Source organism: Artemia sp. Qi Xiang Cuo, chromosome 19, assembly GCF_049724085.1.
Source record: "Artemia sp. Qi Xiang Cuo chromosome 19, ASM4972408v1, whole genome shotgun sequence".
Taxonomy (NCBI): Eukaryota; Metazoa; Arthropoda; class Branchiopoda; order Anostraca; family Artemiidae; genus Artemia; species Artemia sp. Qi Xiang Cuo.
In genome coordinates this window covers 24,993,180-25,137,358 of record NC_142812.1, presented here as the reverse complement: position 1 = coordinate 25,137,358, position 144,179 = coordinate 24,993,180, and the positions used below count along the sequence as shown (strand labels likewise).

General features: G+C 36.1%; 2 protein-coding genes across 7 annotated transcripts in view; both read left to right on the top strand.

Moving 5' to 3' along the window:
* Positions 1–27,624: 27,624 nt before the first annotated feature.
* cbc (protein CLP1 homolog) lies at positions 27,625–86,580 on the top strand. Of its 3 annotated transcripts, none has more exons than XM_089104803.1 (10): positions 27,625–27,688; positions 43,412–43,521; positions 45,483–45,644; positions 52,722–52,941; positions 54,967–55,137; positions 63,766–63,956; positions 73,131–73,232; positions 77,412–77,532; positions 85,138–85,231; positions 86,416–86,580. In XM_089104803.1, the coding sequence occupies exons 2-10, from the start codon at positions 43,432–43,434 to the stop codon at positions 86,522–86,524; spliced, it is 1,260 nt and encodes a 419-aa protein (XP_088960929.1). In that variant the 5' UTR covers positions 27,625–27,688; positions 43,412–43,431; the 3' UTR covers positions 86,525–86,580. The 3 variants fall into 3 exon arrangements, with proteins under 3 accessions (XP_088960929.1, XP_088960930.1, XP_088960931.1); XM_089104804.1 differs by having other exon boundaries at positions 27,640–27,670; XM_089104805.1 differs by lacking the exon at positions 27,625–27,688 and adding an exon at positions 27,736–27,828.
* Positions 86,581–108,929: 22,349 nt separating this feature from the next.
* The window catches only part of LOC148940646 (uncharacterized), a 72,548-nt gene continuing 37,298 nt past the window's right edge, over positions 108,930–144,179 (top strand). The window contains exons 1-7 of one of the 4 annotated variants that reach the window (XM_089104834.1): positions 108,930–109,011; positions 114,739–114,793; positions 127,734–127,826; positions 133,632–133,763; positions 136,197–136,319; positions 140,560–140,694; positions 143,826–143,960. In XM_089104834.1, the coding sequence (XP_088960960.1) occupies positions 108,967–109,011; positions 114,739–114,793; positions 127,734–127,826; positions 133,632–133,763; positions 136,197–136,319; positions 140,560–140,694; positions 143,826–143,960 (718 nt within the window). In that variant the 5' untranslated portion in view covers positions 108,930–108,966. Of the gene's footprint in view, positions 109,012–114,738; positions 114,794–127,733; positions 127,827–133,631; positions 133,773–136,196; positions 136,320–140,559; positions 140,695–143,825; positions 143,961–144,179 lie in introns of all 4 variants that reach the window. The other 3 variants (XM_089104833.1, XM_089104835.1, XM_089104836.1) reach the window with 3 other exon arrangements.

The following is a 144,179-nucleotide window of genomic DNA, read 5'->3' as shown; positions in this document are numbered from 1 at the left end:
TAACGATGCTCCTTATTTCTAGTTGAAAATGCTTATTTTTTTAATTTAATTGGGAATGAAAAGTCAAAGTGCCAGAATGGTTGAAATCCACTAGCTTAGAATTGGGGTCTTAGTCCACCAGCCTGAATGGTTAAAATTCACTAGCTCAGAATTTGTGTCCAAGTCTACCAGCAAGAATGGTGAACATTCAATAGCTCAGACTTTGGGTCTTAGTCTACCAGCCTGAATGGTGAAAATCCTCGAGCTCCGAATGGTTGTCTTAGTCCACCAGCCAGAAGTGTTGAAATCAACTAGATCCGAATTGGGGTCTTAGTCCACCAGCCTGAATGGTTGAAATCCACTAGCTCCGAAGTGGGGTCCGAGTCCACCAGCCTGAATGGTGAAAATTCACTAGCTCAGAATTGGGGTCTTAGTCAACCAGCCAGAATGGTGGAAATCCACTAGCTCAGAAGTGGGGTCTCAGTCCACCAGCCTGAATGGTTGAAATTCACTAGCTCAGAATTGGGGTCTTAGTCAGTGTTCAGATTGGAGCGTTGGGGTCCGACTATCTGGGCTTTATTTGTCAAGGCCTGAATGCTAAGTGATGGACATGAGCTCGATTGGGACCCCATTGTGAAAATGGAAAGCAAAAAAAACAAAAATATATTGTTGGTATGTGTGTAGAGCATGGCATGGTTACCACTAGGGCAACAGTCTAACCGTTGACGGTTTTAGGTGTCCGTGAATAAGTTCTAAGGCGAGAGTGGAAATTGGGACAAATTTTTGGAGGTGCCCACCTCACCTGCCCAGAGTCTCAGGCAAATGACCCTAAATTTGAAAAAGTGGAAATTGGCTCAGATTTTCTAAACTGAGCTGAGACAATGAATAGATACTATTGGGAAAGTGATTGGAGACGCTGGGCATCCGTGAACAAGTGCTAAATTGAGAGAGGAATTTGGGACAATATTTGGGGGCACCCACCTGCCCAGAGTCTCCGGCAGGTGACCCGAAAATTTAAAAAACACACAGAGACGACAGACACAAAGAGACGAATCACACACAGAAACGACACATAGAGACGACACATGCACAGAGACGATAAACACACACAGAGTCAACACACACAGAGAGACGAAACACACACAGAAATGACAAACACACATAGAGACGACACACACATAGAGACAACACACACACACAGACAACATCCACATAGAGACGACACACACACACAGAGACGACACACTCGAAGTAACGACTAACACATAGAGACGACACACACACAGAGACGACAAACACACAGAGACGAAACACATAGAGAGACGACACACACAGAGACGACACACTCAAAGTGACGACTTACACATAGAGACGACAAACACACACAGAGACGACACACATAGAGAGATGACCCGCACACAGAGACGACAAACACACAGAGACAACACACACACAGATACGAAACACACAAAGAGACGACACACTCACAGATACTACACACACAAATACACTAGACACACACACAGACAAGACACACACATAAAGACAACACAGACATAGAGATGACAGACACACAGATACGAAACACCCACAGAGACGACAAATGCTCAGAGATGACACACACACACAGAGTCCACTCACACACAGAGAGGACAAACCCACAGAGACGACAGACACAAAGAGACGAATCACACATAGAGAGGACAAACACACAGAAACGACACATAGAGACGACACATGCACAGATACGATACACACACACACAGAGTCAACACACACAGAGAGACGAGACACACACACACACACGAGAAATGACAAACAGACATAGAGACGACACACACAAAGAGACGTCACACACACACAGATATGAAACATACATAGAGACGACACACACATAGAGACAACACACACACAGAGACAACATCCACACAGAGACGACACACACACAGAGACGACACACACAAAGATACGAATAACACATAGAGACGACACACACACAAAGAGACTACAAGCACACAGAAACGACACACACACACACACAGAGACGACAAACACATAGAGAGACGACACGCACACAGAGACGACAAACACACAGAGACAACACACACACAGATACGAAACACCCACAAAGACGACACATGCACAGAGACGACACACACACACAGAGTCCACTCACACACAGAGACGACAAACACACAGAGAGACGAATCACACACATAGAGACAACACAGACACAGAGATGACAGACACACAGATACGAAACATCCACAGAGACGACACATGCACATAGACGACACACACACAGAGTCCAATCGCACACAGAGAGGACAAACACACAGAGACGACAGACACAAAGATACTAATCACACACAGACAGTAAAAACACACATAAACGACAGATAGAGACGACACATTCACAGAGACGATACACACACACAGAGTCAACACACACACAGAGACGAGACACACACAAAGAAATGGCAAACACACATAGAGACGACACACACAAAGAGACGTCACACACACACACACAGATACGAAACACACATAGAGACAACACACACACAGAGACAACATCCACACACAGAGACAACATCCACACAGAGACAACACACACACACAGAGACGACACACACACAGTGACTACTAACACATAGAGACGACACACACACAGAGACTAAAAGCTCACAGAAACGACACACACACACACAGAGACGACACACACATAGAGACAAAACACACATAGAGACGACACACACAAAGAGACGACAACACATAGAGAGAAGACACGCACACAGAGACGACAAACACACAGAGACAACACACACACAGATACGAAACACCCACAGAGACGTCACATGCACAGAGACGACACACACATACACAGAGTCCACTCACACACAGAGAGGACAAACACACAGAGACGACAGACACAAAGCAACAAATCACACACAGAAAGGACAAACACACAGAAACGACACATAGAGACGACACATGCACAGAGACGATACACACACACAGAGCCAACACACACAGAGAGACGAGACATGGCGTATCTGATGAAATAATTTAGATACAGTAGTTTTTTTTAGTAAGGACACTCAAGACAACACACACACAGAGATAACACACAAACACACACAGATACGAAACACACACAGAGATGACACCCATACAGAGACGACACACACACAGAGACGACACACACACAGAGTTACACATAGAGACGACACACACACACACACACAAACACACACACACACACAGAGACGACAAACACACAGAGACGAGACACATAGAGAGACGACACACACACAAAGAGACGACACACACACAGAGACGGCATACTCAAAGTGACTACTTACACAAAGAGACGACACACACACACACACACACACACACACACACACACACACACACACACACACACAAACACACACAAACACACACACACACACACAAAAACAAACACACACACACACACACACACAGACAGAGCGAGAGAGAGAGAGAGAAGATACAAACAAAGAGAAGAGACACATCGATATACGACACACACACACACAGAGACAACAAACACACAGAGACAACACACACACACAAACAGACGACACACAAACACACACACACACACAGATACGAAACACACAAAGAGACGACACACGCACAGAGACGACACACACACTCAGAGCCAACTCACGCACAGAGAGGACAAACACACAGAGACGACAGACACAAAGAGACGACTCACACAGAGAGAGGACAAACACACAGAAACGACACACACAGAGAGACGACACACACATAGAGACAACACAGACACAGAGACGACAAACACACAGAGACGAAACACACACAGAGACGACACATACACAGAGGCGACACACACATAGAGACGACAAACATACAGAGAAGACACAAAACAGAGACGACACACACACATAGAGACGACACACACACACACAGACAACAAACACATAGACAACACACGCACAGTTACGACACACGCATTGAAATCCACTAGCTCAGAATTGGGGTCCCAGTCCACCAGCCTGAATGGTGGAAATTCACTAGCTCAGAATTGCGGTCTTAGTTCACCAGCCTGAATGGTGGAAATCCACTAGCTCAGTATTGGGGTCTTAGTCCACCAGCCTGAATGGTGGAAATCCACTAGCTCAGTATTGGGGTCTAAGTCCACCAGCCTGATTGGTGTAAATACACTAGCTCAGAATTGAGGTCTTAGCCACCAGCCTGAATGGTGGAAATTCACTAGCTCAGAATTGGGGTCTTAGTCCACCAGCCTGAAGCCAAAATGGGGTCCCAGTCCACCAGCCTGAATGGTGGAAATTCACTAGCTCAGAATTGTGGTCTTAGTCCACCAGCCTGAATGGTGGAAATCCACTAGCTCAGTATTGGGGTCTTAGTCCACCAGCCTGAATGGTGGAAATCCACTAGCTCAGTATTGGGGTCTCAGTCCACCAGCCTGAATGGTGGAAATCCACTAGCTCAGTATTGGGGTCTTAGTCCACCAGCCTGAATGGTGGAAACTCACTAGCTCAGAATTGGGGTCTTAGTCCACCAGCCTGAAGCCAAAAAGTTGGGTTGATCTAGGTTCACTTAGAGTGGCGCGCCCCTCTAAGTGAACCTAGATCAACCCAACTTTTTGGCTTCAGGCTGGTGGACTAAGACCCCAATTCTGAGCTAGTGAATTTCCACCATTCAGGCTGGTGGCTAAGACCTCAATTCTGAGCTAGTGAATTTCCACCATTCAGGCTGGGGGACTGAGACCCCAATACTGAGCTAGTGAATTTCCACCATTCAGGCTGGTGGACTGAGACCCCAATTCTGAGCTAGTGGATTTCAACCATTCAGGCTGCTAGACTAAGACCCCAATACTGAGCTAGTGGATTTCCACCATTCAGGCTGGTGGACTAAGACCCCAATTCTGAGCTAGTGAATTTCCACCATTCAGGCTGGTGGACTGGGACCCCATTTTGGCTTCAGGCTGGTGGACTAAGACCCCAATTCTGAGCTAGTGAATTTCCACCATTCAGGCTGGTGGCTAAGACCTCAATCTGAGCTAGTGAATTTCCACCATTCAGGCTGGTGGACTGAGACCCCAATACTGAGCTAGTGGATTTCCACCATTCAGGCTGGTGGACTAAGACCCCAATACTGAGCTAGTGGATTTCCACCATTCAGGCTGGTGGACTAAGACCCCAATTCTGAGCTAGTGAATTTCCACCATTCAGGCTGGTGGAATGGGACCTCAATTCTGAGCTAGTGAATTTCAATGCGTGTGTCGTAACTGTGCGTGTGTTGTCTCTGTGTGTGGTGTCTTTGTGTGTGTGTGTGTGTGTGTAGTCTCTGTTTGAGTGTTTCGTCTCTGTTTTTGTGTCTTCTCTGTATGTTTGTCGTCTCTATGTGTGTGTCGCCTCTGTGTATGTGTCGTCTCTGTGTGTGTTTCGTCTCTGTGTTTGTGTCGTCTCTGTGTGTGTGTTTTCTGTATGTGTATGTGTAGTCTATGTGTGTGTGTCTTTTCTGTTTGTTTGTCTTCTCTGTGTGTGAGTCGTCTCTTTGTGTCTGTCGTTTCTGTGTGTTTGTGATCTCTGTGCGTGAGTTGGCTCTGTGTGCGTGTGTCGTCTCTGTGCGTGTGTCGTCTCTTTGTGTGTTTTGTATCTGTGTGTGTGTGTGTCGTCTCTTTGTGTGTGTGCATTGTCTCTGTGTGTTTGTCGTCTCTCTGTGTGTGTGTGTCGTCTCTCTATATGTCTTTTCTCTGTGTGTTTGTCGTCTCTCTGTGTGTGTGTGTGTGTGTGTGTCGTCTCTTTGTGTAAGTTGTCACTTTTTGTATGTCGTCTCTGTGTGTGTGTCGTCTGTATGTGTGTGTCGTCTCTCTATGTGTCTCGTCTCTGTGTGTTTGTCGTCTCTCTCTGTGTGTGTGTGTGTGTCGTCTTTATGTGTAAGTCGTCACTCTGAGTATGTCGTCTCTGTGTGTGTGTCGTCTCTGTATGGGTGTCATCTCTGTGTGCGTGTGCGTTGTCTCTATGCATGTGTCGTCTCTATGTGTGTTTTGTATCTGTGTGTGTGTGTTCTCTCCGTGTGTGTGTTGTCTTGAGTGTCCTTACTAAAAAAAACTACTGTATTAAAAAAAAATTAAATTGATCATACGACCTAAATTATTTCATCAGATACGCCATGTCTCGTCTCTCTGTTTGTGTTGACTCTGTGTGTGTGTATCGTCTCTGTGCATGTGTCTTCTCTTTGTTTCGTTTCTGGGTGTGTGTCCTCTCTGTCTGTGAGTCGTCTCTTTGTGCATGTCATCTCTGTGTGTTCGTACTCTCTGTGTGTGTGTCGAATCTCTCTATGTGTGTCGTCTCTGTGAATGTTTAATATCTGTGGGTGTTTCATCTATGTGTATGTGTTGTCTCTGTGTGTGTGTCGTCTCTGTGTGCGTTTCGTCTCTCTATGTGTTGTCGTCGCTATGTGTGTGTCGTCTCTGTGTCTGTGTTGTCTCTATGTGTGTGTCGTCTGAGGGTGTGGGTGTGTTTAGTGTCTGTGTGAGTTTAGTATATGTGTGTGTGTCGTCTCTATGTGTAATTAGTCACTTTGAGTGTGTCGTCTCTGTTTGTGTGTGTGTTGTCTCTGTGTGGATTTTGTCTCTGTGTGTGGATGTTGTCTGTGTGTGTGTGTCGTCTCTATGTGTGTTTCGTATCTGTGTGTGTGACGTCTCTTTGTGTGTGTCGTCTCTATTTGTGTTTGTCATTTCTCTGTGTGTGTCTCGTCTCTCTGTGTGTGTTGACTCTGTGTGTGTGTATCGTCTCTGTGCATGTGTAGTCTCTATGTGTAGTTTCTGTTTTTTTGTCCTCTCTGTGTGTGATTCGTCTCTTTGTGTCTGTCGTCTCTGTGTGTTTGTACTATTTCTGTGTGAGTGGACTCTGTGTGTGTGTGTAGTCTCTGTGAATGTGTCGTCTCTGTGGATGTTTCGTATCTTCGTGTCTGTCATCTCTGTGTTTGTGTTGTCTCTATGTGTGTTTCGTCTCTGTGTGTGTGTCGTTTCTGTGTGTTTGTCCTCTCTGTGCGTGTGTCGTCTCTTTGTGTGTTTCGTATCTGTGTGTGTGTTGTCTCTGTGTGTTTGTCGTCTCTGTGTGCGTGTCGTCTCTCTATGTGTGTCGTCTCTGTATGTTTGTCGTCTCTGTGTTTTGTCGTCTCTGTGTGTGTGTCATCTCTATGTGTAAGTCGTCACTTTGAGTGTGTCGTCTCTGTGTGTGTGTCGTCTCTGTGTGTGTGTGTCGTACTGTGTGTGTGTGTCGTCTCTGTCTGGATGTTGTCTCTGTGTGTGTGGTGTCTTTATGTGTGTGTCGTCTCTGTGTGTGTTTCGAATCTGTGTGTGTGACGTCTCTTTGTGTGTGTCGTCTCTATGTGTGTTTTTCATTTCTGTGTGTGTGTCTCGTCTCTCTGTGTGTGTTGACTCTGTGTTTGTGTTTATCGTCACTGTGCACGTGTCGTCTCTCTGTGTCGTTTCTGTGTGTTTGTCCTCTCTGTGTGTGATTCGTCTCTCTTCGTGTTTGTCGTCTCTGTGTGTGAGTGGACTCTGTGTGTGTGTGTCGTCTCTGTGAATGTGTCGTCTTTGTGTATTTTTCTTCTCTGTGTGTGTGTAGTATGTGTGGGTGTGTCTTCTCTGTGTGCGTGTAGTCTCTCTATGTGTGTGTCTTATATGTGTGTGTGTGTGTGTTTCGTTTCTGTGTGCTTGTAGTCTCTTTGTGTGTGTCGTCTCTATGTGTTAGTCGTCACTTTGAGTGTTTCGTATCTGTGTGTGTGTCTTCTCTGTGTGGATGTTGTCTCTGTGTGTGTGTTGTCTCTATGTGTGTTTGTCGTCTCTATGTGTGTTTCGTATCTGTGTGTGTGTGACGTCTCTTTGTTTGTGTCGTCTCTATGTGTGTTTGTCATTTCTGTGTGTGTGTCTCGTCTCTCTGTGTGTGTTGACTCTGTGTGTGTGTATCGTCTCTGTGCATGTGTGATCTCTATGTGTCGTTTCTGTGTGTTTGTCCTCTCTGTGTGTGATTCGTCTCTCTGTGTCTGTCGTCTGTGTGTGTTTTTACTATCTGTGTGTGAGTGGACTCTGTGTGTGTGTGTGTGTGTCGTCTCTGTGCATCTGTCGTCTCTGTGGGTGTTTCGTATCTGTTTGTCTGTCATCTCTATGTCTGTGTTGTCTCTATGTGTGTGTCGTCTCTTTGTGTGTTTCGTATCTGTGTGTGTGTTGTCTTTGTGTGTTTGTCGTCTCTGTGTGCGTGTCGTCTCTCTGTGTGTGTCGTCTCTGTGTGTTTGTCGTCTCTGTGTGTGTCGTCACTTTGAGTATGTCGTATCTGTGTGTGTGTCGTCTCTCTATGTGTGTTGTCTCTGTGTGTTTGTCCTCTCTGTGTGCGTGTCGTCTCTATGTTTAAGTCGTTACTTTGAGTGTGTCGTCTGTGTGTGTGTGTGTCGTCTCTGTGTGGATGTTGTCTCTGTGTGTGTGTGTTGTCTCTATGTGCGTGTCGTCTCTTTGTGTGTTTGTCATTTATGTGTGTGTGTGTCGTCTCTCTGTGTGTGTTGACTCTGTGTGTGTGTATCGTCTCTGTGCATGTGTCGTCTCTAAGTGTCGTTTCTGTGTGTGATTCGTCTCTTTGTGTCTGTCGTCTCTGTGTGTTTTTTAAATTTTTGGGTCACCAGCCCGAGACTCTGGGTGGGTGGGCACCCCCAAATATTGTCCCAAATTCCTCTCTCAATTTAGCACTTGTTCACGGATGCCCAGCGTCTACAATCACTTTCCCAATAGTATCTATTCATTTTCTCAGCTCAGTTTAGAAAATCTGAGCCAATTTCCACTTTTTCAAATTTAGGGTCACTTGCCTGAGACTCTGGGCAGGTGAGGTGGGCACCTCCAAAAATTTGTCCCAACTTCCACTCTCGCCTTAGAACTTTTTCACGGACACCTAAAACCGTCAACGGTTAGACTGTTGCCCTAATGGTAACCATGCCTTGCTCTACACACATACCAACAATATATTTTTGTTTTTGCTTGCCACTTTCAAAATGTAGTCCAAAACTAGATTATCTCCGTTGCTTAGCATTCGGGCCTTGACAAATAAAGCCCAGAAATTCGGACTCCAACGCTCCAATCTGAACACAGGCTAAGATCCTACTTCGGAGCTAGTGACTTTCCACAATTCAGGCTGGTGAACTGAGGCCCCAATTGTGAGCTAGTGAATTTCCACCATTCAGGCTGGTGGACTAAGACCCCAATTCTGAGCTAGCGGATTTCCACCATTCAGGCTGGTGGAGTCGGACCCCAATTATGAGCTAGTGGATTTCAACCATTCAGGCTGATAGACTAAGACCCTAATTCTGAGCTAGTTGACTTCAACCATTCAGACTTGTGGACTGAGAACCTAATTATGAGATTGTTGTTTTCAACCATTCAGACTTGTTGGCTGAGACCCCAGTTCTGAGCAAGTGGATTTCAACCATTCAGACTGGTGGACTGAGACCCCAATTATGAGCTATTGGATTTCAACCATTCAGGCTGGTGGACTGTGGCCCCAATTCTGATCTAGTGGACTTCAACAATTCAGACTGGTGGACTGAGACCCCACTTCTAAGCTAGTGGATTTCAACCATTCTGGCTGGTGGACTGAGACCCCACTTCTGAGCTAGTGGATTTCAACCATTCTGGCACTTTGACTTTTCATTCCCAATTAAATTAAAAAAATAAGCATTTTCAACTAGAAATAAGGAGCATCGTTAAAAAACTAAGACGAATGGAAATTATCCCGTATATGAAGTTAGCTACCCCTACTAAATAACTTGTTCTTTATGTTAGACTTTGAATTTTCATTCAAAATTAAATTAAATAAAAAGCATTTTCAACTATAAATAAGGAGCATCGTTAAAAACTAAGACGAATGGAAATTATCCCGTATATGAAGTTAGCTATCCCCTCCAAAATATCTTGTTCTTTATGTTAGACTTTGACTCTTTATTCCCAATTAAATTAAAAAATAAGCATTTTCAACTAGAAATAAGGATTATCGTTAAAAAACTAAGACGAATTGAAATTCCCATTTATTTTCGATTCTGAGTATTTTTGGTTTTCCCTCCAAAATTGACCCCCCCCTCCCCTGCCCTCAGAAATGGAGGAACAAAGAGCCTCTGAGTCTTCCTCTTGAGGCAGATCCTATTTATTTTCGATTCTGAGTATTTTTGGTTTTCCCTCCAAAATTGACCTTCCCCCTCCCCTGCCCTCAGAAATGGGGGAACGAAGGGCCTCTGAGCCTTCCCCTTGAGGCAGATCCCATTTATTTTCGATTCTGAGCATTTTTGGTTTTCCCTCCAAAATTGACCTTCCCCCTCCCCTGCCCTCAGAAATGGGGGAAGGAGGGGCCTCTGAGCCTCGCCCTTGAGGCAGATCCCATTTATTTTTGATTCTGAGTATTTTTGGTTTTGCCTCCAAAATTGACCCCCCCCCTCCCCGGCCCTCAGAAATGGGGGAACGAAGGATCTCTGCGCCTTCCCCTGGAGGCAGATCCCATTCATTTTCGATTTGGAGTATTTTTGGTTTTCCCTCCAAAATTGACCTTCCCCCTCCCCTGCCCTCAGAACGTGGGGAAGGAGGGGCCTCTGAGCCTTCCCTTGAGGCAGATCCCATTTATTTTCGATTCTGAGTATTTTTGGTTTTCCCTCAAAAAATGACCCCCCTCCCCTGCCCTCAGAAATAGGGGAACGAGGGGAACGTTAAACTATTTTAAATTGACAACACTGTCCAAACATCACATGTGTATTATACAGTACACAATCACCCTATCTCCCCCAAAACACTTTTCAGCCATTTCTCGTTAAATTTTTTTATTTCTAAACTATTTTAAATTGACAACACTGTCCAAAACATCACTTGTGTATTATACAGTACACAATCACCCCATCTCCCCCAAAACACTTTTCAGCCATTTCTTGTGAAATTTTTTTATTTCAAGTCAATCCTTAATAGGATCAAATTCGCAAAACCTACACTCCAATTCGCAAATCTCATTACCCTCTTTTAACTATCAATCAAACAATTCTGATTGTAGTGTCCCGACCTACATTCTTATGAAATTCTTATCAACAAAAAAAAACCTGTACTGCTATCTTTTTTGCAATGTTTAGGAACAGGTGGGGAATCCCCGCTCGTAATTGCTAATCACCTTAACCCTTTTTCTCCATCGTCAAGTACATGCTCCAAAAATATTTTATTCAGATATTTCCTGTTAAAAAATTATCCTATCACTAATTACCCCTTTTTTCCAAATGTCAATCAAACGCCAAGGAACGTAATTTCCCTGAACACATCAAACTGTTTCCAAGGCAGATTATCTTTTTAGAATGTTCACGCGTAAGTGTAATGTCTCAGGCATGGGTTGTCAAATACCTTGCCAAATAACCGGTCTGGTAATCTGCCTTGGAAAGCTGCCAGGGAACGCAAAGAGAGCAAATTCAATATGTACTTACTACTATTGGATGCTTTCGGGGTAAAGGGCGTGAGAGGAGGGTGGGATCTAGTTATCCTCCGATCATTTTCGCCTTTAGAGGGGCTCAATAATTTTTTTTCTTAATCGAATGAGATTCTTTCAGAGCTTATACGACCACTCCTTCCATAAAAACTTAATGTATTAACGATGGACAACTTGCATACCTTAGAACCCTTGCCTCGAGGGCTGGGGGGGTGTAACATAGAACCATAGTTATTTATTGTTTGAACTATTTTGAACAAAATGCCTATCTCAAAATTTTGATCGGAAATATTTGGGGGAAAAAGGCGTTGGTGAAGGGGGTATTGTTGGCTGCCGTACAATCATTCTTAACTTTTAAAAAGGGAGCTAGAAGTTTTGGTTTTAAATCAAATGAGCCTTCTCAGAAATCTATACGACCATCCCTTCCATATAAACCTTTTGTTAACAATGGTCAGCTTGCATAACTTACGATCCTTGTTCTGGGGGCTGTGGGAGGTTTTGTCAACCTTGCAGGCAAAATTATTTAACCTTCGGGCTGTTTTGAACATGTTGGCTATCTGAAAATTTTGATCGGGTGCATTTGCAGAAGAGGAATTGGAGGGGGAGGGGGCTAGTTGCCCTCCGATCATTTTTAACTCTGAAGAAAGGGCTCAGAACCTCCGATTTTCATTTGGAAATCGATTAAAAATCCAAAATAGCTTCAATTTTTTTTTTCTTTACCTCAGAAGCTTATGTGACAGTTTAAGCAGACTTTAAGATTTATTTTTAAATCTTATTTTTATTTCATTTCATTTAAGTGTGTTTGTAGACTCTTTAACCTGGAGTAAAATTTCCGTATTTTGATCTTTGTCCGTATTTTTGATTACGTCGATATTTTCTATTTTGTCCGTAAATTTTGCCGCTTTTCTATTATCTGTTTCAAAATAGGTGTTGTTTTTAACGCATTTGTAATGTTGTTGTAGTGATTTACCCCCTATAGGCACATGTTTTGGGGCTGCAATATCCTTCGTATGTTTGCCCTTTCGTTTTACTCTTTTCTGTATATCGTTGTATTATAGTTAGATTTTACAGTATTAAATAAAGGAAATGAAATATCCCCCCCGGGGCATAGCTCACAACACTTGCCTCGGGCTTTGAGGGTTGTTTTTACTTCGGAGTTTTGTTATCTGATCTTTGAACTATTTTAAACAAAATAGCTATCTTGAAGTTATGATCAGATCTGTATTTGGAGAAAAATGGGCATTGGGGGGCTAGTTGTCCCCCGATCACTTTTGACTGTTAAAAACTGCATCAGAACTTCCGATTTCCAATCGAATGAGCCCCCTCCAAAGTTTAAGCGACAACCCTTTCCATATATAGTGCCTCTGGTAAATTTTTTTTAATAAAACATTGAGGCCTTATGGCCCTATACTATGTGTAACGATATAGCATTGCCTGACTTCGTGCTGATAAGCCCCGTTTTGGCCCAAATTTGGCTATTATGTTAGTAGAAAAGGGGGTACCAGTCGTGACATGACACCATACATGGGCATAGCCTCCGACGAGAACCACGTGGCTTATGGTTTTTGTCAGTGAGAATGAAAAAACAGGAATTTTCTCACTTAAAAAAACATGAATTTTCTCACTTTTATGGATGTTTTCCTGGATGGTTATGTGTGTTGGTCAATTTATTTGATGTTTTTCATGGATGTCAACAGCAATTTATGTCTGTTTTATGGTTTTTGTCAGTGAGAATGAAAAAACAGGAACTTTCTCACTTTGATGGATTATTGAGTCTAATGTAGAGCCGGGTCAATGACACTTCCTTCAAGATCTTGCTGTTGTTTTGATCATGTGTACGCAAAACCTAATGAAATTCTGGAAACAGTTAGATCCCGTGTTTCCTTCTCAGCCAATAAGCGAGTCGGATACATCCTCTTTCTCAGTCAATCAGAGAGCTGGTTACATATTAGCGGTGGAGGGAATATCAGGAAAGGGTTTTTTGCCAAAGTTTTATCAGTCTGTGAATAGAATTCCAAGGAGTGAGAAGAGGATAAGTTTGACATTACTCTTTTGGATTTATATTTGTGTAGATGGCCGTGAGTGAAATGTTTAAAGTATTAGAAGCTGAGAGTGGAGTGAACCGTGATCATACATGAGCACGAAGAACTGAGGTGGAAATCACCAAAGGATCTCGGCTTTCTCTGGAATGGGATGCAGTATATGAAAGATATGTGATATACCTGAGTAAATTTAAAATGGAGGATCAATTATGTTTTGCCGATAAAGTTGATACAGAACATGTGAATAGACTTCAATGTGTTTTAGGTGCATTCTTGAAACATATTGAAGACAATAAACAGTATCGCTAATTGTACATGCTCTGTATTATTGATGTTGTTGTAATTATTCAATAAAATTGTTTCAAAATCGAAAATGTTTTCTTTCTTTTCTGGTTAGGATAGGCTATGGGGGTAACGAATCAGGGTCAGTCTAGAGTCAGCAGTCGGAAAGAAAGGATTGAAAAATGAATAAATTTGAGAAAGAGAGAATTAGATCAAATCTAGTGTTTATGGAAAGACATTTGATTTTGGATGATGATTTTCTCGAGTTATCTCTTAAACGCAGGATATTCTCTTGTCAGGGAACACTTGACAATATAATGAGGAGTGATTCTCCCCCATTGGACTATTGTATGAAACTTTTAAAATGTGACTCAAGTGCTTATAGTCAATTTATTGATATATTAATTGGAACAAAGCAGAATCATATTGTGGATATACTTTTGAAAACATTGCCAATGGATTCAATGTACATGGCTCTTCCTTCGAAAGAGGTAACGTTACAGAGCTACTCCTCTCCCCCATTTCGCCTCATTGAATTTATGGAACGAGGATGATCTGACTCGTTTTAGCTGTGAATGAGTCAAGTGATATAGGAAACCAAAAATGTTCTATATATGTCCATGGTGCATGTGCACTCTTGGCAGTTGGACTCAGTGTGAGAATTGTACAATTATAGGTGACTATAGTGAAAAGTGTAAATTATTCAATCCCTGTAAATTCTATAGAGGCTATCCAGTACAAATTAAAGGATGTAATTTGAGTCTTGAGTAGGTGTGTGACTCTCGTCCTGGAGGGCACCTATGCTCCAATTGTCATTATGAAAAATGTGATCAGTGGAAGAATACTTACCCCGCTATGATTGTAAATAATCAATAACTAGATTTTAGTTTATTACTACGAGATTGGTATTTTACTGGCTTTAAATTATTCTGGGAACAGGACTTTTTTATAAGATTCAAATGTTGGGGTTACAGGACAATCTGGTTTCTACGTCATCGTTGTGATGACACTGCCTACTATGACTATAAACCAAGTGATTTTTATTTGGCAGTTACCGAATGTGATTCACCATTTGAAAACATTGTATGTGATATTGCTTCAAATAGACAGATTGAAACTCGTCTAACACAAAATATAGTAGTGCATGGAAGCCACAGCTTTTAGTCGTTAGATCCTGAACCCTCTTCCGATTTTGAATAATAGTTTTCCCACTGCTCTCAATATAGTTGTTGATGTGAGAAGTGTAGAATGTATAGGGTAGACCAAGAGGATAAAAAAATTCAATCGTCTTCATTGTTTGAAAGATGCACAGCCAATGACCCGTAGCGCGGTCGACGGACTGCTATTAACAATAATCAAGGTATTGTTGACACTTTGAATTTTTCCAAGAAAGTCCGAGGGCAGACAATAGGATTTGTACTGCGACATGTAGGGGTCCATATTAAATACATTGATTATTTGACTGGTGTTCATGGCGCCAAGTCTAGTAGAACACTGCCTTCGGGAGTGATTTCCCAATAGGTTTCATATTGATTTAGTGAGATTAGTGCAATACTCTCATCAATGGGTCGGCAAATGTACACTCTAAACGCACACTCCCCATACGTACTATACTCATATCCTGTGTACCAGACAAATCCAGTATAATGATACCATGTGTTTTAGCAAACATATCTTCGGTTATACCATTTTCAAATAGTTGAGAATCATGATCTAGGGTTGCATGGTCAACTCGTACAATGTTCTATAGGATCTATCAAAAGATAGATTGTAGAGTGGGATGCTGTTTACTTTGCACACAAGAGATGAAAGTCCAAACATCTCGAATTTATGTGGGCATTCAGTCCATGATCCTATTGCACTGGCGCTTTTTACAAATGCCAAAGCGAGTTTTGACGGAATTTCACCATTGATAAAGGATGAATCAGTGAAGGTGCGTGAGCCCATTGCAATATGACGTTGATTGGTGATTGTATGAGGAACAAGTAGTTTAATATTATTTCCATTGGCTCTCAGTTTTTCCACTGCCAAAGCAACAGAACTCATGACCTGTTGTTTGCGTACATGAAGTATTGCCCAGGTGAGGGAGAGACTTACATCAGGATTGAAAGGAAGTTCTTTTCTCAATATGAAATTGGAGGGTGCAAGCGTTAGTTTTATATCCACTTTAACATTGGGTGGCAGCCATTGGGGTATATGAAATATTTCATGATATATTTTTCTAACTAGATGTAATTCACTAGTTGTAGCATTTTTAAGTGCATCTGTACTATTAGTATTAGTAATATATTCATATCCATTGGAGGTGCCTCTTAACTCCTTGTATGACTTGGGTGTCATCAACATGAACTGCATATAGCTTGTATAATTTGAGAGATTGTTGCTTGTGCTCACCAGCGTGCCATTGAGGTACACAGTAATTTGAAGAAATAAATTGCGTAGTATGCAATTTTCATAGGATATTCCATCGGCCCGAATTGGCATTGTATTATCAGTTTTCCGGACTTTCATTTGCAAATCTATAAATGTTGAAGACGTGTCCATTAAGTAGTCTTCCTTGGAATAAATTTGAAAGTGGATATTATCGGAGAGGGGTTGTTGTGGATAAAATTGTTCATAGTATCCATGCTTGACACTCACATCAACATTTTCAGCATTGAATAGATTCAATGAGGCGGTGATTGAAGGTTGAGAATCCTTATGCGGTAGGTAGGACATTTTAGGAGAAGAAATGTAGTTTCGATCTAACAATTTTCTTCCTGGGGCTTCTTCTTCTGTTTACAGCACGTGTCGGCTTTTTCCTTCTTTTCTTTGACAAGAGGGATGATGTCTTTCGTTTCCGACCTGAGTGGAGACTGATGAGTGATACATTGTTTCTTGACCTTTTTAAGACTTTACCATTTTGTTTTAATCTCTCGCCAAGGGTTCGCGCACTGGACCTAAGATTTTCCGAAGCACTTTTTTTTTAAATCCTTGTCAGAGCCCCAATCGTATAGTGTAGAGGATGCAAAATCTGTCGCAACCGGTACAAGATATTTTCTAGCCAGAGGTAATGAAGAGCAAAACAGCTTAGCAAACCAACTGCCAAGACCGTAGCCAGACATTGACGAGCGACCTTTGTAATAGGCCATTCCATTGCCCTGTTGTCTTGGGCCAAGAGTATTAACATAGCAGCCAATATCAGGACAAGTGAATATCACTTTTTAATTAGATATCTTGTTTTTGAACGATGGTTCGAAAATGGCATGTAATCACAGCCAAACCTTTTGAAATTGCTATGGGATCGCCCAATTCAGTTCTTAGTGTTAACTGACAGAGTTCCAAATAGGAAGTGTTTACGGGAATATACTGGAGATGCTTTATATTGTAGTGGTGAATATGTTCTTGATTGGTTTTTCGTTCAAGAACTCGTAGGAGGGGAACATTTGAATTACCAACCCGAGATGTTTCCACAAATGAAGCATAGAGAAATATACAGGTGTCCTTGGAGAAGGCAGGCGGATAGTCAGCAAAAATGAAATTAGTGTTTCCGGCACTTTTACCGTTGAGTATATTGAGCTTAAAGCCAAGAACATCCTTTAGATTATCATTGAGAATAACCTATTCACTGGCAATAGGTTAACTAATGTAGATCTTACCCTCCTCCTTTGAATAGTTGAAATGAAAAGCTCCCTTTTTACGAGCGGAAATTCTTTTATTAATAGAACGACATAAATAGTTCATACCGAAGGTTTCCTCGTAGGGTAATTCAATGTATGGATAATCCATCAAATTGATTTGTTGAATTTGTTCTTGATCACCTGGTGGAGGCGGCCAATCATAGGGTCTAATTTTTATATCATATTTACGATCCTTTCTCAGGATGTCGTAGGTAGTTTTGAGAATACAGTCGACAAGAGCCACTTCATACTTTCTATTGTCGTCGAATTTGATGGTCGGGGAGAGTTTCGTCCAACAATCCCTTGATATATTCAAGTCATTGTAGAGAGGATCGGAAACATTGGACATGAAAGTCACATAGAAATCATTGGGTATTGTTAATATCTTCAACACTGACCCAAGAATCAAAATCTGAGTTGTATCCTAGCCAGCAAACAAGCAACTGTCTCTTGTCACTACGAGTACGACTCTTTAATATCTTTTGAATTTGATAAATTTCACAAGTGTTTCTAACTTTTTGAAGTTCATATTCATAAAAACCGCCCAGAATCTCATCATCTTTGGTGTCTCGCAGTCGATTAGTAGTTGGATCAGTGTCCAGGATTTTAGACACTTTAAAAAGTTCGGCGCTCCATAAATAATTCCCCTATTCAAAAATATTGGTGGTTCTATTAATTCGAACAGTATCACCAACATTGAATTTCTTCTTCACATTTTTTTTTCTTTTTCACCATTGGAGTATTGCTTTAGAAAACCATCAAATGTATTTTCATTGTAGTGAACATCCCGAGGGCTTGAGTTGGACAGAGATCAATGAGGTCGGTGGTTGTATATCTGCATGATTTTATCTAAATCATGAATAAAAGCCGGTTTATTTTTCAGGGTACAATATCTTGAAATTAATAGACGAATCGTTCTTATTAATCGTTCAGCCAATGCAGCCTTTATTGGACTGTGACTATGATAAAGTGTTGTATTATATTTCAAAAGAACCCTTTGCACATGGGGATTAACAAATTCACTGCAACGATCCGATTGAATTTTTCTATACGAATCCTGTTCTAGAATACTTTCAATGGCCCGAGCAACTTCATCACCTCTCTTTGATTGCAGTGGAATGGCATAGGCATAGCGACTAAAGACACTGATTGCCACCAGAATATATTTGTAGTTTGCATTGTGACGATGTTGAATTGCGTCTAAAATTAAAAGATCCGTTTGCATTATATGCAGAGGGAAAAAGGCTGTAGTTTGTCGATATTGTTGCCACGAAGTCTGTGATTCTGATGCAGTGTGTAACCTGTGTTCATTCTCTAGATACTCTTTTTCATTTTTCAATGTGGTGGTGCCGGAGACAGATTTAGAAAGCGTTTTTGGAGAAATTAAACTTCCCGCTTCATCAATATTTTCATAGACACCTTTCAGAACTTCATCCATTTTGAACGCAAGCATTTAGTGTAATGACAACCCCCCTTTTGCAAACTGGAGGGTGAAAAAATTCGTCTTCGCTTTTGACTAGCAGCCACAGGTGTTGTAAAATCAGTGGTGCTAGTATTTTCAAATATTGAATCTTCTTCTTCTTTTTTAAATGATGTTGGTGTTGGTTTTGTTGGAGGACTATATTCTCTTAGTTTCTGTACAATTTGCTTATTGCCAATAAGACTTTTGGGAAAGTTTGATACACTTAGAAAGGTGTATAGATTATTTTCAAAGGATAAAAGTCCTTTACGATTCGTCACCATATCACAAATTAAATCAACTAGATTATAACTTTTTCCCTGAATTATAATTTGTTTCTCTGCGCTATCGACTTGAACTCGATGTTTATCAGCAGTTTACAGCATGAGATAAGATAATACTCTTTTACTCTGTTCTCTATAGGTCACTGTAAATAGGTTTCCAATTTTCGAAACAATTGAATTCAATTCCATCAAAGGAGAAGTCCGTTGATTTAAATGCTGCTGAATCTTGAGATGTTACCAGTTTAGAGGGATCAGTGACGCTGGCGACGGTGGGTCTCTCACGATAAGGTTTATGTTTGTCCACACATCGCAATGCATTTTGAAGTAAAAGCAGTTTTTTGTCATCGGCAATATTCTTATCATTAATGAATTTGCTTAGATTGTCTTCAAAATGTTCGACGGGCGAGAGGACAAGTTCAAATGGTGTCAATTTATAGGGCTTAGCCATTCTCTCTCTAGAAAAAACTGTTTACAAGTCCTGCAATTATTGGCAGTAAAAGTGTGAAAATGCTACTGCCTACTTGAAGAAGACGTTTCCTTTTAAAAATTTTCCCCTTGTTTTTAAAAGCCAAGGCGCGTACAGTGGAACGATGTTGCGTTGTGTGTTGTCTAAAACCGTCTGGCAGTTGAACATTTCCCTCAGTTAAATTTAAACAAAGTTCAGATATTAGATTAAGGAAATCATTGTCAACACCATGTTTGAGTATGGCCTTCCTAAGCAAGGGTTTTGAAGTGCTTAAAACGGAAAATAAATGTCGTTGTTCATGTAGTTTCTTCAGTGTCATAATGGCAACTAATAGTCTTTTCTACTGTTCACCGGAAGATATATTGTAATTTCATTGTCGAAAATGTCGGTGACTACACGTAGATCCTCGGGCGTGCTCTGATTAAGATCCAGCAAAATGTAACCGTAGGGCTTGCTAGTCGCCTGAGTGTACGCTGACAATAGAAATTTTGGAGCGCCGGGATATATCTGTTTATTGAGAGTTATGAGCGAGCTAGAATCAGGAACAACTCGATAGATAATATAGATAGTGCAATTCAAAGCAAGGGTTCGCATACATTTGTTCTGATGAAACAGACTGTGTGGAACCAGAGTTATGGAAATCTGTTCATGATGGGAGCAAACAGTGAACAGTTGTAGTATTTCCGGTGAGAACTGTTCAATGGATTCAGCCAAATCATCAATAATCAGCCACGAGTTCGGTTCAATACTATTGAAAACATCAAATCCCCGTATGAATTGTACTGGTATGGTTGTGGCAATAGCTTTTATTTTATCGTAGGACTCCTGCCAAATACTAAAGCAATAGTAGATTTTTTTCGGCTTTTCCAAAAACATTTTATCGCAATTTTGAATTATTTTAGCTAAGAGTGTTGTTTTCACCGACATTGAGGGCCCACACAGAAACGATCTGAAGGGTGTTTTAAATTGATACATGCTGTTGACAACAGTCGGACTACAACTAACTGTAAATCATACGTGTCCAATGAATAAGTAGCAATAATTTTCCCATTGATCTATCTATTCAAGAACAACAACAAAAAACAATATTTCATGGCAGCATTTACTCGGCAATATGAAAACAAATATTTGTTCAACGTGAACTGCAATGATAAAAATAACACTTGTTCAACAAGAACACTTGACAAAATGTCATGGTCAACATGAAAACTCTATTTGTTCAACAGGAACTGCAATGATAACACTCTATGTACAATATAAACAATTTTGTCCATGAAGAGGAACACTTAATGTCTTTAAACACTTTCCTTTACAACATCAGCACTTATTGTCTTTAAACACTTTTAAGTACAAAAAACACTTTCCTGTGCAACAACAAAAACAGAAAACACTTGGAACATGAACTTGCACAGTTGAACATTATAGAGAATTTAAAGGTGGGATCCCCCCCAGGGTCACGGGGCCGAAGTCCGGCCGCTGGTGGGATCCCCACCCCCGGGAGCCGGCCGCAGGAAGGGCCCCCCACCACTCCCCCCACCCCCGAGAACCACGGTGGAAAAAAATGTACAATAGTTGTCCGGTCACTGCGGCTAAAGGTTAAGGTGGTTAGATTGGGGTTGAGTTAAGGTGAGGTTGGATTAGTTAATTTATGAACGGGTTGAGTGGTTAGTTGGTGCATTTCATTTATGAACGGGTTGGTGGTGGTGGTTAGTGGTTGGGTTAGTCAGGTTAGGTTAATTTATCCAGACCAAGTTGATTGCGATAGTCTATGCATTCAACTCGGTCTGAAATACGGTAGTGGCCATGACGCAGGACACTCACACCATTCTTGAGCACATAGACTTTGTCAGATATACACGACATTGCATTCTTTTCCACTCTCACAGTATAATTTCTATACTGTAGAGAGCGAATTGCAAGCACTTGTGCTCTCGGCACTAGGCTACTTTCTACACAGTCTCTGTACACACTCATGTTGAAATTGCTCATTACAAGATGTGTAGGCACCCCTTTACACGCCTTCTTTTCATCCCCACTATGAATTTTAACGCAATAAACTTTAGGGCCCGGGAACACCCCCCTGGATATCAAATCACTCCCCGTCTCTGATTTTAACATTAATAGTTGGTTGGGGGCTTGACGTTTCACCAACTCGGGGTAGAGTGATGGATTCCAGTTGGTGAAATCCATCCGCGAGCTGATGTGTTCCCCCTTTTCTAAATCACCCAATAAATCTTCGGTCCCATTTACCTTTGACAGCAGTGAATCTGTATCCCCATAGTAAACTTGAACCTCCCCCTCCCGTGGCCATGGCACCTTGCACAAATTGTAAAAAAACGACAACATGAGCTTTTTGGAAATTTCTAGTACTGAACTGCCGCCTGCTATATTCTTTTTCAGTACCATATTTCCCTTTCGCCTGTGTAGAAGAACCATGCCAGTCTCTATGCTCGAGAACGATGTAAAATTGGGGTCGGCAATAATTCGTGCACACTCTAGAGGGTCAGTCACGACGTCGCAACGAGATCTGTTACGTACGCTTTCACACATTTTGCCAAACGCTGAATTTAGGATGAGCTTGTACATTTCCTTCTCCACCTTTGAATTTTCCTTAGAGTATTTACCGACAATGGGATTAATAAACGTTTTCAAATAGGGTCGCTGATTGAACTGTAGGACCCTATGTATTTTGCTGATTTTGAAACCATTTCTCACCATCCAGTGCAAAAGCACATGGTGAACAACTATATTCTCCTTAGAGTCCAAATCAGCAATCAGTTTTTGTTTGGAGGGAGTCCAGTGCATCCCCATATCCTCAACCAATGATCGATTGTAGGGGCTCAGAGAGTCCCTGCTCACTGGTCGATTGATACAGGGAAAACCAAAATCTTTGACGGAGTCGTGAAGAACCAGCGGAGTGTGACCGTCAATTTCAAAGAACCATCCTTGTGGCCCATTGTCCTCGACGGTGGTAATGTCAGGGAACTCACAAGGATTCTCAAGCCATTGATAGTTCCCACACGGCAAAGAGTAGTGAGACATTGCCGAGGGGTACGACATTGTGTGTGTGTGTGTGTGTGTGTGTGTGTGTGTGTGTGTGTGTGTGTGTGTGTGTGTGTGTGTGTGTGTGTGTGTGTGTGTGTGTGTGTGTGTGTGTGTGTGTGTGTGTGTGTGTGTGTGTGTGTGTGTGTGTGTGTGTGTGTGTGTGTGTGTGTGTGTGTGTGTGTGTGTGTGTGTGTGTGTGTGTGTGTGTGTGTGTGTGTGTGTGTGTGTGTGTGTGTGTGTGTGTGTGTGTGTGTGTGTGTGTGTGTGTGTGTGTGTGTGTGTGTGTGTGTGTGTGTGTGTGTGTGTGTGTGTGTGTGTGTGTGTGTGTGTGTGTGTGTGTGTGTGTGTGTGTGTGTGTGTGTGTGTGTGTGTGTGTGTGTGTGTGTGTGTGTGTGTGTGTGTGTGTGTGTGTGTGTGTGTGTGTGTGTGTGTGTGTGTGTGTGTGTGTGTGTGTGTGTGTGTGTGTGTGTGTGTGTGTGTGTGTGTGTGTGTGTGTGTGTGTGTGTGTGTGTGTGTGTGTGTGTGTGTGTGTGTGTGTGTGTGTGTGTGTGTGTGTGTGTGTGTGTGTGTGTGTGTGTGTGTGTGTGTGTGTGTGTGTGTGTGTGTGTGTGTGTGTGTGTGTGTGTGTGTGTGTGTGTGTGTGTGTGTGTGTGTGTGTGTGTGTGTGTGTGTGTGTGTGTGTGTGTGTGTGTGTGTGTGTGTGTGTGTGTGTGTGTGTGTGTGTGTGTGTGTGTGTGTGTGTGTGTGTGTGTGTGTGTGTGTGTGTGTGTGTGTGTGTGTGTGTGTGTGTGTGTGTGTGTGTGTGTGTGTGTGTGTGTGTGTGTGTGTGTGTGTGTGTGTGTGTGTGTGTGTGTGTGTGTGTGTGTGTGTGTGTGTGTGTGTGTGTGTGTGTGTGTGTGTGTGTGTGTGTGTGTGTGTGTGTGTGTGTGTGTGTGTGTGTGTGTGTGTGTGTGTGTGTGTGTGTGTGTGTGTGTGTGTGTGTGTGTGTGTGTATGTGTTGTCTCTGTGTGCGTGTTGTCTCCGACCAATGAAAAATCTCAAAATTCCTCTGGTCGAAAATAAATAAATAAAGTTGAATAATTTCGAAGTTTGAAAAAAATAGTTTGTTTTTATGAAAAAAAAAATAAAGGTGAATAATTTCGAAGTTTAAAAAAAAATAGTTTGGTTTTATTAAAAAAAAAAGTTGAATAATTTCAAAGTTAAAGAAAAAATAGTTAGTTTTTATTAAAAAAAAATTGAATTAGAACCATCAGTCCTCATTATTATGAGTATCCAAAACTGGACTTAAGTTTCACATTTGAACCAGAGAATGGACCTAAGTTTAACATTTGAACGAGTGAATTGTATTTTCCATAATTTTATTACAGAAAACTGGAGTTTATTGTTTAAAACTCAAATTAGATCAGATTTTACAGTAATAGTCTAATTATCAATCCGAAACTGGACTTATGTTACACATTTGAACCAGAGAATTGTATTATCGATGATTTTCTTAAAGATAATAGAACTTGAAGTCAAAAACCCTTATTGACTCAGATTTTAAAGAAATTATTTATTTTTTCGATCCGTAAATGGACCTAAGTTTCACATTTGAACGAGAGAATTGTATTTTCCTTAATTTTCTTACAGGAAACTAGAATTTATGGTCAAAAACCCTTATTAGCTCGGATTCTACAGAAATAGTTTATTTTTCGATCCAAAAAGGGACTTAAGTTTCACATTTGAATTAGAGAATTGTATTTTTCCATAATTTTCTTACAAAACACTAGAGTTTACGGTCAAAAACCCTTATTAGCTCAGATTTTACAGAAATAGTTTATTTTTTCGATCCAAAAATGGACTTAAGTTTCAAATTTGAACCAGAGAATGGACCTAAGTTTCACATTTGAACGAGAGAATTGTATTTTCCATAATTTTCTTACAGGAAACTAGAGTTTATGGTCAAAAACCCTTATTAGCTCAGATTCTACAGAAATAGTTTATTTTTCGATCCAAAAAGGGACTTAAGTTTCACATTTGAACCAGAGAATTTTATTTTCCATAATTTTTTTACAAAAAACTAGAGTTTACGGTCAAAAACCCTTGTTAGCTCAGATTTTAAAGAAATAATTTATTTTTTCGATCCAAAAATGGATTGAAGTTTCACATTTGAACTAGAGAACTATATTTTGCATAATTTTCTTACACAAAAATAAAGTTTACGGTCAAAATCCCTTATTAGGTCAGATTTCAAAGAAATAATTTATTTTTTCGATCCAAAAATGGACTTAAGATTCACATTTGAATCAAAGAATCGTATTTTCCATAGTTTTCTTACAAAAAACTAGAGTTTACAGTCAAAAACCCTTATTAGCTCAGATTTTACAGAAATAGTTTAGGATTTTAAATGGATTTTAAAAAGGATCAAAAGGATTTTACAACTTTTCAAAGAATCAAGAAACAATTCAAATGTTTCAGAATCTATGCATTTGCAGTTTACATGTAACTAAAATCTTACAATATCAATTATTAAAACATATATTTTTTTAGCATCAAAAGGATTTTACACCATTTCACTGAATCAAGAAGCTATTCAAATATTTCAGAATCTATGCTTTTGCAGTATGTATGTAACAAAAATTTTCCATTATTAATTAATTCAGATTTTTTTAGCATCAAAAGGATTTTACAACATTTCACAGAATCATGAAACTATTCAAATGTTTCACAATCTATTCTTTTGCACTTTGCATGTAGCTAAAATCTTCCATTATCAATTATTACAGGCATTTTCTTAGCATCAAAAGGATTTTAGTACATTTAACAGACTAAAAAACATTCAAAAGTTTCAGAAATATGCTTTTGCAGTATGTATGTAACTAAAAGATATTTTTTTAGCATCAAAATTATTTTACAACATTTCACAGAATCAAAAAACTATTTAAATGTTTCAGAATCCATGCTTTTGCAGTTTGTATGTAACTAAAAATCATCCGTTATCAATTAACACAGGTATTTCTTAGCATTAAAAGGATTTTAAAACATTTCAAAAAATAAAAAAAATGATTCAAATGTTTCAGAATCCATGCTTTTGCGGTTTATAATTAACTAAAATCTTTCGTTATCAATTAATACGGGTATTTTTTAGCATCAAAATTTTATTAATTTAGTTCAAAAAAATATGTTCAAAAAAATTAATAAGTTCAAAAAAAGTTCAAAAAATTTAACTTAAAAAAAGTAAAAAAAATTAGGGGGAGGGGTATTAGAGGTTAGAGGAGGGGGCCCTTAGAGGTTGAGATCCTTGATGGTTAGGGCCTTTGCTGGTTGGGTACCTTGATGGTTCAAATCCATAGCCACCTCACTACTTGATTTCTGAGGATTTCTAAGAATTTTTTGGGATTTCTGTATTAATATTTCTTGGTGCTTATGACTTTTATAGTTTCAACTTTATGCTTACTCCAATGCTAAACAATATTTTATATGTCCCACACTCTTAATTTGGTACTTGTGGATTACACAGACCACTGCCAAGAAGTGAAGTTAAGTCAAGTCGCAAGGTCGCCTTGTCGCAGCTAACCGTTTCCACAGACTGGTACCCATGAGGTATTCTAATCATATTCTATTATTTATGTCACGTTGCGTGAGACTTACTATTCCCTCAGACTTACCTTAACTGGTATGCAGTTTTAACCCTTTACCACTTTTATTCAATCCAATTAAAAAATATTCTTATTATCCTTATCTATTTTTATCCGAATATTTATGTGCCTAGTCAAGTCCATTTATTGTTATGCGATACTGGGTGTACATCATAATTTGGGTCAATTGAGTCATTGGCACATTAAATACAGGTTTAAAATACATGTTTAAAAATCTAGCTCTGTATTTTAAATCATTATATGAATGGTATAAGGTGTTTGGTAGGTAGGCGTTGTTGTATCTGTCAGATGTCCCCGTCAAATGTACTCGTCAAATTTAACCTTCAAATCAGCACCCCCTTTCTACTCATACCATGACTTTAAAAAGCAAGCAATTCCAACAAGTTTGAACATGTAAAGATTCGAACTTAAGTTTTACCCAATGTTAATTAAAAAAACTTTTTCCACAAAATAAGTTTTTCAAATAAAAATAATGAACTCCATTAAACCAAAAATGAGCAAAAATAAAATCAAATAATCTACCAAGCGTGACACTACCACAAATCAGCACCGATAAATAAATGAAACCCAAATCAACAGAAATTACACTAAATAGCTGAGTCAAATTCAAAACGAGCAGAAATTAGCATGAGTAGGGCTCAAACCCCATATGCCTTCCCAAGGCCAGAACATAATTTGCACTTTACTGAAAAAATGTAAATGTTTTTACTTTTGTAACTTTAATAAATCAAATAATATTAACATTTTGATTACTAAATATCAGTATATGTATATTAAACTGACAATGCACATTCATTTGTGTTTTTTCAGTAAAGTGCAAATCATGGTCTGGCCATGGGAAGGCATATGGGGTTTGAGCCCTACTCGTGTTAATTTCTGCTCGTTTTCTGTTTGACTCTATTATTTATTGTATTTTCTGTACAGTTGCACGGTGGCCCAGTTAAACAGTGGTTCAGTTGCACGGGGTTTCAGTTGCACGGTGGTTCAGCTACACCGGGGTTGAGTTTCACGGGGGTTGACTTGCACGAGGGCTCAGTTAATTGGGGTTCAGTTGCACAGGGGTTCGGTCGCAAGGTGATTCAGTTGCACGCTCGTTCAGCTGCATGATGGTTCAGTTGCATGGTGGTTCAGACACATTGGTTTAGTCGCTTGGGGTTCAGTTACACGGTGGTTCAGTTGCAATGGAGCCATATTAAACCCAAGTGATACTTTTCGGTTTTGAAAGTTTTCCGTCCTGTTGGCAAAAAATATGAATCGAAGAAGCATGCTAATTTTTGTAAAATAGCATTGAAAGGTTTGCGAGGAAAAAGAAGTATATTTGTTGTTCTCAGTCTTACTGTTACTCAGATCTCTAATAAAAATTTGTTTAAAAGGCCTATTTATTTTTAAGCCTATGCTAATATGGAACAAATGAAGACCCAGGCTAGCCAAGCAACATGACCAATAACCAGAGTAAGAAACACCAAAAATGAGCAAGTTCAGATTTTTCTGTTCTAGTTACTAATGTTAGTCAACTTCCTAATAAATTAAATGAGTTGAATTCCATGGTTTATACTGAGAATTATCATATGGTCTTGTTGACTGAAGGTTGTCCCAAGTCCAGTACTAGCCTAATAGGGTAAAGGTACCAATGATTTGAAATTTTTTGTAAAAAACCACTTTTTCTACTTCAGAAGACTAAATTCCAAGACTTTTGGTTTGAAAAGGGTTTACATATGTAGGAAAAACATCTACAAATCTAACTGTTTGATTAGAAGTTTGAAGTTTTATCAGAAAAGGGTTAAAACTCCAATTTTCTTAAATTTTGGCATTTTTACCTACAAATTCAACAGAACAAAAAAGTTACCTGTATTTGATGTAAGTCAGAACCCAATTCAGCACATGTTGAAATAATAGGGAATTACTTGTGGACAGATCCTGGTGCAGACATGCCTATTCTTTTAACTTTATTTCTTTGTTTTTCTTCAGCCTTTTTTTTATGTGTAACTGTATACAACACTATTCAGATAGTGGAAGAAAAAAACTGAAAAATTGCCTCAAGTATAGAGATGAAATTGGATAATCATATGGAGTGTAATTGTGTGGCCTAGGTTTCTATAATATAATGTGTGATATAATAGTGTGATATAGGGTAAAGGTACCAATGATTTGACAGTTTATGTAAAAAAAAACACTTTTTCTACTCTAGAAGACTTAATTTAACAACTTTTGGTTTGAAAAGAATTTCAGTATGGAAAAAAAAATATCTACAAATCTAACTGTTTGATTAGAAGTTTGAAGTTTTATCAGAAATGGGTACAAAACTCCAATTTTCTTAAATTGGGGTGTTTTCACCTACAAATTTGACAGAACAAAAACATTACCTGTTTTTGATGCAAGTCAGAACCCAATTAAACATGTGTTGAAATACTTGGGATATACTTGTGGGTGCATCATGGTGGATTTGACATGCCTATTCTTTTTACTTTATTTCTTTGTTTCTCTTCAACTTTAATATATAAAATACTATTCAGATAGTAAAAGCAAAAAACTGAAAAAAATACCTCAAGTGTAGGGATGAAATTGTATAATCATATGGAGTGTGATCGTGTGACCTAGGTCTCTATAAAAAAAAAGTGAAATATAATAATGTAATATAGGTCCTTTTACAGCCATCTGGAATTAACCACTTTCTCTCAGCTTTGATGGTCCAGCAAAGATTTCTTTGTTGTTCACAGTTAAAGTCTTGTCAATATTTAGCCATTTCAAAGTTTTCCATTTCAAAGTTTAATCCATTTAAAAAATTTTAGTTTTGATTATCCTTTGTCTAGAAAGTCCAGAATTCTTGAAATATGCATATCCAACTTGATATTATTAGAAGTTTTTGACACCAAGGAGTTTAACATGTTTCATTAGAATTTTGGGTGGGATAGGAATTATGCACTAATTAGGGAGGGCTTCAGAGAGAATATTTTGTATTTTACAGCTTGGAATCTGTTTGAAAGAAAACATGTATATTATTTACTAAGAGATTGTGTTCTTCAAATTTATTCAGTGATAAATGATTAAGGGTGTTGTGATCAACCATGTCAAATGCTTAAAAATATGAACATAGCATTAGGCCAAACAGCAGTTCCTCAGATGATAGAAAAATCTAGCATCAAATCTGTAAAACTACAATTAACAAAAACAAGCTTTATTGATTTTTCATGTGAAATATTATTGCAAATAATAATCATCAAAATCTCTTGTTGTTGGGAAAGTACCCATAAATATGACAATTATGTTTTGTCAGAGGACTCTTGAGTTTTGACACCAATTGTTTCTCATCTGTTTTACATTTTCAAAGAAGATTTGACAGGGTACTTATATTTTGACAGGGCCTGTTACTGTCTGTCAAAAATTTCAACAAGGTCACTACAAGATATTCTCAATAGAAATGAATCTTATGATAGAAGCCAATATCTACATTTGAATTTTGCTGAAGGAACATTTTTAGTCAGTCTGGTAGGCCTACTCCACTGCATCAGACAAGAATTTTTGACACTTGGAACATATTTTGTCAATATAATATTAGCTGCCATTTTAACTTAATTTTATCAAGAAAAATATAATGTGGCTACATTTTAGAGAAGATCAGATGTATCTTGATGCATTGGTGCTAATCCTAACTTTTTTTTTGCCAAAAATAACTAAATAAAGACAGTTTGAACATTACATAGCTAAAAAATAGTTGGGAGCTCATTTTGTGTTGAAAACAGGAAACTGATTGAATTGAATATTCTTTTCTTATCTGGGTGTATAAAATATAGTGTCCACGTTTCACGTTGTCAAAATATAACAAAGGCTTCAACAGAGGGTGTTCCAAGTCATAAATAAGCAGAGTTATCCTGTTTCAGAGGAAAATTTCGACAGTTGTTTCAAAATTGCACTGTCAAATCACCACCCTTCCATAAAAATGGTATAAGCCCCTGTGGCATAACTTACAACCCTTACCCCCAGACTCTGGGGGACTCTGTCCACCCCAAAGGCCTTATTGTATGATCTTTCCACTGTTTTTGAACAAATGGCTATCTCAAAATATTTATCAAATGCATTTGTGGAAAATAAAATATAAGGGGGGAGGGTGGCTGCCCCAATCGCTTTGACTCTTAGAAGGGAACCAGAACATCTGATTTCCAATCGAATGAGCCCCCTTTGGAGTTTATAAAACCACCCTTTCCATAAAAACCAAATTTACCCTCAGTACATAACTTATAACCCTTATGCTGAGGGCTCTGGGGGGGGGGTGTCATTCTCAAAGACATTATTCAAAGACCTTTCAACTACTGCTGAACAAAATGGCTATCTCAAAATTTTGATTAGTTGTGTTTTGGGAATTCATGGGCAGTGGGGGGGGTGTTGCCCTCTAATCACTTTTGACTATTAAAAAAGCCCTTTCAATTTCCAATCAAATGAGCATTTTTTGAAGTTTCTATGACAACAAATGGCCATCTTAAAAATTTGTATCAGATGCTTTTTGTGAAAAAACAAGGTAAGAGGGGGGGCATCTGCCCTCCAATCACTTTCAATCTTAAAAGGGGTACTAGAACTTTCGGTTAGTAATCTTTGAGACCCTCCAAAGTTTATACAACCACTCTTTCTATAAAAAAAAACCTTATATGCCCCCAGGGTATAAATTACAACCCTTGTCCTGATTGCAGCAAGGGTGTTATCATCCTCAAAGACATAATCTCCAGACCTGTTAACTACGCTGAACAAAATGGGTATCTAAAAATTTGATTGGATGTGTTTGGGGAAATGGTGGGTGTCGGAGGGTTGTTAGTTGCCTTCCACTTACTTTTGACATTAAAAAGGGCACTAGCCCTTCCAATTTCCAATCAAATGAGCCCCTTTTGAGTTTCTATGACAACTTCTTCCATACAAAGTGCCCTGATCTAACCCCCTCCCCCCCCAAAAAAAAATAACAATAATACATTGTGTATTATTTACACAGTGTAACAAACAATGTCCACAATGTGGACTATTGGTTACAAAACGGCTATATCATAATTTCAATTTAATGCGTGTTGGGAAAAGAGTATGTCAGGAAGGGGGGGGCAGTTGCTCTCCATAATGCCTAATTCTTAAAAGGGAACTAGAACTATACATTTCCAATCAAATGAACCTCTTCTAAAGTTCAAACAACCACCCCTTTCATATATCCGGGGTGGCTGCCTCAATCACTTTGACTCTTGATAGGGAACTAAAACATCTGATTTCCAATCAAATGAGGCCCTCTGGAGTTTAAACAACAACCCTTTCTATAAAAACCTTATATGCCCTTGGGGTATAATTTACAACCCTCATGCTGAGGGCTCTGGGAGGGGGGTGTCATCCTCAAAGACATAATTTTCAGACCTCTTAACTATGCTGAACAAATTGGCTATCTCAAAATTTTTGATTTGTTGTGTTTTGGGAATTGATGGTCATGGGGAGAGGTCTTTTTGCCCTCCAATTACTTTTGACTATTAAAAAAGACACTTTCAATTTCCAATTGAATGAGCCTTTTTGAAGTTTCTACAACAACAAAAGGCCATCTAAAAAAATGTATCAGATGCTTTTTAGGAAAATATGAGGTGAGGGGGGGTATCTGACCTCCGATCACTTTGAATCTTAAAAAGGGTACTAGAACTTCTGATTACCAATCCAGTGAGACCCTCCGAAGTTTATACGACCACCCTTTCTATAAAAACCTTACATGCCCCCAGGGCATAACTTACACCCCTTGTCCCAAGAGTGATGGGTGTGTTGTAATCCTCAAAGACATAATCTCCAGACCTTTTAACTATGCTTAAGAAAATGGCTATTGTCAAAGTTTTGATTGGATGTGTTTGGGGAAATGGTGAGCTTGGGAGGGGTGTTAGTTGCACTCCAGTGACTTTTGACTATTAAAAAGGGCACTAGCCCTTTCAAATTCCAATCGACTCAACTGTTTTTGAAGTTTCTACAACTGCTTCCATACAAAAGTGCCCTGGTCTAAACCAAAATAAAAAAAGTAAAATAAAAATATTAATACATTGTGCATTATTTACACATGTCCATCCACAATGTCGACTATTGGTTATAAAATGGGTGTCTCACAATTTCAATTGAATGCGTTTTGGGAAAATAGTATGTCAGAGAGGGGGGGGGCTAGTTGCTCTCTATAATATTTAACTCTTAAAAGGAAACTAGCACTATACATTTTCAATCAAATGAGCCTCTTCTGAAGTTCAAACGAGCCTCATATGCCCCCAAGGCATAACTTACAACCCTTACCCCCGAAGTCTGGAGGACTTTGTGAACCCCAAAGGCCTTAGAATATGATATTTGGACTATTTTGAATAAATCGGTGTCTCAAATTTTCTATCAGATGCATTTGTGGAAAATACAATGTGGAGGGGGAAGTGTGGCTGCCCTCCAATCAATTTGACTCATAAAAAGGGTAATAGAACATCTCATTTCTAATCAAATGAGCCATTTCCAGAGTTTTTATAACCACCCTTTTCATAAGAGCCTTATATGCCCTTGGGGCATAACTCACAACTCTTGTGCTGAGGTTTGGGGGGGTTGTCATCCTCAAAGACATTGTTTCCAGACCTTTCTAACTACGCTGAAGAAAATGACTATCTAAAATTTTTGATTAGATGTGTTTTGGAAATTGATGGGCGTGGGGAGGGGGCTTATTGCCCCCAATCACTTTTGACTAATAAAAAGGGCACTAGCCCTTTCAATTTCTAATCAAATGAGCCTTTTTCGAAGTTTCTACACCAACAAATGACCATCTAAAAATTTCTATCAGATACATTTTCGGAAAGTACTTGGTGTGGGGGGGGGTATGATCACCCTTTCTATATAAGCCTTATTCCTAGGACATAACTTACAACCCTTGCCCTCAGGACTGTGGGGGGTTGTTATCCTCAAAGACATAATTTCTGGACCTTTTAATTAGTAACTGCATCTTTCCTTTCTAATAGAACGCAAATCGTTAAATACCTGAATGTATATTCTGTTCCCCTCCCAGTAGTTAATCCCTTAAAGTCAACGGTTTGAACTATTAATTTCCTTAAGTCATTCCTCTTCTTTCACCTGTCCAATCCCGCCTGAAATGTCTGTCACCACTGTGAAATTACTGAATGTTACCATCTCAAGCGACTTAAAAAGGGATTGGCATATTAATGATATTTTAAAACATGCAAAAACTGCTTTTTCCCTCCTTAAACTCCTTAAAAAATTTAAATGTCCTAAATCGTATTGTTTAGGATTTTCGTCTCAATTGTACGCCCAACCCTCAAGTACGCCTGTCCTGTTTGGCATCCTGGCATCTCTATTGAATTGTGGGACAGAATAGAGGCATTCCAAAAAAGGTCCCTAAGAATTATCTTTATTCAGGCTAAAGTGTCTTATATTTCCCTTCTTTGGAGAGCCAATCTAGTTACCCTTAAGGAAAGGAGAGCAAAAATTTCCTTCATAACCCTCAGACAACAGCCATTTTCCCTAGTCAATATTCATCCCTTCAACCCCACCTCCCGCAGTCTGCTTAAAAAAAAATCCCCCTCCTTGCCCCAATAAAAGTTTCCACAGAAAGATATAGGAAAACTGTCATCCCTTGCATAGTTGGCATATTCAATCAGTGAACTTTCTCATCCCCCTTTTTACATTATAATTTTAATGTTTCATTTTGCAAATTTCTAGCCAAGTGGGCAAAAAGTTCTAAAGCTGCCAGTAGCAGAATTCAAAAAGCTGCCGACACTTTGGTAGCACAACTTGTGTTTTGACAGCTATGCTCTGAGAAAAAAGCATTTTTATATGTAAAATTTGTAGAAAACTAACAAATGTAACTTAGTGTAGCTTGCAGTTAGAAATATCAATAGTTTTCTGAATCACAGTTAACACTGTAATTCAATGCAGTGGCAAACAATATACTAGTCATAAATATCATGCTCCATAATTTATATGTACCATTTTATCAAAAGTACTGTATCATATTTACTCTAATAATGCTAGTGGAGTATAATAATCAATGTCTGAAGCATACTGTATATAGCTTACTGCTGTTACTTTAATAGATGGAGCTGTACACTCCAATGCTATTGGCGTTATAAAAATAATGCATACCCAATTGCATGCTTGATACTCATTGATCATTATACTACAACTATAAAAAGCATCATTTGATTTTCTGGGAGAATAATATTGACTAGCAGCCTGGCAGCCACATGCATTATGAAGCTGTGATTAGTTTTGCCCTAATCTAATCTCCAAAATAAACAGAGAATTGCTGCTACATTGTAGTGTGGCTGTTTTAAGCTACTAATCTTCCACGTTCCAGCTTTCCCATTACCTGTTTTAACTGTATGTACACCTTGATAGCTACCAGCCCTTTTAAGGTTCTTTCAACTGACAAATAAACAGTTTTGAGAGAATTTGGCTCTTTGTGCGAGATCTGGACAAATATTCACTTTCAGTTGAAGAGAAGTGGAGAAGTAAAAACTTGTCCACAAGGACGAAGGATAACTACGATCTAAAAGTAGATTTCCATATAGAAACATTTAAACTCAAGGAGCTTTTAGTTTGAACAAGTTTTAAAAAGCAGCAGCATGAGAAGAGATACATCTATTCTTGCAGAAGAGAAGAGATACATATATTTCATGAGAAGAGATATTTCAGAAGAGATGCATCATCTGCCAAATAAAAGAATATCAAAAACAAAAACCGCTCTTTTTTTTGCTTTGTAGTGGCTCTTTTTTAGAGTTTTGGTCCCTTTTGGGTCGAGTTACTTACAGTTCATTCCCACGAACTGTTTGATCAATCTTCAAGCACAGATGTCAGGTAGCAGAGTAAGATATAAAGACCAACCGTTTACAAAAATAAAAAAAAGTCTGAAAAATAATAAAAAACTTTACAAGAAAAAAAATCAGGAAACAATAACCAAATTTTATTTTCAGCTATGATATACAATTTTTATGAATCATGTTTTGGGGTTGCTTTGAAGATAAAAGGTTATATGCAAAACAAAATTCTCAAGGAAAAAGGAAAGTATTTAATTTTTACATAACAAATTTTAAAATAATGAAAACTCCTGTCAAAAAGATCAGTTCCTTAATTCAGAAACGTATGTATTATACCGAAAATACTCAAGAAGTGAAGGTAGGTTAATCCTAATGAAAAATACCAAAACATGATGAAAATGTAATACTTTAAAAATGAATTTTGGCTATATATTTGCATGGGGGTTGGGGGGGGGGGGTTGAACTGATCTAAACTAACCTAACCCTCCTCCTCCCCTCCCCCTAATATGCAAATATATAGCCTAGTTTATATAATTCTAATGTAATATATCACCCGTCACTTGTTTTTTACTGAGCGTAAGCTAATTGTTTCTTAATACAGAAAGATAAAAACCGGTTCGTTCTCAAGTTTTACATAACATGAACTTGAGTGTTGGCGGTATGATACATTAGTACCCTTATATCTATCAAGCATTTAATTATTATTTATTTAAGATTAATGTATTATGCCCAAAACCTAGAGTAAAAGAAAATAAGACTCAAACTAAATTTCAAAAAATAAGAGAAAAATGTATCATCTTAAAGGGTTTATTTAATTTATGAGTAAAACAATGGTTATATTTTGAAAGAGCATGAAAAAAGGTCTTGAATGGTATGTTTATCTAGTTTATATTTCGATAATGAAAGTATCCCCAAATTTATCACGAAATTCCCTCCCCCTCTCTCTGCATAGGTACCATGCTTTCCCTTTTTTATCATTTTTTTTTATCTAACTTTCTTTTATTTTCAGACCTTTGAAAATTAAGCAGAATAACGAAAGAAAGTAGTGAAAAATTTATATCAAGTTAAGTGAAAGGGATTGTTACTAGGGCTGGATTGTCACTAGTGATAAATCACTAAGGATGTCAACCCTGAACGAAAGGGGATTTTTGGGGAACTGTTTTTTTTTTTCAGGAAGACATATTTTTGGGGAGATCCCTAAATATTTGGGGAAAGTGGAAGCACTGGTATATTCAGACAAAATCCGCCAACAAATTTTACTAGGCCATAAAAACTGCCAAGTTTTGCACCCTTTTGACAACCTGCATACAGAGGGCGCGTTCTGATTCAATTTATTTTACCCTCAAAACATATTTTTACCCTCAATATATTTTACCCTAAAAAAAAATCTTGAAAATTTCACTTTCATACCCCTAGGCATAGTTGTTCTGGGCGTGTTCTGATTCAATTTATTTTACCCTCAAAAATAATCTTGAAAATTTCACCTTCATACCCCTAGGCATAGTTGTAATAGAAATGACAGTAGAAGTATTGACATTACTAGTAAAAGTATTGAATAGTGGTAGTACTACTAGCAGCAGTAGTGTTAAATTATTGCCTTTTGGTTAGTAGAACATCCCTCTCATCAAGTCCTGGATGTTTCAAGTTACAACAATTAGCCATTGCAACGACATTGCTGATATGTCCTTTTCATAACCTGTATGTTCATATACTTGTTGAAATTTTCATCTCTATGCTCTTAGTCCTAAAAGTAGTTGCAATTGAAGTAGAGGTAGTTGTAAATGTAGCAGTAACAGTAGTATTAGCAGTAGTGTGTACATATTGCCTTTTGGTTAGACAATTTTTTTCTTTAAGCATTCTCAAACAGTTTCAATTGAATACTCACGTCGATATTTGGGGAATTCTTTTTTGACAGTGTGCATGCACATAGTATCTTTTGATTAAGTTCAAATTTCCCCTTAATACTATAAATGAAGTAGTGTGATAGCAGTAGTGGTGGCAGTTGTAATAGTATTGGTACCATGCAAATATTGCCTTTTGATCATCTCCCTTATCATTTCCCGAATTTTCCAAATTAACATGCTCAGTTATTCATGTGTTGCACCCTTTTGACAATCTGTATACATAAAACGTGTTTTGATTTAGTTCATTACTTCCCTCGACATTCTCTGAAAGGCTCACCTGAATACCCTTCATCTTCTTGGAAATTAAAGTTCAAACATGCATACCTTTCTCAATAACATATACTATGTGTTAATAATGAACGAATTGCCTAACTTAGGGAGGTTGACATCCCCATAGACGTAATTACTGGACCTTTCAACAATGCCGAACAAAATAGATTTCTTAAAATTTCGATCGGATATGTTTTGGGGAATAATTGGCTTGGGGGGGAGGGACTGATTACCTTATATTCACTTTTGACTCTTAAAAAGGACACTAAAGCTTCCGTATACCAATCAAACGAGATCCATCTGATCCAAAGTTTTTACGACTACCCTTTCCATAAAAACATTATATGCCCCGGGCATAACTTACAGCCCTTGCCCATGGGCTTTGGGGGATTGTGTCCACACTAAAGACATTGTTATGATTTTTGGACTGTTGGTAACAAAATGGGTGTCTGTCAATTTCAATTGAATGCCTTTTGGGAAAAAGGGATGTCAGGGAGAGGAGGGGGCTAGTTGCTGTCCATCATGTTTTACTCTTAAAAGGGAACTAAAACTATACATTTCTAATCAAATGAGCCTCCGTAAAAACCTTATATGCCCCTGGGGCAAAATTATAACCCTTACCCCCAGACTGGGGGATTCTGTCCACCCCAAAGGCCTTATTACATGATCTTTGGACTCTTTTTGAACAAATTGCTGTCTCAAAATTTTTATCGGATACATTTGTGGAAAATACGACGTAGGGGGGGGGGCAGCTGCCCTTGGTATCTTTGACTCTTGAAAAGGGAATTTGAACCTCTGATTTCCAGTCCAATGAGCCCCCTCCGGAGTTTATACGACCACTCTTTCCATAAAACCTTATATGCCCTCGGGGCATAACTTACAACTCTTACACTGAGGGTAGTGGGGGTTGTCGCCCTCAAAGACATAATTTCCAGACCTTTAAACTACGCTGAACAAAATGGCAATCTCAAAATTTTTATTGTATGTGCTTTGGGAATTGTTGGGCGTGGGTGGAGGGACTTGTTGCCTTCCAATCACTTTTAACTATTAAAAAAGGCTCTTTCGATTTCCAAGTGAATGAACCTTTTTGAAGTTTCTACATCAACAAATGGTCATCTCAAAATTTCTATCAGACGCATTTCGGGAAAATACGAGGTGTGGAGGGGGGGGGGGTATCTGCCCGCCGATCACTTCGAATCTTAAAAAACGAACTAGAACTTCTGATTATCAATCCAATAAGCCTCTCCTAAGTTTAGACGACCACCCTTTTTATAAAAACCTTGTATACCCCCAGGTTATAACTTACAATCCTTGCCCTGAGGGCTGGGGGGCGGGTTGTCATCTTCAAAAACATAATTTCCAGAACTTTCAACTATGCTGAACAAAATGGCTATCTGAAAATTTTTATTGAATGTGTTTGGGGAAATGGTGGGCACGGGAGGAGGGTTAGTTGTCCTCCAATTATTTTTGACTATTAAAAGGGACAATGGCCCCTTCAATTTCCAATCGAATAACCTTTTTTAAAGTTTCTATGACAACAAATGACCAGCTCAAAATTTCTATCAAATACATTTTGAGAAAATATGAGGTATGTGTGTGTGTGTGTGGAGGGGGGGGGGTTGCTATCCACCCGCTGATCACTGTGAACCTTATAAAGAGTACTAAAACTTCTCATTACCAATCTAATGAGCCCCTCCTGAAGTTTATATGACCACCCTTTCTATAAAAACCGTATATGCCCCCAGGGCATAACTTACAATCTCTAGCCCTGAGGGGTGGGGGGGGGTTGTCATCCTCAAAGAAATAATTTCTGGACCTTTTAACTACGGTGAACAAAATGGCCGTCTCAAAATGTTGATTGAATGTGTTTTGGGAATTGATGGGCGTGGGAGGGGGGGTAGTTGCCCTTTAATCATTTTCGACTATTAAAAGGGGCATTAGCTTCTTCAATTTCCAATCGAATGAGCCTTTTTCGAAGTTTCTACGAAAACAACTGGCCATCTCAAAATTTCTATCAGATGCATTTCGGAAAAGTACAAGGTGTGGTATCCGAGGGGGGGGGGTATCCACCCTTCGATCACTATGCCCCCAGGGTATAACTTACAGCCCTTGCCCTGGGGCCTTTGGGGTATGTGTCGTTCTTAAAGACATAATTTCTGGACCTTTCAACCACGTCGAACAAAATAGCTATCTCAAAATTTTGATTGGTTGTGTTTGGGGAATTTGTGGGCTTGGGAGGGGGGTTTGTTGCCCTTCAATCACTTTTAACTATTAAAAAGGGCACTAGCCTTTTCAATTTCCAATTAAATGAGCCCTTTTTGAAGTTTCTACGACAACTCCTTTGATACGAAGTGCCCTTGTATAAAACAAGCCAAAAAAAAAACCAAAAATATATAAAAAATAAATAATACATTGTGCCCACATCGTGCGCTACCTATGATTGGTCCAAACTGTCTCCTGAGAACAGTAGGAAGAAAATATAAATATAAGGTATGCTTGCTTGTGTATTTGACCCCCACCCCTTTTGAACTTTTTCTTTTAACATCCCCTTTGGATCATACCATATCTAAACATGGGTGCTGTGATTATTGAAATCTCGTGATATCGGGTAATGCTAGTGATACTCATAATGCTACATAATTTAACAAACCAGCAAATGGAACTAGAAGAAACCCAGGACATTGCAGATTAGACTAGCATTAGACTATAAAAATTTGTCAATATATTGCATATTTTCTTTTTATGCAGTTAAAAGAATCTAATTATAAGAAAACTCACTGCATACTATCAACAATTTACGGAATTCTTCAAGCGATCTTATGCCCCCTACTGCATTCAGCCTCGACCAATGACCTTGGTAAAGGTCTCACTCATAGATTCAAATAGTTTATAAATTACTAATATTGGAAACATATAATAAGCAGTCGAAGAGGGTCCAATTCTGATTCAAAAGACAACTGCAACAAATTATCAGTCGGGTATCAAAAGGTTGTATCTCCATAATTGTAAATTTTTAGAAGAGCAAGAAAAGCTTCACAGCTTTTTTTTATTTTCCCTTTGATAGCTATAAAACAAAAACGAATTGATATGTATTGATTTTACATCAATATATACCAATCGGAGGGAAAGTAAAAAAGTTATGAGTTTTTTTTGCTCTTCTGAATATTTTCAATTATGAAGATACTACCTTTTTTTTAACCAACTGACGAAATGCAGGTAAGAATAACATGTTTGATAACCAAAAAAAGCGACAACGTGGATTCTAGACTTTCTCTAGCTGCCCCTAATTGTGTTTAGTGTCCTCCATTGAAATTCATGCTATCAATATCTCTGATGACCTTAGAAGATGAGATTGTAACATGAATAAAAATGTTCACGTTTGAACAATAAGGCTAGGAGAGGGCAAGTTGGTTTCTTTCCACCCTTAAAGTTTTTTTTTCTTTCTAAAATTGGTCACCCCAAGTATCATGCCATTAAATAATGTACATTTTTCTATCAGACCATTATATCCTTACTAGCTAGAGGTAAGACAAGGTATTTATTAGAAAAATTTGCAATCACAAGCCCCGAGGTGTTGAACTCGAAGTGAATAAATAAAAACTTGACAAAAAAAATCACAGAAAAATAAAAAAAACTGACAAAGAAGGCCAAAATTAAAAATATAAGAATGAACAATCAATCTATAGTCAATAATTAAACTGAGAATTGTCATAAAAAGTAAAAACAAGATAAAGACTAGTGAAACTCAATAAAAAGACAAATAAATTTGTTTTAAAGGGACATAAAAAAAAGAAGGGGGGAAGAAATACGAAACACTTGGAATTTAGAAAGCACCACCACCAAAAAAAAAGAGGGAAACTAGCGAGATGTTTTGTTTATTTTTTCTATAATTTCTTAATTTATATTTCTCTATTTTTCTGTGATTTTCATTTCATTCACCTATTTATGTTGTTTTGACAATAACTAACCCCTTGCTAAGATTTACCTCCAGAAAATAAACTATTGCACATCACCTACCTCTGCTTGCCTATTTCAGAAAAAAAGGCTGGGGAGCCGCTATGGGTAAGCCAGTTGAACTACCCCACTCCCTTATTCTTTTCGAGGGTAAAACATATCATTTAAGTTAAACTGGCACTTTCACCTAAAAGTCCTCAAGTACCATACCCTAAGACTCAATAAAAAAAAGATTTAAAGGAGTATTAAAAAAATGGAGGGAAAACAAAACAAGTGACAAAATACAAAACTTGGCTGCACCCGCACCAAAAAATAGAAGAGGGAAACTAGCAGGGTTTTTTGTTTATTTTTTCTGTAATGAAGGGGACAAAGGTCTTTCATATCTAGAGGTAGAGCATAAAACAGGAAATAAGGAAAGATTATGCTGGAAAACGGCCCAAGAAAGGGGGAAAATGAATGGGAAGTGTTCTTCCAGAAAAATGTGTTCCCTACAAGGTTTTGCTGTTGTATTTTTAAAGAAACACAGACCCAACATACCTCTCCTGTACTCAAGCGTTTCTAATTACCTTTTTTTAGTAGGAGAGAATATGGGACTCCCTTCTTTGAAATATATTTGTAGATCTCTTTTCTGTATGTATTAAATTTTACCTGACTCTTCCCTGGAGATGCCAGGGTGCCAAACTGGACAAGAATATTCGACATGGGGGCGGACAAGGAAATATAAATGCTTAAAGAATGGACAGACTGATGCCAAGTTTATATAGAAGCTTAAAGAGGGGGGGGTATTGCATTGGCTTAATGAGTAATATTTTTAACATGGATACCCCACTTTAAATTAGGAGAAACTGTGATGTCAAGTAATTTGAAGGAGGACACGGAAATTTCAGCAGGGATAGGATTAAGAAAATGCGCATAATCATGAATTTAGAGGATTCGGTCTCAGGTTTAAAATCGAGACTTCTTGTGCAATGTCATTGAGGATGCTCATAGGGTCGTTCATTAAATTTCTATAGCAAGTTTCAGTGACGGTAAGGTCATCAAAAAATTTTCATATGCCAGGAAATTCCTTAGCCAAGCTGTAAATCATGACTGAAAAAGGGGGAGGGCCTTGGGCAGTACTTTGGGGTTGGGGTACAGCATTGTGGACAGGGAGAGGATTGGAATATGATCCATATATTTAGCTACTTGTAATCTATTTGGTAAGAAGGAGGGAACCAAATTAAATAGGGAAGCATTAATATTAAATTGAGTTACAACTTTTAAATTGAGTTACAATTAATATAATGTGATTAAGAAGTCCAAATGCTTTTTCAATATCAATGGAAATTGAGTTAAGCCAAGTACTGGGGTTGAGTGGGATTATGAAACCCTGCTTCCATATTTGTGGACTTTGCCAAGAGTTGCTAATCTCATTGACAACGACAGACAAGGGCGTTGAAAGGAAAACGCTAAAGGCACTAATAAGGGGTTAACGGGGTATCTAGAGGGGGGATACTTGTTTTTATTAGGCTTCCATTTCCTCTTAGATCTCCAAAAGAAAAACAAAGGGTAAAGAACGGGGTAGATCACTAGTTGGTAACTAAAGAATAATTCAACTAACTTCAGTCTTCAATGCATTGCACATACAATCATAAACAGAAATGGAGTTCGTGCTAAAAAAAAAAAGGCACACTTTCCAGTCTTCTTGACTAGGAACAAAAATATTTTGTGTTCTTTTCGTTGCCTCCTTCTCTCTGCTCAGGCCCATCCCTGACAAATGGTCTAGGCCTTTAGCCCCTGCAAAAATAGCTTGATGTCACCTTGCTTTCATTGATTCTTTGCTACAGTTGGCAGCTCGAGCCATCTGTCCTCGTATGTTTGTCATCATGATGTTAAAACTCCACTTCTTTGCTTTATTATTGTTATTGTATACATTTCCAATTCTTAAAAGGCTAATTTGCAATAGCTTTTTACCCTCTTTTACCTAAAATTTTAGCAGTAGTACAATAAAGCTAATGCAACCCAAAATATCTCTTGACTTAAGAAACTATCAGGATACAGCAAAGCCTTTGCAATATTGAATATGTAGGCTTTAGACTACATTTCTTATAATTTAATTTTTTTATTTCCTTGTAGCTTGTTAGGATAAATACAGAATGGCTGCTCCTGTTCAAGAATTTAAGTTAGAACCAGATAATGAGCTGCGTTTTGAGACTGAGCTGAAAGGGGATTCTGTTCGCCTTGAGGTACGTTTTATTTCTCTCTTGTATTTGCAAGGCTTTATTTTGGGAATGGTGTCATTTATTAAAAATCATTCTATTGTTGTTCACATATGTTTAGCAATAGTAGATGCAAGGCAATATCAAATTCTCTTTTGTATTTCGAGAAAAAAAATTTTTTGTCAAATTTAAGCGATTGCAGCAAAGGACAAAAAGTCACTTTAGCGGGCTATTTCCCATCCATTATTTTTTTCGTGCATCTATTTAATTGGGAGTCGTTTAATATATTACTTAATTTTGGGCTTTTAGTTTTAAAAAATAAAATAAAAAAAATCATAAGTAGAATTGAAATAATGTAGCCTAATTATAAAAAAAAGAAAATTGAGTGGTAAAACAAGGGAATGAAACTATATATAAAATTAAAGCGCATACAAAACATTGTATTTCATGATCTGGCACTATACAGCTTCTTTTTTTTCTTCTTTTTTCTGTTTTTGATAAAAACTAAAATAAAACCGTCAAAAAATAAAAAAAAATGAAAATCTCCAAATAAAATTTGTGTAGCCCCTATATACTACTTCAAATGAACAGAACAAAGAGAGATACAAAAGGTACTCTGAGATTCAAATAGAACAAATTTTGTACGTGCTTTTAACTTACCTTAAATCTTAGATCCGCCTGTGCCTACAGAGGCACCCAGTTAATAAAGAAGCAACCCCTAATCTTCCCGCAGTTTTGCTGCTGCCAGTATATCCACCCACTGAGGCTGGACTTGGGTACTGAGGTTTGGCAGATTTGTCTGGCGTGTTCGGCAATAGGGTATTTCTCAGTCTGCCTCTGCAGCATGCACCCAAGGGTTGCCAGTGGACTGCTGCATTTGGTAGTCAAGGATTGTTCATACGTTTTACGTGGCCAAGGTATTTCTATCGGTGAACAAGAGGCTGAACCGGCTTGTCACGGGTAGATTTGTTGGTTGTCTTCTGCTGCCAGTAGATTTTGAGAATCATTCTGAGGTATCTATTCTAGGAAGCAAGAATTCTCTTCTCATGTTCCTGGTTCAAGTGCTAGGTTTCGGCTGCGTTAAGCACAACTGGCATGACGTTGCCATTGAACAGTCGCAATTTCACCTGTAGAGGGAAGCTTTGGGACTGCCAAACTTTCGGCAGTCTATTGAAGACAACATTTGCCTGACCAATTCTTGTAAGCATTTTTTTTTGTGACAGATCCTATATTTTCAGTTATGCTTCCTAGGCGTTTGAATTTAAAGCCCCTCTCTCTCACTTGGTCTAGAAGTCCTTGAATTCGTTCCTCGCACGATTCTAGAATGAGTTGTGGTGACAAGATGTTGCCTTGTTTAAATGCTGACAGGATGCGGAAGAAACGGGTCTGGTCATCTGGCGTCTTTATACTGCACTCACTGTCTTCATAGAGAGCGATGACCAATAAAACTATCTTTTCGAGAATTATGTAGTGAAGTAGGATCTACCACAGACTCTGGTGGTCCACTGAGTCAAATGCCTTCTCAAAATCGAAGAATGTTATATATCTTTGTTTCGCCCCCTTTCTTGTGCATATAGGTACTTATAATCGTTTCACAGTATATTATATATTATCTTCAAAATATTTCAAAGCATTTATAATTGATGCATGCTTTGACCAAACAGTCAGTGCTAAAGAACTGTAAGTAAGGAGCGACTCGGCCCGATACTAACCGAAACTTACTCTTAACGCTAAAATTCAACCATTTGTCCCAACTCTTTAAGATCGATTCCTGAAAAACAGGGGCCATTTAAGTAGAACCAGAACCTTTTTTAAAAGTACTAAATAACCTTAGCATGAAGAAAGGGGTATCGAGAGGGGCAGACCCCCTCTCATATACAGAATAGTTTCTGTTCGTTTTAATTTTTAACGTTGCTCCTTACTTTCAATGGAAAAAACTTGTTTTTTTATTTAATAGTTTTAAGAATCCATTTCTTTTTTTCTTCTAGTTAAGGTCAGGAACTGCTGAGTTATTTGGTTGTGAACTAGTCAAAGGTCGAGAATATGTTTTTGAAAAAGGAGCAAAAGCTGCAGTTTTTACTTGGGATGGTGCCACTGTTGAACTGAAGGGGAAGCCTGAGGCTGCTTATATCGCAAAAGAAACACCAATGGTATTTGATGCTCTTTTTTATGGAACAGTAAAAAAAAGTTGATTACTAATTATTTTATCTCATTAATTAATGCTTCATCAATTTTTTTTTCATGCTGAAAGCGTATGAGAGTGGTAAGATTTAATGTATGGGCGGCAGTAGCGGATCCAGGGGGGGGGCAATCGCCCCACCCCCTTGCTTGGGCAAAAAGTTCTATCATTAGATTTTCTGTGACTTGATTGCGATATCAACGCTTGGATCAACGCATCTTTGAAAAGGATCGGACGGCACTTGGTCTGTCTGCCTTAAGTCTTTAGGGAATTGTCTAGAGTGTTTGATGTCACCCGAACTTACAAGGCATTTTGAAGCTTGTCATCTCGTAAATCGTTGAAGCTTCAAAAAGTGTGCGCGTCAAAGCCTGTTTTTTATTCAATAACTAAGCAAAAATCTTGAAATGACTCCGATAACACAAACGCCTTAGGGCTAGTCGCGATTCTAGAAGGGTTCGAAAAGTATAAAACTTTTAGATAATATTAACCAGTTATGAGGTCGAAGCGAAAGCAGCTAACTCTCGACAACTTTTTTGGTTCGGAAGCTAAAGATAGGCGAGTGGATGCTGTAACTGAAGATAGAAATAATGAGAGTTACAGTGTTAGTAGTGATTCCAGGGCTTTGACTAATAGTGAGATAGTGCATGATTCGTTAGCATCAATTGAAGAGTGTAGCCCCAAGCCTAACACAAACATCGAAAATATAAGCACTTTCTGCGAAAACGATATCGGAACCTATATCGATAGACTTGAAAAACTGGATGATCGTATGCGATATCAATTGCTTCAGAACTCGTGGATTTCGCAACCTAACTACTGCTTCGCCTATTCAGTTTACAAGAAGTAGGGCAGGGACGAAAAGAGATTTTTCAATCGTGCTCGCTTGGAAGAATTTCATTGGCTTGTACTTTCAAATAAGATGAGGAGCTTATTCTGTAAATATTGTGTTTTGTTTAACGTTCGAGGGGTTGGAGGCTCCACTCAATTGCAGAAGTTGGTAAAGAAGCCCCTCGTGACTTTTGCTAAGCTAACTGGAAAAGACGGTGACTTGGTTTCTCATGAAAATAATCAGTATCATCGCGATTCAGTTGACGCAGGCAAACATTTCCTTCTAAAATATGACAACCCTGAAACCAATATTTTAAGCCTTGTAAACAAACAATGTAGCCAACAAGTGCAAGAAAACGGAGCGAGATTGAGGTCAATTGTCGAATCAGTTATTTTTTGGGGGCAACAGAACATTGCTCTTCGTGGGCATAGAAATGATGAAGAATTATTGGCAGAAAAGGATTCATTGACAAACAAAGGGAACTTTCAAGAACTTTTAAGGCACCGTGTAAAAAGTGGCGATATCACTTTAAAACAACATTTGGAAAGCTCAGGTGCAAATGCTACTTATATAAGCAAAACTACACAGAATGAATTAATTGAATGTTGTGCCAAAGAGATTCTTAAAGAAATTCTTGCACGAGTTCATTCTGCCAAGTTCTACAGTATGGTTGTTGATGAAACAACGGATGTGTCACACAAGTCACAACTGAGTATTGCCCTTTGCTACAATTACAATTGCACAAGATGTGAGGATGTCGTTGGTTTTTTAGAACTACACAAAACATGTTACTCGGACTGCATAGGAAACTTCGAACCGATCATTAAAGGGGAAACGCTTGGAAATGTTGTGTTGGATTTTCTTCGATCTCTCGGGCAAGACTTGGAAAATTGTGTGGGCATAGGCACTGATGGATGTGCTGTGATGGTTTCAGAACATTGTGGAGCTGTAAAAGAAGTTGAAAAGGTAGCAAAGAATGCCCTACGTTGCCCATGTTTCAACCATGCTCTAAATCTTTCCATGTCAAAAACTTCTTCTATCCAGAGTGTTCGAAATTCCATCGGAGTAATAAAAGAAATAGTTGCTTTTTTTGGTGCTTCTGCAAAGCGCAATAATATTTTAACCAGAGTAATGAAAGCACAGCTAACTGGCATGTGTGAAGTAAAGCGTCGGGAGAGTGAAAGCGAGTTTAAAAACACATTTGACGAGGTAACTAAAGTGGCAACCAAGCTAGGTTTAGAAATAACAGTCCCAAGGGTAGCGAAAAAGCAAACGAATCGGATTAATGTACCATTCAGTTCACACGAGGAATATTATAGACGGCCAGTTTTTATTCCCCTGTTGGACACAATCATTTCGGACTTAGAAAGCCGTTTTTCCGTTGAAACGCTTGACACTTTTAAGCTCAGTATTTTCTTGCCAGTAAATTGTATGGAAACGAACAAACAACAATTTGCTAATACGATTCATGACTTGTCACAGCGATACTGGTCAGTAATGGGTTTCCCCTCCCAATTGGTTTGTGAATCTGCCCTCGCCGGAGTAGCGACAACATGAAAAACTCAGTGGCTTCGTCTTAGAGAAAGCAATACCGACACATGTAGAATACATGAAACACTAGGGGAACCCTTACAGAAACAGAACTGCGATGCTTATATTTTCCCGAATATTTCAGCGCTCTTGCAGATTCTCATGACCCTACCTGTCAGTGTTGCATCTGTTGAACGAAGTTTTTCTACCTCGAGAAGATTGAAAACGTGGCTAAGAACTAAAGTGACGGGGGAAAGACTCGTCGGGCTTGCCATTCTTCATGTTCACCGTGATATTGTCATAAGTATAGAAAGTGTTAGACTATTGATAGATTTGCTAATAGTTAAAATAGGAAGCAAGAACTTTGTTATATAATATTCATAGTGTTTCTATAAATGTAGTTTTGTGAATAGCTTTACACAACCGACAGCTAAATGACGAATAGAAGCAGAGGCATGCAACTTTCAACATCAGTAAGGTACGTTAGACTTAATTTCGAATAGAAATTTTTCGCCCCGCGTCGCCCCCCCCTTCCTAAAATCCTGGATCCGCTACTGATGGGCGGATAAATATGAAGTGTATTTTTAAATTGAATAATGCCCTTTTCCTTGAACTTGTAAATTTTGAATGGATCAAGTTTAGGCGCAGTGCCATCAATCATTCTGTTTTTGAAAAAGCAAGGGGAGAGGATTTTATCAAAATCGACTAGAGATTCTTGGTAATGTTGTTAGAATCTGAAATTGATAGTCTTGTAAATATTTAATCTGTACTACGAAACAAAAAAAAAGCTATTCTAAGCAATTCCGTGCATCTTTTCTATGTGAGCAGTTTATAATAAAATTAAGTAAAGTACAGTTAACCCTTTCTTGTTGGTCCTCAAAATGCTTCATTTTTGTATTAGTTTTCCCTAAATTGTCGTTAGTGCCGTCCACAGGAAAGCTAACTTGTCTTGGCGTTCCTAATGGAATTCAGCTCTAGTCAGACTAGTAGACTATTTAAATCCACTTTGTTTTTTCTAGATAACATTTCAGCCCTGTAAGGCTCAAAAATACTTTTTTTTAATTTTCGTAGATATTAGCCTTAGGGTTCTCATAGATCTTGAGTTTCAGTGTGTAATTTTACCGAGATTGCTCCAATTTTTGGGGTTGTTCGACCCCTTTTTCTAAACTGTGGAAACTTTCATATTCAAATAGCTTTATGTGAGGAGATATAAAGTTAACAATGCTTGTATTTTTGAAGAAAAAAAAACAACATAAAAAGTAGACTATGTTGATACAAATATTGTAATTTAAATTGTATTTTAGTTTCTGTTTCTATTGACAAGTTTTGGTTTTTAATTAAAGTTTTTTACTACGAACTAACCCTGTGATTAGTTCTTAAGTTTAGTATATTGGGTTCGTTACTTCTTAAAACCCCTCATCCTTTTATTTTCAAATTAGCATATGAATGTTACGCTTAAAATAATTTCTGGAATAAGAGGGTAGCTACCACCATGCACCAAGCATATTACAGTCTAAGGCGAAAAATAATCTTCAGAATGAAGAAAGATTAATGAAATCCTAAACCCCCCCCTCCCTCTCTTTCTTTTATGTTCATCTGAATGCTCGGTAAAAAATAAAAGATTCAGGCCTAAAAATGCCCCTTTTGAGGCATCAGGCATCCTCCTTCAAGTCACTCATAAAATCATCCCCTGACCTCTTGAATAGCTAATGTACAACTATACACCGCTCAACCTAATTTTATAAGGCTTCAAAAGAATTAACTCAGTCAAGTGAAGTTTGTATATATGCTTCTAGATTAGTGGTTTATTTTCTATAACCTGCACCCTCTGAACCGGAGAGGCTTACAATTATTTTAAATAGAATAGATGTCTTGGTAATAGCAGAAACATCACTTTTCCCTGCTTTTGCTACTTAAAAGTGTCACTAAAACTTCCAATCTCCGTTGAATAAGCCCTTTCCCAGTATCTTAAGACCATTGGTTCGATACGATCACCCCTTGGAAAAATGGAACAAAATAAACACATAACCTTCAAATATAAATACAAAATTTTGCATTTTTTCGGATAAGGGCTTCAAATAATTGCAATTGGGTTCTCTGATATGCTGAATTTGATGGTGCCTTTTTAGACTATGATACAAAGTTAAAAAAAAGTAGTTAAAAATTAATTGTATATTAAAATTAGCTTTTAAATGAGCCCTTAAATAACTCTCTATGATGTTTCAGTGCCATGCTAGCAACAAAGAAAAAAACAAACAAAAAAAGAAAAAACAAATCAATCCTACCCACGGAAAAATGTGATTTTCCTTGTCGTCCAAGGTGGGATCTGTAAGTTTTCTGTTAAGGGTTTTCAACAATGTTAATTCCAATGGTGTACTTTTTGTCTTGCTGTAATGCCGTTTTCAAGGGATTTCAGGCTCTTTAAAAAAAAATCCTGCAAATTTGTTTTCGAAATAAAATTTTTCTATTAAGATTAATCAAAATAATTATTACCATTCCCGAGGCAGCTACGAATGTAAATTTTTTCTTACTAGGCAGATTTTTTTAGAAAAGCATTTTAAACTTTTAGATACTATTGAGCGTTTTAAGCCCCTTTAGGGGCCCAAAAAAGAATTTGCCCCAGAAGCGATTATTATATTTTGTAACAGGATAAAAAATGCATTAAGTGATATATTCAATTTCTTCCTATCTAAATCACGTAAAAAGTATAAATTTATCAGTACAGGCAAAATGATTTTCGAGTTGGTTTTTTCGACTCGAACTCAAGGTTGATGGATTTCTTTTTTATTATTATTTTTTTTTTCTTTTTTTTTTTAAAGAAAATGTTTCAGTAAGAACAAGATGATAAGGAGATTATAAAAAATGTTAGATTAGGTAATTAAAATTACTGAGCAAGGGCACGGAGCTAGAACATAACGAAAAACTGCAGATATACATGAACTGATACTTAGCCTGATTCGTGAAAGTTTATTCATCTTTGCTTGACTACTTACTTTGAAATATTAAAGGTGATTTGTCAGAAAGTAATCATTAATGCTAGAATAAATAAATAAAACGGAAATAACCAAAAAAGTCAATTAGGTTTACCTTGGTAGGTAAAAAACCATTATTATAGTGTTCAATAAAGACAAGTTGACCAGTAAAGGTCCAATTTCCTTATTTTTGTGTTTTGTCATCATCTGATTTAAGACAGCAAATAGCTAAAGAGGAGAAATTAAAATGGTAGAATATGAGACCTCTGCCCAACCGTCCTCAGTGCAGAATAATAAAAAAATACAGATAAAAGTCCAGAAGGCAATATAAAAACAAAGCTCAAAACTAACACTGAAACTAAAAGGACCCTTTCGAAGCAACGATGAAAGGGTAACACCTGCTTGACAGTGGTCAATCATGGGTTTGAAACGTGCGTGTTAAAAAAGACTGAGGAGGATCTGTTAAACTTTTGTTTTTAGAAATTTTCTAGGACAGTTTTGGGTACTCTTTTGACTTACCGTACATCCAATGGTAAATCTTAGGAATTATGGGGCCGATTCCCCTTTCTAGGGCTATAATAAGAGAATAAATCAAGATGGGTATACCCCGTTTTAAGGATGAAGGATGACTGATAGCTGAAGCTTGTGGTTTTCAACCATCTATCAAGCCCAAATGAAAGGCTAGTCGTCCTCGAGTAGGTCATTAGGAAGGATTTATAGGAAATCGGATCTCAATGGAAGGGGTAATGACACTTTTGATAGACCGTGGTCGAAGAAGAGCGCGTAGTACAACTAATAGTAGGGTCCATCGGACATTTTTATAATAACGCTGCATAAATTGGGAATATGCTTTAATCCTTAAGAGAAAACGCGTATATTTTCCCAGAATTCAAACTAAGATGATTAAATTTGTACATTTTTGTATATCGTCAGTCGGGTATCAAAAGGTCGTATCTCCATAATTGTAAATTTTCAGAAGAGCAAAAAAACCTCATAACTTTTTTTCTTTCCCGCCGATAACCGTAAAACAAAATGGATTGATATGTAAGATCAATACATATCAATCAGTTTTGGTTTTGCGGTTATCGGAGAGGAAATAAAAAAGTTGTGAGGTTTTTCTTTTGCTCTTCCGAAAATGTACAATTACGAAGATGTGACCTTTTGATACCCGACTGACGATATGGTATTACACAGTTGTGTAGGTTTTAAATATTCATATAGCCCATATGTGTAACAGTGCCAAATCCAGGACACATGATTTGGTTCAGATTTGGTTGCTTCTTCTAATCCATTATTTTGGATTCCTAAAATTAAATTCTTAACAACTGCCATGAAACAGAAGCCATAAAATTAAATAATATAAAAGCTTTGGACCAATGCTTAAAGACACTCGTTTCAAATAAGTAGTTCATTTCTCAATACCAAAAGAGGGAGCTTAATAATTTCTTTAATTGATTTAAGGAATCAAATATACAGTAATAATAATAAAGAATCCTCTCGTAGAGGATAGGTATACAAAACAGTCAGGTACAATGCAATAAGTGTAAAAATCAATACAATAAGAATAATATGCAATAAGAAATACTTGAACGACCTATAGGCTAGCATTAGAATTGGCTAAACATAAATATAACAACCAAAAACCCAGATAAGCACACAAAAAATGTTGTTATGCTTGTATTTAGCCTTCTTCTGGCCTACGTATTTTTATTTAAAGGTTATATATCTGAACACTCATGCTGTTCTGGAGCAACTTAGAAGAAAAGCAGAAGCTGAAGAAGGAAGAGGTCCTGTTGTAATGCTAGTTGGCCCGGCAGATGTCGGCAAATCTACGCTCTGCAGAATGATGTTGAATTGGGGTGTGCGAATGGGCAGAAAGCCTCTGTATGTTGATCTTGATGTGGGACAGGGCAATATTAGTATCCCAGGTACAATAGGTATGTGCTCTAAACCATCGTATGGCTTGTTCCAAAACGGGCTAACTCCATTGTCAGGTTTTAGGCACTAATATAGTTTTATTCTTATTAGGTTTTTATGTCAAACTATTCAAGTAGCTTCTAATTTTACGAAGCCATTAATTGAATGGATTCTCAATTTTTATGAAAAAGTTATTTTTGCTAAGGTCAAAAATAGTTTTTGACCTTAGTAGTTTATATAAGTAGTTGTTTTAGAACATCGTTTGGTTATCACTATATTCAAATAAAATGATACGCATTCTCCACCACACCATAAAAAAAAAAAAAAAAAAAAAAAAACAGAAACAAAACTGAATATTTTTTCCATTCGGGCTTTGTACTTTACAATTAAATTGCCAATGCATGGTCTTTACTTTCTATACTATTTTTTTTAATTAATCATTAACATTGTTAATGATGGTTGCATAATCCAAGTAATGAAATAAGCCCTAACAAATAGACTTGGGAATTTTAGCCGATTCTTTTTGTAGCACAATTCATTTTTCTTTCTTTGTCTTCAAAACTGTTAAATGTTCCAACATTTTTTTTTGTTTTATTTTTTTGTTTACTAGGCCTTATTGTGAAGTGTATAGTTTCTTGTTGCTTCTCTTTTGATAAATAATTCAGTTTCCTCCTTTTGCTGTTGTCGAAACTGTTGAATGCACTCAAAATTTATTTTGTTTTTTGACTTGGGCGTCACTTGGGAAGAGGATGAATCTTTGTAACCAGGGTTGCCTGCTTTATGTTTTGACTGGGCAGCATCCGTGCTTGTAACCCATAAATTGCCTGATTAATTAATGAAAGTACAAAGTAACAAATATTTCTCAAAGCGTTTAATCATTTAAGTTTATCTCTCTTTTAAAACTTATGTGATAAGAGCAATCTGTCCAGCAAAACTAGAGAAGTCAATTTAATTTCATTTAGTTTGATTAAGAATTGACTCTATAGGCCCTAGCTTATGAAGAATTGGCACTTGCTATATATGTTTAGAGGTGGGGGGGGGGGGGGTTACAAAACCACGAGTGCTTTTTGTCTAGAAATCTTTCTTTGTCTAATTTTTCCTTTTTCTATAAAGGATGGTCCACATCCCTCCTGCGTTTCCCAGTGTTCTCTCTTTATGGCTCCCTTTTTTATCTTTCAAAATTAAAGAAACAAAATCAAGATATAACCCTGTGAGGATACAACTAAGTCTATGCACTAATTTGAACATAAATAATTGTTCGTCTACATGGATACTTAAAACTACTTTCCTCTGTTTTTCTCTCTCTCTCTCTCTCCCTCTTTCTCTTTCTCTCCTCTCTCCGTATTTTTCCTCTCTTATTTTGTAGCCTTATTATTCTACTCCGATACTGCATATTACTCCTCACAGATGGATAACCTATATTGTTTTTGGTACATTTATTACATTTTTATCCAATGAACCTTAAGATCATCCAGTCAAAATTTGTCCGTGTAGATAATAAGTATTTCTTCTAACTAAATGCTTGATATTCAAAACCCACCCAGACGCAGTATGCCCCAAAACAAGAAAACAAAAATACTTAATAATGCTTAAATAATTGCCTAAACTGCATTTCTTTTCGGTAGTGGGCCTACTTGGGAAATCTCTAATCTCCCGTTAAAGTTTGAATGAGTAAGCCTATCCTTGACGCTGTTAGCTGAAAAAGACCCGATTTTTTTTTTGTATTGAATCTAAATGCCTGAACGATGAGTGATTTTATAATTTGTGATTATTATTATTAATTGTGATATTATTAATTATGATATTATTAATTCATATTTTTTCTTTGATATTATTTGATTAATTGATCTTAATGATTGATTTTATTATTATGATATTATTCATTGATATTATTAATTGTGATATTATTAGATATTATTAATATTATTATTGTGATTATAATTATGTTATACTATATGATGATTATTTGTTATTATTTGTGATTTTATATATGTGTGATTCATAATTTGTGGTTATATTTTTTAGTGGCACAAATTTGATTGCAGGTGCAGTAATGGTAGAGAGACCAGCAATGCCTGGTGAGGGATATAATCTGAATGCTCCACTTGTCTATCACTATGGACATGTCTCTCCTGAAAAAAACTTGGAACTTCTCAAAATTGTCACATCTAAATTGGCGAGCTTTGTTCTTCAAAAATTTGAGACCAATAAGCGAGGTAAACCATTGTTGTGATTTTTAACGACTGTGTGGTTTTCTTTACTGTATGACTAGCCTAATAATACTAATGCTTCTAAATTCTCTCCACTAAGCCGCTTGAGGCCAACCCATTAGTAAGCACGGTTCTTTCATTTAAAAGTTAAATTATTATAAGGTTCTGTTTAGAATTTAAGGAATTGTGTTGATGAATTACACTACTGCCTTTTTTTTTATCAATGGTCTGTCGCTCGGTAACAGCAAGAGATGGAAACGGGATAAATTTTTTTCCGAAGCAATGAAGGAAAAAATTTTTTTTTTTTTTTTGAAGTTCACAAAATTCCTTGCAATTTTCCAGAAAAAATATAGGAATAGTTTTTGCATACTGAATCGCAAAAAGGAAGAAACAGCAAACTTTCCTAGCTCTCTAACTATCTAAGGATTACACAAATATCTGACTTGTGTAAGAAATTGAACTACTTCTTAGAAGCTTGAGATCGAATTTATGTATCTTCTAGGTTTCTAGGAAACGATTGCAGAAAGGTTAGCTTGGAAATCCCAAGTTGTATTTTCTTTTTCTATTGAATCTATTGAAATTTTGATTAATAGTTCGTGGTAACAAACTATAAGTAAGGAGTAACCAGGGCTAATAGTAACCATAATTCTAGAAAACAAGTTGTGATTACAACATATACAGTAGAAAGAATCTGCTTTTATGGTGATCACTAATGTTCGAAAAAAACTATAAAATTCGTTAGTTTAAAGTTACACGACAAAAGCTACGAGCCGAAGGAAATTTGTCTGATTTTTAAAAACGGAGGCAAAACACCCCCAAGATGGTAATTAATCTTAATGAAAATTATTCCTTCAAGTTCAGAGTATCAGGAAACTATTGTAGAAATTTCAAATCCTATCTGAAAAAAAAATGTGAAATTTCGCAATTTTTTTTTTTCGAAAAGGATGATCACCGATGTGTGTCTATTTATTCTTTTTTTTTCAGTAGTTATCATATCAATCAAATGTCCTGGAAAATCGCTAAACGGCTCATTCGAACATATATCTAAAGTTTTATTGCCCTTTGTAAGTAGCCAAAAAGATTGTACAATTGCAAAGTGACCTTTATGTTACATTTGTGTGCTTACTGGCACAAAAGATGGAGGAGCATCTTAAATGTCGCCAGGGAACTAAGAATCTTATCTCAAACTAAAAATTTTGCCAAGTTCCCGGCATCAATTTTCCTCACCTAGATCTTTGTTTTGAAAGGTTACAGGAGTAGTATTCAAATTCATAGGAGGATCTAGGAAAGCAATAGAAAACTTAGTGCTATAGTTTATTACAGGATATGCTAAAAATTATAAGTTTATGGAGGTAAATTTTCTGGCCTCTCCCCACCCTCCTCCTCCTGAAGAATGTCCAGCTATGCCAGTATTAGTTCATTGACTTTGATAAACGAGTAGTCTGTTATCAATGCGATTCATATTGTAAGGAATAGGTGCAATGGTAATAAACTCAAACACTTTAGTTGTGCTTTAATATTTTTATTCAAATGAAATTCTCTTATTTTGTATAAACTCGAAGACAAGGAGGGTAAATACACTGTAACCTCTGCCCCAAAGTCTTTTCCGTTCTTTTTTTTGAAAGCCTTACCCCCAAATATTTAGTCATTAATCAAGTGGAAAATACAGCTTTGCACGCTTCTCCTCTGCCCCAATTATATATTAGATCCGTATTTTGTTGAATGTCCAAAATTTCCCAAGAGGAAGGAGGCAAGCGTTGGGAGCAATTTCTTCGTGATGTTTAAATAGAAATACTAGTTTTATGTTCATTTTTCTATATTAACAGTTATGAAGTATGCAACGAACTTTAAAATAAATTTGATAGCAACATCTGCGGAAAAGAATTAACTTTTTATAGTGACTCCGAAGTATTGAGCTACGAGCTAAACAAAAGTTACGAGCCTGAATAAATTTGTTCCATTTCATAAAAGTGTGGGAAATACTGTCATGACTATGTTCTTTCATTTGCGAATTGAACTCATGTTTCAAATTTCATCCTGACTAATCTGCCATTCATTTTTTTTTAATGTATTCGATTGCTTTAGTCACTCGTTACTACATAAAAGAAATTAAGTGCCAGAGAAATTGTGTTAATCCTCAGGCAACTTTTTTTGTTACTAATCTAGGACGCTAACAATAAGTTTAGAACTATTGCCATGTATAATTTAACAGGAAGCAGGGGGGATTTGTGGGGCATTAGTCCTCATTAAATCTTTGATAGGCGTAGGTATGATCTGAAAAACCCTCAAAAATTAAATAAAACCAAACATATTGTTTCATATGAAAGTAAGGAGCGATGTTAAAACTTAAAATCAACAAAAATTATTCCGCATATGGGAGGGGGCTGCCCCCCTAAACCCCCCGTCCCATGTGCGTTAGAAATAATTCCTACCGTATATCAACGGCCCTTGTGTTTGAGCAGCCGTGCTTAAAAAATGGGAACAAACGGGATATTTTTTTATTGTTTAATATCTCTTTTATTTAATTCTAACTTTTGTTGCAATTAAATTTTTGTTTCTAATCGTACATAAAGCTCGGACCCAGAAGTAGACTGAGAGGCATTTCTTGAATCAAAATCATTTTTGTATCTGTCAGAAGATGCTGTAAAGTACACTCAATGGAAAGTAAAAGCTAGTGTCTTTGTTATGCATTTGTGGGGTTGGGGGGGGGTCTAAATTATTGTCGCGAGAATATCCACCAAAATTGATTGTCGGATGTCAACCAAACTTTCTGGGACCTAATAGCAAGTGACCTATTTTTGTCCTTTGGGTAATCAGAAATAAACCCGAACTTTGTGGGAGATGGAAAGGGGAGAGTCCCTAAATTCTTATCATTAGACTAGAATATGTAAATGAAGAGGTTGGATCTCAGCCAAATTTTGTAAGAAGTAAGAATAGTACTTGTATGTTATAGCGCCGACATTCAAGTTCTTCATACAAGTAGAACCTAAGTAGAACCGGTTTTTCATCTGTCTGTATTAAGAGACAATTAGCTTACGCTCAGTGGAAAACAAGTGGCGGGTGACAGAATGCATTGGACTTATATAATTTGGCCTGTATATTTACACAATAGGGGGGAGGTGGTATTTGGACAGCGTGAAGTTAGAAAACAATTCTTACTTCACGACATGCAGGACAATCGTAGCTAACACATTTTGCATGCAGACCCGCTATACTCCCCCCTCCCCTCAGGTACAAATATATAGCCCAAATTTATTTCTAAGGTATTCCATCATGTTTCGGTATTTTCTTTAGGATTAACCTAGCTTCACTTCTTGAGTGTTGGCGCTATAACATACAAGTACCGTAAGAATAGATGACCTTTTGGGTATCCGAACATAATCCATTTTCTGGAGGGAAAGCTGAAGCGGGCTTGAAATTCAGGTTGTCTGGACTTCTCCCAGAGAGCTGGTCGGAATTCAACCAAACTTTGTGGAAAATAAGAACTTGTGTCTAAATTATTTCTTTTGGGAATGCAGACCCGATACTATTTATACAGGGTTATTGGGGATCAGGATCCCAAAATTTTTGGGATCAGGATATCTTGCAGAAGGGTTATTGTGTTGAGATTTGTCATGTTCTAAGGTGTGCCGAAAAAGCAGCGGTTCTAATTCAAAGAAAACGCATCGGCACTCAAGTCCCCGATTAGTAAAAAAAAAAACCACAAAACTCTCCGAAGTGTGCCCCCGTCCCATATGCGGAATAATTTTTGTTGATTTTAAGTTTTAACATCGCTCCTTACTTTCATATGAAACAATATGTTTGGTTTTATTTAATTTTTGAGGGTTTTTCAGATCATACCTACGCCTATCAAAGATTTAATGAGGACTAATGCCCCCACGAATCCCCCCTGCGTCCTGTTAAATTATACATGGCAATAGTTCTAAACTTATTGTTAGCGTCCTAGATTAGTAACGAAAAAAGTTGCCTGAGGATTAGCACAATTTCTCTGGCACTTAATTTCTTTTATGTAGTAACGAGTGACTAAAGCAATTGAATGCATTAAAAAAAAAAAAAAAAATGAATGGCAGATTAGTCAGGATGAAATTTGAAACATGAGTTCAATTCGCGAATGAAAGAACATAGTCACGACAGTATTTCCCCCACTTTTATGAAATGGAACAAATTTATTCAGGCTCGTAACTTTTGTTGGGTAACTCAACACTTCGGAGTCACTATAAAAAGTTAATTCTTTTCCGCAGATGTTGCTATCAAATTTATTTTAAAGTTCGTTGCATACTTCATAACTGTTAATATAGAAAAATGAACATAAAACTAGTATTTCTATTTAAACATCACGAAGAAATTGCTCCCAACGCTTGCCTCCTTCCTCATGGGAAATTTTGGACATTCAACAAAATACGTATCTAATATATAATTGGGGCAGAGGAGAAGCGTGCAAAGCTGTATTTTCCACTTGATTAATGACTAAAAATTTGGAGGTAAGGCTTTCAAAAAAAAGGACGGAAAATACTTTGGGACAGAGGTTGAAGTGTATTTACCCTCCTTGTCTTCGAGTTTATACGAAATAAGACAATTTCATTTGAATAAAAATATTAAAGCACAACTAAAGTGTTTGAGTTTATTACCATTGCACCTATTCGTTACAATATGAATCGCATTGATAACAGACTACTCGTTTATCAAAGTCAATGAACGAATACTGGCATCTGTGCGAAGCTTTGGTTTTCTAATTGGAAAGATAATAATCGTCCTAGGTCGGGTGTTTTGAATGATATTCGGCTTTATTCAAAAAAGATTTTTGTAAGTGAGCTAGCTCGTCACCGTGCAGGCATTGTTGATTCATATTCGCTTAGAGTTTCTGCTTTGCCTGATTCCATTTGGAAATACCGTGCTTCCCCAAACACCACATTCTTTAATACTCCGAAAGCTTCTGATATCTCCCTATCCGAGTAGGAAACACATTTTTCGAATGAATTTGCCGCACCAGATCCAACTTAAGAGTTTAAATATGAATCCGAACTTGATGAATTTCTGTCTGTTTACCCGGAGTCTTACTATGTTGTTACAATGCAAGCCATAGTAACGGTAGTCTTCAGCTTCGTTTGGTATAGATAATATTAGTGCATATCATGTTATCCATGGAACCCCTTTGCTTATGTCACATCTAATGTTGCTCATGCAGATGATTTTTTATACTTTTACATTCCTGTCGTCTTTATGCATTGGTGTCACTCCATACCCAAGAAAGGCGAATCTAACATTCCCGCAGTTCGACTTTTAGGCCTATTACAATCACTATTATATTCTGTAAACTGTTTTAGCTGCTTTTTGTTGATGAGTTAAAGGAGAAATGTAGCGTTCCGCCATACCAGTTTGGTTTTCAAAATAAAATAGGGTGCAGTGATGTCCTTAGTGTTGTACGCGTGCTCCACGAAATAGACTTTCTTGTCCCAGTAACCTACCGAATGATCTGGATAGTTTTGTTTCTGTTTATAAAGTTACGCGTCAAGGTGCTATCACTTCACCTACTCTTTTCAACAACGGTGTCTTAGACGCTCAATCACAAGGCATATCCTAATGCATTGAGGCAACAACAAACGTGACAATTGTCTGTTATGCGAATGATGTGCTTAACCTTAGCAGGTCATTACAGCGTATCGAAAAAACGTTAGCATAGTCGATTGTAAATTGGGGATGGAGTTTAACTTTGAGAAATATGAGGTTCTTCTATTTAATTGGGTAATTTTGGGTCCCACGCCGTCAGTCCAACTGGGACGTTCTTTAGGAGAGCCAGTTGACACAACTTGTTTATCTTTGTCTACCAATTGGCCCCTCCCTAAAGCAAACCCGTTTGCTGTGGATTTCCCACCTTATATAGTAGATAGTACCTTATAAGGGGATTTTGATATTCTATTCCTGCACTGTCATTAGAAATACATATATAGATAAAATTAAGAAATAATTGCACATTTGGCACAAAGATGTCACTGATTTGAGGAAAACGAGTTAATAATAATACAAAAACACACATAAAAAAGGTCTACATTTTTCGTTTTTATCGAGGGAGGGCAATATTTTAACCACAAAACAGTACCTTATATAGTACCTTATATAGAAAAAGTGTGGTGCGTCTTGTGTCTTAGTTGTCCGGAATAAAAAACGTTTCAACCGAATAATCCTCGCTTAACTATATATTTCAACAGCACTGCCACACTTTCTATACACAGCTCCATTTTGGAAGATTTTCTCTCAAACAGATACTCGTAAACTCCGTTGAGGATATTTAAAATTTGCAAAATAGATACTTCGTTTACCCCCGTGGACCCGAAATTCAGTATTAATCTGCAATTATGAATAAGCCGACCCAGGAATAGCTGTATAAAAACGTATTTCGAAACATAATCGCAAAATAAGTTTTCATCTATGATATCCCCTACTTATACAGTGATATTTAAAGTTGTGTGTATCTAAAAGTTGCTCAGTGTTATGATACTCTATACTAATTGCTCTACCTACTTCTGTTAGAGCAACTGCTTCTGTATTAATTGCTATTAATTAATAAATGTTGTGATATCTCTTTTTTTTTCTCTTATTCCTTTTTTTGTCGTTTTGTCTTTGTACTCCGTCTCTGTGTACTTTTTTTGTATCGTATGAGGGGTTAGAAATAAATAAATAAATACTTGTCATGATTTCTATTAGAGCAGGTTGTCTGATCCCAAGTAAATTTGGTGATAAGGAATTATAGAAATACTAAGGAAGAATAAGTAATTTAGTTGTGCCTATGTGGAATCTGTATCCGACCACTGTGGGAAAGGATTCCCTAAGTTATTAATAATAGAATATCTACCAGAAGGGGTTTTTGAATCTAATAAAAATGAGTGGAAAATATGAGCTAATGTCTAACTTATGCCTTTTAAGTATTAGAGTCTGATGTGACTTTTTCAGGGTTGTGGTCCTAATTTATCATTATGAGGACATTTGGCAGAAGTTTTCAAATTTATTCCAAACTTCGTTTAAGTAATAGGAATAGCTTTCCTTTCAGTGTCATAGCTTTCTTTTCAGGTTACCATACTCATGTTGATCTCTGTTTGTGCGGGGGTGGGATTAGGTGTTGTTGGTTAAAATCATATCGTCATGGTAATTAGAACGGTACTATGCCTGAATTAAGTAAGAGGAAGTGTCCTAGTTCTGCCTTTTTGGAGCTCATGCCCTATACAATTTTCGTGTGGCCAGGGCTTTCCAAAATTCTGTCATCAGAGCAATTATGTAAAGAGCTAATTCCCTAGTTATTCCTTATGGGGGCAAGTCCCTATCCGGGCTCTGTGGGGAACTGAAACAGCTGCTCCTGCTTCTCGTCATAAGAAGAATAACCAGAAATACTTATTGGATTTGAGCCAAATTTAGTCGGAAGCAGCAATTGACTTACTAGTTCTGCCTTTTTGAAATCAAAGATTGGTCTAACCTGTGTGGAAGAGGTGCAGTTAATTTCTTGTCATCAGTACTTCAACAAGAAAGGGCTGTCGAGTTACAAACAAACTTAGTAGGAAATTAGACCTAGGCTTATATTTGTGCTTGTTTATGGCCTGTTCCTAATCTGACCTCTCTCGGTAGGGGAGAGTTAAGGTATTAATATATCTTTTTATCAGCCTAATTAGTAGATGGGTTGGCATATTTCATTCAAAAAATCATTATCAACAGTTAAAGTTAAGTTCTCCGGTGTCCGTGCTTGACCTGACCTCTGAGACGGAAAGACTATCTGTAAGAAGGACCTCTGGATCTTTATTCAACCAGGTAGTGATTACCTACTTGGATTTCATTTGTCCGTTTACTGGGTTTTAGTGCAATCTGATAGATATTGTCGCTTGTGTTGCTCCCCGGGTTTCGCTGGTTTCGCTAAAAGGGCAAAATTACTACAAAACTTCACGGCACCTCGGCATCTGGGGTCTAGTTCATTTTTTCATCTTTTTCCAGAATAATCCAAGACGTCTGGCATTTTATTTACTCCTTGTGAGCTACTCAATAAATGAATGATGGAATACAAACTTTATTTGTCACATCTGTTTTCTTAAATACTTAAAGTTGTTTACTTAATTTTAAAGTTTTTACTTAAGTTTATTTACTCAAATACTTGAACTTTAAACTTAATTGAATCCTATTGCTGTGCCATTTGTTCGAATTTACCTTTGGTTCTGCTTATCATTTTGGCCAAAAAACAGGAGAGATGGCTACACTTACGCTACTGAAAACCTGCAGGAAATAAGCTAAAACATAATCAATTTCTTTTCCAGCATTTTAGCTCCAGTCTCGAGTACCTATCCTATTTACAGCGAACACAGGTATATCTCGTTATGAACAAAAGTCCCCTAATGGACAGCCTATATGGCGTATCTATCACAAATTGGGGAAAATGATTTAAATGTGTTAATGATTTTTATGGTCAATATGTGTTTGAACGGCCAACAGGGTTTATTATTGGGGTAGGATATAACCCTCTAATAAGTATGTAAATTTGCTTCCTTTTAATAACCAGACGCTAAAGTTCGCTAAAACTGAATAACTTGTTTTAAGCAAAGACGCCCAATCTAGAATAGAATAAAGCCTTACCTATAGAATAAGTCATGTATTTTTCAGTTGCCTATAGCGGTATGATAATCAATACCTGTGGATGGGTGAAAGGTGATGGCTATAAGCTTCTTACCCATGCTGCTGCTGCATTTGAAGTTGACCTAATCATAGTCTTGGATCAAGAAAGGCTGTACAATGAACTGATACGAGACATGCCGAATTTTGTGAAAATCGTTTTCCAGCCCAAAAGTGGTGGGGTAAGTGTGGTTTTTAGCTGAATAATATTTACAAAATAGTTTAGTCTCTTTTCCTTTTCCTTGGCTATGCTATATTGCTGTAATACAGAAAAACAGGGGTATTTGACGAAACATAGTTGACTAAGAGTAGGTGACAGCTGAATTGGGTTCTGGCTAACAAAAAAAAACCTAATATATATAAAGCTATAGCTTCCACTTACCGCTATTGATGCATAGTTGTTTCTTTCTCTTCTTTTCTTTTTTAAGTCATTATTAACAGTCAGTTCCAGTCACACACACGTTCGGTAGTAATGCTGAGCACAATCAACAAGAGCCGCAAAAAATTCGTTGGGTAATTCTTATCAACAACGTAATTTTTGGGGATGTTCAACCCTGTTTTTAATCATTCAATGTCTCGTATACTAGTAACTTTTTATGAGTCAATTATGTCATATTCAGATATAGCAGACCTATGATTTATAATAATTAAAGTGATTATTGTGAATTTTGAAAAGAGCCTGAAACCCCCAAAAATTAGATGTCAAGTTAAATAAATAGTACACATCCAAATTACCATCGTTAAAAATAAAAAATTAGAGTTTTAAAGCATCTCCCCCCCCCCCCCCATCTTGAGAAACAAATAACTCTTTTGTATTGGTAGAAATAATGTGTCTCTTTTTCCTTTTCTCTTTTGCTGACAGTGGTAGCAGGCTATTGGAAAAATTATAGAGAGATGGTTAACAGTACATTTGAAAGCTAATGCTCAAATCTAATTAATTTTTGTAAATTTATAACAGTTTTAAGGGCTCCAGAGTGAAGTATGACATGTAACCAGAAATAGCAGTTTTTATGTTATTTCCAGAGGGGAGAAGACTAAGAAAAATGAAAGACCAGCTATTACCATTATATTCGTTAAAAACCCTTCGCTGGAGGTTTACAATCTCCTAGCAGTCCTTTAAAGCAAGGCCGTACCCAGGATTGTTTTTCGGAGGGGTTTTTACTCAAAGATGTTTTTTTCGGGGGGGGGGGGGGTTACACAAAAAAAAACTGAAAAAAACGCATAAAAAATTTGTTTATATCCATTTTTGTTAATTTTTTACGAGTCAAAAAACATTTCGAGAGGGGTTGCCCCCCTAACCCCCCCCCCCTCTGGGTACTGCCTTGCTTTACAGTCTCCTATAGCTGCAGCAGTAGCTGCTATCAGATAGAAGAGTCAACCACGGCCGGCCAGTTCTAATAAAGGTTTTTAAAATATTTTCTCAAAGACAGTGTGCAGTAAAAGAATTCCTCAAGTGGCGCTAATCTGGAAATAGTAACTTTTATATGGATTTGAAACTATTATTACAACTATTTGATAAATAGTTACAAGTATTTGTAACCATTAACGGACTTCGATATGATGTGAATTCCAAAAAGAGCCTGTAACCCTTGAAACATCACTTGACCTTAAGAAGCACACCAGGGAAATTGCCACCGTTGAAAAACCTTGACTAGAGGTTGATTCTGCTTTTCTAGGGATAGTACTGATGGTGCCCCCTTCTTTTTCTTTTTATCCCAGCGTTAACAGACTACCGGAAAATCCTAGAGAGATGATAAAGGCCTTATATAAAAGCTAATTCTTACATTTACGTGTTTTTGTTGTTGTTGTTTTTTTTTTTTGTTTTTTTTATTTATCTTGGCAGCATCAGGGTAAAGTGCCTTGTGACAACAAAAATTGCATATTTAGGCCTTTTTTTGGAGTAGACAGGGCTACGACACTGGTTAAACCAATTTTAGATGGGTGACTACTAACTATATTGCTAAAATGGATATAAACTCGATTGAGAACATAGACAAAATGCTAGGTGACACAGTGTCATAAGGAAATAAGACTATGATATTTGTTGCTCTATACCTCAATGTCTTGAGCTTCAAAAACAAATCAGGTCTGGGGGACTTTTATCGTTCCCCTCCCATCTTCTAAGCACGAAAAAAATACCCACTTTTCGATTTTGATGGCTAAAAAGTACCTCTTAAATTGTTGGTTCTTCCCCATTTAATAATAGCTAGACTCCCCTCCCCCCTCTCTCTCTCTCTCTCTCTGTCTTTCACTTAATCAAACTTCTGAGTAGGTTTCTGATGAAGCTCTTGCGAAGATGCATGTCAATAAACCAACTGTAGGCCTGGCATTTTCTCCATTTAGTATTTCTGTACAGTTATTTAGTACTTGGATATCATGAGTTGTAGTTTAATGGGGGTTCTTAGACGACGAGACCCACTCTTTGCCTCCTTTTCATAAAAAACTGTGACAAAATATGGAAAAACGCATGCCCTTTTGGAAAAAAATAAGTGGAAAATAGATAAGACTTAAACTCGTGGAGAAACAACTAAGGGCTCATATAAAAGCTAATAAATAAACAAAATAAAGCTGATAAATTTATACTAAAAAAAATCTAATAGATAAATATTGATAAAATAAATATAAACGCGATTATATACATTAGTGAAGTGTTGTGACATGGAACTTAGATTTTATATCGTATTGGTCTTATCTTAGAATAATGAGACTTGATATTCTAGTTCAGATTGTAGTGAGCTCACCTAACAAGCGAGTGGGGATCAGCATTTTCACCATTGTTGTTTTTTCCAAAGAGAATTTTTTTAATTGAAGTACTGAATGTCAGTGCATGGTAGGCTAGGTTATAAAGTCTTGTTTTGCCGAGTCAGATTGAGGTACAAATACATTTTCCTTCATAAAGGAATGTTGCTAATCATTCATAACCGTTTAAATTTAGCCATGTCTTGTTGCAAAATTCTGAAACATGGAATAAGCGAAAATAGGGGAGCTTTTTGTGTATGGTAGATAGATAGATAGGTAGATATTTAATGCTCTAAAGCCGCAAAGGCCATGGTTACATAAAATAACAAACAAGAAAACAACTTACACACATACAACTATAATTTCAGCACTCACCCCACCCCCTTTACAAAAATCTATCTCTATGTGACATACCCAATTTTATATATTTTGCTATCATTCTTATTGTCCCATAATTTTTTGATCCCGTTACTGAAACCAACCACTCACTTGTCCCCACATTACCAAAATATAATTCTTTCCTTAAATCCTGTAATTCGGGACAAAGGACCATGAAGTGAAGCAGATCCTCACCATTTTCTCCACACATAGGGTATGAGTAGGGACCGTCAATTATTCCCTTACCCTCCCTAAATATTTCCTCCTTTTTCTAAGTGCTAGGAAATTACTCCTCCCTGATATATACCGTTTAATTTTTTTACTTTTTAAACCCGCTTTAAAATAAATATCATATCCCCAGACCTCCTTCCATTGCCGGTAAACGCCGAGGGACGCCGAGGCTGCGACTTCACACTGCCATTTCTGAATCTCCTGATCTTCCAGCACACCCTTTACTAATTTTGCTACATTTCCTACTTCCAGTCCTATCCCCTTCCCATCATTCTAAACACCTTATAACCCAAAACTATTTAAGATTGATTTCACCTGGGAAGCCCATGAACTTTTCCTTCTATCCTGCAACACGTGCAGATAAGCTGCATTTACTAACCTATTATTCTGTAAACCAATCACCTTTTCCCAGTATCCTATCATTCTAACCAATCTTTTTACCCTCAATGAAAACAATTCCCGCTTAGCCCTAAAAGTCTCCAATAATTTCCTAAATAAGTTCTCTCTATTTTCTCCCCTTTTTCAAACCCCCAAACTTCCCCACCGTAACTCAATACTGGGCCTACCTTCGTCTCAAAAATTATCTTGTGTAGCCTAATATCTGCTGGTCTTAGATGTCTAAGGGGCTCCTTAATATCGCCCATTAGCCATCTGACCTTTCCAACTCACAATTTGCACCTGGTCACTCCACCTCCCTGAACTTGAAACTTCATCCCAAATAAATAAAATCCTTAACTTCTTTCATCTCTTTCCCTTTAAAATAAAATTTATTCTTTTCCCTTTCTTCGTTTCCAAAAACTAATATAACTGATTTATCAATATTTAAAACTAATTTTTTACTCCCCAAATAACTATCCAAAATCTCTAAAATCTTTTGCAAATCCGGAGCCGATTTCGCAAGCAATACTATGTCGTCTGCAAATAATAAACCAAACAGCTTCAGCGACATTAATTTTAACATAGGGGCATTTCTATTTCTAAAATACTCCTCAATATCATTAATATAAAGAGACAACAAACGCGGTGATAGAGTGTATCCCTGTTTAAGGTCTACATTACTTAAAACTGGCCTAGAATAAAAAATACTTACCTTCACTACTACTTTAACCACCTCATACATTTTCACTATAACTTCTACTAACCTAATTGGCAATCCTAATTTCACCAACACCCCTTTCAACATACTTCTTGAAACTTCATCAAATGCTCCCCTAATGTCCAAAAATGCTGTATATAACGCCTATTTTCCCTATACCTTGTATATTTACTAACTAAAACCTTTAAACAAAATATTTGATCAATTGTACTGTTGTTTTCCTTAAACCCTGCCTGACTTTCAATTAATCTACCTTTATATTGCAACCATTTATCCATCCTATTATACAACACTCTACAAAATAACCTACTGATAGAACTTCCTAAACTTATCCCCCTGTAGTTCTTGTGCAAGTTTCTTTCTCCTTTCTTAAATAATATGATTATAATCGGTATCTGCCAATTTTGCGGCCATAGAAGTGTACTTAGAATTGCCGAGAATATCAATGCAAGCACTGGCAGTATCCATGCTCTTGACCATTTCAACAGTTTAGTTGATACTCCGTCGATGCCCGGTGCTGAGTTCCCTTTCATGTTTTTCAAGGCGTGCCATATTTCTTCTTGTCCAACCGGCTTCAGTAGTTTAGCGTCCTTTGAATTCAACTCCATATTGGATGTCTCGTTTAAACTATCCATCTCCTCTTCAGATCTCTCTTCGTCCTCTTAGGCGTATATCTCTTTGTATTTTTGTTCTAAGCATTCTGGCCAGGTATTGGCGTGAGGGACTGAATTAGTCAACCTTCTATTTTCTGTTGATTTCCTAATTAACTTCCAGAACTCCGTTGTATCATTCACGCTAAATTTCTCCCGTATTTTTTGGCTCTGTTCCTCTTCAACACGTCTCTTCTTCAATTTAAGTAGCCTTTTATATCCCCTTTGCTTGTCCATAAAAACCAGCAAATTTTTTTCCAGATCAACTGTACTACTAGCCTTAAACAATCTAAAAGCTTCTAAAACCTCCTTCTTCTTTTCCTCACATTCCTAATCAAAAAATTCATCAAACCAGTACTCCTACCATTTTTTCTCCTACGTGCCACCTTAGTTCATATCGTATACAAAACCCACGACAAAAAAATCAACAGAACCTGCTATATCCCCTTTCCTTGTCAAATCCTTACTTTTCTGAATAAATGAATCCAGCCCTCTATCTTCAACTAGTACCTTTTTCAACTTCTCCTCGCTATCATTATCAAACCTTAAACCTTCCCTCCATTCAAGCTCATTTCCCATCTTTCCCTTAACTCCATTTTCCGGCTCTCAGCCCATCCTCCCCCTCCTAATTCAACCCTAATAGGCATGTGATCCAACCCAGCCAGCGCCATCACCTCAAAATCCACACAACAAGAAAGGAGCCCCAGACCGATGGCTCAATCATGTAAACTCCATTCAAGATCCACCTCCTCCTCACGGGCTCCTTCTTCCTCCCCTGAATATCCGTTAAAATCCCCTAGAAAAATAAATTAATCGGACCGAAAATATTCTGAAAAACAGTCCATGTCATTTTCCAATCTCTCACAGGTATCTTCATCACTGAAATTGCTGGTTTCCGGGGGTAAATACATTGAACAAAAGATAAACGAGTTACTACCTAAAGATACTCGCACCCATACTAGATTACATGAAACACTTTTCAACCGAAATACATTTCGCCATCTTTTCGTTATCAATAATGCAACTCCTCCATAAGTTCTACCATTCTGCGGTCGCTTTCTTTGTGATCCAAAATAAGAAAAACCTTCTATTCTATCCTGTTTTTCCAGCCACGTTTCTACTAATGATACAACTGAAAAATCACGACAATAAAGAAGACACTCTACTTTGAGATACGAAAAACCCTGAACATTCCAATGCGCTAAATGACACTCGTAATTTGCACCATGGCCCTGCTTATCCTATCCACTATCTGAGCCAATGGGTTGCGACGGGTTAAATAGCCGCCTAGGCTCCATGTTTTTAGGGTCGTCAGCTCTAACCGACTTGCTCTTCTGTCTTAGGTGGTCATCTGGGCTAATAATTTGTTGGCTGTTACGTTTGGGAGTCCCGACAGGCCCGACAAAAGTTGATGTGAAGTGTTTTTTAATAACCGGAGTTACACTGTTCACCCCATTTATTTCGTTATCACTACTAAGCTCCTCCACTACATTAAAGAAAGATTGAATTGAGAATGAAGATCCTGAACGTGATCTTGAATTGCTAGGTTCTTCCAGGTTAAACCGATTATTTTCAGAAACCAAACTCGTCACTAAACTTTTTTGCGGCACTGATTAAGACCCAGGTTCACGGTGAAACTTTTTTCCAACATTTTCCTTAAAAAGGGTTAGGGTACTCGCTGATGACTCTATATTAGGGGCATTCGTAACCTTAACTACAGATTGCTTGTCAAAGCTATACGTAAAACACTGTTGACCAATATATAACTTTGTCCCTCTTAGTCTTGCTTCTCTATTTTCTCCTCTAGCGCGTTCAAGAAAAAGCTTTAGGCGGTTACGGACGGACAGTTCACGCTCTGTATAATCGGGACTAACACCAAGACCCGCCCTTTTCAGGTGAGCACTTGACCGCAATATAATATCACGAATGTAACCGCTTGTGAACTTAACCAACACCGGTCGCGTGCCTTGTTTAGCATTTAGCCGAAAAATGTCTCTAATGTCCATCATTTTCAGCCCTAAATTTGGCACATGTAAGTTCAGTGCTTTCATTACATCACATCTTCTCGTAACGAAGAACCTTTGTTTGCAGGATCGAAATTATACAGGACCAAATTATACTTTTTAGACTCATTTTCGAGCCTTTGCAATTTTACGTTAATAGTCGACATTTCAGCTTGCAAACTTAGGTAATCTTTCTTCAATTGTGAAGCATCTTCCGAAAACTTCTCTTTCTGTCGAATCAATTCGCAACGAAATAGCAGATAGGTCGTTTCTAATTTCTTGAACCTGCGACAAAACTCTTTCTATTCCGTTCAATTTTCGATTAATTTCTTGTAGAGTTTCAGATAAATTAACATAAATTTCCACTTAGCATAGCAAGTCTTATAAAGTAAGGTTTCCACTTAACATGAGAATTCTTGTCAATAGGAACTGGTTTTTCAAGTCATTTCACTGCCTGTGTACTTAGATGTTAGCGGAATGAATGCTGAAATAATATTGAATAGCTAAAAGATTGCATTTCACGGATCGCAGAGGCCTAATTAAATACTTCTTTGTAAAAACAGTTGTTTGCTAGTAGCAGTCGAAAAACTTGAAATGTATTTGTTTTTTCAACTTTCCTGTTAAATACTTATTGTGTATCATGATACTTTTTGAATTATCGCAGCTTAGTGTGTCTAGATTTACCACTCACTGTTTCTCATTTAAGCTACTGACTGAGAGAATTTCTCAGCAACGACAAAAAGTGATTCTTCATCATTTTTTTCACGCCTTTACTACTTTAGGGAAATTGCTGTTTGTTAAATATTGTATTTTTCTTACTCCTGAACCAGCCTTTTTATTTTATTTTATTTTTTAATTTGAGCGTTTGCATTCTCTTTTGAAATATTATGTCAGAAATCTGTATTCCATTTAAGCTGAGTTTCTGTTCAGCTCAGTGAGGCTGCTAAATTGAATTTACTGCTGAGCTGACGCAATAAACGAACAATTATCAGGGTGCTCCTGTTAAAGACGCTAAAGCCCTGGCACATAAACGGGCACACATTCAAGAAAGAGTAACAGTTAAGTAGTAATAATTACGTGTAAGCTAATCTGTATTGTAATAAGACACTTGATGATAAAATCAAGAACATAAAAAAGCACACCTACATATAGAAACGTAAGGCTTCCCCAATCTATCATTTCATGAAAGAACAGTGCTGTCATTTCACTAAAATATAGGTTGGGTGAAGAATTTATTTTTTCTCAATTTAGAGGCGGGTAAATTTATTTTTTCGAAATCTAGGGAGGGGGGGTAAATTTGTCTTTTTTTTTAATTTTTCATGAAAATATCAAGAAGGCCATTTTCCAATGAAAATTCCCTCAAAATGACATTTTTAAAAATCCAGGGTTTTAGGGGGGAAATCTAGGGGTATTTGTCCCCCACCCCAATTGATGCCACTATCTAAGGTTTGTTCTTCCCACAATGAAAGTCAATGACAGAACCGCGCTTGATTTTGTACCGTGAGTAAAATGATATATTTAAAATACAAAGAATAAAGTTCCTTCTTTCTAAAGATAATTCCGACTTCCTCTAATTAAGTTTAAATCTAGTTATATTATTTTATTTTATTTTATATTATTTTATTTTATATGTCTGTATCTAGTCAGACGACAGGTAATTAGTTCGTATGTCTCCAAAGTACGTTCCCAGAAGGAATCTGATTTCAAACCAAACGATGCGATTGTAAAATTACCCGACGGAACCATAGATTTTCTTATCATTTTTATAGTTTGCTTAGCCTATCACTCGACCTAAGAAAAATTCACTCGGCGGAAACGGTGCGACCTTTAACGCCTTAAACGGCACAGTCATTTTTCTCTTTTATCGCTACAATTTTATATTAATACAGAAAGGCACAAGTGTTGGCCATCTGCGGAGTCGAGTCTAATACTAGCAGTGGTCCAGGTACTATCGATATCAAAACTGAGTTGGAGCATGACTTGTTTTCGATTGACTAAGATAGAACCTACATTTTGCAAGAGGTAGTATGTAGTCTCTTTGCTGTTTGTGTTTAAGTTGCGAAATCTTTTGTTTAAATGAATTATACAACCTAAAAAAGAATCTTCTCTAGATGTAGAGCCTGTTGGTTGGGCGGAAAAATACTTAAATAACATAACCTAAAAATAGAAAGAAAAAAGAAGAGAAATTTAGATCCTTGCTCCTTCTCACTGTTTGCTTAATCCTATTCATTAACTCACTCTGTTGTATGTGCTTTCTAGGCAGTTGAGAGGAATAGACAGTTTCGTATTAATACAAGGGAGTCTAAAGTTCGCCAATATTTCTATGGACCTAAGAATACCCTCTTTCCACAAAACGTCCAGGTAAGTGTTATTCTCAAAGTAAAAAGTAGCAGGATTTATTTCTAGTAGTAGATGTTTAGGGAATACGCGCCAGTAAATAATTTTAGAATAGTTTTCAAATTTCAAAACTTTATCTTAGCTCATAGACTTAGACATATTTTATTAAACTTACTCTTTTTAGCGCTAAAAGCACTAATACCAAGGGTTTTTACAAATACGACGAAGTTAAATAACAAATACGACAACAAAAAATTAATTAAAAAACCGTATTACTTTTCTTAGGATTTGTTGACCATGTCTGTAAAAAAGGGGACAAGGAAATGCTGGTAGCGAATCGTACGGCACGTCATTGGATTTAGCTTGTATTGTCTCCGGGTACAGGACGTCACGGTGGCTAGCGGGGGCTGAATCGGCATGTGGTTGCTGCTACGGCGTAGGGTATGGCCGAACTGGCAAATCAGCTTCTGATGGCGTTTAAAAAGCAACCCCAGGCCATGAACCTTAAGCGCATTGTCATAAGTAGTGAAGGCCTGACCCAGCATAATATTACAAGCCCGTATTTGAATAGCTTCGATATGTTGACACATCCCACCACTCAACTGTACACTAGGGCCCCACACTGGGCGCGCATATTCAATGATGGGTAGGATGTAAGTCTTGAAGGCAAGCTTCATGGAATTCACACTGAACCCGAACTGGTTCATGGTAATCAGTGACTGCAGCGCTGCATACCCTTTTCGCACAAGGTCACGTACGTTGTTGATGAACTTGCAATCAACGGAGAAAATTACCCCCAGAATTTTCTAACTGTCAACTCTTTTAAACAAGGTAGGGGGCTCCTGAGTCAGATTTAAGAGGGTTGAAACGCAACACCTTGCACTTTCTGCTCATTGAGGGTAAGGCTAGCTCGCTCTCATTCATTCTCAAAAACCGTGGGTAGACTAGGATCAAAAAGGGGGATCGCTGTTTGGCCTTCTAGTAGGTATTTGAGTAAGAATAACAGATCATCAACGAATTTATATCTGTCCTTAAAAGTACGCAGGATGAAGTTAATCACAGCGAGGAAAATAATTTTGGCTAGTTTAGTGCCCTGAGGGGCACCGCAAGTGATTGGGAGAAATGCAGAATTTGAATTGTCTTCGCTAAGAGCGAAAACGCACAGCTCCCGCTGGGAAAGAAAATCAGCGACTAGACGCAGCAAGCCACTTTTGGCGCCCATTTCACTTAGGTTATTGAGAGCGATAATGTGTTTAATGAGATCGAAGGCTTTCCTGTAATTAGCGACGGCCAAGTCTACGAAGCTTTTCCCTTTCTCGAGCCACGATAGAATGTCGTCATACAGACGCACTAAGTACACTGACATGTTGGAGCCACTGATGCATCCGTAATGGAAAGGGTCTATATTTGGTTCTATATCACTCATCAGCAGTCTTGCAACGAAGGTCTTTGTTACCTTGATAATGCAGGGAGTCAGCGAGATTGGCCTTAAGTCATCGCTTGATCTGGGTGGGGATTTCTTAGGGATCACTTTGATTTAGGATTTATTCCAGGGGTTAGGAAATTTGCCGAGTGTTATACAAAGGTTGATGATACTAGCGAGAGGGGTAGCAAGGAAGGGCGCAAATTCACGAAGAAGACGCACTGGGATTTCTCCAGGATATGAGGAACTACGAGGTTTGAGCTTTAGTAGTTCTGTGCACACTTGATGGGGCTCAAATGACGGCCGTGAAAGTTCACAAGGTGCACTAGTGTCAAGGACTGCAGCTAGTTCCTCTTGTGAGAAACTCGGTTAAGTGGTGCAAATACCAGCAAAAAAACCATTAACCTCAGTAGCTGTTACGTAAATGTCGTCCTCTTTCAGGATTTTTAAGTGAGGATCACGGGTTTTACCTGTTATCCTTATCCCTGACTCATGCAATTTTTCGCTGTTAATGAATAGGGTAGGATCAAGATGGTCAGATGCATAAGTTCTTCTGGCTGTGTGACAAAGAGCAACGACTTTGTTGTGCAATCGAGCATCATGTGACTGGCCCCGCTGTTTGATAAGGGCTTTAATCTCAGGTGTGATCCACGGTCGGTTAGTATAAGATCTATAGACTGTTTTTGTTGGAAAGGGCTCCTTGTATTTTTGTACAAGACGGAGTTGAAAGCTGAGTCTCATTCTGCTGAAAGATTCTGCTCATTTATGATTTCTGAGAAATCATGTTGGCTGATCCGGCGTCCGAAAGAACAAATATTTGACTCAGTGGTGGGACGTCCAACTTCTTCGAACTATAAGTTTTAGTTCAATAAGAAGAAAATGTAAATTTTGAATCATTTTGATTTAGAATCAAACTTCAAGTTCTATGTCCAACTGTTGAGAAGATTGAAATATTTTGGATTCTTGTAGTCCCGGGGCTTAGGTCGTCAAATTATACAAATAAACCGTTCAATAATAGAGGCTTCGTAGGTACATTGTAAAATAAAGGTAGAAATATATAACAGCGGGTGAAACTTTTAACGAAAGGTAGCGAATTCAAATTTTCACCCTAATCAGGATTAAAATGTAGACTGAATTAAAAATTTAATCTGCTATTATATTTTTCTATATTATATTCCAGTCATAAATGGGAAGACAGACTAGTATAAGAAATCATTTATATCCAATTTAGGAGGAAGGCAATCATGGTGCCCCATGTCTACAGACTTTTGCTACGTACAATAAGAGGGCAAAAAGTGGGGCCTTGGAGCCCCAGCTCCTTTTCTACTTGAATACGGTCATAGAAATTGCTTCATTGATAAATTGAGTGATAAATTGAATTGAGGATATTCAGCTTTACAGAATACCTTCAAACCACAAGAATGAATTTATAGCGTTGCAGAAAGCATCTAATTCTCCTGTTTCTGCTACTTGTTCTTGCACGACTAATCCAGTCCCAACTTAGATTCTACGCCGACTGTTCCTATTTATATGGCTGAATTTTATCAGTCAACTGAAGGGGAATCATGGAACATTAAATTATCTGAATGAAATATATAAAGGTTGTAAATACATCTTTTAGATGTCCTTTTTGAGATTTTAGATACCTCTAAAATACCACATTTTAGTAATTCATTACAATATATTAATAATAACGATTTCCACTTAATTCTCCACACCGAAATAAATCAAACATTGACGAACAATTTTAAATGAAATTTAAATTTCGGTCATTTTTGGATTTTTAGATTGGCAATGACTATTTCGAGTCGAATATCGCAATTTATAAATCCTAAAGTAAAAGCAAATAAATGTTTCGTAGATAAAGTTAAATTTTCAGTATAATTGGTATTGAAGGATTTTTTCAAGTCTTTATTTACTTGCAGTTTGAGTTTGTATTAAGCAGTATGCAGCATACATGTTTCACAAATGGTTATCAATTTTTACAAGATTGTGTATCTAAAATTTCTGTGCGTTTCGATTGCAGATCTGTGGCTAGCATTTGAACTTCGAAATCCAGAAGTAAAACATATTGACACTTATTTTATTTATGCTGTTTAATCTCCACCAAAGCTAGTATTGCATGGAAAGTCATTTGCAGAGCCTGCAAGTTGCTTTCCGTGTTTTCTTTCAGATGTTCATATTGTAATTTAAGCCTTATATTTATAATTAGCTGCTTAAAAGACTCTTAAATACCAATTTTGATGGAAATCGAACAACATTTGTGAAATATAATCTTGTTACGTTCTCAATTATTTCAGTATTAGACTGAGACTTGTATCAGCAAGCTCAGGAATCCTTCGGTGCAGAACATTGTGAAAATTTAAGTTATTTATGAGACAATTAGGCTATTTACTGTATTCTGCTTTAAAAGACACTCGATTTGTAGTTTTAGTCTCTTATTTGTAATTAGACAAAGAGAAAACCAAAAATAACAACTTTGGTGGAAATCAAACACCATTCGTGAAGTTTTCTCTCAGTTTCCTTTCGTTAGAGTAGTACCCTGACCTCAAGTTACCATGATATGACCAGAGTCTCCTAACCCCTTACCCCAGGACGTCAAAAGGCAGAAGTTCTGCCTTTAGGGATAAGAGGCAACTTCCAAAAGGAACTTTGTTTCCTCTTGCAAATTATTTTGTAGTTAATGGTTCAGTGTTGTGTAGTGGGATGTTTTGTGGTCGTCAGTATTGACTATAATTCAAATTAGTTTGATTTTTTTAAAGCTGATTCACTGTATCTAGGTCAATTTTGATGACCTTAAAGTGTTCAAGATAGGTACCCCAAAAGTATCTGCAGCTCTGCTTCCTGAGGGTATGATACCTGATGAAAACAGTATGACACGGATCCTGCCCGTCTCACCTGGTAAGTCTCTACAAGTTCAAACTTTGGCTAAATTTTTAGGAAATCTCTTTTGACATGGCTATCCTATGGCGCAAGTCCTAACATAACTCATACCTGTAGGGTGTTGAGTTACATTTGACTGTTACTGTGAGTCTTGTCCCTGTTTATTTTGATCCGCCGCTGCTTCAAAGGTTTTCAAGCTCTTTTTTGAAATTCCTAGAAATTTGTTTTCGTTATTAATCTAAAATTTTAAGTTTAACATGCATAGAAGCTAATATTCCTGAATTAGAGTCATATGGTGACTTTTTGAAGTTATTGCAAAGCACTCTTTACTAGGTTGTAACTATTGCTGTAGCCATAATCTGTATCCGTGGATGTGCACGTCAAAATCTGCATTAATTTGCAAACCCTGACTATTTTGTCTTTCTGATGGATTCCATACCTACATAGTTAAACATCCCGAGATTGTTGTGTTGATAGGGTAGTCATGTTATAAAAGTTCTAAAAGCTAATTCCTTTTAATATTATAGTATAAAATCAATAAAATATATAAAATAAGTACATATTTTATATATATTTTTACAAGAAACATTGCCACATGGAAAAGGGAATCAAAGATCCACATGACTTCTCAATCCACACTAGAAGCCTAAGTGATGAGGTTCAAACGAGTGGGATTTCAACAAAGTAATTTAAGGATATTGTCGCGCTTTTCAACTTTTCAATGTAAATAAATAGTAATAAAAACAATATAATATAATTAGTGTTGGAAGACCTGAAGGCCGTTTAGAAAAGTCGTTATTACATCGATCTTATTATAAAAGCATTAAACTCAAAACTAAATACTACGTACTCATGCAACGTTTACGCCTTACCTCCATCGCCTTCAACATAAATTTTTCAGCATAACAATCGTTTGTGGAGTTGTTGATGTAAGAATACCCATTTCATTAAAATTTCCCTCCAGCCAATTGGCCCTAATTTTAGATAGCTCACGGCACCTCAAGTAAAAATGGCCCAAATCATTCTCATTCGCATCGCAGAGCGGGAAATCTTTCTTTGCTTCAGTACTTCCCCTAAATTTTCAAAATTTGCTTCCCTATTCGTAGACAGTTTACTTTAAACTTGATCCATATCCTTCTCTATTTTTTCACGCCTATCCTTCCTCAACGTTTTTAGTCCCTTTATTAGTAGTCATCGCCATCGCAGATGGAGAAAAATCACTGATTTCGGTCTTTTGGATTCCTTCGGCTTCATTTCTTAAAGTGTTTAGCATGAGTTACACTACTTGAATAACATCGTTGTTTTGAAAATACAGTTTGGTATACAAAATGGAAGGGAAATTCATATGAAAGTAGTATTACAGAAGAAAAGTAAATGCCAGCCAACATGGGACAAAAGCAACGATCCCTTTTTCTTTGTTTCATGTTTTCTTCACTTTTTTATGCTTACTTTAAGTCATAAAACATGATTAAAATTGTTTTTGGTCGTACAGGAAATGTAAGATGGATCTCAGCTACTTAGAGGTTTGAGAAGGCAAGTTTGTTTGTTTCTTGTTTTTTTAATGTAAATCGATGTAACATTTGACTACTCGTAAACTTTACAATGCTGATATTTTATAAAGTTGTATTTTTTTTAAATAATGAATCCTTTTTACTATAAATCCTGACTTTCAGTTTAAAAAACGTGTTTTTTTTTTAATTTAATCACTGTTAAGGCTAAATGGACCCTGTAACTTACTATCAAACAGTTCGTGGTAACGAACTGTAAGTAAGGAGCGACCCGGCTCAATGGTAACCGAAACTCTAGAAAACGGGTTTTTGATACCAATAGATATATCAAAAGAATCAGATTTCAATGCTGATTTCAAATATATAACTTTCATCAAGTTTAGAGCTACCCATCAAAAGTTATGCGCCTGAGAAAATTTGGCTGATTTTCAAAAAAAGGGGGAAAGACCCCCTAAAAGTTATAGAACCTTAATGAAAATCACACCATCATATTCAGCGTATCAGAGAACCCTACTGTAGAGGTTTCAAGCTCCTATCTACAAAATTGTGGATTTTTCCATTTTTTGCCAGAAGAAAGATCACGGATGCGTGTTTATTTGTTTTTTTGTTTGTTTGTTTTTTTTTTTTTTTTTTCCCAGGGGTGATCGTATCGACCCATTGGTACTAGAAAATCGTGAGATAGCTCATTGGAACGGAAATTAAAAGTTATAGTTCCATTTTTAAGTGACCAAAAAAAATGGAGGGTAACTAGGCCCCCTCCCACGCTTATTTTTTTACCAAAGTCACCCGATCAAAATTTTGAGATAGCCATTTTGTTCAGCATGGTCGAAAATATAATAAATATGTCTTTTGTGATGACTTAATCCCCCGAAGCACCCAGAGGGAGGGCTAAAAGATATGAACTTTACCCAATGTTAACATATAGTATTGGTTATTCGGAAGTATACATAAGTTTTCAGGAGTTTTTTTTTCTGGTAGTGGGAGGGATGGGTGGGGCGGGAGTTATATTGGAGGATCTGTTCATGAAAGAGGTTTTCCTGGGGGAAGGGAAATCGCCATGAAGGGGGCGCCGGACTTGCCAGCATTATTTATTGGTTATTGGGAAGTATACACCAATTTTCAGGAAGGATTTTTTCTGGAGGGGGGGGGGGGGCTCGCGGCGGGAGGGACTCAGAAGGAAATGTACGGGGAGGATGTTCCTTTGGGGTAAGGGACATTTCTATGAAGGGGGTGCCGGATTTCCAAGCATTATTTAAAAAACGATCAGAAATTAAATAAAAAAAAACCAAGTTTTTTCAACTGAAATGTAAGAAGGAATATTAGAGCTTAAAACGAACATAAATTATAACGTATGTTAGGGGGTTCTCCCCCAAGTCAATACCTCGCTCTTTACGGTACAGTTTTTTTTTAGTGCTTTCAAAAGATCTATCTAATCTAATTAAACGGCCTGTGTGATTCAGGGGTTTGTGAATTAAATTTTTTTTAACTTTTAACGTAAATAGCGTGGTATTGACTTAGGGCAGAACCCCCTCATATACGTAATAACATATACGTAATAAAAAAAACAATAAAAAAACAAGCGATAAGGCTAAATAGTAACCGAAACTTTTAAAAACTGAATTTTGATGTCAATAAATGTATCAAAAGAATGTTTTTATAATGCTGATTATAAATATATAAATTTTTTTAAGTTTAGTATTACTCATCAAAGGCAACAAGCCTGAGGAAATTTACTCGATTTTTTAAAGAGGGGGAAACATCCCCTACAAGTGAAAGAATTTTAATGAAAATCACAACGTCAGATTCAGCGTATCAGAAAACCCTATTAAATAGGTTTCAAGCTCATATCTGCAAAAATCTGCAACTTTGAATTTTTGCCAGAAGAAAAATATACGAATATAGAAGTTAGTTACGTAAGTTAATTTGTAAAGACATTCATTTAGCAAAAGAAAAGTAAAATTTTTATGCAAATAAAAGCTGCATTAACTAAAAAACGATCAGAAATTAAATAAAAACACAAGTTTTTTAAACTGAAAGTAAGGAGCGACATTAAAACTTAAAACGAACAGAAATTATTCCGTATATGAAAGGGGCTGTCCCCTCCTCAACGCCTCGCTCTTTATTCCGTATATGAAAGGGGCTGTCCCCTCCTCAACGCCTCGCTCTTTACGCTAAAGTTTTTTATTGTTTTAAAAAAAATTGTGAGACAGAGTCAAACTTTAGCGTAAAGAGCGAGGCGTTGAGGAGGGGACAGCCCCTTTCATATACGGAATAAAGAGCGAGGCGTTGAGGAGGGGACAGCCCCTTTCATATACGGAATAATTTCTGTTCGTTTTAAGTTTTAATGTCGCTCCTTACTTTCAGTTTAAAAAACTTGTTTTTTTTATTTAATATCTATCCTAGTTACTGTGTTACGATACTTATTACACTGTTTATTGCATTACCATGATTAAGATATTTGATTCAGATTGCAAAAATTCAAAAGAAAAGAGAAGGCATGTTAGTTAAAGTTTCTTTGGATCACGGGGTTATATGTTAGACTTATTAGAAGGCTCTGTTTTTAGATTTGGATAAATATAAGAAAATAAGTTTTTTCAACTGAAAGTAAGGAGCGATATTAAAACTTAAAACGAGCAGAAATTATTATGTATATGAGGGGGGTTGCCCCCTCCTCAACACCTCCTCAGCATCAGTGAACTTTCTTCTAGCAAAAAATACAAAATTCCACATTTTTGTAGATAGGAGCTTGAAAGCTCTACAGTAGAATTCTCTGATACGCTGAATCTCAGGTGTGATTTTCATTAAGATTCTCTGACTTTTAGGGAATGTTTCCTTCTTTTTTCAGAAATCAGGCAAATTATCTCAGGCTCGTAGCCTTTTATGGGCGAGACTAAACTTAACGAAACTTATATATTTGGAATCAGCATAATAAGTCAATTCTTTTGATATATTTATTGATATCAAACTTCTATTTTTAAAAGTTTTGATTACTATTGAGCCGGGTCGCTCCTAACCTACAGTTCATTACCGCGAACTGTTTGATGTGTCTTGCCCAATATATTATCAATAACCCGGTCGTCGTAAGGCGCTGGACTAGCTGTGGAATTCTTTTATTCTTTAGTATTATTGCAAAAAACTTGGTTTGCAAAGCTGGGGTACAATTTTTATTTCAAAAATATTCTTTTTTGACTACTACAAAGCTTAAAAAAAGGATAATATATTATTATTTTCGTTGCCTATTTACCTTGAATCTCTCAAGTTCTTATTAAAGACGTTTTTCCGGTCTTTGATCGATCTTCTGTTTTTCTGTTGTCTTCTGTTTTGTTCTTTTTTCTGTTTCCGCTTCACCATGGAATTAAGATCCGAACCAAGAGCAGGTCTTCGCTCAAGCAAAGACCGGGGACCTCCATAGTCAAGAAATATTGGTCAGAGAAATAAAAGTGAGGTGTCACTTCGATCGCCTCTCAAATAGAATAAAGGAAAATGCTCAGATGAAAAAGAACATACAGAAACAGTTTCTCTTATTGCCAAATCATGTGGGGTTGTAGTTAATACAGTTTTCCATCCAGTCCATTCAGCAAGGATCATGACCGCTCAGACGATAATTTCAGGTTATTCTCTTTACTAGGAAAAGCTTTTATGGCAAGAAACTCAAATTTCTCAAGCTAGAAGCACAGAAAATGTTAGAAGATAATTTTGTTTTATCTCCCTTCAATGGATTATAGAATCCATTTGACATATCCTTTTCAAGAAAGTATTAATTTGGCTCCAAATTCGTCAGGAGGACATTTTATTCATCCAGAATTTAAAATAAGCCTTTAAAATTTACAGTAATATATTTAGTAATATATTTAAAGCATTACATTTTTATATATAATATATTTATATATTTACATTTTTATCCAAAGTAAAAAATTCCACAAAAGTTGAAAAGTTGCCTTTATTATACTTACAAAAACTATATACCCTGTTTTTCATCAAAATTGAATTTTTTGCAATAACATAAATAAAAGAGAATTCTGACCGTCTTAGTTCAATCGAATATATTCGACCACAGTCGTTTGGTGGTAAATATTAAATTAAAATGAAAGGAAAAACTTTAGTAAGATGTGCCTGTTTTTTATTGCATAACAAATTAAATCTTGGTGGAATGTCTGACACTGCTAGACGAAAGACCTCCAACATTTTTTAGCAATGAACGATATTGGGGTTTGATATGTGTTAAAGCTCAGAAAGTAACTTCCCATAAACATATGGTGTTGAGTGGTAGAAGAACATATAATACCATATCTGCAATTGTGGGAAATTCAGTTTTAGTTCTGATCCAGAATTCAGTCAAGGGCTTTTATGGAAGTTGTAGTTTTAAGTTTTAATGACTGACTCGAAAGCTCAGCAAATTCCTCTTGAGCTGTAAGTGGCATGAGAATCTCAGTTAAATCAATACAAAACGGATATAGAATCCAAGCTACCTTTTTGAAATCAATATTTAATATGAAATATGTACGGAACTAGGTTTCTAGCGCTTTTAAGTGATCTAAATTATCTTTGCAGTAAAATTTTTAAAGTGATTTCTCTTGATTATAAAATGGTCGACACTGGAAAATATTTCGAACGATTTTTTTTTCTATCCTATCTTTCCAAATTTTAATTTTGTTAATAAAACTCTCAATTTTATCATTAGAAGTAAATATATCGTATTTTTTTCCTTGAAGAGACAAGTTCAGATCGTTTAATTTAGCAAAGATATCCGATAAATAACACAGCTTGGATAACCATAAAGTCGTTTTGAAGAAAAGCAGCAAGTTCACATTTTTGTTCGGTTAAAAATACTTCAATTCCGTCTTTTAGTAATAATAATCTTTTTAAACTTTGACCTCTTGACAACCATCTTACTTCTGCATGTAATAATAAATTTTGTATAGATGGAATCTGTATCCTTACAAAGATTTGAAAATAAGTGACTGTTAATGGCATGGCTCTTAGTAAAATTTATAATCTTAACAGCCTTCTGAAGCACATCGTTCAATTATGGTGCTAATTTTTTTGCTGCAAGGGTCTCTCGGTGAATAAGGCAGTGAGTAAAAGTTATACGGTAATAATGAACAGCTTGAAAAAATGATTTAAAACCAATGCTTTTACCCGTCATCGCTCTCATCTGTGCATATTCCACAGCAATTTTTCCATTCTAGGAAAATGGAAAAAGTCTTTAAAAATTCATCAACTTTACAATATATGTATTTCCTGTAGTATATTATAAATACTGACTTTAATATTTAAATATTTGACTTTAGAATCTCTTGCGACCCCATTATTTTGCTACGCGACCCCATCGGGGGTCGCGACCCATAGTTTAGGAAGACCTGATGTACAGTAATATATTTTATATTACAAAATAAACTATTTGAATAATATCGCACTCTTTTGTATGCAGAGTATGAATTTATGTCGGATGTTCTTTGTACTAGATGGACTAAAACATATTTGTCACAGGAAATGTTTATACTTATTCCCGCCATTTACCCGTGCGTGCAGCCATTTAAACATTTGCCTCTCAATTACTCGGACTATCTGTCTTCTCTTTTTCTTTCTACAATTAGCCATGTCTTGATGCCTACTGCGAAATACTTGATTGTCAATCCAAAATCAACGGAATTCAATTCGAGTTCAAATCAGTTCGATTTGAGGAATAGGAGAAAGAAGCCCTTTCCTTTTGATCATAAATATATTTGTGTTTTGTGAATTATGACTATCTTCAAGTGTTGCATAGAGAATGAGTGTTTGCACCAGTCAAGGACAGATCTAACGGTCAACTCACTACTTTATGGTGATTCCATCACGTAGGTGCGACACTCCCTTTCGACGTTATAAGTGAAGAAATAAAAAAAAACATTTACCCCTTTTTTTCTAATATATTATTCTGTATCACTGGTAGCTATTTCTATGTATTATATGTCTAATTATTACATAATCGACTTATTATGTGCTTTTATAGTTTCATTCTAGTGGCAAAATGAATATGTTTCAAAGTTTTGTGTGTATTTTGTGTTTTTTCTTTCCCTTGTTAATTATAAAACATGTTCTAATTGGCTGAAGCTGATTATGTATTATTTTATAGGGCCAGATTTGTTACATCATATTATGGCCATGAGTTACGCGGAGTCAACTGAAGAGGACTTACTCACAACCAATGTTCTTGGATTTGTCTGTGTGTAAGTTTCCCCCCCCCCACTTCTTCTTTTTTAATAATTAAATGGAACTTAATACACTGAATTAAAAAGCTTTCTAACATAAATGGGTTTATCACAAAAAAAAAATTCAGAAAAACATTAGTGTCGAATTAGTGTCAATAAATTATTGGTGTTTGAGTTCGAGTATTGTTCAGATAAACTAAAATTTTATTTTTTAAGTAGCTCTTACAAGCAAACGTTAATGAACTTGTACTTCTTGCAAAAAGATAAAAACTCAGTAGAAATAAAAATTATAAAAAAATATACGACTCTCACTAAAGAGACAACGATAAAGATTTGTCAAAAAATTAACTCGGTTGAACGCTGGTCAATGGATTGATCAGGTCAAAAAAGTGAAATCAGTGCAAAGAGGACAAAGTAGTTTTAGCGTGTTTAAAATTGTTTCAGTTGAAATTACCATAATTTCCAACGAGTTTAGGCCTGGAAAATATCCTGGATGAGGCCCAGGTGTTTTGGCAATGCTGTATTTGGAAGAGTTGACTTTATAAGTTCTATAATTTATCTGCAGTCTGTCAGTAACTAGTATGACTGTATCTTTACGGATAAGGTTCACCGTTTAACGTTTTGCCTTGGATTACTAGAGTATTTTCATTTTTAGCAAAATCGGAAGCAATAAAGTAATATTAAATAAGAGTCTTATGATGATGGAATTTGTAAGATTTTAGGTCAGTCTTAACGACAGTTGACACTTTAGATATAATTGTATGCTACATCCAGTAGAGATATTCCAGACATACTTTTTAGATTATCCAGGACAGTGAAAAAATCTGCGAAACTTTGCAAGTGGCATACGCAGGGACATACGATCGTAAACTTGACAAAAGTTATCCCTGCGATTATTGCCTCCTCCCCTTCAAAAGGGGAAATTTTTTAAAAGTCTCCATCAGTATATGATAGGCTCCTTCCCCCTCTCTCTCTCTCTTCCTCCCTCCCTCTCTCTCTCTTTCCCTTTCTTTCTGTCTCCCTCTCTGTCTCTCTTTTTCACCCTCTCACTCACTTTCTTCCATTTTTCCGCATCGACATTAAGCCTCTCCCCCTTTTTCTGTTTCCCCCATCACCCTCTTTACTTCTCTATCCCTTTCTCTCTCTCTCTTTTTCTTCCTCTAAAAAATATGAATATCATTTACTAACTAGTCTTTTTATAGGCTTAATGTCGATACTGAGAAACAGAAGTTGACACTGCTCTCACCGCATCCTGCACCTCTTCCTAGAAATATATTTCTCATTTCAGATGTTCAGTATATGGAAATATAATTAAGCCTTGTATTGTACAAATACATTCATTTTATTAAATTTTTTTAATTTGGAAATATTGTTGCAATAGCAGTGTTTCTTCTTTAGCTTTCTTTTGTTATTTTAGTGTAGGTTGTTTTTAGTGTTGTTGTTAGTGCAGGTTACGTGTCTTACGTTACTGACGTTTGATAAGCAGAAGCGACCGAATCATTGAGTGTTGGACGTCTGTAAATTCTAGGGATCTCGTTGCACGTCTGCTAAAGAGAGCCAAATGATGGACTCATAAATTAAAATCTTTGTCTTTAATAAGACATCTCTTTGATCCAAATACCATTCCCTACTTGAATGAAGACTATAGATGCTGAGAATATGGAAAAAGAAGGATGAAAGGAAACTAAAGAACGGTTTTCAGAACAAAATGTTTCAAGACAAAGCAAATATTTTGTCAGAGTGTTAACCTCTGTCGTCTTCAGTGCACGAAAAACCTTGAAGAAATCAAAACCGTGAACAGAATCTGATTAAAACATCCTTTAAAAGATGAATCTAAAAGATGAAGTCTTAGCTATTGACGCAGAGTATTTTATGTTTCACTTGGATATTCTTGACCTCTTTATAATCGTAAGATAGAAGACGAAAGGACTTGGATTCAATTAAGCATTTATGGGTCTGTTATAAAGCCGTAATAAGCACAGATGATGTTAATGCGGAATTTGAAGACATACATAATATGATTATGAGAGAATGTACTGATTGCTGTTGCAAAAAGTGTACAAGGAAGACTGGACGAAAAAATCACTACTCTAGTGTATTAACAAGAAAAATAATTCATGGATTGGTCACTTAAATTACCCATACAAAGTGACCCTTGAGAAATTTTTACCATTTCTACCTAAAGCTAAGAGAGACTACATTAACGGGAAAATAGCTAAAAGCGGAAAGAACTCACGGAAAGTGTGGAAGTTTGTTAACTCCTTACTGTATCCCTGCAGCTCCCTAGCTGAACTCTTATTAAAATTAATCGTAAATAGGGAAACTGTAATGGAACCAGAAAACGTTGCAAATGCTTTGGGAGCCTTTTTTACAATGGTGAGCTATAAGACAGTAGATTTTGTTGGAAATCCCGCTAAGGCTTTTAAAGATTATCTTGGTCCAGCGTGCACTAAGTCATTGGTACTCGTACCTTTATCTCCTTCCAAAATTCTGCTAATCATACGAAATCTATGAGGCGATTCGGCTTCTAGGTTTGACCGAGTACACACTAAGTGCTAAAAGCAGTTGCCCTGTCCGTCATAAAGCTTTTTACTTAATTCATAAATTTGTCCTTGCAAATGTAGTAGTTCTTCTCAGAACTACTACAAAACTAGAATAATTCCACTGCATAAAAGAGGCTCTCGAGTTGATGTGGCTAATTACAGACCTATTCTTTCAACCTTTTCAAAAGCTTTGGAAAAAAAACTTTGCACCAGCAACTACTCGAGTTTCTTGAGAAAAAAGGGCTTCTTAATAGTTGCCAGTGTTGGTTCACACCAGGGCCCTCCATTTATGATGTGCTAACTGCGTTGAGCTTATGGATAAGCAATTCCCTGAATGCCGACCTACTATCTGCAGCGGTTCTCCTTGATATCAGAAAAGCATTTGAAAGTATCTGCCATTCAATTTTCTCGAGAAACTAGAACGTACAGGAATAAGAGACATTGCTCTGAGTTGGTTTAAATCTTATTTAAACCAACAAGCAGGATTTATTTTGGAGAAGATCCTGGAAATGGTGTACTCGACGACTGTGGTGTCCTCAATGACTCAATATTAGAAGCACCGCTGTCCCTGATCGACGTTAGCGACCTGTGTTGATTATTGAACTCAGCGTGCAAAAAATCGCTGCTGTAATCTATGCTACAAACCCGAAGATAACAGTGTTGAGCTCGTTGCTTTCCACGATGATTCTACGCTTGGTTGCTGTGAAACGGATAAGACAACGCTCATATCCAAACTGGGGGATATTTTGGAGAAGACGTATCTCTGGATAGATACTAACCGAGTTGCTATTAATGTTGGTAAATCTCGCGTTTTATTGTCTTCGGGGGTTGGGGGTGTTCAGCTAGATATATGTGGTATCCAAACATCCGTAGGTCTGATAAGTTAACCAGAAAAGCTCTTTGCAAAGTACCCGGAGATCCTGCTTAATGAAAAGTTGTCGTTCCTGTATCATATCGAAGCAGTAAAGCTGAAGCTATCCCGGAATCTTGGAGTAGCAAAAATAGTTTAAGAACACCTCGCCGCAGAAAACACTGGTCTTCCTGTACAACGCTCATATGAAGCCCCATTTGCAGTATTGTACAATGATCTGGCAATCGAATCTTAGATCTCACTTGCGAAAATTGAATTTGATCCACAAACAATGTCTGATATTAATTGAAAAAAAAAAATAGGGGTACTTGTCACTGAAGCCACTGCATCAATTATCCTGCTTGGCTTTTGTGTTTAAATTTCTAGCTGGTGGACTGCCATTTCATTTAATACATTATATTGACCTATCTCTTACTAACATAATGTGCATATCCGAGTATCTTCGAACTTGTGCATACCCATCAGCCCAACTGTGTAGTCAGGTTTTGCATCAAATATAACATGTGTATTGATAGGGATTCGGATCCCAGAAAAGCCGAGAAGTAGAAACTCTCTTGTGTCATATAAAGAAAGAGTAAAATATCATTTATTATCCTTGCACATAACTTGGTTAATCATGTATCAGGAAATACATAATGTACTTTCCATTAAAGTATCATAAAAGTATTTGGTTAATTATTATGATTAATGAGAGGTAAGATCGTGTCTTTTTTTTATTTGAATTTTTTTCTTTTTTAGAGTCAAAAGTGATCTGAGAGCAACCAGCCCCCCCTCCCCCCCGCCCATCATTTCCCAAAAACAAACATCCAAACAAAGTTTTGAGATATCTATTTTTTTTTTTCAGCATTGTTTAAAAGTTCAGTAATTATGCTTTGGGGTAATTGTCATTCGTCATAGTTTTATGGTTTTATAGAAGTTAAATTACTAATAAGAAAACTTGAAAAATAGAAGGAAGGTGAAATTAAAAAAAAGGCATAAATGTTTTCACTAAAAGAAGGTTAATATCTGGCAGGTATACAGAAACTGACTTGGAGGAAAGGAGTAAATCCCTCAAAAAGGGATAGAAAGGTAACTTGTACAAAATTAGCGAAACTCGGGGTTCAGTTGTCAAAATCCTGAAATTTCGGAGAGTAGTGTGATGATCTGAATATTTATGTTTAAAATGTAAATGCTGTGGTTCTCGGCATCTAGGAATGGATTGAGATATTTTTAGCTATGTGAGATTTATTTGTTTGTCAACAAACCTATTGGACATTCTTGCTGCTCTTGTCATGCATATTGAAGAAACTACTCGACAAAAAACCTTTAAAAACGACATTAGCTATTGTATGCCTCGAAAATAGTGCACCCTTTCAGGAGGCTGACAAATCCCCATGTTATACCCGGAAAAGCTTGCACATCATTGAAGAGGGACTTTGACAACTCCCCGTGTTATGTCCAGTTGAAATCGTATACCGTTTTAGGGGGATAACAGCTCCCCGTGTTGTACCCATTGTTGTACCTGTGTTGTACGCATAGCGACAATCTTGTTAGTTATTCCCTATAGTACTGATAAAATTTATTTTGTTCCTAAATGTTCGGTATTCTTTAAAGATTTCCTGGCCTAGTCAATATGTGACTTCCGAAGTGATCGGGAAATATCTGTCTGTTTTTGTTGTTGTTTTTTTTTCAAATCTATGTTTGGAGATAAGTTTTGAGACTCATATGGCCCAACACAGTTTTCTTCATATTATTTTCTTTTTGGCCAAGGGACTTGCGGAACTTTCAAGCTGATCAAAAATGACAACCCCTGGCCTTTCTTGGTCTTATAAGCCACACCCTTCGACCAACAGAAATATGTGGTCTTATTAGCCCAACAACGATGTTTGAAAGTTTCAAGCCAATCTAAAAAAGGGTTTTGGGTCCCAGCTTATGAGGAGGTACGTGCCCCAAATTGAAACATTTCTTTTACATTGAGGTCCACTTGGCTCAGGGACTTATAGTTTTAAATTCGTATCTCTTCAAAAAACAGATTTTGTTAGCCTTTTTTGGCCTTTTAAATTTCGAACTTTTGGGGGAAAAAAGAGAGATGACTTTTTTCGGACCCAATTTTCAGGTGAACCAATATTATTTCCGTGTATTATTTTGTTTTGTCAATTGAGGTTCTTGTTGGCTCAAGGAATCTCAGATAGAGGATTCAAGCCAAATAAAAGGAAAAGATTTTGATCCATTTTTCGGGGTCTGTGCCCCCGATTTGTATTATTTTCGTACATCTGGTTCGATCCGTTTGAAGCCATTGGAAAAAAAATCCGGTCTTTTTTTATGGAAACCAATAGTTTTCTTTCTATTCTCTTGTGCATCGGTTCCAGTTGGTCCAGGTATTTAATTTTTGAGCTGAGAAGAATTTTTCTCTGCCGTTTTCTGGTCCCGCCTCCGAGGGGACCGTGTCCCCAAGCTATTTTTGTCATACTAGGTTCCTTTTAGCCTGCGGACTTGTGGTTACACGTTTCAATCTGATAAGGGACACAGGGTTCCCAAAACCATATCCGGGCCCCTAAAACCCTCCTCCTCCAAGCGGAAATGTTTGGTCTCCTTAGCCCGGGTGACAATCTTTCAAAGTTCCAAACCAGTCAGAAGAAAAACAAACTTGTCAGTCAATTTGGCAACCAATTCTTTCTCAAACATGTGGGACAACTTGGCCAGGGATTTGGGTTTATAAGTTTCAAGCCGTTCGAACAAGCTATTGTCCCTTTTTCGTCCTCCATTTGCAGGTAAACCATTACTTTTTTTTTATTCGATTTTTTCCTGTGCGAATCGGGGTACCTTCCACCCAAGAATTTTCAGATGTCAGTTTTAAGCCTATAAAAAAAAATTGTGGCCCCTGTTTTTTAGGGCCAGTGTCCCCAAACTAAATTGTTTTTGTATATAAGGGATCCCCCGGTCCGAGAAATTACGGGTGTATGTTTCAACCTGTTCTTAGAAAAAAAAATCGGCTCTTTTCGTGGTAACAAACATTTCTTTCTTTATTTTCTTATGCGTGGGAGTCCTCTCGACCCAAGAACATAAGGATGCAAGTTTTGGACTGACCAGAAAAATGTTTCAGGGAAAACAAGTGTTTTGGCCCATTTCAGGACCCCCTAATATTATTTTACCTCCAAGCAAAAATTTTGGCCTCCTAGCCCAGGTAGCGATTCTTCAGAGTTTCAATCCAATCGGAAAAATAGTTATTTGACCATTTTCGGGCCCCATGTTTAGGTTATCTGGACAACTACCAAAAGAAGATTCCTGTCGATTTTTTGTTGAGCGATTCTTATTCTTTTTTTTTTCTCTCGTGCATCGGAAATCTTGCGACCCAAGGACTTGAGAATGTAAATTTCAACTAGTTTGCAAAAAGATATTATGCTCATTTGGTGGCCCCATTTTGAAGAGTTCCATGCCCCAAAACTATTTTTTTTACATTAGGGTCTTTTTGGTTCAGGACTTATAGTTTTAACCGTTTTTAGGGGAATCAGTATTATTTACTTTTGTTCGTTCTGTATTTGGGTTGCGTTAGTGCACGAACTTAAGGATATAAGTTTCGACCCAATAAGAAAAAGTTTTATGGCCATTTTCAATACCCTATTTTGGCCTGGACCGTGCCTCAGACCAATTTTGTACTTTAATCTCCTCTTAGCCCAATGACTTCTGGAGTCCCAAACTGATTAGGCACAAACATTTTTTTGCCCATACCCAGGCTCCTAACACCCTCCTCCGTCCCTGTACAAACTTTATGATCCTTTTGGCCCAGAGAATAGCCCCCGAGAGTTTCGAGCCAATCATACCCCTAATATCGAATATACCCCATTTTTCCACTAAAAACTTATTTTTAAACAATCAGTAATTTGCAGAATTTAAGGCCCTTACCCCAGGGGCATTTGGGGTCACATAATCCCAAGAAACATATTTATTGGATCTTTTGAGTAGAAGGGGAGGTTCTACTCCCAGGACTCACTCCTGCTGCCACCTATAACTTTTTTTACATAGTTTAATGAGGACAGGGTCAATGACCTCTTTCTCAATGGTCTCTTTCTCCAGGTGGGTTTTTGGCACGCTCTCAGCAACTGTTATGATCCAGAAATAGTCTTTGTTGTTGTTTCCGAGGCAAATGTCAAGGTCAATGTTGTTGTTGTTGTTGTCAGTGCAAGCTCTCAGCGAATGTTATGATCCAGAAATAGTATTTCTTGTTGTTGCTCTAGGCAAATGTTATGAGTTTCCAGAAATTTGGAACATCTGTGCTGTCGACCTCAAGTCCCCTATCGTGAATCAATAATTCCCCTTAGAAGCAACAAATTAATTCCCCTTTCTTGACAGATCAATCAACCAATGACATCATCTGTCAGACTTCAAAAATTTTCGCCTAGAAACGATTCTCCAGAAATAGATCCAAGTCATTAATGTCTTTGCCTCGGAAACAGTTCTACTGGTCGAACTCCAAAAGATATTAATAAACATTGCCATGGAAACAATTCTCCAAGAAACATCTTAGCGATAAATTGTTTTAGCGCGGGAATCAGGTTTCTTATTAATTTGAAATGCCTCAGCGCAGAGATGCCAATAACAAAAGGAACACGCTGAATTTACGTTTAGGGGTTATTTGGGCGAAACCGTTTTAGACATTTTAGGGAATTATTTCGGCGAAACAGTTAGAGACATTTTAAAAGAAGATTTTAGGAAAGGTTTTAGAAGAGAATTTGAGTGTGGTCGTTATAATACACAAGTTCCATTTGAACAGTGTTGTGAGGTCCTCTACCCCAACCCCAAAGGGTTCCGATCCCCCTACCCAACCTCGAAGGAAGCCCCCGGTCCTCAAACGCCCCCCAAGCTCCCAAAGAGCCCCAGTCCCCCCAACGCCCACCTCAGACCCCCAAAGGCCCACCCCACGTCCACCAAAGACCCCCCGATCCCCCAACGGCACCCCGGACCCCAAAGGCCCTCCCCCCCGATCCGCAAAGGTCCCCCGGGCCCGAGAAGTGCCGTGGGGCAGGAATGCGCTGCAGTGGAATGCGCCGCAGGGGGATGCGCCGTGGGTCGGGGGACGCGCCACAAGGAAGCACCGCAGGAATGCGCCGCAGGGATGCGCCACAGGGATGCGCCGCAGGGATGCACCGCTTTTTGTTAGAGTTCTAGTTTACTTTAATTTTAGTTAAGAGTTTGTTGTTTTAACTTTGAGTTTCAGTTAGAGTTCTTGTGTAGTTTTAGTTAAGAGTTTAGAGTTTTTAGCTTAGAGTTTTTGTTGAAGTTCTAGTTTAGTTTAGTTTCAGTTAATAGTTTAGAGTTTTAGCTTAGTGTCATAGCTTAGAGTTTTCGTTAGAGTTCTAGTTTAGTTTAGATTTAGTTAAGAATTTAGAGTTTTATATTAGAGTCTTAGATTAGAGTTTTTTTTAGAGTTTAAGTTTATTTTAGTTTTAGTTAATAGCTTAGAGTTTTTATCTTAGAGTCTTAGCTCAGAGTTTTTGTTGAAGTTCTAGTTTAGTTTAGTTTTAGTTAATAGTTTAGAGTTTTAGCTTAGAATCTTAGCTTAGAGTTTTTGTTAGAGTTCTAGTTTATTTTAATTTTATTTTAGAGTTTAGAGTTTTAGCTTAGTCTTAGCTTAGAGTTTTTTTGCTAGAGTTCTAGTTTAGTTTAATTTTAGTTAAGAGTTTGATTTTTTACCTTTGAGTTTCAGTTAGAGTTTTAGTTTAGTTTTAGTTAAGAGTTTGGTGTTTTACCTTAGAGTCTTAGCTTAGAGTTTTAATTTGAGTTCTAGTTTAGTTTAGTTTTAGTTAAGAGTTTAGAATTTTAGCTTAGAGTTTTTTTTTTATAGTTATAGTTTAGTTTAATTTTAGCTAAGAGTTTGATTTTTTTACCTCTGAGTTTCAGTTAGAGTTCTAGTTTAGTTTTAGTTAAGAGTTTAGAGTTTTTAGCTTAGAGTTTTTGTTGAAGTTCTAGTTTAGTTTAGTTTTAGTTAATAGTTTAGAGTTTTAGCTTAGAGTCTTAGCTTAGAGTTTTTGTTAGAGTTCTAGTTTAGTTTAATTTTAGTTAAGAGTTTGATGTTTTACCTTTGAGTTTCAGTTAGAGTTCTAGTTTAGTTTAGTTTTAGTTAAGAATTTAGAGTTTTTATCTTTAGAGTCTTAGCTTAGAGTTTTTGTTGAAGTTCTAGTATAGTTTAGTTTTAGTTAATAGTTTAGAGTTTTAGCTTAGAGTCTTAGCTTAGAGTTTTTGTTAGAGTTCTAGTTTATTTTAATTTTATTTTAGAGTTTAGAGTTAAAGCTTAGTCTTAGCTTAGAGTTTTTTTTGTTAGAGTTCTAGTTTAGTTTAATTTTAGTTAAGAGTTTGATTTTTTTTACCTTTGAGTTTAAGTTAGAGTTTTAGTTTATTTTTAGTTAATAGTTTGGTGTTTTACATTAGAGTCTTAGCTTAGAGTTTTAATTTGAGTTCTAGTTTAGTTTTAGTTAAGATTTTAGAATTTTAGCTTAGAGTTTTTTTTGTTAGAGTTCTAGTTTAGTTTAATTTTAGCTAAGAGTTTGATTTTTTTACCTATGAGTTTCAGTTAGAGTTCTAGTTTAGTTTTAGTTAAGAGTTTAGAGTTTTTAGCTTAGAGTTCTTATTGAAGTTCTAGTTTAGTTTAGTTTTAGTTAATAGTTTAGAGCTTTAGCTTAGAGTCTTAACTTAAAGTTTTTGTTAGAGTTCTAGTTTAGTTTAATTTTAGTTAAGAGTTTGATGTCTTACCCTTGAGTTTTAGTTAGAGTTTTAGTTTAGTTTTAGTTAAGAGTTTAGAGTTTTTAGAATATAGTCTTAGCTTAGAGTTTTTGTTGAAGTTAAAGTTTAGTTTAGTTTTAGTTAATAGTTTAGAGTTTTAGCTTAGAGTCTTAGCTTAGAGTTTTTGTTAGAGTTCTAGTTTATTTTAGTTTTAGATAAGAGTTTGATTTTTTACATTTGAGTTTCAGTTGTAGTTATAGTTTAGTTTTAGTTAAGAGTTTAGAGTTTTTAGCTTAGAGTATTAGCTTAGAGTTTTTGATGAAGTTCAAGTTTAGTTTAGTTTTAGTTAATAGTTTAGAGTTTTAGATTAGAGTCTTAGCTTAGAGTTTTTGTTAGAGTTATAGTTTATTTAAATTTAATTTTAGAGTTTAGAGTTTTAGCTTAGTCTTAGCCTAGAGTTTTTTTGTTAGAGTTCTAGTTTAGTTTAATTTTAGTTAAGAGTTTGATTTTTTTACCTTTGGGTTTCAGTTAGAGTTTTAGTTTAGTTTTAGTTAAGAGTTTGCTGTTTTACCTTAGAGTCTTAGCTTAGAGTTTTAATTTGAGTTCTAGTTTAGTTTAGTTTTAGTTAAGATTTTATAATTTTATCTTAGAGTTTTTTTGTAATACTTAAAGTTTAGTTTAATTTTATCCAAGAGTTTGATTTTTTTACCTATGATTTTAAGCTAGAGTTCTAGTTTAGTTTTATGTAAGAGTTTTTTCTTTTAACATAATTTCATAGATTTGATTTTTTATTTGTAGATCTCGTTTAGTTTATTTTTGTTTAAGAATTTATTAGTTTATCTTAGAGTATTAGCTTAGAGTTTTTTTCTAGAGTTCTAGTTTATTTTGGTTTTAGTTAAGAGTTTAGAGTTTTTGTTGAAGTTTTAGTTTATTTTACTTTTAGTTAATAGTTTAGAGTTTTAACATAGGGTCTTAGTTTAGAGTTATGTTAGAGTTGAAGTTTAGTTTATTAATAGTTAAGAGTTTAGAGTTTTAGCATAGAGTCTTAGCTTAGAGTTTCTGTTGGAGTTCTAGTTTAGTTTACATGTAGTTAATAGTTTAGAGTTTTATATTAGAGACCTAGCTTAGAGTTTTAGTATAGTTTAGTTTTATTTAAGATTTTAGAATTTTAGTTTAGAGTTTTTTTGTTAGAGTTCTAGTTTAGTTTAATTTTAGCTAAGAGTTTGATTTTTTACCTCTGAGTTTCAGTTAGAGTTCTAGTTTATTTTTAGTTAAGATTTTAGAATTTTATATTAATTTATTATCTTATAGTTGTATTTTATATTTAGAGTTTATTTTATTTTTTTTTAAGATTTTAGAATTTTATCTTATAGTTTTTTTTTTAGAGTTATAGTTTAGTTTAATTTTAGCTAAGAGTTTGATTTTTTACCTCTGAGTTTCAGTTAGAGTTCTAGTTTAGTTTTAGTTAAGAGTTTGGTGTTTTATCTTAATGTCTTAGCTTAGAGTTTTTACTTAGAGTTTTAGTTTATTTTAGTTTTAGTTAAGAGTTTTGAGTTGTACCTTAGAGACCTAGATTAAAATTTTAGTTTAGTTTAGTTTTAGTTAAGAGTTTAGAGTTTTAAAATATAGTCTTAGTCTAGAGTTTTGTTATAGTTCTAGTTTATTTTACATGTAGTTAAGAGTTTAGAGTTTTACCTTAGAGACATAGCTTAGAATTTTAGTTTAGTTTAGTTTTAGTTAAAATTCTAGAATTTTAGCTTAGAGTCTTAGCAGAGAGTTTTTTTTAGAGTTCTAGTTTAGTTTAGTTTTAGTTAAGAGTTTAGAGTTTTATCCTAGAGTCATATCTCAGAGTTTTTGTTAGAGTTCTAGTTTAGTTTTAGTTATGAGTTTAGAATTTTAGCTTATAATCTTAGCTTAGAGTTTTTGTTAGAGTTATAGTTTAGTTTATTTTTAATTAAGAGTTTATAGTTTTTAGCTGAGAGTCATAGCATAGAGTTTTTGTCGAAGTTCTAGTTTAGTTCAGTTTTACTTAAGAGTTTAGAGTTTTAGCTTAGAGTCTTAGCTTAGAGTTTTTGTTAGAGTTGAAGTTTATTTTAGTTCTAGTTAATAGCTTAGAGTTTTTATGTTAGAGACTTAGACTATAGTTTTTGTTAGAGTTATAGTTTAGTTTATATATAGTTAAGATTTTAGTGTTTTTAGCTTAGAGTATTATCTTAAAGTTTTTTGTTGAAGTTTTAGTTTAGTTTAGTTTTATCTTAGACTTAGAGTTTTAATTAGAGTTCTAGTTTAGTTTAGTTTTAGTAGAGAGTTTAGAGTTTTAGCTTAGAGTCTTAGCTTAGAGTTTTTGTTAGAGTTCTAGTTTAGTTTAGTTTTAGTTAAGAGTTTAGAGTCCTAGCTTAGAATTTTAGTTTAGTTTAGTTTTAGTTACGAGTTTAGAGTTTTAGCATAGAGTCTTAGTTTAGAGTTTTGTTAGAGTTCTAGTTTAGTTTACATGTAGTTAAGAGTTTAGAGTTTTACCTTAGAGACATAGCTTAGAATTTTAGTTTAGTTTAGTTTTAGTTAAGATTTTAGAATTTTAGCTTAGAGTCATAGCAGAGAGTTTTTGTTAGAGTTCTAGTTTAGTTTAGTTTTAGTTAAGAGTTTAGAGTTTTAGCCTAAAGTCGAGTTTAGTTTAGTTTTAGTTAAGAGTTTAGAGTTTTACCTTAGAGTCCTAGCTTGGAGTTTTTGTTAGAGTTCGAGTTTAGTTTAATTTTAGTTAAGAATTTGATATTTTAACTTTGAGTTTCAGTTAGAGTTCTAGTTTAGTTTACTTTTAGTTAAGAGTTTAGCGTTTTACCTTGGAGTTTTAGCTTAGAGTTTTAGTTAGAGTTCTAGTTTTGTTTAGTTTTAGTTAAGAGTTTAGAATTTTAGCTTAGAGTCTTAGCTCAGAGTTTTTGTTAGAGTTCTAGTTTAGTTTAATTTTATTTAAGAGTTTAGAGTTTTAGCTTAGAGTTTTTTTTTAGACTTCTAGTTTAATTTAATTTTAGTTAAGAGTTTTATTTTTTTACCTTTGAGTTTCAATTAGAGTTATAGTTTAGTTTTATTTAAGAGTTTGATGTTTTACCTTAGAGTTACGGTTAGAGTTCTAGTTTAGTTTTAGTTAAGAGTTTGGTGTTTTACCGTAGACTCTTAGCATAGAGTTTTTTTTTTTTATGGTTCTATTTTAGTTTAATTTTGGTTAAGATTTTTTTTTTTTACCTATGAGTTTAAGTTAGAGTTCTAATTTAGTTTTAGTTAAGAGTTTGGAGTTTTACCTTAGAGTCTTAGCTTAGAGTTTTTAGTTAGGGTTCTAGTTTAGTTTAGTTTTGGTTAAGAATTTAGAATTTCAGCTTAGAGCCTTATCTTATGATTTTTTTTAAAGTTCTAGGTTATTTTAGTTTAAGTTAAGAGTTTAGTTTTTACAATAGAGTCTTAGCTTAGAGTTTTTGTTTAAGTTTTAGTTTATTTTAGTTTTAGTTAATAGTTTAGAGTTTTAGATTAGAGTCTTAGCTTAGAGTTTTTGTTAGAGTTGAAGTTTAGTTCAGTAATAGTTAAGAGTTTTGTGTTTTACCATAGAGTCATATCTTAGAGTTTTAGTTAGAGTTCTATTTTAGTTTAGTTTTAGTTGAGAGTTTAGAGTTTTTGCTTAGACTCATAACTTAGAGTTTTTGTTAGATTTCTAGTTTAGTTTAGTTTTAGTCAAGAGTTTAGAGTTTTTGCTTAGATTCATAACTTAGAGCTTTTGTTGAAGTTATAGCTTAGTTTAGTTTTAGTTAAGAGTTTATAGTTTTAGCTTAGTTTCTTAGCTTAGAGTTTTTGTTAGAGTTTTAGTTTAGTTTAGTTTTATTTAAGAGTTTAGATTTTTATCTTATAGTATTAGCTTAGATTTATAGTTATAGTTGAAGTTTATTTTATTTATATTTAATAATTTATAGTTTTTAGATTATAGTCATAGTTTATAGTTTTTGTTATAGTTCTAGTTTAGTTTAGTTAATAGTTTAGAGTTTTATCATAGAGTCATAGTTTAGAGTTTTTGTTGAAGTTGAATTTTAGTTTAGTCATAGTTAAGAATTTAGAGTTTTTATCTTAGAGTCATAGCCTATAGTTTTTGAACTTCTAGTTTAGTTTAGTTAAGAGTTTAGAGTTCCACCTTAGAGTCTTAGCTTAGAATTTTACTTAGAGTTGAATTTTCGTTTACTTATAGTTAAGGGTTTAGAGTTTTAGCTTGGAGTTATAGCTTAGAGTTTTAGTTAAAGTTCTAGCTTAGTTTAGTTTTAGTTAAGAGTTTAGAGTTTTACCTTAAAGTCTTAGCTTATTGTTTTATTTAGAGTTCTAGTTTAGTTTAGTTCTAGTTAAGAGTGTTGAGTTTTACCTTAAAGTCTTAGATTAGAGTTTTAGTTAGGGTTGAAGTTCCGTTTAGTTTAGTTATAGTTAAGAATTTATAATTTTAGCTTAGAGTATTAGCTTAGAGTTTTAATTAGAGTTATTGTTTAGTTTAGTTTTATTTAAGAGTTATAGCTTTAGCATAGAATCGTAGCTTAGAGATTTAGTTAGAGTTGAAGTTCAGTCCAAACTAGCATATAAAATTGACATAATATAAGCATCAGAGTGAATAATTTTTTTTATCAACATCCTAGGCCAGATACATTGAAAAAAATTGACAGAATCTAAGTGTCAGAGTGAATAATTTTTTTATCAACATCCATTGTCAGATACATCGAATAAAAATTGACAAAATTTAAATATCAGAATGAACAAATGCTTTAACAACATCCTTCATCGGATTCATTGGTTAAAATTGGCAAAATCTAAGTATCAGTCAGATTAAATTCTACATCAACATCCTTTTTCTCGGATACATAGATTAAAATTAACAAAATCTAAGTGTTAGAGTGATAATATTCTTAATGGCTTGTTAGCTCAGTTGGTTAGAGCGTCATGCTAATAACGCGAAGGTCGAGGGTTCGATCCCCTCACGAGCCATAGTTTTGACCTTCGTATGGTAACTCTATAAGTTATTTTAAGGATATATTTTATTACAACATGCACAGTCGACATAGATGTACTTGGAGTTTTTAAGGCTCATTGAGACGAGGGTAGGGGCGCGCCCGGGACTACGTCTAAATGAACCTTAAAAATGAAACCGGGGAGTATGGTTAGGTTAGACTAGATTAAGTTAGGTTAGATTAGACTAGGCTAGGTTAGCCTACGTACGCTTCACTTAGGTTAGCTTAGGTTAGGTGAGAGACATGCGAAAAGTTAGGTGTATGATTAGGTTAGGTTAGGTTAGATTAAGTTAGGTTAGGTTAAGTTAGGTTAGGCTAGGTTAGCCTACGTACGCGCGCGTACGTAGGCTAACCTAGCCTAACCTAACTTAACCTAACCTAACTTAATCTAACCTAACCTAATCATACACCTAACTTTTCGCATGTCTCTCACCTAACCTAAGCTAACCTAAGTGAAGCGTACGTAGGCTAACCTAGCCTAGTCTAATCTAACCTAACTTAATCTAGTCTAACCTAACCATACTCACCGGTTTCATTTTTAAGGTTCATTTAGACGAGGTCACGTGCGCGCACCTAACCTCGTCTAAATGAACCTTAAAAACTCCAAGTAAAGCTATGTCGACTTTGCATGTTGATATAAAATATATCCTTAAAATAACTTATAGAGTTACCATACGAAGGTCAAAACTATGGCTCGTGAGGGGATCGAACCCTCGACCTTCGCGTTATTAGCATGACGCTCTAACCAACTGAGCTAACAAGCCATTAAGAATATTAACACTCTAACACTTAGATTTTGTTAATTTTAATCTATGTATCCGATAAAAAGGATGTTGATGTAGAATTTAATCTGACTGATACTTAGATTTTGCCAATTTTAACCAGTGAATCCGATGAAAGATGTTGTTAAAGCATTTATTCATTCTGATATTTAAATTTTTTAAATTTTTATTCGATGCATCTGACAATGGATGTTGATAAAAAAAATTATTCACTCTGACACTTAGATTCTGTAATTGTTTTTCAATGTATCTGGCCTAGGATGTTGATAAAAAAAATTATTCACTCTGATGCTTATATTTTGTCAATTTTATATGCTAGTTTGGACTGAACTTCAACTCTAACTAAATCTCTAAGCTACTATTCTATGCTAAAGCTATAACTCTTAACTAAAACTAAACTAAACAATAACTCTAACTAAGACTCTAAGCTAAGACTCTAAGCTAAAATTATAAACTCTTAACTATAACTAAACTAAACGGAACTTCAACCCTAACTAAAACTCTAATCGAAGACTTTAAGTTAAAACTCAAAACTCTAAACTAAAACTAAATTAAACTAGAACTCTAAATAAAACAATAAGCTAACACTTTAAGGTAAAATTCTAAACTCTCAACTAAAACTAAACTAAGCTAGAACTCTAACTAAAACTCTAAGCTATAACTCCAAGCTAAAACTCTAAACCCTTAACTATAAGTAAACTAAACTTCAACTCTAAGTAAAACTCTAAGCTAAGACTCTAAGGTTGAACTCTAAACTCTTAACTAAACTAAACTAGAATTTCAAAAACTCTAAGCTATGACTCTAAGATAAAAACTCTAAATTCTTAACTATGACTAAACTAAACTTCAACTTCAACAAAAACTCTAACCTATGACTCTATGATAAAACTCTAAACTCTTAACTAAACTAAACTAGAACTATAACAAAAACTCTAAACTATGACTCTAAGCTAAAAACTCTAAATTATTAACTATAACTAAACTAAAATTCAACTCTAACTATAACTCTAAGCTAATACTCTAAGCTAAAACTCTAAACTCTTAACTAAAACTAAACTAAACTATAACTCTAACAAAAACTCTAAGCTAAGAAACTAAGAGAAAAATATAAACTCTTAACTAAAACTAAACTAAGCTATAACTTCAACAAAAGCTCTAAGCTATGAATCTAAGCAAAAACTCTAAACTCTTGACTAAAATTAAACTAAACTATAACTCTAACAAAAACTCTAAGCTAAGAGTCTAAGCTAAAACTCTAAACTCTTAACTAAAATTAAACTAAAATAGAACTCTAACTAAAACTCTAAGCTATGACTCAATGTTAAAACACCAAACTCTTAACTATTACTGAACTAAACTTCAACTGTAAGCTAAGACTCTAATTTAAAACTCTAAACTATTAACTAAAACTAAAATAAACTAAAACTTTAACAAAAACTCTAAGCTAAGACTATATGGTAAAAACTATACTCTTAAATAAAACTAAAATAACCTAGAACTCTAAAAAAAACTATAAGCAAAGACTCTAAGCTGAAATTCTAAATTCTTAACCAAAACTAAACTAAACTAGAACTATAACTAAAAACTCTAAGCTAAGACTCTAAAGTAAAACACCAAACTCTTAACTAAAACTAAACTAGAACTCTAACTGAAACTCAGAGATACAAAATTAAACTCTTAACTAAAATTAAACTAAACTAGAACCCTAACAAAAAAAACTCTAAGCTAAGACTCTAAGGTTAAACACCAAACTCTTAACTAAAACTAAACTAGAACTCTAACCGTAACTCTAAGTTAAAACATCAAACTCTTAACTAAAACTAAACTAGAAATCTAATTGAAACTCAAAGGTAAGAAAAAAAACTCTTAAATAAAATTAAAGTAAACTAGAAGTCTAACAAAAAAACTCTGAGATGAAACTATAAACTCTTAAGTAAAATTAAACTAAACTAGAACTCTAACAAAAATTCTGATCTAAGACTCTAAGCTAAAATTCTAAACTCTTAACTAAAACTAAACAAAACTAGAACTCTAACTAAAACTCTAAGCTAAAACTCCAAGGTAAAACGCTAAACTCTTAACTAAAAGTAAACTAAACTAGAACTCTAACTTAAACTAAAATTTAAAATATAAATATATTAAATAAAATAAAAATATAATATAAATCTAAAAAAAACTTCAATATCTGAATATATTTTAAAACTCTAGACTCTTAAATAAAACTAAACTAAACTCGACTTGATGTTCAGTATATAAAACATAAACTAAAAATCAAAGACACTTTAGATCTAACAAAAACTATATTCCAAGAATATAATATAAACTTAAAAACTATTAAATAAAACCAAACTAAACTAAAATACTAAGCTATGTCTCTAAGGTTAAACTCTAAACTCTTAACTACATGTAAACTAAACTAGAACTCTAACAAAACTCTAAACTAAGACTCTATGCTAAAACTCTAAACTCGTAACTAAAACTAAACTAAACTAAAATTCTAAGCTATGACTATAAACTCTTAAATAAAACTAAACTAAACTATAACTCTAACAAAAACTCTAAGCTAAGACTCTAAGCTAAAACTCTAAACTCTTAACTAAAACTAAACTAAACTAGAACTCTAATTAAAACTCTAAGTCTAATCTAAAACTCGAAACTAAACTAGAACTTCAACAAAAAACTTTAAGCTAAGACTCTAAGCTAAAAACACTAAACTCTTAACTATATCTAAACTAAACTAGAACTCTAACAAAAACTCTAAGCTAAGACTCTAACCTAAAAACTCTAAGCTCTTAACTAAAACTAAAATAAACTTCAACTCTAACAAAAATTCTAAGCTAAGACTCTAAGCTAAAACTCTAAACTCTTAACTAAAACTGAACTAAACTAGAACTTCGACAAAAACTCTAGGCTATGACTCTCAGCTAAAAACTCTAAACTCTTAACTAAAACTAAACTAAACTATAACTCTAACACAAACTCTAAGCTAAGATTCTAAGCTAAAATTCTAAACTCATAACTAAAACTAAACTAGAACTCTAACAAAAACTCTGAGATATGACTCTGGGCTAAAACTCTAAACTCTTAACTAAAACTAAACTAAACTAGAACTCTAACAAAAACTCTCTGCTACGACTCTAAGCTAAAATTCTATAATTTTAACTAAAACTAAACTAAACTAAAATTCTAAGCTATGTCTCTAAGGTAAAACTCTAAACTCTTAACTACATGTAAACTAAACTAGAACTCTAACAAAACTCTAAACTAAGACCCTATGTTAAAACTCTAAACTATTAACTAAAAGTAAAATAAACTAAAATTCTAAGCTAGGTCTCTAAGGTAAAACTCCAAACTCTTAACTAAAACTAAAAATAAACTAGAACTCTAAATAAAAACTATAATATAAGACATTAATTTAAAACAAAAAACTCTTAACTAAAAATAAACTATAACTCTAACTGAAACTCAGAGGTAGAAAATCAAACTCTGAGCTAAAATTAAACTAAACTAGAACTCTAACAAAAAAACTCTAAGCTAAAATTCTAAAATCTTAACCAAAACTAAAATAAACTCGAACTCTAACATAAAACTCTAAGCTAAGACATTAAGCTAAAATTCTAAACTCTTAACTAAAAGTAAAATAAACTAAAACTTCAACAAAAACTCTAAACTCTTAACTAAAACTAAAATAAACTAGAACTCTAGAAAAAAACTCTAAGCTAAGACTCTAAGCTAAAATTCTAAACTCTTAACCAAAACTAAACTAAACTAGGACTCTAACTAAAAACTCTAAGCTATGACAATATGGTAAAACACAAAACTCTTAAATAAAACTAAAATAGAACTCTAAATTAAACTCATATTAAAAAAAATCAAACTATTAGATAAAATTAAAATAAACTATAACTCTAACAAAAAAACTCTAAGATAAAATTCTAAAATCTTAACTAAAACTAAACTAAACTAGAACTCAAATTAAAACTCTAAGCTAAGGCTATAAGGTAAAACACCAAACTCTTAACTAAAACTAAACTAAAACTCTAACTGAAACTCAAAGGTAAAAAAATCAAACTCTTAACTAAAATTAAACTAAAATATAACTCTAACAAAAAAACTCTAATCTAAGAATAATCTAAAACTCTAAACTATAAAATAAAATTTAAATAAACTAGAACTCTAACAAAAACTCTAAGCTAAGACTCTAAGCTAAAACTCTAAACTATTAACTAAAACTAAACTAAACTTGAACTTCAACAAAAACTCTAAGCTAATACTCTAATATAAAAACTATAAATTCTTAACTAAAACTAAACTAAAACTCTAACTGAAACTCAAAGGTAAAACATCAAACTCTTAACTAAAATTAAACTAAACTAGAACTCTAACAAAAACTCTAAGCTAAGACTCTAAGCTAAAACTCTAAACTATTAACTAAAACTAAACTAAACTAGAACGTCAATAAAAACTCTAAGCTAAAAACTCTAAACTCTTAACTAAAACTAAACTAGAACTCTAACTGAAACTTAGAGGGAAAAAAATCAAACTCTTAGCTAAAATTAAACTAAACTAGAACTCTAACAAAAAAACTCTAAGCTAAAATTCTAAAATCTTAACTAAAACTAAACTAAACTAGAACTCAAATTAAAACTCTAAGATAAGACTCTAAGGAAAAACATCAAACTCTTAACTAAAACTAAAATAAAACTATAACTTAAACTCAAAGTTAAAAAAATCAAACTATTAACTAAAACAAAAATAAACTAGAACTCTAACAAAAAAAACTCTAATATAAGACTAAGATAAAACTCTAAACTCTAAAATAAAATTAAAATAAACTATAACTCTAACAAAAACTCTAAGCTAAGACTCTAAGCTAAAACTCTAAACTATTAACTAAAACTAAACTATACTAGAACTTCAACAAAAACTCTAAGCTAAGACTCTAAAGCTAAAAACTCTAAACTCTTAAATAAAAATAAAATAAACTAGAAATCTAACTTAAACTAAGATGTAAAAAATAAGACTATTAGCTGAAATTAAAATAAACTAGAACTCTAACAAAAACTCTAAGCTAAGACTCTAAGCTAAAGCTCCAAACTCTTAACTAAAACGAAACTATAATAGAACTTCAATAAAAGCTCTAAGCTAAAAACTCTAAACTATTAACGAAAACTAAACTAGAACTCTAACTGAAACTCATAGGTAAAAAAATCAAACTCTTAGCTAAAATTAAACTAAACTAGAACTATAAAAAAAAAACTATAATATAAAATTATAAAAAATTAAACAAAACTAAAATAAAAAAGAAATAAAATAAAAAATATAATCTAAGACTATAAGGTAAAACACCAAACTCTTAACTAAAACTAAACTAAAACTCTAACTGAAACTCAAAGGTAAAAAAATCAAACTCTTAACTAAAATTAAACTAAACTAGAACTCTAACAAAAAAAACTCTAAGCTAAGACTAAACTAAAACTCTAAACTCTAAAATAGAATTAAAATAAACTAGAACTCTAACAAAACTCTAAGCTAAGACTCTAAGCTAAAACTCTAAACTATTAACTAAAACTAAACTTGAACTTCAAAAAAAAATCTAAGCTAATACTTTAAGCTAAAAATTCTAATCTCTTAACTAAAACTAAAATAAAATTCAACTATAAAAAAAACTTTAAGATAATAATCTAAGCTAAAACTATAAACTATAAACTAAAACTAAACTAAACTAGAACTCTAACAAAAACTCTAATCTAAAACTATAAACTCTTAGCTATAACTAAAATAAACTAAAGCTTCAACAAAAACTCTAAGCTAAAAACTCTAAAATCTTAACTGAAACTAAACTAGAACTCTAACTGAATTAAACTCTTAACTAAAATTAAAGTAAACTAGAACTCTAACAAAAAGCGGGGCACCCCTATGGCGCATCCCTGTGGCGCATCCCTGCGGCGCATCCCTGCGGCGCTTCCCCCGACCCGCGGCGCATCCCCCTGCGGCGCATCCCCATGCGGCGCATTCCTGCCCCACGGCGCTTCTCGCGCCCGGGGGACCTTTGCGGATCGGGGGGTGGGCCTTTGGGGTCGGGGGGGCCCTTGGGGGATCCGGGGGTCTTTTGAGGACCTGGGGTGGGCCTTTGGGGGTCTGAGGAGGGCGTTGGGGGGACTGGGGCTCTTTGGGAGCTTGGGGGGACCTTTGAGTACCGGGGGCTTCCTTCGAGGTTGGGTAGGGGGATTGGAACCCTTTGGGCTTGGGGTAGAGGACCTCACAACACTGTTCAAATGGAACTTGTGTATTATAACAACCACACTCAAATTCTCTTCTAAAACCTTTCCTAAAATCTTCTTTTAAAATGTCTCTAACTGTTTCGCCGAAATATTTCCCTAAAATGTCTAAAACGGTTTCGCCCAAATAATCCCTAAACGTAATTTCAGCGTGTTCCTTTTGTTATTGGCATCTCTGCCCTGAGGCATTTCAAATTAATAAGAAAGTTGATTTCCGCACTAAAACAATTCATCGCTAAGATGTTTCTTGGAGAATTGTTTCCATGGCAATGTTTATTAATATCTTTTGGAGTTCGACCAGTAGAACTGTTTCCGAGGCAATGACATTAATGACTTGGATCTATTCCTGGAGAATCGTTTCTAGGTGAAAATTTTTAAAGTCTGACAGATGATGTCATTGGTTGATTGATCTGTCAAGAAAGGGGAATTAATTTGTTGTTTTTAAGAGGAATTATTGATTCACGATAGGGGAATTGAGGTCGACAGCACAGGTGTTCCAAATTTCTGGAAACTCATAACATTTGCCTAGAGTAACAACAACAAATACTATTTCTGGATCATAACATTCGCTGAGGGCGTGCACTTACAACAACAACAACGACATTGACCTTGACATTTGCCTCAGAAACAACAACAAATACTATTTCTGGATCATAACATTCGCTGAGAGCGTGCCAAAAACACACCTGGAGAAAGAGACCATTGAGAAAGAGGTCATTGACCCTGTCCTCATTAAACTATGTAAAAAAAGTTATAGGTGGCAGCAGGGGTGAGTCCTGGGAGTAGAACCTCCCCTTCTACTCTTTTGACTATTTTTTGAACAAAATTGCTATCTATAAGATCTAATTGAATATCTTGAGAAGTTAGGGAGATCTGGTAGCAAAAGAAGGTATGAGAGAGGCACTGGTTGCTTTAATCATACTACACCTTTAATAAGAGCACCAAACCTTTCAATTTCCAATTAAATGAGTCCTCCTCCATGTTTCTGCGATTTCGCCTTCCGTGCGGTGTTACTAGGGAAAAGAACAACTTGCTTCCCAGAGAGTAAATACTGACGTTGGATCTGCCGTTTAGATTTCTCTTCAAGAGCGAGGCTGGTTGGGCTTGGGCTATTCAAGAATTTTGTGTTGGGGCAGACTAGGGAAAAACTTTAGAATATGTCCTACATTTTAAGAATTGTCCCTTTTCATTGTAGCTTTATGAGTGAAACCTAGGGGGGGGATATACTTCCCGTTCTACCACGATATTTACCCTAACAAACAAGAAATATTCCAAAATCGGTAGCCACGCCTTTGATTATGTCATGGATTTTCCAAGAAAAATTACGTTATTCAGTGAAATAAGTGTCAGGATATTACCATTAACCTATTAATATAACTTATCAGTGTTAAAATTCACGATCAAATAATGAAAAAGACATTATTACTATTATGCCTTGTTTGTACCGTTAACCTTGTTCACCTCTATTATTTATAGCCCCGAAAATATGTGTCTCAGATCAGTCATAAGCTGATTCACGGTGGATTAGGCTGTTTTTACATCTTGTTGTCTGCAGGATGATGCCAAGTATGACTCTATTGATGATAATATTCTCGCTAATGGTATAGTTAAATTTCTTTTTGTTGTTTAATTTCTCTTGGTTCAATCATTCAGGATTAGTACCAGGCACGTACAAAAAACTTATTTGGGAGGGGGACTTGTTTTGAAAAAGCAAACAGGTTGCCCAATCTGTTTCTAAATCTAAGAAATTTAGGGAAAATTGTAAAATAGATCTAGAGTTATTAGAGAGGGTGGGCCTGAAACCATCCATCTTTCACATGTCTTCATGGTAATTTATTTGGCAATAAGCTATCGGAACCATTCTAGTTTGCCTTTTCCACTAAAGGAAACATATTAATAAAGTAAAAGTAGCACCTTTTGATTCCTTGTTTTATGCTCTTTCCAAATATTATAATTCTGAAAATGCCCCCCCCTCTGTGGACCCATAGAAAATATTTATTTGGGGAACTGATAGTCCTTTGTATCTCGTGATACGTCGTATAACGCGTAGCTTCAGTCTTGGCTCGATGAAACACAGTCTCCTCTGAGTGATCACAATGGAATTGTTGATTAAATCTAATCTAAAATTTAAAAATGTGGATAAAAAAGGAAGGAAACGTGGTAATCTGACATAGGGCGCGAATTATAAAGTAAGCATTTCATTCTTTTAGTGTTTTTGGTATTAATGCACAGTAGCGGCTGTTGAGAAGGACACATTTTAAGAAAACAATTCTTACTTCATAATATGCAGAAAAATTGCGGTTAGTACAGTTTAAGGTCGCTTCCACTGTACTCCCCCCCCCCCAAATTGCAAATATATAACCCAAATTATATATTTCACATGTGTTTTCCCGTTTCTTTATTTCATCAGCGTTGATTCAATTTACCGGTATTAGTTGAAACAAGAGTGACACATGGGAATATATGATTTAAGCTGTATATTTGCAAATTAAGGAGATTGTGGATAAAGCGTAGTGGAAGTGGCTTTAAAATGTGCTAACTACAATTTTTCTGCATATTATGAAGTAAGAATTGTTTTCTTAAAATGTGTCCTTCTCAAGAGTCGTAATTGTGCATTAATAGCGCGTTTTCTTTTAGTTTTTTATATTTTAGTGATATATTTCGGTCCATTAGAGGGGGGATACATTGTCAGAAACTCGAAATATGATATTCTGAAAGAGCATACGTAAGGGAAACTAATAATTCGACTCTTACTTTAGTAATATGTTTCCTTCTATGGAGCCACCAAACTAGAATACTGCGGTAGTAATTAATACCAAATTTCGTCCAAGGATTCCTCCTCAACTCAAAGAATTTCAACAAATTTGAAAATGAGGAGGAAAAACAAGGAGGTAGAATACGTAGCCTAATGAGAAAAGCAAATGAATAGAAAACAAAAGTAATATGAAAAGAGAAGAGGTAGAGAAAGCAAAAACTTCCATAGCAAAACACAGTCGATACTGAAAAAAGGAAAGTTGAGAAGATTATTTACTATGTTGGATTTCAGGCAGAGGGTGTACCCAGGTGGGAGGGTAGTTGTAGCTGACAAGAAAAATTGCTGCGTAGCTGCGTGTTGTCTGGTTTCTACAGGTGACTCCATAAAGCAAAAGGCTAAAATCAAAAAAAAAAAAAAAATACTAAGCTAATTTGCCCTAATCTCCATCTTGAGTTGAGGGCGTTTGACAACAGTTTTGAAAGTACTTATAGCTAGACCAAAGTACGGCAGGGTAAGGAGCATTGGCCCCCTTGATTTACTTAAGACTCTTGCCGCATGGCAGGCGGCGTAGAGAGCGCCCCAACTTTACTTCTCCAGGTGGACCGATCTGCTATATTACGGCGGCCTCATCAGCGGGAATGTCAGTCGTTCTTAGGGTCTTCCTTAGGCTGTCCATCCACCTTGTCCGAGGGGTGCCCCTCTGGCGCGACCAACCATACGTTGTGGGATCGAAGTCATACGTAATTCAAGCTGGAGCTGCCGGAGGCATCCATAGCAGGTGCCCAAACCATCTTAGGGCTTGCTAACTTAATCTGCCATGAAAAATTTCATGGCAGTTTTCAAGGGCCAGGGGATTAATCTTTTCGCTGAAGTCTCTTTACGATGTAAGTCTCTATTAAATATTAATATTTGTAGAGTGACTGTCTTCAGACGTTGTATGTTTGTAAAATAATTTAATATGCAGAGGAAACAAATATAGAGAATTAGTTCGGATGTCCGTGGCCACAACCTAGTATCTACACAAAAATTTGATTTCGAGCTATGGACGGACCACCCATAATCTTGACATGGCTGGTCAAATAGCGCAATCAAATTTTTCTTACTGCTTTGCTTTCTGAAATACGACCTAGGATCTATGCGGGTAAAACAGGTCTAACCGGTTTTCCAGTCAGAAACTGGTACAAACACACTATAATTATAAAACCTGGTATCAACGCTTAGTAAATGAACTGAGCGACAAAGACAGGAAGGAAAATCGGTCGACGATATTCTGTATGTTCGTCTACTTCTCCGGTTCTAAAAATGAAAAATATCATTGTTTTTCAATTTTAGCGAAAATACAAATGCTAGGTTTTTGGCAGAGTACAGTCGAGTTGTTGTTGTATTCTTCAACATCCAACCTCTTGGTATATACTACATAATATGCAATCTAAAGTTCAAAAACTGACAAAATAGCGATTTGAGAAGAACAAGTATCTCGAGGAAGGTTTAAACTACATCGACTACAAAAATGTCGGGAATGTAAAGGCTAAACGTAGGCTTGATAATTCTATGCAACAAATTCGTTGATTTTTCTGTTTCATCCTAACTAAGTCCAGCTTCCTACTAGAAAATTGTAGCTATCCCCATTATACCTAGCTAAAACATTAGACAATCCTAAATTTACCATCAGTTTAGGGTTTTTTAAGGGTCTAAAGTGATTTCAGGGCAATTATCCTTTTTTTACATGCCCCTTTTTCGTCCCCCTTAACCTCCAATGGAATCGGATCGAAATTTTTAGATAGCCGTTTCACTCAGAATGTGTTTTCGGGTGGACATGATCTACGCAGTGCCAGGGTCAAGATTCCCAAGTTATACAACTGATTTACTCTTCACAGACATATTTATAAGGTCGACATTTCGCACCTTATCAAAAACCGGGATCTTACATGGAATTGAAGTGTGTATGATTGGAGGGACAAGTTGGGTATTTGACTCTCCAAATCTTCCGATTTAATTTAGGTATAGTAATGACTCTAAAGTTTGACTGTTTCTTACGACTCTACTTTTTAACACAATAGAAAACTTTAGCGTAAAGAGCGAGGTGCTGAGGGGACAGCCCCTTTCATATACCAAATAATTTTGAGAAAGCCATTTAGCCAAAAAAGGTAAAATTAATATGCAAATTTGGTTTTAATTATTCTTGCACGGTGAGCCAAATTTAAAAAAAAGCAAGTTTTTGAACTTAAAGTAAGGAGTGACATTAAAACTCAAAACGAACTGAAATTATTCCGTATAGGAAGGGGGCTGTCCCCTCCTCAACGCCCCGCTCCTTACGCTAAAGTTTGACTTTTTCTCACAACTCTACTTTATAAAACAATAAAACACTTTAGCGTACAGAGCGGGGCGTTGAGGAGGGGACAGCCCCTTTCATATACGGAATAATTTCTGTTCATTTTAAGTTTTAATTTTGTTCCTTACTTTCAGTTAAAAAAAACTTGTTTTTTTTATTTAATAAATAAATAAATCAATCAAAACTCATATTCAGCAAAAAACAGTTCCTTAATGGTTTTTCTAAGTATATTGGGGTTTCAAATAATCTCAATATCACTAGTATCACAATATCACAATATCACTGTTCCATTTCCGTGTACCTCTATAAAAAACAGAAAAACATGAACGGGAAGAAATACCTCTAGGTACATAGAATTCAACTCTACCCATTGTATTATGAGAATGAACAATAGACCTAATGAACCCGTTTTCAACTCAACCCCCATTCAGCTCAACACTCGCTTAACTGAATCCCCGTTTAACTCAACTCCTGTTTATTTCAACCCTCATTCAATTCAACCCCTAGAATAGGTTAGGTTACATTCAGTTAAATTTAATTGAAATCAATTGTATTTATTACAATTTCCAACCGTAATGAAATATTTTGGCGAAAAGCTTTTCACCCGGTCAAGAATGTAAAAAGACCGGCCAAAAAAAGAAGATATAACTTCTGACAAGAAGAAAATCAACGGAGAAATGTATTATAAAGGCTATATATGGGACCATCCGGGGGGGGGGGGGTTATTGTCTGAAAAGCAACCATGGTATTTGGAAAGAGCATAGAATAAGGGATCTAATGGTACTACTTTATTATATTAACGTGTTCCCTTTAAGTGTAGTCAACCACAGCAAGTTTACCTAATAGGGTTGAGTTAAACAGGGGCTGGGTTGAATGAGGGCTGAGGTTTATGGGGCTTGATTTCGCGGGGGGTTGAGTGGCACGGGGTTGATTTGAATGGAGTTTAGCTGAACGGTGTTGAGTTAAAATGGGGTGAAGTCAAACAAGGATTGAGTTGGACGCGGGTTGACTTAATTGGGTTGAACCAAATAGGGGCTAAGTTGCAAGCGCACCAGTAAGTTTTTCAGAATAATCGAAATGTCGAATATAGATTCCTCCGAGGATGACATAACCTACAAGGCCCTTTATTATCCACATTGCTCATTTTTTAATGACACGTTTTTAGTAGAAAAGGGGGGGGGGTACAATTCACCTTTTTTCAACCAAAATTTTTCGATCTGCATGTGTGAACATTCATACGGGGCTTCCCAGCCTAGGTAGTAACCAAAAAGATTTAAGACAAAAAAATCTAGCTGATTTTTAGAATTTATTAAATACTGATTTTGGTGGGCATGAAATGAAGTCGTCAGAATTTTGTTTGGTGGATTCGAGTCTGAATTCAATTTGTTAGAGTTATTTGCTAACAATGTTTACTAATATTTTTTTTCTCGTTGAAATGCAATTTCTATCAAAATTGTTAGCTGACAATTGTCTATAGAACGATTGAATGACGACTATTGTTAGGTAATCTCTATAACAACTCAAAAAATGAAAATTTTTTCCAGAATTTGTTTCAAAACCTGATAATGCAACAAGAAGGATGACTAGTTTATACGCTGTAACCATTAATAGAGAGTTCATGACTGCTCAAATATATTGCGGTTAGCAAATTCTGCTGTTTGTTTTCTATACATGTCTTCAAAGATAGGCTAGCATAGTAGACTATGCTAATTATTTCCAAGCTTGTGTTTTTTATTTTCCATCTCAATTACCCAATACTTCTATTTCCACGAGCTAACAAAAATAGTTGGCAATCATTGTTAACAGCCCTGAAAGCCTGATGCCCGGGCTGCTCTATCCGGAATATTTGAGGATAAGACAAATTCTACGCGCAATTTTAGCACCAAGTCTACCCTGTTCGAAAAAATCCTGCCGCTATAATTTACGAAATATACTAGAAGATTCTAATCTTGCTTTTAGTTTGTTGTCAATATTTTAGTAGAAAGATGTCTTGGAGGATAACGTCTGTTAAGCTAAGCTTAGAAAGAAAGGCCAGATCTCTGAAAAATTTTGTAAATTATTTCCCCTAAAAATAAAAATCTAAAACACTCTGTTAAATTGTAAAACGGAATTGGATACTATATTGAACAGTTTTCAGCACAAAGCCGGTGCACAAGTTTTTGTGGTTTTTGTATTGCATTTGTTGAAGCCTCGATTTTTCTCTCAAAGTTTACGCTCATTAACTGTGCTTTTGTTTTACAGAGTAACAGCAGTGCCACACAATCCTTGTCACATTTTTGCAACATTTATGGTAAAGGTAAGTTGCTGCTTCTTCTTTTTTTTTTAAGTGGGACATGTAAAAACAGGGAAGAGCCCACACAAGAAAGGATAATACAGATATATCAGACACGGTTATAAGAAGCAATAGTTACGACACGGCTATATATGAGCGGCTATTAAGTAAGCTAATATACGCCGTAGTTTCCAAAAAAACTTGCCCCCCAGATGGTCGAAAGTTGAATTGAATACAGGACCGCAAGGATGAAAAATGCAACTGGGGGAAAAAAAAGAATTCATCCGCCCCTGTAGGGGAAAAAAATGGCCTTACCTAGATTATTCTAAAAGTATCTCCGGAAAGTCTGGATAGTTGTGCCTAAAAATCTACTTTTTACAAAGGTACTGGCCAAATCTTCAGGTCCTGCTTAAATTTCTAGACTGCAACTGTCTATATTTCTTAAGATATCAAATGGTGTTAGCTTTAGGTTCTTTCCGCTTTACTAGGTTGATGTAGGATCTGATTCTCTCCAACAGGGTCTTTCCTCAGGCTGTTGACTTTGGGAGCAAAATGGACTCTCCCAGCCCCAAAAACTCTTACGGGAACTTGCAACAACTACCGCACTTACCTCAAAAATATCTAGGCCATAGAGCTTTCCCTAGCCACGGTACCCGGGGCAAACCAAGCCATAGAACCAGCTTTTAGCCGTATTACTTCACTTACTTCGCTCGACACGGTCGGTAGCTCATGCCTTTATCTCTTGCAAATAATCCTTAAATCACTCGGGGCCGTTCTGGTCTTCAGCCTTTATGAGTGTGTTCTCGCTTTGCTACAAGGGCATCGACAGAAATTTTTTCAGGGGGAGGGGACAGACGCCAAAATAGCGGTGGTGGTTGCGTGACAGTTTAGGTGGTTTAGAACACCAAACTACAACTTTACCCCGAAGAGGACGAATTTGCAATCAATTTAAAATCCTGAGAAGCTAATTGATTTGAAAGTATCAATAACTATATTTTAGGCTTCCCAGTTGCAGAAGAAGTAATGCCATACGGTGGTAGCACTGGATTCAACCAAGTTGATTCACTCTATTTGTAATGAAATTAGGTTAAGTTTGGTGATACGTGATTGCGTATCAGCTATAATACGGGGGGCGGGGTTGAGTTACTGTGTAGGTGGGGGCAGGGTAGATTTCTAAAAAAAGTGTATTTTAATGGACAAACTGCTTACTCTCCATGATGCTTCAGATAAATGTTAAACGAGGGAGTGGGGAGTAGGAATTAATTGAAAAGTTTCTCTATATAACTAATTGTTACATTCCCGTATCTACCAGCACAGAGGTGGAAAAGGCAAGGCAGGTCGTCATCAGCGCCGCCATGAAATTTCTTTGGGGTTGCAAATATTGCTAGGAACTTAGTTTTCAGCAATTTTAAATGGTAATATTATTCTTCTTCTATTTATATGAAGTACTTGAATGTTTAAAAAAAATATATGTAATATATTTATCGATAAGAAAATCCTATTGTAGAGGTCGTGATGGTTTCAGTTATGTAGAAGATCAAAAGGAACTTAGTTTTCAGCAATTTTAAATGGGAATATTTTTCTTTTTCTATTTATATGAATTACTTCAATGTATTAAAAAAAATATATATGCAATGTATTTATCGATAAGGAAATCCTTTTGTAGAGGTTGCGATGGCTTCAGTTATGTAGAAGATCAAAAGTCTCACAGAATTTCCATCCATACAAACAATAATACTCCTTTTCATCCAACCAAAATTCCTTAGTAGTAATATTAACAAGGGCTTGTCACCAAAATTACTATTCATAGCCAATTTTAAATATGTTTAAAGTTTATCCAAAATTGAAATTGCAAATTTAAAATTAGGATGGTACTAATCAATCTACAATTATTGATTTACACATTTCAAAAGCAATTGACCAGGGATTTAAGGGATCGGTACCTCAAATAATATCTTGGTTAGCATGGGCGCTCATATGGGGGGGCAGGGGGGGGCTTTTGCTCCCCCTGGATGAATGATGCTGCCTTATTTTTATATTTTTGTTCTGAGATTTCTATTATATAGCTTTAAAAGTAGCAATTAGACGAAGTTTGCCCCCCCCTGGAATTCAGCTTATGGGCGCCCATGTTGGTTAGCCCTGGGTATGGTTTGGAAAACAGTCAGAAAGTAAATAAAAAGAAGCTTTTATTTGAACAGATTATTCTTTGTATGAAGGGTCTGTCTCCTCCTTAGCTCCTTATTCTTTATTTTGAAGTTTGGCTTTTTTCCAAATTTGTAAAGAAAATTTGCAATTGGAAAAAAAAAATTTCGAACCACTAAAAAACTTTTTTTAATGAGCAAGGTGTCGAGAAAGGGGCAGTCCCCTCTTATATACAGAATAATTTATATTTGTTTTAAGTTTTAAACTTGCTCCTTACTTTAGTTGAAAAACCTTTTCTATTTGTTTATTTACATATCGTGAAACTATAAAGTTTTATGAATACAATACTTTTGGTAACGGAGAAAAAAGACCAATATTTCAGTGATCTCTGTTTGTATTTTGATGGGTAATCAAACAGTTCGTGGTAACGAACTGTAAGTAAGGAGCAACCTGGCTCAATAGTAGCCAAAACTCTAAAAAACGGAATTTTGATACCAAAAGATATATCAAAAGAATTGGCTCATTATGCTGATTCCAAATATATTAGTTTCATCAAGTTTAGTCTTACTCATCAAAAGCTGAGAGCCTGAGAAAATTCGTCTGATTTTCGAAAAAAGGGGGAAAGAACCCCTTGAAATGCAAGTAATTTTATTGAAAATCACACCATCAGATTCAGCTTATCAAAGAACCCTACTGTAGATGTTTCAAGCTCATATATGCAAAAATGCGGAATTTTGTAATTTTTAATAGAAGAAAAATCACGAATGCATGTTTATTTGTTTTTTTTCCCAGGTTGATCATATCAACTCAGTAGGCTTAGAACGTCGGGAGACGGCTCATTCTAACAGAAATGAAAGTTCTAGTGCCCTTTCTATGTGACCAAAAAAATTGGAGGGCAACTAGGCCCCATCCCACGCCCCTTTTTTCCCAAAATCGTCCGATCAAAATTTTGAGATAGCTTTTTTGTTCAGCATAGTTGAAAATCCCAATAACTATATATTTGGTGATAAAATGACCCCCTATAGCCCATGAGAAAAGGTTTTCAAGTTACATAATTCGCCCATTCTTTTATTTGTTATTGGGAAGTAAGCTTACATTTTTCGGGTGGGCAGGGGAGGACGAATTTTCTGCTGGACGAATTTCCAATGGAGAGGATGGTTTCAAGGGGGTGAAATTTTCAGATCAAATTTTACACTGGGTGAATTTACCAGAATTCATATACGAAATTTCCTTATATGTCTCGCTCTCTCTTTACCGATTCAGTTTTACGCGTGGATCTGTTAAGGGTAATTGTCCGGGGTAATTTTTCGCCAGGATTGAATTGTCCAGAGGATGTATCTGTGGGGAGGGGGATTTTTCCATGGAAGGGGAGCCAGGTATCCTTGCGTTGTTTAAAAAACGATACGAAATTAAAGTTCTTTCAACTGAAAGTAATTAACAACATTAAAACTTAAAACGAACATAAATTATTACGTATATGAGCAGGGTTGCCCCCTACTTAACATCTCGTTCTTTACGCTAAAATTAAAATTTTGTCCCAATTCTTTAAAAACAACTCCTGAAACACAAGGGTCGTTTAATTAGAACAATAAGTAACATTTTTAAAGTGCCGAAAAACTGCAGCGTGAAGAGTGAGGTGTTGAGGAGGGGGACGACCCCCCCTCAATATTCGTAATAATTTATGTTCGTTTTCCGTTTTAATGTTGCTCCTTACTTTCAGTTGAAAAAACTTTTTTTTTTCTTTATTTAATGAAGCTTAGTGACAAACAAATTTCTAAAGGCAATGGAAAAAGTATGTCATTTAAAGTAAAAGTACATAAAAATTAAAAAAGTAAGTAATTACAAAAAATACACAAAACAATAGCCTACTTAAAAAAAAAAACAACTAAGATATAAACTCCAAGCATTCGATTCTGTTGAGCAATGCCGAAGCGTTGGACGGATATTTTTTAACAATATCGACGGTTCTGAACTTGGCTATCAAACACCAAAATATGTAATGCTTGTAGACTCAGTGTTTTTTAAAAAGCAACGCATCATTAAAGTAGTTTGTTCAAAGTAAAACATTAAAACTAAGATTAACAAAATCAAATAAAAATATTAAATTCAATATTTTTAATTTATTTTGAATACCATAGCCGGTATAAAATTATATCTTTTCCAAAGTGACAACTAGATAAATACAGTCACTTCTGGAAATAAAATGATAATAAAACACAAAAAGCGTATCCGTTCATAGGGAAAATACAGAAATTCCCAGCATTCCGTTCAGGGGAAACATTTCTGATTATAGTGGTGTCATATATCAGCTGATGTGTACTCTCGCAATGCAAGCAAAAGTTGACGGCATATTCTTACCGAAATTGCCCCTTATTAAGTTGTTTTACTTGTGTTTTCTATAATTATATGAACTTTCTTGTGTTCTAATTGCTGCACTGATTACTAATAAACAAATACATATTTAAGATCGCCATAAAAAGCTGATTCTTTGACTTAATGTCATAAGTACTTAGGCTCTTATACTTTCGTTATTGACAAGGATCGTTATTTACTTACCCTTCATTATAATGAAGAATTTGAATTTTTTTGCTCCAATCATATAGAAAAAATGTTTGTGGAAAACAGGTTAGGGGTTACTTAGTTAGTAATTAGAACTTATATTTTCTTTATCATGGGTAAAAATTTATCGGCAGGCAGCCAACAATGGGGCAACAAGAATTTTGTCCAGGGTTGTCCCCTATTCTGCTCTCTTTCCTTTAATTTCCTTATTATTACTTTATAGTCCCAATTTTCCAGGTGAGGCCATGGCCCCCCTGCCCCCCTTGCCAGTGCCCATGCTTTACTAAGGTAGTGTTTAACCTTCAGCCCAAGTATGAGGTTATTCAGCGTCAAAATTTGCTCAGTTTGATTTTCGTGATTTTTTTTTTTCGTTTATTTTTGTTGCTTACAATTAATTTCATGGTTCCAAGATTGCTTCTAAGAATTCAGTGTTTCTACCTTGCATAGTTTAGTTGGATTTTTTTTTTCTACTGCGTCATTGGCGCTTTAGTGAAAACCAATTTTGTGAGAAATATTTTCTTTTGTACTTATCTCTGAAAATAAACATTAAAATTATAGTAACATTTTGAACTGATGAGCTTTCAGCAATTAATATCATTATACATCAAATATTCATTTTAATTTATTAGCTCTTTGTAAAGTTGTTAAAGACGAATATAGTTTCCCTACAAACAAGTGTTTGAATACTGCCTCCGTTCCTAACTGTAAATAAAAACCAATAAACTGTAAAAATAAAAAGCGCTTAACTGAAAACGGATTATATTACAAATACTTTCTTTTCCAGTTCTTAAAGCATTGAAAATAAAAACACAGTTACAGTGAAACAAATTCTTGATCTTATTGGTCTTTAAACGATTTTTGTCTTCACAAATCAAATGTTCAATAGGATGCTCATTATATTTTCCAAGATTGTTCAAAACAAAGAGGAATTTCAGTAAAGTACCAATGACGCAGTAGGTTTTACACTCTCACAGTGAGAGAATGAGGTCATACCCAAACTCTTGTTTGTAGTGATTCTTGTTTGTTTCAAGCTAAATTTGCATATTGAATTTAAGTTTCATTTGTTTTAAGATTTATTTATTAATTTACATTAATATCTATTGTATGTTTGTTTGCATTGATTGTTTATTTAATTTCAGTTCGTTTTAAGTTTCATTTGTACTTCAGTAGGAAAATATTTTTTCCGTCTTAAGCTTGATTTTCATATTCAATATAAGCATTACTCACTTTAAGATCTATTAATTCATTTGTATCATTACTTGTTGTATGTTTTTGCTCTGATTGTTTATTTAATTTCTTTTATTGTTGGGTTTCATTTATTCTGAATTAGTAATTTCTGGTCGTTATGAGGTTCAATTGTAAAAGATATTTGTAACTGCTGAGTTTAAGTTTAAAAGAGACTTCACTTTTCTTTGAATAACTTATTTTTTCGGAAATTATTTTTTTAATTAATTTTTGTTCGTTTTTGCTTGCAAAGACTGTCAAGTTTTAAAAAATTTCTCATTTCAAAATCAAACTTTAAAAAAAAAATCAAATATTCATCAAAGTATCAAAACTTATATCAAAGTAACAGTATTAAACAAAATGAAAAAATGGGTTTGTGTCAACCTCGGAGTATCTATTATGTGATGTTTGAACTATTTAAAGCAAAATTGCTATTTCAAAATTTTTTATCGGATGGGTTTGGGGAAAAAGGGCGTGGGGGGACTAGATTAAGCTTCGGTCTCTTTTGACTCTTTAAAAGTGAACTAGAACTTTCTATTTTGAATCAAATGAGCCCTGAGTATCCCTTCTATAAAAACCATATAAATCCCTAGAGTATAACTTACAACGCCCGTCCCTTGGCCCTGGGAGTTTGTGTCGACCCCGGAGTTTTAATGGCTGATGGTGGACTATTTTTAACAAAATGGTCATCTGAAATTCTTATCCGATTGGTTTATCCATCCGATAAGCCCAAAGGCATGGAGGGCGGTAGGGGCTAGTTGCCCTCCGATCTTTTTTCATTCTGAGAAAATGAACTACATCTTTTAATTTCCATTCAAAAGAACCCTCTCTGAAGTTTATACGAGTATACCTTCCATAAAAACCATATATGTCCCCAGAGCAATACTTACAACGCATGCCCCGGCCCTGGGGGGGGGGGGGGGGTTCGACACAGGAGTTTTTCGTATCTGACATTTGGACTATTTTTAATGAAATGGCCATACGTAAAGGAGTTTTGTTATACGATCTTTGAACTATTTTTAACTAAATAGCAACCTCAAATTTTTGATCAGATGTATTTGGGGGAAAAGGGCTTGAAGGGTCAGTTGCGGTCTGATCACTTTTGACGCTTAAAAGGGCTGGATTTCAATATCCAATCAAATGAACCTTCTCTGAAGTTTATACGAGCATCCCTTTCATGCGAACAATATATGCCCCAGGGCTTAACTTACGACGCCTGCCTCCGGGCCCTGGGGGGTTGTGACAACACCTGAATTTTTTATCTGACTTGAGAAATTTTTAACTTAAGGCCTATCTCAAAATTTTTATTGGATGCATTTAGGGAAAAGGGGCTGGGGGGCAGGGCTAGTTGCCCTCCAATATCTTTTAACTCGAAAAAACTTAACTATAACTTTCAATTTCCAATCAAATGAGCCTTCTCTGAATTTTTGACGAGCATCCCTTCAATAAAAACCATATATTCCCCAAGGGCATAACTTATAGCGCCTGCCTCTGGGCCCTGGTGGGTTGTGTCAACACCGGTTTTTGTTATATAATCTTTTAACGATTTTTAACAAAATAGCTATCTTAAAATTTTTATTGGATGCATTTGGGAAAATAGGTTTTAAGGGGGGGGGGACCTGGTTACCCTCCAATATCTTTTGACGCTTAAAAAGATAACTAGAACTTTCAATTCTAATCAAATGAGCCCTCTCTGAAGTTTATACGACAATGTTGTCTGTACAAAACCTTATATGTCCCCAGGGCATAACTTACAACCCGTGCCCTGAAGGTTGTGGAGGATTTGTCTTCTTGAAAAACAGTAGTTCCGGACCTTAAAAAACTACATTTCATAAAATAGCTATCTGAAAATTTGTATTGTGTGCGTTCATGGAAAAGGTGGGCATGACTAAGTGGCTAGTTTGCCATCAAATAATTTTTGACTATTAAAAGGGACTAGCCCTTTCAATTTACAATCTAATGAGCCTTTTTTGAAGTTTCTACGACACCGCCTTCAATAAAAACCTTATATACCCCCAGGGTATAACTTAAAACCCTTGCCTTGAGGGTTGGGGGGAGTCTCTTCCTCAAAAACATATTTTCTATCTGAAAGTCAACTACGCTGAACAAAATGGCTATCTCAAAATTTTGATTTGATGTGTTTTTGGGAATGATGGGCGTGGGAGGGGGGCTAGTTACCCTCTAATCACTTTCGACTATTAAAAAGGCATTAGCCCTTTGAATTTCCAATCGAATGAGCCATTTTTGAAGTTTCTACGACAACGCCTTCTATAAAAACTTTATATAACCACATGGCATAGCTTAGGACCCTTGCCGTGTGTGTTGTGGGGAATTGTCCTCCTCAAAAACACATTTTCTATCAGGAAATCAACTACGCTGAAAAAATGCCTATCTTAAAATTCTTATTGGAGGTGTTTGGGGGAATGATGTGCGTGGGGGGGGGCTAGTTGACCTCCAGTCACTTTCGACTATTAAAAAGGGCACTAGCCCTTTGAATTTCCAATCGAATGAGCCTTTTTTAAAGTTTCTACGACAACGCCTTCTATAAAAACCTTATATGCCCCCAGGGCATAACTTAGAACTCTTGCCCTGAGGGTTGTGGGGGAATGTCCTCCTCAAAAATATATTTTCTATCTGGAAATCAACTACGCTGAAGAAAATGGCCATCTCAAAATTTTGATTGGATGTGTTTGGGGAAATGATGGGCATGGGGGGTGGGCTAGTTGCCCTCCAATCACTTTCGACTATTAAAAAGGGCACTACCCCTTTGAATTTCTAATCGAATGAGCCTTTTTTGAAGTTTCTACGACAAAGCCTTCTATAAAAACCTTATATGCCCCTAGACCATAACTTAAAACCCTTGCCCTGAGGGTTGTGGGGGATTGTCCTCCTCAAAAACATGTTTTATATCTGGAAATCAACTACGCTGAACAAAATAGCTATCCTAAAATTTTGATTGGATGTGTTTGGGAGAATGATGGGCGTGGGGGGGGGGCTAGTTGCCCTCCAATCACTTTCGACTATTAAAAAGGGTACTAGCCCTTTGAATTTCCAATAGACTGAACCTGTTTTGAAGTTTCTATGGCAACACTTTCTATAAATACCTTATATGCCCCCTGGCCATAACTTAAAACTCTTGCCCTGAGGGTTGTGGGAAAGTGTCCTCCTCAAAAACATGTTTTCTATCTCGAAAGCAACTACACTGAACAAAATGGCTATCTCAACATTTTGATTGGATGTGTTTGGGAAATGATGGGCATGGGGGGGCTAGTTACCCTCCAATCAGTTTCGACTGTTGAAAAGGGCACTAGCCCTTTGAGTTTCTAATCGAAAGAGCCTTTTTTGAAGTTTTTACGACAAAACCTTCTATAAAAAACCTTATATGCCCCCAGGCCATAACTTAAAACCCTTGCCCTGAGGGTTGTGGGGAATTGTCCTCCTCAAAAACATATGTTCGATCACGAAATCAACTACGCTGAACAAAATGGTTATCTTAAAATTTTGATCAGATGTGATTGGGGGAATGATGGGCGTGAGGGGGGGGGGGGCTAGGCACCCTTCAATCCCTGTTAACTCTTAAAATTGGTACTAGCCAATCGAATTTCCAATAAAAGGAGACCTTCTCGAATCTTCTTCGAAAAAACTTACAACAGAAAATTTATATGCTACCATGGCATAACTTAAAACACTTGCCCTGAGGGCTGTGGGGGAGCGTCCTTCTCAAAAACATATCTTCTATCTTGAAATCAACTACGCTGAACAAATTGGCTATCTCAAAATTTTGATTGGATGTGTTTTGGGGAATGATGGGCCTGGGGGGGGTTAGTTACCCTCCAATCACTTCCGACTATTAAAAATGGCACTAGCTCTTTGAATTTCAAGTCGAATGAGCCTGTTTTGAAGTTTCAACAACAACGCCTTCTATAAAAACCTTATATGTCCCAAGGGCATAACTTATAACTCTTGCCCTGAGGGTTTTGGGGGAGTGTCCTCCTCAAAAATATATTTTCTATCTGGAAATCAACTACGCTGAACAAAATGGCTATCTCATAATTTTGATTGGATGTGTTTGGGGGAATGACGGGCGTTGGGGGGGGGGTGGCTAGTTACCCTCCAATCATTTTCGACTATTAAAAACGGCACTAGAACTCTCTATTTCCAATCGAATGAGCCCCCCTTGAAGTCTCTACGACGACCCCTTCCATATGAAGTGCCTCTGGGGAAAAAAATAATAATAATAAAACATTGGAGCCGTTTGACTTTAAGGGGGGGGGGGCTAGTTACCCTCCAATCACTTTCGACTATTAAAAAGGACACTATCCCTTTGATTTTCCAATCGAATGAGCCTTTTTTGAAGTTTCTACGACAATGCCTTCTCTAAAAACCTTATATGCCCCCAGGCCATAACTTAAAACCCTTGCCCTGAGGGTTGTGGGGAATTGTCCTCCTCAAAAACATATTTTCTATCTGGAAATCAACTACGCTGAACAAAATGGCTATCCTAAAATTTTGATTGGATGTGTTTGGGAGAATGATGGGCGTGGGGGGGCTAGTTGCCCTCCGATCACTTTCGACTATTAAACAGGGCACTGGCCCTATGAATTTCTAATCGAATGAGCCTTTTTTGAAGTTTCTACGACAAAACCTTCTGTAAAAACCTTATATGCCCCCAGGGCATAACTTAAAACCCTTGCCCTAAGGATTGTGGGGGAGTGTCCTCCTCAAAATACATTTTCTATCTGGAAATCAACTACGATGAACAAAATGGCTATCTCATAATTTTGATTGGATGTGTTTGGGGGAATGACGGGTGTTGGGGGGGGGGGCTAGTTACCCTCCAATCATTTTTGACTATTAAAAAGGGCACTAGAACTCTCGAGTTCCAATCGAATGAGCCCCCTTTGAAGTTTCTACGACGACCCCTTCTATATGAAGTGCCTCTGGGAAAAAAAATAATAATAATAAAACATTTGAGCCGTATGACTTTAAGGGGGGGCTAGTTACCCTCCAATCACTTTCGACTATTAAAAAGGACTCTAGCCCTTTGAATTTCCGATCGAATGAGCCTTTTTTGAAGTTTCTAAGACAATGCCTTCTCTAAAAACCTTATATGCCCCCAGGGCATAACTTAAAACCCTTGCCCTAAGGGTTGTGGGGAAGTGTCCTCCTCAAAAACACATTTTTATCTGGAAATCAACTACGCTGAACAAAATGACTATCTCAAAATTTTAATTGGATGTGTTTGGGGGAATGATGGGCATGCGAGGGGGGGGCTAGTTGCCCTCCAATCATATTCGCCTATTAAAAAGGGCACAATCTCTTTGAATTTACAGTTGAATGAGCTTTTTTTGAAGTTTCTACAACAACGCCTTCTATAAAAACCTTAGATACCCCCAGGGCATAACTTAAAACTCTTGCCCTGAGGGTTGTGGGGGAGTGTCCTCCTCAAAAATATATTTTCTATATGGAAATCAACTACACTGAACACAATGACTATCTCAGAATTTTGATTGGATGTGTTTGGGGAATGATGGGCGTGGGGGGGCTAGTTGCCCTCCAATCATTTTCGACTATTAAAAAGGGCACTAGAACTCTCGATTTCCAATCGAATGAGCCCTCTTTGAAGCTTCTACGACGACCCCTTCCGTATGAAGTGCCTCTGGGGAAAAAAATAATAATAATAAAACATTGGAGCCGTATGGCCTTTACTATAGGCAACGCTGCAGCGTTGCCTCTGAAAGCTGAACATGGAGAAACATTCAGAGAAAATTGGCCCAGATCGGCCAACTTGGAATCAAATCAAACGAATATTAAACGAAAATCAAATTCTTCCTTATCACAGCTTTCTGTCTTTTTTATCCAATTTCTAACCGAAGACGATAATTTTGTTGAGTATTGATTGAGATCTTATCAACATAAATTTTGTCGAGCGAAATTTTACCGTGTTAAATTTTGTCGCGCGAAATTTTACCGAGATAAATTTCGTTGAGCAAAAACAACCAACCAACAACGCAGTGTGAATTCTGGATTATATGTCTAGTTGAAAACGAAATTTCTCGCATAGATTCCTCTGAATGTTTCTCTAAAAAGAATACCAGAATCAACTTTTACCAGTCCGTAAACACGAAGTTTTACTTGATTTTAAGCCAAATTTTGTCGCCCGAAGAAGCAAATATTTTAACTCTGGCCCGAAACAGAAGCGAATATGGTAAAACTAAAATCAATCTCCTTGTCAGCCTCTTTAGATCTATAGTCAAGGTAGCAGCTGGCGAATTTCGATACCCTAATATTTTAAAGGTATCTAAGATCAGGTAGGCCGATGTCTACTTTTGGTCCTCGAGGACGTTGATAAAGTGTTATACAACATGATAGTACCATTGTGTACCCAGGGTATCAGTTGCATCATTAGTTGTCTTTGAGTAGGAACTTTGAGTAGGAACGCGGAAGAAGGTAGCATAGATAGAAGAAAATAGGGGGAAAATTTTTGGTGATTAATTATAGATATAATCATGTCGTATATTTTATTTATTGGTTTTCAGAGGGTTCCAAAATTAGCAAGCTGCTATACTGACGGTAGATCCGAGTTTATATTAAATTTAGGTCCGACTCGGGTACCAGAACCTGGAATTCAACAAGAAACAAAGAAACAGAATATTTGCCGACACGAGGTTGTTTTTTTTTCGGGGGGGGGGGGGGTCAACGGAAAATCTGACTGCCGAAGTAAGTCTCTGTTTTTAAATATGTTAAAACTTAGCCTCAGAATCTATTAATATGTTCCAGATGCTTAAGAATTCGTTATCTGAGTTTTTTCATATATGTATATCGGTTTTCTGTATCTGGTATTTTAGGAATTACCTGATGTCCGTATAATTCGATTAGAAAATAGTTACACTGAGTTTAAATTAATACCGAAAATTTCGAATAACTTACCCGACCTTTCCTAGTAAAATAAAGGATCAATTCACATAAGCAATCTCTTGAAGTCAGAATAAACTTAAATTGACTGCATTGACTATAATTTAGTTTACTAATTTTACAGGTGAATGTGAAGGCAAAAATATGGTCTGTGGAAATGACAATAGATGTCAGTGCAATACAGGATTTGAACCGGTGGATGTTTACACTTGTGAAGGTAACTTATTTTTATTTTTGGCCCATGCATGGATGAATTTCATTTTGCCAGTCAAAGGATATTCAAAAAAGTAGCCCCTATAGATAAAGAAATGCGCCAAAAGAAAACTAATTGTTGTGTAGAGACGACACAAACAAGAAATACACACACACACACACCACACACACACACACTATATATATATATATATATATATATATATATATATATATATATATATATATATATATATATATATATATATATATATATATATATATATATATATATATATATATATCATCCAGTTAAATATATATATCATGCAAAAGCTTTCATGCAGTTAACACCTTTTATTTTCTGAGAGGATTATCTCTTGAAAAACCCAGTTTTTGGCTATATTGTCTGTCAGGCTATGTGATTGAACTATTTGTACTATTTCATTTGGATTGAATTAGTTCATTTGGATAATTAGAAGGTGTTAATTGGAAAGTGGGGGGGGACTAAAAAAGCTCCCCTTGCGGGTAAGTCATTGTTTTGTGACTTTACATTGAGATTTAATTACGCTTGAACCTACGATGGCTGAAAGTGAAAAAATCATTTTGAATCCGTTACTGAATTGTGTCACGAGAGCACTTGCAGACGGAATAAAATTGAAGTGTATCGTAAATGCGTGGGTTGCTTTCTATACACATGAAGATGTTATAAAGGCTAAGCGAATCTCTCACACTGAGTTGAATATTACGAATTGTCTTGTGACTTACTCTAAAGATGAAGACAATATCATTGAAATGTGAAAAATTCTAGTTTCAGCTGCGAAAAATAATGTGAGCCTGCCGAAATTTGTCTTCTTTAACCCCTTCTCGGTTCCGGTTATCGGATATGCGGTGAATGCCACAGTTACTGCCAAAGTAAATGTAATCTCTCGGAAGCTTGATAGTTTTGTAGCGACCCAGACTACTCCAGCAAACCAGTATTTTCACAAGCAGTCGTAGTGCCCCTGAAACGTCCAAGCCCAGAAACTCCACCTATTCTGTTGTTTTGAAAAATCCCCCAAGGAGCTCAATGGCCCAAATGACCGGAAAGCTTTAATAGACAGTTTCTGTGAAAATACAAATTACATTAGTGAACTTCGCAAATCTGCAAACGAATGGAAACTTGTGGTCAGGTGGAGAGCTGCAGCAGCGAAAATTCCTGAGAAAGTGAAATCTTCCAAGCCGGAGCTCAAAATTGCTGTTCAAGAACCCCTGCACATAGCTGTGCTTCGAAATGTCCATGAGGATATAAACTGTGAAGGACAAAAAAATATAATCCTGAATAGTACGAAGACTGAACAGTACGGAAAATACCATTCTTGCAAAGTGTATTTTGAAACTTTTAGAGAGCTCCAACAATTTCTAAGTATTTCGGTGATTATCGGCTACGAGTATCTACCTTCTGATCCGTTTAAGTTCTTGCCAAGACGATGCTATAATTATCACAAAATCGGTCACTTAGCTTCCCAGTGTACGGCTGAAACCCTATGCTCTAGATGCGCCTAAAGTGAGCATCGTTCTATGTAAGATGAGCCATGCAGACAGCCGAAATTCTGCGTTGAATACAAAATCGGCAGTCACACGTGTTACAATGTAAAATGTCCCTGAAACAATAATCCACAAAAGAAATGACATCTGAAGCTTCTACAGTAAAATATTTATCGTGGAACATTGATGGCTCATTCGCAAATCAAATTCCGTTCTTAGATGTTGTTTTTGAGCAAAATGATGTTGTCTATTTTCAAGAACACTTTGTCACAAGCCGCAGAAAAAGTATTCTTAGTTTTAATAGTTCAGTATCGGTTTATTCTGTTTCAGCAAAGCAGCTAAGTATAAAAGGGGGACCCTCCGGCGGTATTGCCACTTTTTTTCTTTCGACTCTAAGATCTAGTGTATTTAAAGTCAGTAATAATTTTCTGGCTATTCGTATTGAGGGCTGTGTTTTCATTAATGTATATTTGCCTACAAATTGCCATGATGAGCGTTCGGAGCGTGCTTTTACTTATTCTAGTGATAAGCTCGGCCAGTGTATTAACCGTATTAGATCCTTAAGCCTTCAATGTATATAAGTTGGCGACTTGAATTGCGACTTGAATGAACCACTCTTATTAAGGTCTTTATGTTCTATGTTGTTGCTTGTTGTTTTTAGAGACGAGCTTAACCTCAAGTGCAAAAACTTAGATTTTACATACGTACACACCTCAATGTCCACATCATATCTTGATCCCGTCGTTGCGTCCACATATCTCAGAATTTTGCCTGTCAAGTTTGTGTTTGATTTTTAGGCGTCTGATCACTTACCATTACAGTTCTCATCCAAGATTCCTTGCCATAGCTTAGATACACAAACGCAAACAACTTGGAAAATACCTCCTACGTCTTGCCGTGATTGGCATAAAATTAACCCAGTTTTATTTCAAGAAGAAGCCGCCAGAGTCCTTAGCAAGATCCGTGTCCCTTTCCATCTTCTCTCTGGATTAACTGCTCTTTCAAGGGAGGAAACACAACTATCAGTTGACTTTTATTGCGCAGAAATTGGCCATGCCCTTTGCTGTTTTGAAAAGCTGCCGCCCCTCTAAGTAGACCCCGTCATCATACCCTTCCTGGCTGGTCTTAAAATCCACAGTTAATGGATATCCAGTCTAAGTCTAAATTTTTGGCTTCAATTTTGAATTTCTTGTGGACGACCCCGTTCGAGGGTAGTCAATTCAATCCACCTGCTCACAAAAAGAAAATTCGCAAAGGAGCTAAAAGCTCACAGAAAAAAAGATGATTGATATCGAATCTACTCGGGTCAAAATTAATCCTTCTCTCCTTTGGAGTTTTCTGTCCTCTAAGAGTGATGAGTCTTTATCCACATCTGCTATCCCTGATTCTGAATGGTACGCATTTTATGAGTCAGAATTTTCGCCTCCTGACCCAGCCCTCAACGAAAGATAGGAAGCTGAGTTGGACGATTTCTTAGATAGTTGTCCTCGGAGTGATTATCTTGTAGTGGAGGGAGCTGTATGCAAGGCCATCTCTCACCTAAAACCAAAACAATCTTTTGTGATTAAAGGAAGCAGTGCACTCCATCTAAAAAGTGGTGGGCCCGCTATCATTTGTCATGTAACCTTCGTGATTCAGATTACCCTCATTCAGCGTATTGTCCCAACCACTTTCTCAATTGGAGACCTTATGCCAGTTCCTAGAAAAGGAAAAGTTACCATGCAATGCTTCTCTTTCTTTCCATTCACGGTTGCTACCTCTCTCTGCAACTTATTTTAATTTTTATTCGTAGATGAGTTTGAAAAACTTTGTTGCAGTCCACCAAGACAATTCGGTTTCCAACGCGGCATTGGTTGTACGGACGCACTCCATGTCATTGTATATGCACTCCTGGATGCACACAAATCAGGAGACAGTGTAGCGATCGAGGGTTTAGACCTGCAGAGAGCATCTGATTCATTGATTCATGCGCTTATGTGGCTAAACTCAGCTTAAAAAAGGAGTAAACTCAAATATCATCCGGGCTTTCCGTAATCTTTATTCTCGCCTTCGCGTACGACTCAAGCTCCTTCCCAATAAAGGCCTTCCGCCAGCCCCACGGCCAGCTTTGATACCAGTCCGTAAAGGTGTCCATCAGGGAGCAGTTTTATCCCCCAATTTCTTCAACAACTACGTTATTGAACCTCAAGACAGCTGTCCTTCATCATGCAGTCTCAGTTCCATTGACATCTCCCTAGTATGCTATGCTGATGACACGCTGAATCTCAGCCGGACGCTTAACCGCCTTTCAGAAATATTCTCATGTCTGCTACTACGAGAAAGTTCAACTACGAGAAAGTCGGTCTGAGATTTAACTCCCAAAAGTCGGAAGTCTTGCTTTACAATTGGAAGAATGGCACTCCTACTAATATCACACTAGGTGATTGCTCAGTAAAACCAGTTGATAAAATAGTATATCTGGGGCTGCCAATAGGTTCCTCATTACAGCATACCGCTCCCTCCTGATCTCACATCTTGAACGGCGAATTTCCAGCTCCTATGCTTTGATCGTTAAATCCACTCTGAGATTCAACCGTCCACTACTGGAAAGTATTTACGACGCTACCACTCTGCCAAATATATTATATGTGACCCTTTTCTGGAAATTATTAGCAAACCGTGAAAAGTTTAAAATTCGCTCTTTGTTTTTCCGTTTTGCAAAGTACCTGCTAAAATTGCCACCTTGAACAAAAATTAGTTTTTTGAATCGCTGCTACAACCTAGCGGACTCAAATCTAGCTGTTGAGACACTTATTAACCGGTAAAAACAAAAACCACCAATTAAAAACCACGCGGGGGAAATATTTGTTTTTTAATTTTCCCTTTTGTTTCCTTTTTTTTTTTTTTTTTTTTTTTTTTTTCTCCTTTCAAAAGTTGTTGTCTTTGTTGCTATTTTCGGAGAAGTTGTTGTTTCTGTTGTAATCTTAGAGTATGCTATCTTTCTGTTTCCACTTTTCGTACTATTTTGTATATTATTTAAGAAGTAGTTGCTTTTGTTGTTATTATTTTTTTCCTTAGTATATTATCTTTTTGTTTCCTCTTTTCGCATTTTTGTATGCTCTGTCATTGTACATTTATTGTCATTATTGTCATATTGTATATATATATATAATATATATATATATATATATATATATATATATATATATATATATATATATATATATATATATATATATATATATATATATATATATATATATATATATATATATATATATATATATATATATATATATATATATACATATATATATATTACACTGCTTTTACATTCATCTAGAAAAAAATTTATTTCTTTCACTTAGAATTTTCAAGAATAGACAAAGTTTTAAGAGAAAAACAGTGTGGTTTTAAGAAGGGTTGAGGATGTGTCGACCAACTGTAACTTATTTTTATTTTATGCCCACGCATAGATGAATTTCATATTCATTTTGCATATTAAGGGATATTCAAAAAGTAGCCCCTATAGATAAAGAAATGTGACAAAAGAAAACGTATTGTTGTGTAGAGACGACACAAACAAGAAATACACACACACACACACACACACATATATATATATATATATATATATATATATATATATATATATATATATATATATATATATATATAATATATATATATATATATATATATATATATATATATATATATATATATATATATATATATATATATATATATATATATATATATATATATATATATATATATATATATATATATATATATATATATATATATAACACTGCTTTTACATTCATCTAGAAAAAAAATATTTCTTTCACTTAGAATTTTCAAGAATAGACCTTCCATGAAGTCAGATATTTATCAATGAAAAATAATTATTATCTTAATTTAATATTATTATTTTTAATTATTTTATATTTTTAATTTATTTTACCAACTAATTAATAATTTATTGATTATTTATATTTATTAAATGCGCCCCCTCTTTATTTTAATTGAAGAAACTTCAAAATTTTCTAAATGAATATGACTGTTACATTATCTATTTGAAATTTTGCACCCCCTCAATTGCCTCTTCTGCCCCCCCCTAAAACTGTTACTGTTCAGGCTAGAGCAAAATCAGTGAAAATTCAAAACTATGATTAAGCAAAAAAATCATGTCATTTTAAGGTGAAAAAGTAAATATTTTTATTATCTTTGTTTATTAACATATATATCTGTTTACATTTTCCCAAATCTTGACGATTGTTTTCAACCGTATAATTTATATTGATGTTATTTTTTTTAGATTTTGATGAATGTGGCGGATTCAACCCTTGTATTGCAGTTGGTGATTCTAAAGCACATTGTATAAACACCATTGGCAGCTACCATTGTGTTTGTTCTCCAGACTATACATTTAGAGATGGCACCTGTGAACGTAAGTCTGGTAATTTCTTTTAAAATTCATTCACATTTAGGGTATTACGTTTTTCTACTGTTAATTTCCCCCTTACGAATAAATGTTTTCTACCAACCCCTAGCTTAAATTTTGTTATACCTATGCAATATGTAAATTGTATATTATCGTTAAACAACTAAAAAGCTTATCTTTTTTTTCTTTTTTTTTCCGATGTGTCAGGAAATCAAAAATTGGTCTTACAAATCCATTGTACTCTTGCTAGCATATAGTTTATTTCAGTTGGATTTCCAGGCTTGCTTGTGTTCAAATCTTTATTCCTTATGTTGGTAAAAAAACAAAAACTAAAAATTTTTCTCGGCACATCTTTAAATGCATTCTTAAATTTGTCACGACGTTACATCAGTAACATTAGTTCTAGTTAAAGGTTTTGAATATGAAAACCAATGTAAAACTAGCAAAAAATAGGCTTTTGGTGAATTGCTAAGCATCTGCTTTACTGCAATGATTTATTTCCCTGGACCTTGGAAAGGTAGGACTAAATTTGGCTATTCGGCGCCTGCATTGTGCCCTCAGATTTAAGGTTGGGGCAGTAATTTGCAAATTTTTGTACCGGAGGAATTTAAGGCTCTTCAAAAACGAGGGTGCTGATTGTTAATCCTGAAAATTAATGGAGTTGTGTAGATGGAATGATGGAAGATGTAGATGGAAGTTGTGTAGCTATACTAACTTTAGATCCCTTTGGGCAGTGATAGTAGCAAGCTGCTAATCTGAGTTTAGATCAAAAGAATTCGGGCTCTGAAGATCCGGTTTAAGTGAGAGTGAGCAGCGTTATTCTGTATACTTCTGTCACTTTGATATTAGCATTTACGAGCAACACTAAATTTTAAAGGAAATGTTTCAACTCAACCATTATTCAAATTACAATATTAACAGGTCTAGTGTTTTCGTGTGTCTCTTATTTAAATTGACAGCTCAGAATCAAAGTGATTCAAGTGTATAAAAAAAAGTAATTCTTGGAATATAGAATCCTTGATGTTGTGGTTTAATCTGATTCAATTATCGTACTTTCGGTTGCAGTTTTAACAACCGTTAAGCAATAATCATAACCTTTTGTAATGGGAAGCATGATACGGAAAATTGGAAGTATACGAGGAAAATTCAGGGGGAACAACTCAAAGCAAAAATAATTTGCATGCGTATACATATACGAGCGTGTGTTAACCTGCACATCTGAGCTTCATGTACCAAAGTGTGCTTGGGGGTATGGAAACAGGTGATCGGTATTGAGGTTCTTGGTTCTTGTTGAAGCTCTGCCAGATGAAGGCAGTCATCTAATGTTGCAATACCTAAGTATAGTGGTTTATCCAAAGGGTGCCATACTTGGATAGACTGCGGTAGTGGTTTTAACCCTCAAGATACCACCTGTGTCTGTCTATATGTATGGGTATGGAAACAGGTGATCGGTATTGAGGTTCTTAATTCTTGTTGAAGCTCTGCCAGATGAAGGCAATGAATCCAATGTTGCAAGACCTAAGTATAGTGGTTTATCCAAGGGGTGTCATACCTGGATAAACTTCGGTAGTGGTTTTAACCCTCAAGATACCACCCGTGTCTGTCTATATGTATGGGTATGGAAACAGGTGATCGGTATTGAGGTTCTTAATTCTTGTTGAAGCTCTGCCAGATGAAGGCAATGAATCCAATGTTGCAAGACCTAAGTATAGTGGTTTATCCAAGGGGTGTCATACCTGGATAAACTTCGGTAGTGGTTTTAACCCTCAAGATACCACCCGTGTCTGTCTATATGTATGGGTATGGAAACAGGTGATCGGTATTGAGATTCTTAATTCTTGTTGAAGCTCTGGCAGATGAAGACAGTCATACAATGTTGCAAGACCAAGTATAGTGGTTTATCAAAGGGGTGCCATACCTGGATAGACTTCGGTAGTGGTTTTAACCCTCATTATACCACCTGTGTCTGTCTATATGTATGGGTATGGAAACAGGTGATCGGTATTGAGGCTCTTGATTCTTGTTGAAGCTCTGGTAGATGAAGGCAGTCATCCAATGTTGCAAAACCTAAGTATAGTGGTTTATCCAAGGGGTGCCATACCTGGATAGACTTCGGTAGTGGTTTTAACCCTCAAGATACCACCTGTGTCTGTCTTTGGTTGTGGATATTTGTGGATTTTCATTTTTTTTTCTTGCATGACCTTATTTGTGGCTTTTCTATATTTGTGGATTTTTATGGCCTTATTTCTTTACGGAAGTAGCTGTTATCATCTTTTGTGTGTATCTTATTTTTGCTGCTGCAATCTTACTTTCATTTGTTCTTTTCTCGGGTTTATTTTTTCCTTCTTCCTTATTACAAAACACAATTAATCTATTAATATTTTGACTTACCATCTTTCAGTGAATATTTCAAGGAACGATTTATCTCATATTTTGCAGGTCCCTGCGCTATGAATCCATGTGCTGAAGCTAGCGATCTTGAGTCAGTGTGCATTGAACAGGTGAATTCCTACACCTGCAAATGTTCAGCAGGCTACAAATTTGATGGAGAAACATGTCTAGGTAGTAAATGCGAAGCTTTGTTACTCGTTTATTTATAATAGGTCAAAAGGCTGACGGATATTAAAACAAAACAAAAACCGTAGCCCATGCACATTTTTGAGGACCAGAAGAAAATTTTCCCCTTCTCTAAACACAAATTCCGGTACCCTCTCTCCCTCCCACCAAAAAACCTGAAATTCCGCGAGGCCAAATAGCGTAAACCTAAAATAAGCTATATAAAATTTGCCACCTTTTAATGAAATCGAATGTAATACAATCCCTATAATGAATAATACTTTATTGTCTTCGGGCCTCAGGTGTAAAAAAAGGGAAACATATATCTTTTATGAGGATTAAAGCCTACTGACACTTTGGGTCCCGTTGTTGTCTCTTTAGAGTTGTCGCTTAATGTTGGTGAGATTCGGGATTATCAAGCTGCTGTTTTTGCTTATCGATGTTGGAATGATCTATGTCCTACAGTTTTGCTGATTTTTTTTCGCGTAAATCGTTCGCTCCACAGGTAGGTGGTTGGGGAGGCGGGTAATTTTGTTGTTGAGTACCGAGACACCACACTTGGAGGTTTCAGAATTAGGTATTTAACTCAGGCTATTTCGAATGACATCCCAGCTGGCATTCGAGAGGCAGAACACATGGGTCATTTGAAGTAAAGTTTAAGAAGCAGTTATTGGGAGAGGGTTGTTTTTTTTTTAGATTTTGGTATTAATTGTAAGTTGAGAGAGTATTTTTGTCTCTTTTTTTCTAGTTTTATTTAGTTTTTTTTTGTAAATGATTTTTGTTATTGGTTGAGAATTAGAGCATTGCAGCCATCCATCAGCAGGCTTTTTGAGCCTTCCCCGGGCGGTTGTGTGTATATATAGTTTATTTTGTAGTTATTAGTAAAATAAATAAATGTAAAAATAAAAAATGTAAAAAAAATGCAATAGTATAGTATCATGTTCGGATCAGTGATTGGCTGGGATTTGAAAATGAGGTTTCATTATAATATTTCTTAGGGAAGAAAGTTAGAAACCTAGCTGGGAATATTGCTGAAAATGCTTTATGTTTAATAGAGAGGAGGAGGGGCTTGTACAAAAATGATTTGAATGATTATCTGAATTATCTGAGTGATATATCATATGAAAATAAGAGGAATATAAAGAAAGTGGAGATAGCATTAAAAATATGAACTAAGGGGATGTGAAGTGGAGGCCATGTATAAGATTGCTTAAGATCTGGAAGATGCAGCGAGACAGGATAACAGTAAATTTGTTACTGGCATGTTAATAAATTGAGAGAATAGTCAATCTGGACTCGTCCCAGTTAAAAATAGGAAAGGGGCCACAATTAGTGATAAGGAGAGTGTTAAAGAGAGATGAGTGGAACATTTTGAGAATGTGCTAAATCATGATAGAGTTACTGGAAAAGATAAAAGGTGTGTGACACTTTGGATCCGAAGGAACATTTATTTAGTAAGGAAGAATTTATGACAGTACTGAAAGGATTAAAATAAGGCCCCAGGTATTGATAGTGTGGTAAATGAGTTTTTTAAATGTGGTGGTTATAAGGTTAGAGATAAGTTACTGAAGATTATGAACAGGATTTTTGACAAATGGAAAGTACCTAGTGATGTTAGGAAAACTTTAATTAAAACCCTCCAGAAGAAAGGTGACAAGAGTGAGAATGGTAGACATAGAGGCATTAGCCTGGTTCCTGTAGGAAGCAAATTACTTAGTATGATGATGCTTTTCAGACTTAGAGATGCTGTAGATAAATTTTTAAGAGAAGAACAGTTTGGTTTTAAGAAGGGTTGGGGATGTGTCGACCAAATCTTCACTCTTAGATTAATAGTAAAGAAGTGCCTGAGTTGGTTTTAAGAAGGGTTGAGGATGTGTTGACCAAATCTTCACTCTTAAATTAATAGTAAAAAAGTGCCTGAGTTGGTTTTAAGAAGGGTTGGAGATGTGTTCACCAAATCTTCACTTTTAAATTAATATTAAAGAAGTGCCTGAGTTGGTTTTAAGAAGGGTTGGGGATGTGTCGACCAAATCTTCACTCTTAAATTAATAGTAAAGAAGTGCCTGAGTTGGTTTTAAGAAGGGTTGGGGATGTGTCGACCAAATCTTCACTCTTAAATTAATAGTAAAGAAGTGCCTGAGTTGGTTTTAAGAAGGGTTGGGGATGTGTCGACCAAATCTTTACTCTTAAATTAATAGTAAAGAAGTGCCTGATTTGGTTTTAAGAAGGGTTGGGGATGTGTCGACCAAATCTTCACACTCAAATTAATAGTAAAGAAGTGCCTGAGTTGCCAAACCCCTTTAGTGCTCAGTTTTATAGATTATGACCAAATATCTGATTCAGGTAATCGAAGAAGTGCTATGTAAGAGAATAACATTGCTGTGGTTAAGTTAGGAAATGAGGTTAGTAGCTGGGAAATGAGATTATGAGATTAGTTATACAGGGTTGCGCTATATCCCTATTTACATGCATCATTTTGACGGACTTTGCTCTAAAGAGCACAGCAAAGGCGATGGGAGAACACGGAACCAAATAGGTAAGTACAACTCTCCTAGACTTGGAATATGCTGATGATTTAAGCATCCTAGATGAAATGTTAGAAAAATTAATGATTTTTAGAGATTTTACGATTTCAGGATGAAAGAATAGGTTTAAAAATTAATGTAAGAAGACTAAGTCGTAAAAAAGTGATTAATTTTCTTAATTATTTTCCTTCATAAATATTTACTATTTCGGGAAAACTGTTTTTCATCACCACTAACGAGAAATCTTGGCTGATTTTTATTTGGATTTAAGAGCAAATTTCGCAGAAATTACGGTGAAAATTAAGACACCCTAACGCTGACCTTACAATAAATTTCAATTTACAGACAATATGTTGTTATTTTGATGATTCTTCGATTGATTTTATATTTCAAGCCTGTTAAATAAAAATATTTTTTACCTTAAACAATCAGCTGAACTACTTATTCTGTTGAATTTCCTCAGAACTACTGTTCAGAAATTGCAGGACCGGAAAATGGTGCTAGTGGTAGTCTCAGAAATGTAACATTGAGTAGAGGCATATACGTTGCGCAGAGTTGGATATGTTGAGTTTAGCAAAGTTTAGGTAATTGTGAAATTTTGGAAATATAACTCTTGGAAATCCTCGTTTAATAATTAAAATATTTTTCTAATTGTAACTTTTTTTACAATATAGGAATATTATCACAGTTTAACTTTATCGTACCAAATAAGAAAAAGAAACCTGGCTACATATTGAGATCAAGAAAATTAACTCACGTGTACGACTGCATAATTTGATCCTTCAGTCAGATGTTGTTATGATAAATAATTATTTAAATATTGTTATTTAAATAATTGCTCAGTATGAAAATAAATTGTAATTAAGCCAATAAGTTTCGTATTGCCGAGGTTTTCAGAATTGACTACATTATAATATACGGAATTACCTCACAATTTGTCTTAAGACAGTGGGTTGTTTACTCGGAAAAACACACTGTAACATACATAGTAGCCTACTAGATGTGGCAATAAACAAAACCTTAAAAAAAGTTTGAATCAATTAGAAATAATGGTTCCAAACAGGATCGCCAAAAGACAAGCATGGCTTAAGAACAGACTATCTCCCCCCCCCACAAAAAAAGGTTGTTTTAGTTCTGCTTTCATTTTTTCATCTGAACAGTATCATTTTATTACAGTAACCTATTCTTGGGAAATTATAAGGACCCATATCGCTCTTCATTTATCACCTTTCAAATGCACAATCAACAGGCTTTCTTTTCTGAAGTTCTGTTTGTTTGGATTTGTGGAAGACATTACAGTCTTTCAACATAATTTAACTCTCTTCTAACCATTAAAATAACGTGAAATGAGTAAACACTGGTTGTCCTTTTCCTTATATAGAGTCTTCACTTGTTGTAACATATTCTCTGCCCTATCCTCAGGGTTGTGTTTAAGTTTATATTGAACAATAGCTGTTTATAGTTATAAATAATACCACTACTACTACTAACAACCTACTGCAGCATCAAGCCGCCTGAGACCAACATAGTTACGCACGCTCCTCTTCCCTCACAATCTATTCAAAGCGTCCGTATTTTGAAGCAATCTGGTTTCTAGTTATAAACAACGATCTAGGCTTTCATTGTTTAAGCTGAAATTTGGCAAATGAAATAAGACTAAAAGCTGATATTCCTTATTTTACTAACAATTGAAAAGGATTTAATCTTGTTTTTCTGTTTAGACATGAATGAATGTGCCACTGGAAATCATAACTGCCAAGCAGACGGGGATCTGTCCGCACTTTGTAAGAACATTCCAGGATCTTATTTGTGTATGTGTTCAGAAGGTTTTGTTGAGGAAGAAGGTGTATGCATTGGTAAGCTATTTTAAACAGGTCGAACAGTTACTAAACTAGTGTTCAGTTATGGCTCTGAATTGTAGGTGCTTCTGAAGACGGAGGAGGATTTGTTCAATGTTTTACCGAGAAAGTGTCTACAGATAGTTTTGGGTATTCGTTTGACGGGCCGTATTTCAATCAGTAAGCTGTGTGACGAATGAGGTTCTATTCTAAACTTTGGGCTATAATGAGAAAAAGGTTGAGTTGCCTAGTGCACATTTTGCATGTAGAATGGCAGAATGCCAAAGATCGTCCTTTTCGGCCATCCATCTAAAGCCACGTGAAAAGTAGGTTGTCCACGAATGGGGTGGAAAAAAGGCATAATAAAGATTAAAAAAAAAATTGCAACTTCTTGAGAGGATGTAAAAAGGGAAGCTTTGAATATATTGGGATGGAGGAGGAGTATGCATAGCCTCAGGCGGTTAGGTGGCGAAATGATTTTTAGTACTAGTAGTAAACAATTACTGTACCTTGTACCCTATTTTAACAGCGATAACTCTAACTTGTAATAAATTATTACCGTTAATACCGCCTATTATATATTATAAATGGTTACCACCTATTATTTTAATTACTGTGTTCTTAATTATATATAATTGCAAATAACGCACTTTAGCTCGTCCTGTATCCACATATATGTGCATCTATTTTTGAATAAAAAATAAGCTTATTGATCGAAGTTTTATTTACGAAGGTAGTTGTTTTGGTTCACGAGAGGAAACTATAGATAATCGACACGGTTGTCCTCTTTTAGATCATAATATCAGAACTCAAATTTTGGATTTTGGTCTGATACATCAGAACTATTACAATTTTACGAAATAATCTTTCCAGCTAAAAAAAATAACATATTTATATTAAAGGAACGGCATTCACAAATAAATTTTGATGACTGAGATATGTAGAAGCTATATGTGACGCCAATTTTGGTAATTTAAATTATTTCAGTGTCGTTGCATAATTTTCATTCAGTAAAAAAACAAAGAAGCTACTTATCTCCCAATGAAAAATCTAACCATCAGATACCATCAAAATATTTTATTTTGTCACTTGGGAATAAACTTATTGGCTCATCTTTCAAAGAGCATCTACATTTACCTAGTCTGATCCTTTTTCATTGGACAGTTGTGAATAATTCATTGCTCAAAACTCTTCTGCTGTCCAGCAGAAATCCCTCTCAGTAAATAGTGCATGTGACATTTTGCTGATTATGGATGCCCGTCAAATACTGGGGCTCCAGAAAGTGACTTACCGTCACATTAAAGGATTTATAACATAAATAGTGGAGCAGGCCCTAGTTACGTGGAGGATCAACTGCTGTCTACAAAGGCGAGATCTTCCTTGGTGTCAACGAATCCTATCTTCAAGCACTTGGACTCATATCCTTGTTAGGAGCTTTCTTTCTTTGGGCCTTCTCTTGTCTAGTTGATAAGATTAAAATGTATATTCAAAGCTCGCTCTGTTTGCCTGAGGGAGGAAACACTTGAGCATTGGTTAGTTATAATACAACCTCATCTGGATCTGCATCAGGGTTGCCACCACGGTCAGTTCCCAAAGTGCTACAGTAGCCCAAATTTGCGTGCTACACAGCGATTTTCGGTGCTATAGTAAAAAAACTGACTGTAATAGTGCTAAAATAGCACTTTTGAGCTACAGGTGGCAACCCCGAGCACGTGCTACAGTCCTAAACATAACGAAATGGTGTTAAATTAGCACTTTTATGCTACAGGTGGCAACCTTGCCCCGCATATTCTTCTAGTATTGACTACCGGATGATGTCTTTCCGTCAACTCAATCGATTGAAGGCTTGACGCAGAACACCTAATAAATAATTTGGGCAAAGGACTACTGGCGTATTGGATCCTCTTGATGTGTTAGATGCTGTAAAATACAATATGAAACCAATAAACAATTAATTAAATATGTTTTTATATTGATGATTCTTGCGCAACTGAATATTTTACTAATAGCAATGCGTCAAAGTATAAATTTTTAACTGTCATTTTACTTGTGAATATTAACAAATGTGAAAAGTATCCATGCTCCTCTAAAGAAGATAATTTCAGTGAGGATATAAATCAAATAGGATCCCACATCCGTCCGTACAGTCCAGAATATCATTTGAAGAATGGGACTTGTGAAGATGGTATGTCTTTTGAAAATAAAAGTTTCAGAAATTATTTTATTTAAGTCCTAGTTTTTCCTTCTTACAGTCCTAAATTAATTGCCAGAATTTTTTATGAGGGTATATTTAAGGGCAAACTAAATATTAATGAGGCTTAGAGACGAGATATAAAAATCCGATCTTATCGAACAAAATGGTTCAAATCCACTTATTTAAGGTAATATAAAATAAATATAACATTGTGGGCTATAAGGGAAGAAAAACAACTTTACTTAGAAACTGTAGAAATGTAACATATGTGATTCATTCAAGGGAGTAAGACAGAGCAGAATTTTCAAACAGGCCGTGAAGGAGCAAGTTTGTTTGCAGACCATACTCTGATTTCAATTATAAATAAAATGTAACTAAAGAAATTTATAGATACCACTATGCTACTAACTGACTCAGAAACACAACCAGTAGCTCTAAAATAGTGGAGTTTGTTGCTCAGATGACATATTTAATAATTATGCAATCTTCTCAGATTAAAATTTTCCGTCCTCAGTGGGGATTAGCGATTGAAGAGATCAATTAACAAAACGAAGAAAAACGCTCTACGTTTTTTTATTTTATCATGCTTGGTCCCAAAACTCATATAAAACATTGATTAGAAATTGGAATCTTTTCAAAGCCATTTGTCAATATGAGACTCTAATTGGCCCAAAAAAACAACTAAAAACAACAATTTATAAGGAATTTCAGTTTTAATTTGCTGGGTTTTTTTTTAAGAGAACCTATTTGGTGGGATTGGATGCCTAAGCTGTCGAATGAAGTCTAGCAAGTGAGTATTGTTTGCTAGGAAGAAAACCCACAAAGTTGGTTCGTTTGCTAGCTATGTATTTTTTAAACATTCAAATTTTGAAAAGAATATACTATGAAAAAAAAAATTCTCGTCGCTTGTGTGATATCTGTGCTGTCTAATATACTTATTTACTTTTTCACGCAGCTGTTTTGACCGACAATTGTGAAAGTGGAACTTGCTCTGAAAATGGGGATTTAAGTGCTCGCTGCATTAACGAAACTGAAGGATACAAATGTTTATGTTCGAATAGATTCCATTCTTCAAATGGTTCCTGTTACGGTAAGTTTTCTTTAGATATATTATGATATTAGAAAGGCTATTAGACACGTTACCGAGACGTATATTTTGCAGAAACAAAAAGGAGAGGTAAAATATTTCTGCGGGTGGTAGAGAATTAAAGAAATTTGCGTTAAAGCACTTTCATACAATTTTGATAAAGATTTATTATTCTGGAAATATGGTAGGCCGTATAATATATGAATTATAATTCAGTGCTCC

Coding starts and splice junctions, on each gene's coding strand:
- cbc (XM_089104803.1), top strand. CDS start 43,432: ATGGCTGCTCCTGTTCAAGAATTTAAGTTAGAACCAGATAATGAGCTG. Junction 45,645..52,721: donor TCGCAAAAGAAACACCAATG/GTATTTGATGCT, acceptor TTTTATTTAAAG/GTTATATATCTGAACACTCA. Junction 55,138..63,765: donor ATTTGAGACCAATAAGCGAG/GTAAACCATTGT, acceptor TGTATTTTTCAG/TTGCCTATAGCGGTATGATA.